Consider the following 121,896-nt stretch of genomic DNA (forward strand, 5'->3'; position numbering starts at 1 on the left):
GCCTTCAGAGGGAGCACAGCCCTGCCCACACCTTGATTTCAGGCTTCTGGCCTCCAGACTATGAGGATACATTACCGTTGTTTGAAGGCACTCCATTTGTGGCAGTTTGTTATGGCCACCCAGGAAACTGGTACAGTTCCTCTACCTTTGGAGCATCACTATAAGGGATACTCGGTTTTCCTTCTTCCTATGCAGGGAACAACCCTGTTCTCTACTGCATTTCTCCCCAGGACTTTCCTTTACTACTCGCGTAAAACCCTTGACTTCTGGTCACCAAAAGGGGCAGGGGCTGGGGGTTCTCTACAACAAGCAATTGTCTGCTACACCAGCTTGCTGTCCTACAGTTTAGTTTAATTCTGACACTATCTACCCAGACATAGTATCAGATCCCCCAGGTTAAGGGGTCAGTCCCACAAGACTGCCCCTCAACACACACACACACACACACACACACACTCTTCAGATGCCTGTGGAAAGGACAGATTATCACCTATACTTGTAACCAACCAACTATAGACTGCAAGTTCCAACAGCCCTGTTCTCAGGTTCAGTTGATTTGTAAGAGCAGCTCACAGAAACCAGGGAAACTCATTTACCAGTTTATTAAAGGCTATGATAATGAATACAGCAGAACATCCAGAGGGAAGAGATACATGGGACAAGGGCATCTGTGCCCTCTCTGAGGGCGCCACTTTCCCGGCACCTCCCTCCATGTGTTCGCCACCCTGGAAGCTCTCAGAACACTGTACTTGTGGGATTTTATGGAGGCTTCATCACGCAGGCACAATTGATCATTGACTCTACTTTCACCCCTTCTCCCTTCTCAAGGGAATGAGAGATGGGGCCAAAAATTCCAAGTTCCTAATTATGGTTTGGATTTTCCAGTGATCAGCCCTCATCCAGGAGCCATCCAGGAACCCACTCAGAGTCACCCTTTTAGAGTAAAAGATACTTCTTTCACTCCTATCGGAAGTTACAAAGGTTTCAGGAACTCTGTTTTAGGAGCTGGGGGCAGAGACCAATATGTATTTCTTATTATGAATTGCAGTATTACAATCACATAAAATTATACTTTTTTTTTTTAAAGATTTTATTTATTTATTTGACAAAGCACGGGAGAGAGCACAAGCAGGGGTAGTGGCAGGGAGAGGGAGAAGCAGGCTCTCTGCAGAGCAGGGGAAGCCCAACGTGGGACTCGATCCCAGGACCATGACCTGAACTGAAGGCAGACGCTTAGCCAACTGAGCCACTCGCACACCCTGTACCTCTGTTTCTTGTTCCATCCACTACATCTTGACTCCTTGCTTTGTATGATGAGGATAAGAACCAAAGTTTTAAACACAGCTGGAAGGACCCAGGATGTGAGAAGTCCAAGTGATGGAGGGCAGCGTTAGGCAGAGGGTGGATGCCTTCTGATCTCTGGGTGGCCACTGCTCCATCTTCTTGGTCTGCAGAGACACTGGCTGCCTGGACACTGTGTCCACAGCTCTGTGTCCCAGAGCCAGGAGCAGACGTGTGAGGGAGAGTCTTGCCCAGAGTCGAGGTTGTTTCATTCCTCTCCAGGGTCTGCCTGCTTCCCTCCCACGTCACACAGGCCTGTTTCTCTGGGAAGGTCCCAGACACTGGTCATAGACATGTGCCCCTCATGTGGTCTTGGCCAATTTGGTACCTTATCTTCCCTCTTTGCTTTGGCTGTGAGTAAATCCAGAGTTAAAGTTACAGCCATGTGCAGCCGATAGAGGAACTTATAATGTCATTTGTTTTGAAAATTATGAAATATTTTAGGCATACAAAAATTACAGAGAATATATAACCAATATCCTGTCACCCGGCTTCAGACATAAAACTTAGCAAAGACTGAAGTCCTCCGAGCCCTAGGTCCCGAACCCATTCTCCCACCTCCAACCCCCGTGGGACCTCTCTTCCTGGACTTGCTTTATCCCTTCCTATTTAAAAAATAATGAATTTCCCTAAACGTATGCCCCTGTAACAAACATATGGTATCATTTTGCATATTTTAAAACATTCTGTAAGTGGCTTTTTACTATATATATCACTCTGTACTTTTTTTGAGATTTTATTTATTTGACAGACAGAGATCACAAGTAGGCAGAGAGGCAGGCAGAGAGAGAGGAGGAAGCAGGCTCCCTGCCGAGCAGAGAGCCCGATTCGGGGCTCGATCCCAGGACTCTGGGATCATGACCCGAGCTGAAGGCAGAGACTTTAACCCACTGAGCCACCCAGGCGCCCCTGTAGTTTGTTCTTTTTACTCAAGGATTTTACTTTGAAACTTCCCTGTGTTGACGCATGAAGCTCTAGTTAATTCATTTTCACTGCTGTGTAGTATTCCACTAGAAGACTAGACAAATGATTATGCAGTGTTTCAAAGCATGGCCCTGTGGCCAGAACGCTGGGGTTCAAATCCCAGCTCTTCCACTTATTAGTTCTGCAAACTTGGGCAAGTCAACCTCTCTGTGCCTCAGTTTCCTCAGCCATAAGATGGGGCAAATGATAGCACCTACCTCAAATGATGTGAAAATGAAAGGACGTAACAGCTGTGAGGCATTGAAAATAAGCCTGGGGCACAATGCACCCTATTCAAGAGCTGGCTAGCACCGTTGCACGTTTATTTTCCAATTGGTGGACGTTTCCAGTTTTTCCCCATCTCCAGGATGTTGTAGGGAACATTATTTTATCTGTTTCTTTGTGCACATGTGCCAGAGAGTTCCTGCAGGCTAGGGCACACACGTGGGAGTGGATTGCTGGGCCATAGGGTGTGCCCTTCTGTCCTTTCTGGGCAATGGGAATGTGCTTTCCATCCCGAGGTGCTGATCCTCACTTTCGCCTAGGGGCGGGGCCTCATGTGTTGTGTTGGTGCACTGCTTTTGCTTAAACTTGGCTAAATCTTCCTTTCCCTTTACCCGAATGTCCCCATCTCCTTATCTTTATCCTAGTATGGACTTCCGTGAGCCTTCTCTTCTCCATGCTCCCTCCTTTTTCTTTGGAGTGACGCAGGATGTAGATACATAAAGATGACACAGGATCCCTCGGAATGAAAGACACAATCCTCAGGGGCTGCCTGCTACCCAGCCTGGACCTCCAGGCTTCCTGCTCTTGGGACTCATTAGGGTTGCTACCAGTTGTGCTCACATGGAGGGCTCACTGTGTCATAGGTGCTCTGTGTTCACCATCATGTTCCGTCACATAACAATGCCATGAATATGACCATTAGTCCCACAACCTTGACTCTGGTGAGGCAGTCTGATGCCAGAATCTGTGCTCCTATGTAGGGCCTCCTACGGGGTTGTGGTGTGAGGTGGCTCAGGCTGCACGTTGCACAACTCGCGGGGGCACCATTTGCCCAGATGGGGATGTGAATGGCGCCCCCTGGAGTTGTGCAGTGCAGTGGCCCCAGCCTTCTAAGTAAGAGCTTAAAGCAAATGCTTCCTACTTGCTTGACAGGCTTAGAAGGGCAGCCCCCACTCCCTACTGAGGGGCTGTGCTGCTCAGGATTTATAGGACTTTCTTAAGGTCATGGTTCTTCATGTTTTAGAAGCCTATTGGCATGAGAGCCCTCCCACCTATATACACATTGTTTAGGAAGGGGAAGCCCAGCATGGGCCCTGTGTGCTGACACCAACCGTGTAAGGGCACGCACTTGGCTGCTGTCTGTGGCTTTCCCCCTTGGCCACTGCAGACTTATTGAGCAATATATTATGAGTGTGGCTCACTCCGATGATGTGTTATGGATAAATCATTAAGGAGGCAGCTCACCGCGGTGATGTATTGGTGTAATAGATCATCAGAGTGAAGTCTTCTGCCGACATACGGGCTGGCTCAAAGGGTGGTGTCATTCAGGGAAGAATTAGCCCAGCAGCAGATCTGGCTTAATTACAGGATAAAAGGTTTGTGAATGATAGGCTGAAGTCTGTAGCACTAGCATTTTGATTCTTGATGTAAAAATATAATTGGGCTTCCTGAGAGAATTTTTGATGATTTCCAAACAGCCTTCCGCTCCATCACAACAGCACAACCGGCCATGTGGTGGCAGGGGTACCTGCCATCAGGGGGCTCTCCAGGCCCTTCCCACATTTGAATTACTGTCATCCTTTCCATTCGTAGGTCACGGAATGAGTTAAAGGAGATAAAATCCAGGAGGCCTGCCTTTAAGGCCTTCAGAATGATGTCCTTAGCAACCAGACCACTGGAATTGAGTGATTTATTCAAATCATCATTAACTAAGGCAGTGGTTCTTGACTAGACCTGTGTGCATGTGTGGGGAAGATGGTGGGGGTGGGGGTCTGCTGAGCATGTGTGTGTGTGTGTGTGTGTGTGTGTGTGTGTGTGTCTGAGGACATCAGCATCTTAGGGACAATAGTAATAATCATGTTTATCAGACATTTCACAATGTGCTACAGGCTTTGCATGTATTAGTTAATCTCATTAGGTTCATATGACAACATTGTCAGACAGGCATTCTTCTTCTTCTTCCTCCTCCACCTTCTCCTCCTCTTCCTCTTTCTCCTTCTCCTCTTCCTCCAGCTCGCCATGTACATTTTGTAATCATGGACGAATTGCTTAGCTTCTCAGAGCTCCAGTTTGCTTATCTGCAAAATGGGAATAATAATAGCATTGCACCTGATTCAAAGTGTTGAGGGAGCCAAGAAAGATCCTGGGTGGAAAGAGCTTTACGTTCTGCTGACACATGAAACGGGCCATTGTGACTTTAGCTTCTTGGAACAGCGTTTCCAGTGGCATTTGCATTTTGCTTGTGTTTAAATCCAGGAAGGATTTATGTAAGGAGATTGATTCCCTAAGTGTTATGAGTCAGAAAAACTCTTTTACCATGAAAAGGTGAGGAGATTTGGCTCCTGGGGGCCAGTTCAGGCTTGGCCATTTACAGTAAACCCTTTGATAAAGAAGCCACTTATTTCTGGCCTCTAAAATCAAGGGCATCTCCTTGTGAAGGTAGAAATCCAGGTAAGATAAGATTGATAATCCTGCATTACAGACTTTATTAAAGATGTCCAGATTAAAAATTGGGTTGTGTGTCAATCAGTCAGCCTGTTTTCTACATTTTTCTCTGTCATTTACTAAAAATATTCCTGTATAACACTGAACCCCCTGTGGACATCATAAATGCTAACCTCTCTTCCCTTCTTTTCAGAAGGACAAGCTTGGTTGTGCTCCCTAGCAGATGTCCCTGGGTTTGTCCTTGTCTTGCTAAAAGCTTTACTATTATATAAAGTTTTCTTGAGTCATGTGATTTGAAGTGAGGAAAAAGGGCACATGAATAGAATTCACCAATGAAATGTGGTTTAGGTTCAATTTCCTTGAACCCCAGTGAGAGGAGACAGGTTGGAAACAACCAACCTGAAGATTGAGCTAATGCTTAACTGTTGATCAGTAGGTCACTGTGTTGGGGTTCCTTGTGTCAAGGAACTAAGTCAGCATCATTGGAGTGTCCTAATATCTTGGCTTGAGTTCGCTGATGTCTTAAGTTGGGTTCCCTGGAAGCAGACTTTGAGATGGAGAGCTGCATGTAAAACCTTCGTTAGGGGCATTCTCTGGAGATACACCTGTAAGGGAGCAAGGCAGGCAGGACCCGGCAGAGGGGGAAGATGTCCCCTGTTGCAGTTGCCATGGAGACATCTGCTAATTGTAAAGGGACTCTGCAAGTAGGATGGCCCTTCAAAGTTGTCACCAGCTAATTGGGCTGGGCCTTTGCATCTCTTCCATCAGCTAGTGATCGCTAGGGCCATCCCTGGGAGAGGATGCACCTTGGGTAAAGCAATTTCCAGGGAGGGATGAAGCTCTGAGCCATCAGCAGCCCATATTCCAGCAGCTGGGTGATGGGTGAGTGGCCCCAAAGAAGAGGATCTCAACTGACAGAACCCCTAGCAGACTGTCCTTTGAGCTGCTCAGATTCACTTGCTTAGCACAGTAAGTTTGCTCCGTCTCTGTGGAGATGTCCAAAGTGTGGACCATCGTATGTCCAGAACTTGATGAGGCCTACCAGGCATTGTGCTTCTTGACTGGTTGTGGGAGCTGAGACTCTGGCACTCTGGAGCTGGGATGCCTCTTCAGAGCTCTTCCAAAGGAGAAAAGGAGGCCGAGCATTTGCATGTCCACCTTAGTCAGTCCTTGGCTATAGGCTGCCCCCTGGAAGCGGTGTAATTTTGGGCAAGGCCATTGCCTGGTGCTAGAGTGATCCCCAGTGAGGGATGTGGCCCCAAGTCATCATCAGCTAATAGTCTCAGCAGCTAGAATGGGTACAGAGGGGGTCTGGGCAGGAACCACAATATCCACTCATCCAAATTCCAGAGTTGGGGCCAGAGTAAGCCCCAAATTTAAGGAGTCACTCATCCTTAAGATTGTACAAATGCAGATTTGGCACTTGCCTCTCACTCTAGCCCTGACCCTGTCTGACATTCGTGGGAATCTAATATCAGAAATGGTAAACATTTTAGGTTGCCTGGGATAAACTTCCCAGTTACCATGAAGGCAGCCTCTTTCTGAAACTAGTAGATTCTTGGACAACATCGTCCTAGAATATTTCCTTTCCACTTCTCTTCAGGGAATGGAAAGGTGGACACTGGGGAAAGGTATTGCTTGTTACTACTGCCAAAAAAAATTCAAAATGCCTTTCCTAAACAGCCAGTTATTCTATAACTTTTTCTAAGCCCCTGGTCATTTCCCTATGATCTTTGTGTTATGGAAATTAAGTCAGAGGAGGGAGTTTGAACTAGAAGATTCTTAAGTTCCCTTTTGTTACCCATGGCATTGAGGATATTATCCAGTCCTGAACCTGCTGACCAGCTTCAGTGGGTGGGACCACTCCCCTGCATTGAGGGAGCATATTCCAGAATGGTCAAGAGAGAAGACCAGCCATGCTGTGTTAGAAGAATGGGAGGTGGTTGAAAGGCCAGAGAAACACATAACTCATAGGCAGGTAGGAATCAGAGTTGGAGCCCAAAAGGAAGAAAAAGCAGGAGTTGATTATAGAGCAGCCTGAGTAAAGGGTGACATGGTGTGTGGGGCAGCATCATTCCAGAATTGATCCTGACTGTGCTGGATCCCGGCTATGGCATCCTGGGTATGTGAGAAATCCATGCATAGTTTTTGTCTTGCCCTTTCACACAAAGAGCCTTGGACCATCCTTCCCAACTTAATATATATAGTCAAGGCAATTCTAATTAGATCCCATGGCAGTTTTTATTTTTAACTTCACAACATGATAATAAAGTTCATCTGGAGGGATGAATGCATGAGAATGGCTGATAAAATTTTGAAATATCAGAATGTAGTATTACCTACTCACTATCAGAGGTATTACAAAGCAACAGTAATTAAAGCAGCATGGTACAGGTATAGGATTAGGCAGTTGAACCAGGGGAGTACAACAGAGAGTCTAGAAAAAAATTGGTATATATATGGGCATTAAGTATATGACAAAGATAGCATTTGACATCAGTGAGAACAGGATAGATTATTAAATAGTATTGGGAATGGGTTGTGAATTTCAGGGGAATTTTAAATTTAATTCTCTATCTGACACCATGCCCCATATAAATCTCAAGTGAACTAAAGATCTAAAAATAAAAAGTAAAACTATGAAAGTACTAGAAGAAAATACAGGGACTTTTTGAGCATGACACAAAACCCAGAAGACAGCAGGGAAAGAATGATAGTTCTGACTACATGAAGAAACCAGCAACAACTTCTGTATGAGGAAAAATACCACAAACAAAAAATTACAGAATGGAAGAAAATGTTTTAAACATACATAATAGACAAAAGGTTAATATTGATAATATATAAAGAGCTGCTACAAACCAGTAAGAAAGAGAAATAAGATGGACAAACAAGGGCAATGAGTAGACAATGTGCTGAGGAAGAAATACGTGGCAGAGAAAGCGTGAACAGATGCGCAACCTCAGCAACAATCAGAACAACACATGTCAACAGAAAATGAGATATAGTCTCCCTTTTGAAATTGGCAAAGGTTAACCAGATTGCTAGAACTCAGTGTTTGGGAGGATGCAGATGAAAAGGGGTACATAGTTGGAGCTGAAACTTGCAATAACGTTTTTGAAGAATAATTTGACAATATCAGTTAAACTTGAAACATATTTGCCCTTTGACCCAGAAATTATACCTCTTGGAATTGATCATACGGAAAGCTGCCTTTGAGAGGGAAGAGACGTACGCCCAAATAGGTTTACTTGGCATTATTTGTTATGGCACAACAGCGAGAATAATCCATCAGAGGAAGAGAGGTTGGGTAAATGATGGGATAGCCATACAATAGAAAGACATTAGAAAGGACAGGGCTAATCTGTGTTATACACATTTGGAACAAGGTCCACAAGAAGCTGTTCAAGAAAACCAGCCAGGCACCCTGTTACTTGATTTTTTAAAAACCACTTCAAATCTTTTATGGAATGGCTTGGAATTAATGCATCAATAAAGATATTAAAACTTGAGGACATAATATTTATTATCATCAGAATATCCAGTTTGGGTCAAGTTTTTGATAGTTAAGTTATAGCCCTTTTTGTGTTGTTGCGTGTATAGTGTGTATATTATAATACAGAAAAGCTCTCTTTTTTTTTGAAGTAGGTTCAATGCAGGATTTGAACTCATGACCCTGAGATCAAGGCCTGAGCTGAGATCAAGAGTCCGTTGCTTAACTGACTGAGCCACTCAGGCACCCCCCAAGAGAAGCTCCTTTAAGATCAATGTTGTTATGGACTGAAAGTTTGTTCCCCCCCACCCCCCATTTGTCTATTGAAATCCTAATCCCCAATCCCCAGTGTGTTGGTATTTGGAAGTGGGGGCCTCTGGGAACTGATTAGATCATGAGAGTGGAGCCCTTGTGAATGGGATTAATGTCCTCTTTTATAAAAGAGACCCACAGTGAGAACACAACTGTCTATGAACAGGGAAGTGATTCTCGTCAGACACTGCATCTAGAGGCACCTTGATCTTGGACTTCCCAGACCTCAGATCTGTGAGAAGTAAATTTCTGTTGTTCAGAAAGGGCCCAGTCTATGGTGTTCTGTTATAGCAGCTCAAACAGACTGAGACAGATGAGTAAGTTTGTTACCATTTTATGGAACTGCAGTGGCTCAATTGCTAAGTTCCCAGAGGGAGACTGATTGGCCCTCATTGGGTCAGCTGCTCGCTCTGCTGGGAGTGGGGAGGGTGATGTATTTGGAGACAGGTGGTGAGACCTGGGCAAACATTTCATCTCCACTGGGCCTGCTTCTGTGCTTCTCTCTGCTGTTTCTTTCCCTCGTGTTTATTGACATAACTGCCCCATCTAGCCAGGAAGAACATCCTGGAAACAGGGAAAGTGGCTTTGAAGACAGAGGATCTGGGTTTGAATTTACGGTGACTTTGAGTAGGTCCCTCATCTCCAAGGCTGGTTCCTCACTTGAGTTAAGGGTTGTGAGGAGAAAGTGCCTTATGGATGAAGAATGCTGAAACCCGTCTGGCACAAAGTAGGCCTTCAGTGCACTTTTGTCATGAAGTGTGCACTGGGGCTTCTCATTCAAGGATGTGCCTGCTTCTGGAACATTCCAGTGTGGAGGCCTCGGAGCTGCCACAGCACAGGCGCTGTTACTGCAGAAGCTGTCAGCAAAGGCCTCCTCCTCTCCTTCCCCAGCTGGGCCGACAGGACCAGGCACATCACCTCCAGGGGCTCCTTGGCTCTTCCGCCTGACCTTGGAGTTCAGGCCCTGGGGGCATTTCCTTACAGACCTAGTCTTCTCACTCAGGCCCATCTCCCTCACCACAGGCCTCTCCACAAGCCCACTTGGATATGCACTAATGCCATTATCTTTCCGAAATTAAAATCAAGCCTCAACCTATAATGTTTCACGGAGAGGGAATTGGGGTTATATATTCCTGCGTCGAGCGGTATTCTATTTCAGTCATAGCATTTAATTATGATTGGTATGTTAGTGCCCACCGGAGCATAACAAATTGTCATTATGTTATTCTGCTGAGTCTAATTTAATTGGCAAGTTGTCACAAAAGCAATTATCCATCATTTATTTTGTTGCCATAACCACATCTAGAAGAGCACCTGCTGTCTGTGAAGAGAAATGCGCCCCAGTCTCTCAGCCCTGGATCCAGGCCACTTATCTGACACAAAGACATTGCTTCCCCTTCTGATTTAAAAATATGTTCCTCATTTCCTGCTGCGGTCTCATGAATCCTCCTGGGGGAGCCTCAAAGTGCCAAAGGAAATTCATGGGCTGGGAATTTGCCTGGGGCCCCACCACGAGGCTGGAGGTCAGCCCTGCTCTGTCAGGGGGCGGGTGGGAGGCGGCAGGAAGAAACAGGGCCCGTGGAGGTCCGGGACCTGACTGAGGTCGGGCTTTGCTCCGTCAGCTGTTTCAGCTGCCACCTCAGTGAGGGATTTATAAATATTTGTTGCTCTTCCCCCGACCCCAGGCACACCATGTGCTCGTTCCCTGGGAAGCAAGATTGTTTGGCCATTTCACAGAGAGGGAGCCTGAGGCCCTGGGGACCGGGGACTCAGTCATGAGGGAAGGTCTGAGGAGGAGCAGGACTACAGTGACGACCTCTGGCTTTTTCCATTCTCCAGATGAAGCCTCTGCAGGCAAAACCAAGGTACCTTGGGCCTGACTGATCCCCAGGATGAGCCTATGGGGCAGTCGGACCTTCTGCTGGCCTCCTAAAAGCTGGGCAGGGAGAAAGAACAGAGGCCAAAAAGAGGGACAAGCCACCAGACTGCCTGCGCACTCCGAGATCCTGAGACTGAGAACTGCCCGCTTTCCCAGGAGCCTCCAGTTCCCAGCGCTTCGGGAGGCCCTATTGAATCCATCCCTACTTGGTTGCTGCCCCATGCTTCAACACCGTCCTCCTCCCCCAAGTGCAGTAAGACTTCTGTGAGTGATAAAGGTGAGGCAAGCAAAGTTTTATTTGTGTGATTTTTCTCCTAAAGTGGAAAGACAGTCATTCCTTAAAGGAAGATGAAGGCTGCAGTTCTGTGTCCTGTGAGCTCAAAGCAGGTGCACAAATGCTTCCAGGATGCTCTTATTAGCATAGTAAACAAAAGAGTCATTGTGAACAAAAACACCCTACCCACTCTACTGCAAAGAGGAAAAAAGAATCAGACCTTTAAATCAACCAGCTTCTCCCTCTGGGGCCAGTCACTCCCCAGTTCCCAGGCTTCCTCTTTGGGGACACTGGAAAATTACCAGCTTCCTGAACATAGGCAGATCAGTTCTTGCAACTCTTAAAAAAAAAAAAAATTCTCTCATTGTAATTGCTGACTAAAAATAAACTAGGGATGTGTCAGGTTGTTCCCTCCTGGACCAGCATTATCCCTAAGGAATGTTCCTCATGGCTGTGGAGAAGTTGCTCCTGCCACCAGGAAGGCCGCCGTAGCAAAATGTCCAGGATCTCTGCTCAGTGTGAGAGGGCCCCAGTGAGGCTCAGGGGCCCAAACTTACACAGTTGATATGAGAGCAGGAAAAGCTTTAATGTGCAGTGGAGAGGCCATGCATGAGGGCCCTGCTGGGCCCAGTTGTGGTAGAGGATGGTGCTTGGTTACAAGTAAGGGTGTGTATTAGCTTGAACCCTCTGGAAAGTAGGTTGGCTAAATGGATCAAGAGCCATCAACACTGTCCATCATCTTCGACCCAGGAAATCTGCTTAGGATAAGCAAACCATTTCAAAAACAGAAGAAAGATGTTTGCTCTGGTGTTATCTTATAATAGTGAAAACAAAATCTGTGCTGAGAGCAAACTGACCTAGAGCACGTGGCTCTAAGCCCATGGATATTGATAGAGTTTGCTACATGTTTTCTGGGAGGGATGTTGAGTCAGGAATTCTTAATGCAACTGCATTAAGGGAGCATTTATTAAGCACCGAAACAGAGCTAGGTTACATGTGTATGCAAATTCAGCCTAGACATGGTCCCGCCTGTGTTAGTTTCTTCTTTTTTTTTTTTTTTAATATTTTATTTATTTGTGTATTTATTTGTCAGAGAGAGAGAGCACAAGCAGGCAGAGTGGCAGGCAGAGGCAGAGAGAGAAGCAGGCTCCCCACTGAGCAAGGAGCCTGATGCAGAACTCGATCCCAGGACCCCGGGATCATGACGTGAGCCAAAGGCAGTGGCTCAACTGACAGAACCACCCAGGCGCCCCTGTTAGTTTCCTCTTTCTGCTGTAACAAATCATGTCCAACTTCACGGCTTCAACAGTATGTGTTTATTACCTTACAGTCGTGTATGTTGGAAGGCTGAAACAGGTCTCCTTGGGCTAACATCAAGATGCCTGCATGGCTCTTTTCCTCTCTGGAGGCTCTAGGGAGAATCTACTTCCTTGCCTTTTCCAGCATTTGGAGCCTGCCTGAGCACCTTGGCTTGCTGGCTCGTTCCTCCACCTTGAAAGCCGAAGGTGAGCTGACTCCTCAGACTGCATCCCTCGGGCCCTCTCCAGGAGTCACAGCTCCCTCTGCCTCCCTTCTTCTGCCTCTCTGTGCCATTTTTAAGGACCCATGTGATTGTATTGGATCCACCCAGATAATCCAGATTAATCTGGTTTTAGGTCAGCTGACTAACAACCTTAATTCCCTTCTGCCACATAATGCCACATAAGGCAGAATATTCACAGGTTCTGGGGATCAGGATATGGGCATCTTTGTGTGTGTGTGTTGGGTGGGGGGGAGCATTATTTTGCAAACCCACTCCAGATCAGGAGCTTACAATTTAGTGATAGAGGCATGTGAACATATCTCTAGAGGATGTGGCAGAGTGCCATAATCAGCCAACAAGTTCTGGGGAGGCAACATGCCCATTCATAGTAATCCAGAAATTCCTTGCTGGAAGCCACACGCTATTCCAGGCAAGTTTCCTCCTCCTCCAGCACACTCTCTGCTCTGGTCACTTGAGCCTCCCTGCTGTCACATAGTCACCACGTGCTCTTTCCCAGTCCCAGTCTTTGTCCATTGCTGCCCCTGCCTGGCTGCCCTTGTTTCTTCTTACTCCTTATCCAAATCTCACCCACCCATCACAATCCAGAACAAGTCCCACGTCCTCCGTGACTCTTCCCCTGTGCCCCCTTATCCAGGGCTTCTATCCCATTTCTATTCTCAGTTATATACTCTTCTACTGAAGTATAATTGCTACTCTCCATTTTACTGAGTTACTGTGTCTCACCTAGATGTTAACTACTGTGATATCAGGGATCATGTGTTAGAATTCTTTCCTCACCCCTATAGCCCCTGGCATAGTGGTGCTGAAGAAAAAATTGCTAAATTTGTACAAGCTATTCTTTGAACAAACAAAGCACTCACAAAGGTGCTGGCCCCGGGAATGGACAGGTGATCCAAAGGGAGTCTTGCTCTAAAGGTGATCAGTCTAGAGTGGACAGGGAATGACAAGCCGACCAGGGGGTTATGAGATGATGTGACGAGAGCTAGAATACTAGAATACTATACATAGGAGGGGCATCTAGGTCAGCTAGTGGGTGGATCGAGGAAGGCTGACAGAGGAGGTGATATTTGAGCTGAGTTTTGAGAAATGAGTAAGAGTGAGCTAGATAAAGGGATATGGGAGAAGGATTCTATTCCAAGAGGAGGAGGAGGAGCATTTAAAACACAATAAAGAGGGGTGCCTGGCTGGCTCAGCTGGTAGAGCATGTGACTCTTGATCTCAGGGTTGTAAGTTCAAGTCCCATGTTGGGTGCAGAGATGACTTAAAAATAAAATCTTTAAAAAAAGCAGGGGCACCTGGTAGCTTAGTCGGTTAAGCGTCTGCCTTTAGCTCAGATCAGGATCCCACGGTCCTGGGATCGAGCACCATGCTGGGCTCCTCAGAGAAGAGCCTACTTCTCCCTTTCCCTCTGCTGCTCCCCCTGTTTGTGGTCTCTTTCTCTTAAATAAATAAAATAAAATCTTAAAAGAAAATAAAGCAGAAACAAAGAGATTGAATTCTGGAAAAGCTACTCATTTCTCTCCGCCAGATATAAGAGTATTATAGATGCTCAGTCCTCTTCAGCTTGGTTTTCCCCGCCTCTTAGCACAAACTCACTGCTCTGGTGACTTGAACCTTCTCTCTGTTCTTTTCCGTAGTCGGTGTGCTTTCTCCCAGCCCAGCTCCTTCGTCCATTGACTTGGAAAAAACAGAAAGAGCTGACATTAGCAAGTGAAACCGACAGGGAAGGGACAAAATTGATCAGGTTGTACTAAGCCCCCAAACCAACAATGATTATACCTGTGACAGACATAAATAATATTGTGAGTGTATAACCTTATAAGGAAAAGACAAAACTTAAAAAAAAAACACAACAGACAAAGGATCTGAATAAACATTTCACAGATGAAAGAATACAAATGCCCGACAAGCATATGAAAAGACACTCAACTCTATTTGTAGTCAGGGAAACGCAAAAGAAAACAATAATTAGTACCGGTTTCACTCATCAGATTGGTGAAAATTAAAGATTGATAACATCCAGTGTTGTCAAGTGCGTGGGTAAACAGAGACTATGTGAATTGCTAAGCCTTTTTGAAAAAGTAATCTCAAGGTGACTGTTAGAAGTAAAATGAACACATCATCTGATTCCAACTTTGGGAATGTATCTTATAGAAATAATAATATCAATATACATATGTATAAGCTATATACAATGTAGGTAATGAGACATACAATATCGTATGTATACAATAAGTTATGTCTATATATACACAAAAGATGGACCCTATTTATAGCAGCAAAAGCTGGATATAATCAGAATTGTCCATAAATAGGGGCCTGTTGAATAAATTATAGTATTTATAGAAGATTATGGAGGTATTAAAGAGTTCATTAGATCCATAGATGTTGATGTGGAGAAATCTGCATGATATAATGTTGAGAAGCAGGAACAGCTTTAAAGAAGGTGAGGCAGAGGGGTGAGGCCATGATGGGGAATGGTTAGATACGTTGAAACGGTCACAAAGGAAGTGAGCGAAGGCTGTATGCTCTAGGATGTTAACACTGATTCCCTCAACTGACTGGAATCAGAGGGGAGACAGTAACTTAAAATAAATTCTGTATTGTTTGCCTTGTGACAATGAGCACAGACTATTTTTATAATTGCAAATATTAATAATATTTAAAAACAAGTACTGAGGAAAGTGTTCAGCAGGGCTTCCCTGTCAAGGGGGAGGGGGGGCGATGAATGATTCCTGTGGGCAAGTTCCTGAGTTCAGGCCTTTTTTGTCCCTCCCTGGCCTCTCTTCTATTCAAATGAGCTAATTAAACAAATGTGAGATAGCTTTCATTTCCTTGGTTAAGTGGCTTTAGATCCTGGGATAAAAACAGCATCATTTACATTTGTAGTGACCCTCTCTTTGTATCAGTGAACTCCAATAATAAATTAATTAGAGCCATTCAGCCCCAACCCGCCTCCCGGAGGATGGCCTTTCTTTGCATGCTGGCATTGTCTGGATCGGGCTCAGGGTGAGGTGTATTGTTAAGGCTTCTTCTCTGCAGTAGCAGGGTGAGCCGTGTCAGCTCCCCGGCTTGTGAAGTTGTCTGGGTACTTTCCTCACATCTCGGAGGCTAAACTAGTTGAATATGTGCGTGGTTGACCAAGGGGAATGCCATTTGCAGCTCAGCTCCCCGCTTCTTAGCCACGCTGGCGGAAGGCCTTTCTTCAGAGCCCGAGCTACTCCAGAGGTCAAAGGCCCATGGTCACCATGGCAACTCCCTTCAGGGCCGGAAGGAGGGGGCTGAGGGAAGGAGTCAGAAACTTACCAGGGGGCCCCAGGAGAAAGCACTTTCACAGAGAGGGAGCTCAAAGTCTCCACTTTAGGGCTGCTTTACAGGGCACGGCTTTATATAGGATACATTATTTCTGGAAAAGTTGCTTTGGGTCAGTTTTGGGGGTAAGATTGTGTAATTTTATTGTGAGCACGCAAGTGGAGTTCCCTATATTTAGGACCCTGTTGTGAATTCTTTTGTAAGGTGGATAAAAACTCGTTATTTTTTTTAGTGCTGATGGGGTCCGTGATCAACGGAGCGAGACTGATACAAAGCAAAGGTCAAGCAAATCTTTATTTCGCTCCAGCATCAAGAATCAGACCGACCGGTCCGGGCGTCTCTTATGGAGAGAGCGACCCCTCCCAGCCTCACAGACTAACTTTTATAGAGCAAAGGCCATGTGGTTGAGCCTGGCCACACACAGGTGGCCAATGAGATTGTAACACACAGAGAAAGTTGCACAGTCATGCTAGGTCACACATGGGTGGCCAACTGAATTACAATTCTACCCTATAGTAGCTATTTGAACTAGCCTATCACCTTGGTCAGAACTGGCGCTCAAGTTTGGCACCCAAAAGGCGGGGCCCACATTCTTTGGTAGTTAGGGAGATAGTATGTGCGCTTTACTGATTGGATGTCTCCACCTCGCCTGACTGGTCTTTGTGTTCTGGGCTCTGTTACCTCCACCTGACCTGACCCGTCCTTGTATTTGGGCTCTGTATTTGGGCTCTGGTTGACCATATTTTACTGGTTTCCCAGACTTGCTTTTAAGCAAGTTCCTCTGGGGGGGTGCAGGGTCAGTTTAAGTTTTACTGCACAAACAACAAAATGGCTGTTTAACTGAGATGGAGTCACTCTGGCTAAGTAGGCCCCTACAGTGCAAGCATAGATGTTCAGATATCAAGTTGTTCTGAAGTTTGGCACACCAGTTTCTTTGGGTCTGGGGGGTGGGGGATGGTAGTGGGGGTGACGGTGGGAAGGAGCTTCCTCTGAGTGATGCCTACCGTGCTTTTTGGATGCTGTCTTAAGGCGAGGTTCTACCAAAAGAAGAGCCTGGGCCGAGGATTCGGGTGGCAAGGGTTTATAAAGGAATGGCTGTCAGAAGACAGCTACAGGGGAATGGCAGAAGCAGGATAGGGAAGGGAAGAAACCAAGCAAAGGTGAGATTTCAGGTCCCAGACTCAGCCTGATCCCATGGGGAACTCCGGGGTCCAAATTACACTTGAGAGCTACCCTGAATCAAAGCTACCAGGTATTTATGCCCTCAGATCACTTAGTCATTGGCATAGGCTGCCCAGGGGAAAGTGTTAAATTCCAAGTGAAGCAGCTTTGGTGCCCAAGGTCATCCTCTGTAAGTCATCAGTGCAAGCTATTAGTAGTGAAGTACACGCAGTGGGTGGGATCCCAAAGGATCCAGGAGGGGTTTTGAAGGAGTCCATTGAAGATGCCAAGTGTGGTATACAAACGGCTCTCTAAGGGCTCAACCTCAACATGAAATCAGTGAAAAGAATTAGCTTCCCACACGTATTTAGAACAGTGTTGGAGGATGGATGTACACTTAGTGGATGCAGAGTTGGTTGAACAAACATTTCAGAAGAACATGGAACGAATGACTGTTACTTGGAGGAACAGCTCCAGGAGCAGACCCCAGGATTCCCCCTGGGGCCTGTGTTGCGAAGCATTTATGTCTACATCTCAGAGGCCGATGGAGAGCTCATCCAAGTAAATCCGTGGATTACCCTAAACCGAGAGGAAATGTAATAGAACAAAGGGGCAAAAAGTTGAAAAGGGATTCCAATGAACGGATAGCTATGAGATTGAAATTAAAAAGATAAATGTAAATGTAATATGAAGTTAATTGTGGTTATTCATACAATGGAATATTACATGACCACTAAAAATAATGTCAGATAATAATAACATAAAAATGTTCATGATTATTTGGTTGTAAAAGGACATTACAGTGTTCATGGAAAACATTTTGAAAGATGTCCTAAAATGGCAATGCTGGGGCTCCTGGGGGGCTTTAGTCGGTTAAACATTTGCCTTCAGCTCAGGTCATGGTCCCAGGATCCTGGGATGGAGCCCTGCCTTGGGCTCCCTGCTCGGTGGGGAGTCTGCTTCTCCCTCACCCTCTGCCCTTCTCCTCTGCTCTTGCTCTCTTTCTCTCAAATAAATAAACAAAGTTTTTAAAAAATTTTAAAAAAGAATGAAACCTGCCTTGCCCGCACCTTGATCTTGGGCTTTCCAGGTTCCAGAGCTGTAAGAAAGAAATTTGTGTTGTTTAAACCACTCAGTCAATGGTATTTTGTTATGGCAGCCTGAGCAGACTAATACAATGTTCATGGATCAGAAGATTCAATAGTGTTAAAATGTCAGTTTGGTGCGCCTGGCTGGCTCAGTCACTGGAGCATGTGGCTCTTGATCTCAGGGTTGTGAGTTCAAGCCCCACACTGGGTGTGGGGCCTACTTTAAAAAAAAAAAAAAAAAAGATGTCAGTTCAAACCAGATTGACCTAGAGATTTAACACAATTCATATTAAAATATCAGTAGGCATTTTTGTAGAAATTGGCAAGCTGTTTCTAAAATTTATATGAAAATTCAAAGGACCTAGTGAGCCAAAACAGCATAGAAAAGAGCAAAGTTGGAAAACTTAAACTATGTGATTTCAAGACCTTATTATACAGCTACAGTAATCAAGACAGTGTGGTGCTGGTGTGAAGATAACTACATAGATCAATGGAACAAAATAGAAAGCCTGGAACTACACCAACGCATATGGAACCAACTGATTCTCAACAAAGCTGTCAAAGCATGTTAGGATTAAGAACTTTCATTCACCAAATGCCACTATCAAGAGAGTGTAAATCAGCATCCAGTCAGGAGACCAAACTGATACCAATTAACATGAGCAGAGATATTTAACATAAAGAAATAGAATACAAAGAAAAGGAAAAAGGTGATCACATGTTTAAAGAGGTAAAGGAGAGTGCTAAGATATAATAAAAGTTTTAAGTGCAGGAAGCAGCTATGACCTCAGGGTTGAGGGAAAAGTGAACAAGGGAGGAGTCTAAACAGTTTGGGGCACCTGGCTGGCTCAGTTGGTGGAGCATGTGACTCTTGATTTCAGGGTTGTGGGTTTGAGCCCTGTGTTGGGTGAAAAGATTACTTAAAAATAAAATCTTTTTTATTTTTAAAGATTTATTTATTTGAGAGAGAGAGAGAGAGTGAGAGAGAGTGGGAGCATGTGTTGGGTGTGAAGGGGCAGAGGGAGAGGGAGAGAGAGAGAAGCAGACTCCCTGCTGAGTGTAGAGCCCGACACATGGCTCGATCCCACGACCCTGAGATCATGACCTGAGCAGAAATCAAGAGTCAGATGCTTAATGGACTGAGCCACCCCGGTGCCCCAGTTTTCTTCTTTTTAAGATTTTATGTTTGGAGCACCTGGGTAGCTCAGTCCATTAAGCATCTGACTCTTGATCTCAGCTCAGGTCTTGAGATCCAAGTTGTGAATTCAAGCCCTGCATCAGGCTCCTTGCTCAGTGGGGTGCTGTCTTCTCTCCCTCTCCCTCTGCCCCCAATGCATGTGCTTTCTTCTCTCTCTCTCTCTCTCAAATAAATAAATAAATCTAAAAAAAAAAAAAAGCTTAGGGGCGTCTGGGTCGCTCAGTGGGTTAAAGCCTCTGCCTTCGGCTCAGGTCATGATCCCAGGGTCCTGGGATCAAGCCCCGCATCGGGCTCTCTGCTCAGCGGGGAGCCTGCTTCCCCCTGCCACTCTGCCTGCCTCTCTGCCTACTTGTGCTCTCTCTCTCTCTCTGTCAAATAAATAAATACAATCTTTGGGGGGGAAAAAAAAAAGCTTAGGAGGAGAGCGCCCCAACCCCCACCCATAAGGCTAAGATTCAGCTCTCTGAAGAGGGGCATGGCTGCTTCAAGAATACTCTGTCAGCTACTGCAGGAACAAAGGAAATGGCTGGAGAGTATTCACCACCGTGGTAAACAAGCCCGGACCTTTGTACACTGCTCCCTTTGGTGTTCCATGCAAAAATATAACAACAGAAGAAAATAAGTAACTCTTCCTCTTCCATCCTTGCAGTGAGCCTCCAGTATCTTCTGCTGACAAAACACATCATCAAGCCAGCTGGCACAGGAGAAATATCATCTTCAGAGTCCAGTTCCAGAATCACCAAGCAGAGCAAAGCAATCACGAAGGTAGTAAATTTACAACTGGAACGAAAGTGAACAGGTAAGCCACAGAGAGTGGAAGAACATATTTGTCATATGTAAGCTGTCAAAGGAGTCATATACAGAATACAGAAGGAACTCCTACAAATCAATACAGGAGAAAGACAGACAACCCAATAGAAAAATAGGTGAAAGAATTGTACATTACTAAAGAAAATTTCTCAGTAGTCAGTAAGTATATTAAAATGTCATTCTGCAGAGGTGCCTGGGTGGCTCAGTTGGTTAAGTGTCTGACTCTTGATCTTGGCTCAAGTCATGGTCTCAGGGTCATGGGGTTGAGCCTCGCGTTAGGCTTAGTGCTCAGCTTGTCTCCCTCTCTCTGCCCCTCCCCCCCTCAAATAAATACATAAATCTTTTTTAAAAATGTCATCCTAGAAAAATTAAAACCACAGTGTGATACTATTATATGCCCACCAGAATGGCTAAAATGGAAGAGATCAGATATTGACTGTGTATCCAGTGACTTTGGTAAATTACTTATTTGTACTAATAGTTCTTCTCTACATCTTTTTGGGGGTTCTATATACCCAATTATGTTGCCTGTGAATAATGGCAGTATGCTTTATGTACTTTGAAGCTCTGTTGTTAGCTGTACCAATACTGATGATTATGAATTTGCTCCTTTATTATTATGAAATGACCCTTACCCCTGGTAATATTCCTGCTCTAAAATTTGTCTGGTATTTTATAGCAACTCCTGCATTCTTTTGTTTAGTTTTAGTATATCTTTTTCTGTGCTTTTACTTTTAACCTAAATTGTTCTTTATATTTAAAGTGGATTCCCCGTGGAGAGCATATAGTTGTGCCTTGCTTTCTTATCCAATCTGACAATCTCTGCCTTTTAATTGGGGTGCCTATTGATGTGTTAGATTTAAAAATACCATTTTGTGACTGGTTTTCTATTCTTTGTTCCTCCCCCCTTTTGCTTTTGTATGAAATAAGTATTCATTTTACGATTTCATGTTATCACATTTATTTGCTTATTAGCTAAACCTTTTTGTTCTTTTAGCGGTTGCTTTAGGATTTAAAATGTAGACATTTAACTTATCACAGTTTACCTTCAAGAAATAATATACCACTTCACTTATGCTGAAAGAACCTTACACCACTAGCCTTCCATTTCTCTGCTCCTGGTCTTGGTACTTTTGCTGTCATACATTTTACTTCTGCATATACTAGGAACCACAGCGTGCATGTATCCGTTTTGCTTTAAATTATCAATTACCTTTTAAGGAGACTTAAATAATAATAAAACAAGACTTTTATATTTACTCACATATTTGCTATTTCTGGGGCTCTTCCTTTCTGTATATTAAAATTTTCTTTTGATATAATTTTCATGCTGCCTGAAACACCTACTTGAAGACTTCATTGTCCTGGTGGCTTGCTGGTGATGACTTCTTTTGGCTGTCATATGTCTTAAAAGGTCTTTATTTTGTTTTTTTCTTTGAAATATATTTTCTCTATGTATAGAAATCTAGGCTAGTAGTTTTTTTCCTAACAAAGATGTCACTCCACTATCTTCTCACTTGCATTGCTTATGATGAAAAGTCTGCTGTTATTCTTATTATCATTGTTCTGTATGGAATGTATCCCCCAACTGTCCCCTGCCCTGGCTGCTTTTAAGATTTTTTCTGTGTTGCTGGTTTTAAGTATTGTGATTATGATATGGCTGGATGTAGTTTTCTTCATGTTTCTTATTCTTGGGGTTCATTTTCATTTGTCTTCTTGTATTTGTGGGTTTATAATTGTCAGTAAATTTGAAAAAAATCTTTAAAATTTTTTTTAAAAGATTATTTATTTATTTATTTGACAGAGAGAGACACAGCGAGAGAGGGAACGCAAGTAGGGTGGGTGGGAGAGGGAGAAGCAGACTTCCCACCGAGCAGGGAACCTGATGCAAGGACCCTGGGATCATGACCTGAGCCGAAGGCAGACGCTTAACAACTGAGCCACCCAGGTGCTCCAAATTTGGAAAAATCTTAACCATTATTTCTTCAGACTCTTTTGTCCCTCTTTCTTCTCTTCTTGAATTTTAGTTACACGTATGTTTGATGTTATGTCACAGAGCACTAATACTGTTTTTACTGTTATATCTTCAAGTTCATTAATTTTTTCTTCTGTGTAAGCCCACTCAGATTTATTTTGCATCTCTAGAAGTTCAGTTTGGGTCTTATAAAATATTTTCCATGTCTATCCTTATCATGATCACACTTTCCTTTACTTTCTTGGACATATGCAGTGGTAGCTATTTTAACATCCTGTCTACTAACTTTATCACTTGTTTCATTTCTGAATCTGTTTCTGGTACTTGGTGTTTCTCTTGGTTATGGATCATATATTCCTGCTTCTTTTTATGCTTGGTTATTTTTTTAGTTTTTCCCTCTACTATGCCCACATTTGATTCCCCAACATTTCAACCTGTTGACCCTAATTTTGTTTTGCAGAATTATGTAAACTCCATGTTACTGAGGCCTGTAGCACCTTTCTTCATAGCACTTTTCAACCTTTTAAATGCCACATTCACTTGTGTGATCATTTGGCCAAAGTCTGCTATCTTCACCACACTCCCTCTATAATATAGGCTCTAATAATAATCACAGCCATCATTATACCCCAGTGTAGCACACAGGCCTGGTGCACAGGGGTTCTTGATAAATATCTGTTGAATGAATCAATGAATGAATGCTTGGGTTTAATGATTGGCACCAGTTAAGAATGCCGGATGCCACTCTGCTACCTGCCCTAAATTTGGATATCATAGTTTCATAGTTTAGTTCTTTGTCTTGAGACATGACAGTCAGTCAAAAGTATAAGAACTGTATTTGGATCCTGATTCAAGTACACAAAAAAATGTATGAGATAACCAGAAAAAGTTAAACATTAGCTTTTCCAGGTTGAGCATGGTATAGTGACAATGGTTTTAAAAAGACCTTATTTTTTGGGGCGCCTGGGTGGCTCAGTGGGTTAAGGCCTCTCCCTTTGGCTCGGGTCGTGATCCCAGGGTCCTGGGATCGAGCCTCACATCAGGCTCTCTGCTCAGCATGGAGCCTGTTTCCCCTCTCTCTGCCTGCCTCTCTGCCTACTTGTGATCTCTGTCAAATGAATAAATAAAATCTTAAAAAAAATTAAAAATTAAATAAAAATAAAAGACCTTATTTTTATATATGTATATATAAATTATAATTTTATATACATATATTATTATATATATGTATATGCTGAACTCTTTATGGGTGAAACTGAGTAATGTTTGGATTTGCTTCAAATTATTGGTGGGAAAGGAGGAAATGATGGGAGTGCAGGTGAAACAAGATTGACCATGGGTTAATAATTATTGAATCTGGGTAAAGGATAGGTAGGTCTTATCATACTCCAAAATATGTCCTTAAAAAAAGTTTCCTTTAAAAAAAAATCTAGCTGTTTGATTGGTTGAACCAAAGGTACATGGACAAAGGTGGGACGGGTGTTCTGGATGCGAGGGCTTCATGTTGGGAGGAAGTCAGAGGGTTCAGAGATCCAAGACCCTCCAAGCCACATAGAGGCTGCACAAGCAGGGCTGTCTCTGACAAAGTGGGTGGCTTCTGGAGGCAGCCTCCCTTTCTGTTACCTTGCTTCCTTATGTATTTGTTACCTAGTCCCTTCCCTTTCCCTACCCAGAGCAGCTGTAATTATGAGGCAAATCTCACAGGCCAACTCAAACTGGCTCCAAAAAAGTGACCTTTAGCAACAATCCTCGTTGCCTTGCAGCCTCGAGCTCACTCACCCAGGGCTCCCAGATGACTTGTGGATTCTTCCTTGACAGAGGGTGTCAGCGGTTTGGAACAGGAGCTCAGAGGAAGGACTCAGGCGGCACCACTAGGGCTTCTGGTCTCATACCTACTTAGATATTCCCCGATAGCAGCTCTGTGTCTTTAGGATTCAAGATGTGAACGCCAGTCCTTTCTGACTGGGGTGTGCCCTTTCTTGCGGCGGCGGGGGTGGGGGGGTGGCCTGCAGGGAGGGCACTTAGGAGCAGTGCGACTGAGGCCCAGCCCAGGCTCCTCCCGCTGTTCTCAGCTTATGGGTCCCAGATGCTTCCACAGGTCTGGAGGGAATGATTTCTCCTGCTCAGACCCTCCTCCTCCATGAACGTGGGCCAGCCCATACCACCTTTCTGCAGGCTGCTGGCCCAGAATACAGAAGGGCCGTACTTCTGTAAGATCTTCTGTAAGATCTGTAAGAAGGGCCCTACTTCTGTAAGGACTCCTGGGTGTTTTAGGCAAATGAGGTCATCCAGTGGAAAATTTTATCTTCACTTCCTCTGGGCCCTCCTGTGTAAGCAGCAGTCTATATTTAGGTCTGCAGATTATATTGTGGTTGCCTCTGCCTCCCCCCACCCCCCAATATCCTCCTTCTTTGGAAGTGAAAGCTAAGAGAATGTGAGCATTTTGAGGGAGCAAAGGCGTTAATATGCTTGGAGTGCCAGAATTTTCACATTACTAGACTGTACATTACAATAAAAATAACCCCAAAAACCTGAAGAAATGATTTCCATGTAAAACTTTTCATTGAGATGTTAAAGCAAAAACTCTTGGGGCATCTGGCTGGCTCAGTGGGTTGAAGTCTCTGCCTTCGGCTCAGATCATGATCCCAGGGTCCTGGGATCAAGCCCTGCATTGGGCTCTCTGCTCGGCAGGGAGCCTGCTTCCTCCTCTCTCTCTGCCTGCCTCTCTGTGTACTTGTAATCTCTCTTTCTCTGTGAAATAAATGAATAAAATCTTAAAAAAAAAAAAAAGCAAAAACTCTTGATGGGTTTTCTAATTTGAAGGCCAATAATCGTTTTTCATTTTGAAAGTGAAACACCCCACTTACAAACCCTTGGAAAATACAAAACAAGTAAAAGATCTAGCCATGGTCCCATCGCCCAAACACAGGCATAAATACATTTTTGTCTATTTTATTCCACTCATTTTTTTTTTAACCCGCAGTCCCAATCATCTTGTGCTGGTGGTTGCAAGTCTAGTGTATACAGGTTTCTATGTAACTGTCCTTTCCACCTTTGTTGTAAAATGCCTCCGTGCTATCATGTGCCCTTCTTAAAGAGGCACACTGCCAGATGGTTCCCTCGAAGATGCACCTGGGTGCTCACTCTCCTCCCCTATGAATGGGCAGCCGGGCTGTTTCCATTTCTACTGTTTTGTTTTTGCTATTGTAAATAACACCATAGCAAATATCTTTTTCTGTATTCGGAGCGATTTCCTCAGGATCCAACCCCAGAAATGAGATTCCTGAGTCAAAGATGTTGGTTTTAATTTAGTTCTGATTGAATCTTTAAATTTTGAGTGACATCGTCCCACGTACCATACTTTCCAGAGTAATGATTTTCTTGCCCAGATAGAAACTTTAAAGTTTCGAATACCTGTGACAATATCCCGTCCTCTTTCAAACCTTCTCGCTCTTTCTGAGAGACGTAAAGCAGTCTTGGGCACCACTATATGCTCACCATCCTCCCTGGTTCTTCTCCCAGTCTCAGCGAAGGTCATTGGTGGTCATTACTGTCTTTCCTCCCGGGGACCCGTCTGAAGGTCCTACAATAATTCAGAAACCAACTGCCCATGTGGGACTGTGCTTTGTCTCCTCTTAAGTCTGTGGCCACGTTCAGGTTCCTTCTGCTGCTTCTCAGAGTCTGGTGGACCTGGAGGGATGAACACTGAGTCAGGAGTTAAGGGCGTGCTCCAGTTACAGGTCAACTCATTCACTATCCCTTTCCCCCAGGATAGGAAATGAAGCTGGCTGGACGTTTTGCCAACTTCAACTCCTCCCCCTGCTTCTTTTGATACTAAGAGAGAAAGGAAAAAGTGAGATTAAAATATTTACAAGTATCTGATCTTCCCTCCATCTTCTAGAAGGCACATAATAGAGAAAAGCAGACAGACATCTGTGAGCATTTAGAGAACGGAAAAAGAAACAAGCAGGTTTCATCTGGAGCCCGTCAGGTGGTTGGCAGCAGCCGCTGGGGGGGGGGGGGCATGCAGTGGGGATGGAGTTTCTGTCCTGATTGTATCGTTCGTTCTGGCCACCAGGGAGGGACAGCAGCTGTGGATGCAGGTGGGGAATGCTGTGGGGCTGAGGGAGGGCTCCTGAACTGTAATTCCACTTTACTTTGAGAGTGAGTGAACGTCTCGTGGCAAAAAGTTCTTCCACAGCAGAAATGTGGGGGTCTTGAAGATGCCAGAAAAGCGAAGGTGGGAAAGAGGAGAGTGTGCACTCTCTACCAAGTGAGGTAGAGAAGAGCACAGTGGGTCAGGGTAGGAGGCTGGGAAGTAAATGATGCTGGATGGTGACGAAAATGACCACGGCATTGAATGCCATGATGACAATGACCATGGCCACCATTTCTCGAGGGCTTATGTCCCGGGCACTGTCAAAACCACTTTCTATGGGTTAACTGTGTATTCCTCACTACAAACTTATGTGGAAATGACTACTTTTGCCCTGATTTTAATGGATGAAGAAGCTGAGGAACAGCAAGAGGAGACCATGGGACTGATAGGTTGGGTCTGTGAATAAACGGGGGGCAACTAGATGAATCAGAGTCTGAAGGAATGGAAGAGAAAGGAGGAAGTGATGGTGAGGATCTTTCTGGGTGTCCAGTCATCCAGGCCCCAAATCTGTGAGTCTCCCTGGACCTTGCCTCTCTTCCCCTTCCCATTATTCCTCAAATCTCCCTGCTGTCCAGTCCATGGCTTGGCACCAGCCCCACTGCCCATCACTGCGCTCCCCGTGTCCTGCCTGGACTGTTGCGTTCACTTCCCCACTGATGAGCCCCCGTCAGATTACTTATACAGAGGGTGGTCAGGAAAGGCTCTGTCTAATATAGAGTGTTTGGGAAAGACCTCTCTGCTAAGATAAACAGAGAGGGAATGAAGTGAGGGTAGGAGCTCTGTGATGGCCTGGGGTCAGAGCATTTCAGGAAGAGAGAAAAGTAGGTGTAAAGGCCCTGAGGCAGAATCCTGTTCAGCACCCTGCAGCATTAGCAGGGAGGCCGGGGGCCTGAGTGAAGTGAATGTGGGTAAGATTGCACAAGGCCCTGTAGACCACTGAAATATCTTAGTAAGGAAGGAAACCTTTGGAGCATTTTCAGCAAAGGAATGACAAGACCTCACTATTTTTTTTTTAAATAAGAGACTCTCTCTGCTTCATTTTTTTTTAATTAAGATTTTTATTTATTTGTTTAAGAGAGAGAGAGTGAGAGAGCATGACAGGACAGAGGGAGAGGGAGAAACAGACTCCCCACTGAACTGGGAGCCTGATGTAGGGCTCGATTCCACGACCCTGAGATCATGACTGGAGCTGAAGGCAGATGCTTAACTGAGTGAGCCACCCAGGTGCCCCAACTCTCTCTGCTTTCATGTGGAAATTCCGGCAGGGGAACATGGGTAGAAACTGGGAGACCAGCCAGGAGATGGTCATGGCCTGGACTGGAGGTAGTAGTGGAGAATTCAAGAAGTGGTCAGATTCTGGGTACATCATGAAGGGAAGACTGACTGGATTTGCTGGTGGACCGATGTCAAGTACAAAAGAAAGAGAGGCAGTAGGATGCCCTGAGCAGCTAGAAGTCTGAAGTTGCCATTTATTTGATGAGAAAGAGGGAGGAGAGGGAGTCAAGAGCTCCTCTTGGGCTTGTCAGGTTACATGATGCTAGGATCTCCAAGTGGGGCTGGTGAAGAGGCTGCTGGATGTGTGCATCCAGACTTCAGGGACAGGGGGAGGCTGAGACGAGAACGTGCCTTGTCGGTGTACAGCAGTTAAAACACGGGGCTGGTGGGAGTCCTCTGGAGGGGAAGCAAAAAGAGGCCTGGACACAGAGCCTAGGAACGTGCCGACAAGCTGAGGCTGAGGTGATTGGCAAGGACGGGCCAGAAAGGAAGGAGGAGAACCAGGGGTGAGTGGAAGGAAGAAGGTGTTGCAAGGGGCAGGCAGTGCTCCATCAGTGTCCCTGCTGCTAACGAGTGGAGTGCTGAGGCCTGAGGACGAAGCACTGAGCAGAGGCCACAGGTGCCCAGGACAGGGGTGGGAGAGTGGCCTGAGTGGTGGGTGTGAACACCTGAACGAGTGGGTTCCAGAGCTCGTGGAAGCAGAGGAAGCAGAGTTGTTAAGCATACTTCCAGAGATTTGGGTGGGGAGGCCAGCAGGAGGATGCAGAATGAACTCAGCTTTTTAAAAATATATATGGGAGATGTTTCAGCACGTTTGTGGTTCACAGATATAACCCAGCAAAATGGTCAGAATCAATAATGTGGGTCAGCCTCTCCCCAAACAACTTTTCGCCCCCTTTCTTTATTGCACAGCTTGGAGCACTGATCAATGTATTTAGTAATTGTTTGTGGTTGATGCTTCTGTGAATGTCTCTGGCATTTATTTCCCCTTTAGGCAAAGTTGTTTCCCTCAAATATGCCCATGGAACTAGATCAGATCCATTTAATGATGAAAGGCTTTGAAAAAACAAATCCCTGACTCTGGTCCATGGGATCCTCTCCGGGATTGTCTCATCACTGACTTATGGCGGTGTCAGCAGAATCGGAAACAATAGTTACTATTATTGAAAGCTAACTGTGTGCTTTACATGAATTACCTCCTTCAAGCATCTCTGTGATATACAGAATATTGATGATCTCAGTTCAATGATGAAGGAACTAAAGCTTCAGAAGTTAAACCATCTGTATGCCCAGGGCGTTGTGGAGCCAGATTTTATTTTAAAGCAATCTTTACACCCAGCGTGGGCCTTGAACTTGCAGCCCTGAGTTCCAGACTCGCGGGTTCTACCCACAGAGCCAGCCGGGCACCCGCCAATCTCATACTAACCACAGTGCCCTAGAGAAAGGTCCGGCTAGAGGAGCTGGTGCAGGCCCGCAGCTGCAGGTAGGGGCGGTGTAGAGGGGTGGCAGCATCTTTCTGCCGGCCTGAGCTGCGAGTGCGTCCCGCCAGGCGGCGGCACCGCTTCCCACTATCCGCTCCCCGCAGACGCAGCCCTCCCCGGTCCTGCCGCGCTCCCAGCGGCGGGGCTGGGCTGGGCGACGCCGGCGGGGCTCGGGCAGCAGGGGGCGCTCTTCTGTCACGAGAGACGGCCAGGACCGGCCGCGCTCCAGTCTGCAGAGAAGCGGAGAGGGAAACAGCGGCCCTTTTGCCCAGCAGCCCTTCTGCCCCGCAGCCCTTCTGCCTAGCAGCCCTCCTGACCCCCCAGCAGGGCTTCCCGCCTCCTGGGCTCCTTCTCCAGCCGAACGTCTTGCTGTGCTGTTGGCCAAGCTATTTCACGGGGGCGGCAAGAACCTCTCCATGGAGATTTGTGAAAAATTTCTGCCCTGGTGACAGGTCTGGGATACAGATGGGAGGTACTGGCCCTTTGCTAGGGGGTGTTGATGTTAAACTAGTGGGCGCCGAGCAGGGTGTGTGTGTATGGGTGGGGGTGGGGGGGGACCGGCCAGCTGAAGCCCTTCCTAGGTCTGCTCCGGAGCCCAGTCATAGGTGTTTAGCCCAGCACCCAGAATGGTGAGCCTGTATGGGGTGCTAAGCTGGTACTCAGCAAACACTGGCTTTCCTCCCCTTTCTGAGCTCCCAACCATCCGAACTGCTGAAACCAAATTCCCAGTTGGGAAAACAGATTCCCTTTTCGGCAGGGATGCAGGAAAGATAAGAGGCACCATCCTGTGACTTTGAAGTGAATGTCACAGGAAGAAGGGCGCAAGAGGGAGCAGGTGCTGTTAACCCTTCCCCATCACTCTACAGCCCTTCTCTGAGGACCCCATGGCCATTTGCTGCTCTGGTGGTGGGGGAGGAGGGCCGGCCCCGGGGAGGGCCAGAATCCAACAAGAAGCCATGTGGCGGGCGCCTCAGTCCTGGCGCCCACCACAGCTGTCAGCTGCTCGTGACTGCTCCTGCCCTGCCCAGAGGCGCCCCAGCCATGGTGGGGGGCCCCGGGACGCAGCTGCTCCTGCCAACGCTGGGAGCATGCACTTCTTAGCCCTCTTGGCGACCCGCAGCCCCAGCCCAAGGAGCAAAGATGAGAGGGGGGCGGAAGAACTGGATGCTCGCCCTGTCGAAATGATTCCAGATTTGGCTTGACTCTGTGGCCTCTTTGCCCTTGGCTTACTGATTAAGTCCGGCTTCCCCAGGGCAGCTGCTCCCCGGGAGTCCCAGAAGCATCTGCAGGGGCGGGGGGGCAGGAAGTAACCAGTGTCCTGGCAGTGCCCCAGACGCAAATCTAGCCCTCGGTTTGGCACCATTGGCCTTACCTCCCCATCGCCCCAATCTGCTCAGAATCGCAGGAACCACACTTGGAGGGGGATGGAAAACCCCCTCCCTGCTTCAGATTCTTCCCATTTCTCCCTTTGGAAGTGCCCGTTCCAGGCTGTTCAGATGTGTTTAGAGTGACAAATAGTCTACCCCACATCAACCAAGCATAAATGTACTTTCTGTGGGCTGGAGCTAAAGAAACACAAAAATCCAGTGTGCGACAAGTAAGGATCAATCGCCTGCTGAAGAGAGAACTAGAACAAGACCTAGAGGAGGCAGCCTCGCCCTCCAGGGCCTTGTAGTGTAGTTGAAGAGATGAGCGACCATGTAAGTTACAGTTTCAAGCGCCACGGAAGGGATGTCACAGCTCCCTATGTGCCTAATTACCAAATGAATGGCTCCTACAGTAATTGCTCTCCTGGCCAGGGGAGAGAGGGGGTGCTCCAGGCCCACATGCTCAGGGTGGGCCGCACTGGGGCAAATTTGCGGGGGGGGGGAGTGGTGGGGTGGGGTGGGATGGGGTCGGGGGGTGAAGGAGAGGCCTGGATTTGAGTTGCTTCTGGAAGGCTGAGTACATCAGATATTATTAAAAGGATTCATGATGCTTTTTTGCTTTGGAAAAGGACTAGCTATCCTTTCTAGATTAGCGCCTGGTTCCAGGGCACTGCCCCTCACATCTTCAGGGTGCCCAGGAAATGTAATTTGATAAATTAGAATGACCTTTTATGAGCACCTGCTATATGCCAATCATTGCAGGGGTGGGGGACATATTAAAAAAATTATTTCTGGCATTTACAATTACTAGAAGATTATCCCCTACCCTAATCTATAGATGAAGCAAATGGGGGCTCAGAGAGTGTAGTTAGCTTGCCCAAGGTCAAGGAGCTAAGTCAGAACGCAGAGAGGGTTTGAGAGGCTGGGATGTGAAAGGGACCCATTCAGTAGCTGTTTGCTGAGGACTTCCCCATGAGTGTCTAATTGGCTGCCTTCAAGAAGACCTGGTCTCTTGGAGCCCCCCCCCAAAACACTGCATGGATTGAGGACCGAGCTTTGATATTTTTTCCTTGTCTTTTTTTTAGGATAAGGGAAGAGAAGCCCAAATAGATATCGTTACTGCTAAGAGAAACACAGCACTAGGGAGGAGAGTGCCTGGAGGTTTGGGAACTGGGCAAGGCTCAGTTCTGAACTTCAGAACTGGTCTGGCTCAGACCCACCGAGGGTGGGGATCTCTGTACTCAGGCCCTGCAGGAAAATGAATGGACTCATGCCTCCCCCACCCCAGGCTTCCTGTCCATCCTGACACTCTCTTCCTTCCTTCTCCGCTATGGAGGTGATGCTGATGAGCTTGACCTCAGCTGCTGGAGGAAATGGAAACCTCAGCCCTCCAAGCCCCCTCCCCCCTCCTGCCCATTGGGCTTGAGCAGCAGAGCGTGGGGCCGGGGAAGGTGGCACCTGGTCCAGGTGCATACACAGGGCGTGCTCTGACCTGCTGGTTTGGTGGAGTGGGGTGTCAATCTCTCCCTTCCCTCTGCCCTGCTCTCCTGACTCAATAGGAATGAAGTGATTAACTCTCATCTCCTACTCCCTTCAGCCATGGAATCTGATCCACTTGGCTCTCAATGAACCTTCTCAAAGCCCCTGTGGTCTAAGATGATATCCAGGTTCCCCATTATGAAAATAAAACCAACATGTTCCAGGAAAAAAAAAATACACACACACACACACACACACACACACACACACACACACACAGAAGAGAACCATGAATCATCCGCCCCTCCAAAGGTAACACTGTGATATTTGGGTATGCCCAGGTGGAAATGCTAAATTTTTTAAAAAACAGCTTTGATGAAACTTCCTCCAACTTTGTATCCTATTCATTCACTTAGATTTTCTTCAAATTATTTATAAAGTTTTTGTGAGCATCATTTTAATGACTGTGTAAGATTCTATCATATGGCTATGTCATAATTTATTTCACTCTGATATGACTAACTATCTGAGCAGCTCTAGCTTTTTGCTACTATAAGTCATATCACAGTGGACATATTTGTGCATAAATATTTTTGACATTTTAGTTTATAGCCTTAGGATGGGTTCCCAGAAGTGGAATTATGAGGCCAAGAGTACGAGCATGTTTAAGGCTCTTGATATATTTTCCAAATGCCTTTCCAAAAGGGTTATATTAATTTATACTTTATTAGGAGTCTATAAAATGTTCAACATGTCACACTTCCCAACAATCAATACACTGTGTTAAAAATTAGGTTTTAACTACCTAAGTTTACTCTCCCTTGTAAAACCAAATGGTACAGGTCAGGGTAACGCTGTCTTCGACCATGTCCTCACCTGCTCTCCTCCTCATTCCCATGTGGGTGCCCAGAGCTTCCTGGGGGCTGGAAATTCTCCCGGGTCCTCTCCTGTATCTTTACATACACCGACTCAGGGTCCTATTTGATTATGTATACCTGCTGGTGTCCTCAAAAATAGGTTCCTTTTCCTTTTCTCCACCTAGAGTAGAGGTTGGCATGCTTTTTCTGGAAAGGGCCACAGGGTCAGTATTTGGGGCCTATGGGCCACAGTCTGCTGTTTTCCTGCAAAAGCACCATCACCCCAGGTGACACGTGAGCGCATGAGAATGGCTCTGTTGACCTGGAGAGCCACTGGGCTGGATTTAGCTTGCAGGATGCAGTTTGCTGGTCCCTGTTCTAGACTATGAATTCCTTGGAGCAAGCGTCAAGTGGGTGCCCGGGCCCCTGGAACAGAGTTCTATGCAATTAGGGGTTTGAGGATGACGAGGTGGAGGCCTGACATTTTCAACACTGGACTTGGGGTTTGAGATGGTAGAAGGGATGGGGAGGCGTCGTTCCACATGAGCTCCTCTCTACTCCCTGCACCTTGGCCCTTCATGGGGGAAGAGAGGAGGAAAATGAAGGGACATTTGCAAGTGGCTTGAGTTCCGTGGGCCCTGAGAGTGGAACATGAGAGAGATGCGCCGTAAGCTTTCCCCACCCTTGTCTCCCTTAGCTGGCACCGAGCCCCGTTCTTGTGCTGTGGTCAGACAGGAAAGGTGCCTACCAGGCAGGGTAACAGTCCGGGCCTCAGTAATGTGACTACAGGCAGGAGAATAAAAAGAACCAGCATCCGACAAGCATTTACCACGCAGTGGAGCGCTGCAGATTCCCAGCAATCCAGCAATAATGGTATTGGCCGCTGAGGTCAGTGCTCTGGTTATTCCTGTCATGTAGATGTGGACCGAGAGAGGGGAGGTAATTTGCCAAGACTTTTACAGCTGTTCATGAGTAGAACAAAGGGCCTGAACCTATGCATCTGATGCCGGCGCCTCATCTTCTGACCGTGCTCTGAGCACCTGTGTGGCTGACCTTCCCATTGGCCTGCTCGATATCCATTCTACTCTTTTCTCCTTAGTGCCGGGACTGCGGCTAACACACCCAGCTGACAAACTAGTTTCCAGTCTCCTTTGCAGCTACAGATGGTCAATGAGATGAAAGTGGGAGCTCTTTGGTTCTCTTTCCTGCTGCTGGGAATGAAACATGGTGACCAAAGCCCCAGCAACCACGATGAGGCCACCCCAGGGGTGGAAGCCACATGCTGCCGCTGGTGGAATGGAAGCGTGGAAGGAGCCTTCTGCTGGCTGCTGCTTCTTCTTTTTTCTTGTAACATGAGAGATAAATCTCTATCTTGTTTAGGCCACATTGATCAGGGTCTCTCTTATAGGAAGATGAATGTAATTCCTAAGTGTTAAAGCCTCAGAGAAGGTCTGTAGCTTGCAGGTCTGATATCGCACACAAAATTTGCTAAGAGGAGTCCATCCAGCAGGCTCTGAACACGTGTCTCTTACCCTGTCCCCCCTGTTCCAGAGTCATCCCATGCACTAGAACAAAATGATAAAAATGTGGGCCAGGGATCCAAAAGTGATGCGACCCTGGGAGAGGGGAGGAAGTGGGTTAAAAGGAGAAGAAAGAGCCCCTAGGGGGAGGGAAGGGTTTTCCTTCCCAATTTTGAGAGGGGTGGCCGCTCAAGGCCAAGAGCAGGTTGAAGGCTTTGCTCTCTGAGGAGCAGGATCCCATATTATCCATGGGTCTCGAACAGATGGGATGGTCTACCATGGCCTGAGACAAAGAACCATGGCTCCTGTGTTCCTGGTTCTGGGTTCCCGTGGGTTGACCGCCCATCAGTAGAGTGCCTACCAATGATCTCCCTCCCTCCCTCCCCTCCACTGCCCAGCGCCCTAACCATGACGCTGCCGTCTGGTCCTCTGAAACCAAACCTGTGGGGGCTTAGGGTTATCCAGGGAGGCCAGCCAGCAGAGATTCCGAGTGGGATCTAGCTCTCATCTCTAAAAGCACAGTTTTGCATCCATTTTCATCTCCATGCTCTGGTCCCACACAGGGAAAGAACACAAAGTAGAGACCTCCAGTTCAAAATCGTCAGCGTTCCAGAGAGTAAAGATAGGACTTTTCTCTCAAATCGTGGTTTTAGGATTCCACTGACAGATAGCTACTCAGCTCCCAGTAACCTAGGAAGGGCATGTGGGAAACCTCAGTGGGAAGTCTGGGGCTCAGGTACTCGGTGGTCAAGGCCATCCGAGGCCTTGGTGAGCGGCGTGAGGTTCTTGGTAAACCCATCCCATGGGAGGATGAAGACGGTGGAAAGCAGGGTTCTCACCAGAAACAAAGAGGAGAATCCTGACAAACTTCTTTGGAGGTAGCCTGCACTGGGAGCTTCACCTTGAAAGAAAGTTGCTGCTGAGGTCACACACTTCACCTTGTCCTCTGCGGAGCGAAGCCACTTCCCAGTTTTTCCCTCAGACGTTTCCCTATCAAGACAATCTGTAGATCTCCCTCCAGTCGGCACATTGGCTGCAAAGATAATGTAGGTATTTTCAGTCAGCCCGGAGCAGGAAAGATAAGGCAGGGGAGAGTCGGGGAAAACTTGATTGAATGACCGCGATAAATGGACTGTACCACAGGAAATTGAAATGCAAAAATAAGAATTGGGAGCAACTGAAATATTTAAAAAGAGAAGAACGGGCGTGTGAACGGAGCAGCCTTACCCCTTCCTCGCCTGAGCTCCTAAATATTGCAAAAGAGAATAGAGCAGAGAGAATCTCAGAATAGAAACTAGCCATTAAGGGAGACAGAATGACAGGGTTTGGCTTACAAATGGGATGATAATTAAGAAAGGAGGAGAAATAAGAGGGGATTGCGGTTTGATTCTTTGCCTCTGGTCTCACTGAGGTTATGTGTCCGAGAGAACACGTCCCTGAGTTGTGGTTCTGCCTTCCAGAGGCCTTTCTCTGGCCCTCCCTCTGGAGGGGACGTGAGGGAGCTGAGCGCTGGGCCCTCTTGGCCGAGAGGCACGAGGGGTGTGTATCCGTTAAAAGCGAGGCTCTGGAGACAACAGGCCCCATGGCATTCGAGCAGCTTATGTAAAATAGGCATTTGCTTCTCCTACATCATGGTTCAGAGGTGAGCCTTCCACACAGTCAAACGGACCCGAGTTCCTGCCACCAGGTCTTGGTTTTGTCCACAGTGGTGAGGCTGGGCTGCCTGGTTCAGGCCACAGGCAAAGGGAAAGAGTACAGACAAGACACATTCTTGTATCCCAAGGCTCAGGCTTGGTGCCCCTTGAGAGCAGCTGAGTGCCTGTGGGCAGCTGTCCGGTGAGAGCTGCCCCATCAGTCTGGGGCCTGGACTTCTTCCATCAGACAGGCAGGCCCCCGGGGGCCGGCTGACTCGACTCATGGGTGCAAGCTGGGTCTGGAGGCAGAAGCACTTGTGAAGGGGCGAGGTCTCCTTCCCCGTCTCCTTGCAAATGATCAGCCCCTGCCCACCCCCTCCCACTCCTCTGTCCTGGGCTGCAGGAGGCCAGAATGCTCCTTCCCGCTCATTGTGGAGGGGAAGCATTTCTGCCCAGGGTCACCCTTTTTTTATCCTCCCAAACAGGGAGTGAAAGCTAGCGGGAAAGGATGCTAGAGCACCCGCATAGGACAGGGCTAGCTGGAGCTCCTGCCTGGGCCCCTCAGCTCAGCAGGAGAGGAAAGAGCGCAGAGCAGCCCGTTCTGTCTGCCCACCTGAGGGGGGTGTCTCTGGCACAGGCAGGACAGGGGCTGGGGGCTTGGTGCCCACCTGCTCTTCCTCAGGGCGCTCGCCATGGTTCACACGGGCGCTGACTGTCAAGCTAAGGCAGCGGCTCAGGAGCCAGGGGACTGGTCTTCCCAGCGTCTGTCCCCCGGCACGGCCACCTCCTCAATCAATAGGCGCACAGCGGGGCAAGCCAGATCTAATGACTTCAGCCCTCGCAAACAGAACCTAATTCCCCTCTCTGTTTTTAAGGATAAAAATCTATGCATAAAACGCCGAAATGATTCAGAGGGCACGGGAGAGCTTATCTGCTTATTCCTTCATATCATCAGCTTGGCATTTCTCGAAACAATGAAACTATTTTCTTTCTTTAGACATGAAACATGGCCTCAGAGACCTTGCCTTGCAATCAGAAGACCGGGGCTCCCTCGGGGGCTCCATGTAGAACTCATCCTGGCTGCAAAGGGTTCTCTCCTCAAGGCCTTTCTCCTGTGCAACCTGGGAGCAGGCCGAATGTGCGTGGCTCAGGAATTTGCAAGAAAGAATGTGTTTATGCTGGAAGAGTACTCTAATATTCTAAAGGTAGCAGCTGCTCCAACTCCCCACTTGGATCCCACGGTTCAGGAGGCTGATTGATGTAAACCCAGAGCTCGACACCCAACTCGCTCCTGCTGAAATCTGTAGTCTCACGTAGACACGAAGCCTATAAGAAACCTATGCCCAAGTTCCAAGAGTATACCTCGTCTCCTCCCTGTCCTGGTTAGTCCAGTCTCTTGTCAGGACACTTTCTTGTCAATCTGAACATTTTGCAATTCTTCTTTCTTTTTAAAAGATAGAGTTTAGGGGCGCCTGGGTGGCTCAGTCAGTTAAGCATCTGCCTTTGGCTCAGGTCATGATCCCAGGTCCTGGGATCGAGCCCCGCATGGAGCCCCACATTGGGCTCCTGATAGAGTTTGTTTTCCATTTTCTGTGTAAGTCATGTACTTCAGTATGAAAAAGAGACAATACAGAGTGACCAGGTGATTGAATGAACTGGGCTTGGTAGGGTGTGAGCAGGAAGCAAAGTTCTTCTTCCCCCACTGCCCCTGCACAGTGGCTCTGAGGATTCATTTCCCCTCACTCCTGCTTTTTGTATACTCCCAGGTACTAATGGAAAGTCTCATTTCTTCCAATAATAAACTGTCAATCAAGTCCAGTCTCCCACGAAACTCTTGTGCAACGTGTCACACCTCCTCTCTAGGTGGCCTGGGGGAGAAGGATGTGGTCAGCTCCTTCTCTGTTTTCTCCCTGCTCTTCCCTCTCTCCCGCCTTGGTGGGCTGTCTCTGCCTCGGCCAGCGTGGATGAAGAGTGGGGCAGGGATTTAAAGATCTGGCTAGGTCTTGGTTGACCAGAACAGTTGTCACATGGTGTCCTCTGGGTTGTGTTTCTCTTTCGGGTTCTTTGGAGACACCAGCTCCCCAGAGACCAGGGTCCCAGAGCAAATATCAGATGATGTCTAAGAAAGTACCCCAAGGGCCAAAGCTGGCAGCCCGTGGGCAGGAATGGTCATCCAAGAAGCCGGTCTTAGCTAGGGAGACAAGCTGATTGGCAAGCCACGAGAGGTGGGGACAGGCAAAGGAGAGGGGAGTCCAGTTCAATGTGGGGGATTGTGCCTGTCGAGCCTGGGCCAGAGGTGGATTATATAGGTCGCACAGCCTTTTTTTTAAAGGGGCCAGTCTGGAGAAACAGCACGTTGTCCATCTCATCAAGGTTGTTGCATTCATTGCTGCCAAGACTGTCATCATCAACAACAGCATCCTAAAAGGTGGGGAAGGATGAGATTCTTTGTGGAATCAGGCAACCCCTTGGGGGACCACCTGGATTAAATGTGGCTATTTCTTATCCTCTTCCTCTGCCTGCGAAGGAAAGGAAACTTTTGGGCCCCCACTCCTCTGCAACGTGTTCTCCTTAGAGGACAGTGCTGTAGGAGGCCTCTTTCTGTTAGTGCCCCAGGGTGGGACCTGTCTCATACCTCTTCTTCTCCACCCGCTTCTCCCTGTCAACAAGGGAGGAAATCAACACAGAAACTTGGCATCCATTTGTAAGCCTAACTCACATTTTACCTGTTGTTAAAAAGGCAAGAATGTGTCTCATCTTGCATTGTCTTCTCGAAACTTTCCACTCGGTCAAGTCTATTAGGGCTCTTCCCAAAGCTTTGAGTCTCAGATAGCAAGAAAACGCCAACTTTCCAGAGATATTTACTTCTCTATTCAGATTTTTTTTTCTTTCTCTTTCTCACCCAAATTGTCCAGGGGACAAGAGGAGGGGTGGATTAGGAAAGAGACAGATCAATCTAAAATGTTGAGGCTGACGGCTAATGGCCTTTAGATTGCCAAGATTGAGTAAACAGATTTAGCACACTGATTCAACATATTAATTGTTTGTTAACCTTTGCATAACCTTTAGGAAGCCTCTGAATGTGTGGATTTAAAACCCAGAGTACACCCGAGGTATTCCCATGGCACAGCCCACTTTTGCAAGGTGTTAAAACTCATTAATTTTCTGTTGAAGCTGGACAGGAAAGGGGAGTTTGGAGGAACAAAGCATACCAAATAGAGAACTAATCAAGCAAATTAATGTATGCAGAAAGCTCTCTCCTCGGCTTGCAGAAATATCCATTTGTTACCTATATAAGCTATAATTACATAAAATGCGAGCCATCGCGAGATGGAGTGTGATTTAAGGGTTGAGAGAGCAAACATAATAACAACAGCGTAATACTAATAGCCGTCATTTGCTCTAATGATGTCAGCCCTTGGCTAACGCCCCCGTTTTGGCTCTCTGAGCATGTTGGCCATAGTCATTAATATGTGAGGGTGTGAGGGTCACTCAGAACCATCCCCCTCTCCCCTCAGGTGGAGAGGAGACACTAGAGCTGGGAATTGGTGGAGGAATCCCACTGCCCACCTCATGCCCCTTGCCTCCTGTGTCCAGGCAAGCTCCGAGTTGGAGGGGACCTGCCCTCCCAAGGGCAGGCGGGCCGGGCCTGGTTCTGTGATGCTAACGAGAAGAGCGGACCACCAGCGATCTTCTAGTAAACACTCTTCAGGGTAGGAGACATCCTAGGAGGCCCTCAGATCCGTCTTCTGCTCTGTAGCTGCCAGACTTTCAATGAAGACCGTCACTTGCCCTGTCCTTTGAGTCCTGGGGAAACATTGATTTGTTGGGTCCCCTGGGTGCTTTGGGGTGACATCTGAGTGTCTGGGACCGTCTTTCTTCTCTTCCAATCTACGTCCCACCCCATGCAATCTTATTTGGCCTCGGTCCCTCCTCCCTAGCAGACCTGAGGCTGTAAGTCCTTCCCCAAGGACGGGTGTTAGTCCTTTATCCTGCATCTCACGGAAGTTAGGGTGTATAGTCAGCGATCGTGGGATTGCTTTTGTTGAGGATGGTCCTTTGGAGTCTCGCAGGGAGGCCGCCGCAGGTCAGATCAGCTCCAGATCCCTCTGGCTGTCCTTCATCCGGATGGCAATTCTGCTTTTCTGAGTGAGCCAGGCACGGACTCTGGCCACTTTCTCTGTGCTGACGGCATGAGCAGGACTGCAGCCCCTGCCTGTCCTCTGAAGACCCATTTTCTCCCCCGCCTTCCCCCACCCCTGCCCTGCACGCACACCCACTCCTGTAAGCAGTTGTGTAAAACCTGGCTCGGCCACTCTTGGAGCCCATTTCCTAGGGTGTTTTGTTTTGTTTTATTTTGTCTTCCCGGTATTTCGTCTGCTGCAAAACAGAGTGTTTGGACAAGATGACTCTAAGGTGGCTTCCAGGACACAGATGAAGAGGGAAGAGAACATGTGGGTCTGGGGCCTTACGAGGATCTACGGTGGCCTCCCTCCCTGTGGCCTGCCTGCTACCCGCCCCTGGAAGCAAGAAGCCTGCCCCCATCTGGACAGGATGCCATGAGGAAGTGGGGCTCCTGGACTCACCTCAGGTCCTCCATGCAAGCCTTCCAGACCTGGGGCCGTGAGCCCAGCCACGCCCAGCTAGCATCCCGCAGACGTCCCTGCTGCCGCCCGTCTCTCCCCGCACCCGCCACAAACCTGAGCCACGCCATCCTCTACTCTTTGTACAGTCCTGGCTTTTGAGCAGCTCGGGCAGCACTCGGGGTCCGCTCAGGCCTCCTGCAGCCTGAGTCCCTCTGAGGATGACCTCGGCCAGCAGAAGTGATGGAGAGCTACCCTCTTCTTAAAGCTCTGCCCTGCCTTTTGGTTAGAAGCAAAGCCAACAGCAACAACCAAGACTGAAAAACCAAAATCGTTTTATTAGAATTAACGTCATCTGTCTTGTTTTCCTTTTTAATATGACTCCTAAATGATCTTAAACTACATACTTGGTTATCACGTCTCTCGAACAGCCCGGGTCTCAGGACTCAGAATCATCTTCTGCCTGGGCCGCTTCCTTGCTGAGCATCTCTAGAAGAACTGTGGCCTTTTCTGGGGTTAGTGTCCTCTGAATAAAATAGAGACCCAATGAGCTGTCTTCATATCCCTCCCAGTCCACTCCTAAGGGCCTTGATCTGAAGAGAGCCACGGACACACCCTACTTTTGTAGGGGTGAATCTTAGCTTCCTCTTTCTCTTATTTTTCACTTCACCCTTCAATATAAAAATAAGAACAGACTATGAGAGTCAGTGCCTCTGTCTGTTCAGCTGGTAGCTCTGGTGGTGGTTTTTCCAATACCATATTCTTCAGGGACCGGAAGTCATGCCAAATGAGAGCGAAGTCCCATGATGGCCACCAACCTATGTTGCCCTAAAAGCCTTTGCCCGCTACCCCGGTTTATTCCTCTTTTCAAGGAATCGCCACCTGGAACCCTTAGCCCCTCCTTTTGCTCTTCTCCCTGCTTGTGCTCTCACTCTCTCAAATAAATAGACAAAATCTAAAAAAAAAAAAAAAGGATGTTCGTCAAATGCATATTTAAAAATTTTAATTGTGTAATGCACAGATATTTGCATTATCAAAATGAAACATAAAATGTGAAAGAGATCCTTCACAACCCTCCCCCCACCATTCTTTTTGCCCAAATCCTCTAAAGGTGACCACTCTGCATTTATGTACATATATTTACTCATGCACCCATATTTAGGTATTTCAGGTGGTGGTTTTTTTTTTTTTCAACATACATGCTATCATGCTGTATGTATTGTTTTTTGGCCATTTTTTTTAAAGATTTATTTATTTGACAGAGAGAGAGAGAGAAAGAGAACAAGTGGGGGGAAGGGCAGAGGGAGAGAATCTCAAGCAGATCCCCATTGAGCACAGAGCTAAAATGGGCCTTGATACCACAACCCTGAGATCAGGACCTGATCTGAAACCAAGAGTCAGACGCTTAACCAACTGAGCCACCCAGGCACCCCCTTCTATCCCCCCTGTTAATGATGTGTCTTTAAGGTCTCTCCACGACAATAGGTTTAGATTCCCTTCATTATTTTTTAACAACTCAGAGTATTTCATTGTATGGCTGTACCACCGATTTCCCTAATGGTGGGTATTTAAGATCATTTCTCCTTTTTTAAAAATCGTGAATGCGGTTGCCATGAACACCCAGTGCCTACGCCTGGCACACATCTGTCCTACAGCCATAGGGTGGGTTTGTGGGACCGTTGGCTTACAGGGTGTGGATGCTAACATTGCGATCAAGGTCGTCACGCTGTTTTTGAAAAAGCCTTACTCCCCTTCCCTCCACATGAGAGTGCCCATTTCCCCACATCTTCACCAGAACTGTGTACCTTCTAGCTTTATCATTTTCGTCTTGCTAACAGGCTCTTGTTAATACCCACCAAACCTCCTGCCTGAGGATCATTACAATGTCCCACCTTAAACTTCCTGTTCTCCAGCCACAGGGACCACTCCATGGTTCTACAGTGGGATCTGTCCCCTCGAGAACTGTCCCTTAACAGTGAAATCTGGAGCTGTCCCCTACATCCACTGTTTAATATTTATCAAGAGCCTGCTGAGTGCTGGGTCCATGCAGCGACCAAGACTTTTGGGAAGACAACACGCAGTGATTTGAAAGGCAGAGATTAGTTAATAAAAATCGACAGCCCCATTCGAGGCCACAGAGGCACCCCTGTTTCCCTGGGCGTCTGTATATTCCGGGTGAAGCAGGCGGGGGTGTGTCCCCCTCTGAGAAGCCGCATTAATATGGCATCTGGTCTCCTACAGGACGTCTGAAGAGTACGACGGAGCTCATCACTATCCCGTCTATGAGCAATTAAACTGCGCCAGGAAGCCTTGTATCTTTATATCATCCCCTAATGACGTGGGGGTGGGGGGAGGGTGGTGTGGACACAAAGAACCCACACCGTGGTTAATCGGCAAAGTTATCACCTTTCTTCAGGGGCCAAATGTCCAGTGCATTTCCCATACGTCTCCCCTTGCCAAGCCCGGCAAACACCTGGCTTTGGTCCCCCGTGTGCACCACCTCTGGAATTAAATGTCATTTGCAAAGCCTATAATTGCTTGAGGAGACAGTAGCTTCTTTTTGTCTTTCTCAGACTCGCTACCTTTAACCCTGCCCAATCCCACACCCTGCAACCCCCTCCCCCTGCCCCCAGACTTTTGTTTCCCCAGCCCCATCCCGGGGCCTGTCAGATCACATTTTTTATTGCATCGAGACAAAAAGCCATCTGGAGCTCCTGGTCTCCACTGTCAGTGGGCTGCCATTCTCAGGGTCTCCTGCCAGGCCCCCCGATTAAGAGGCACCCCCCACCGGCCCTCTCTCTTTATTTTTCACCGCCTGCCCTCGCCCCTCCTCAGCTCCTGTGCCTTTGTCCCTCTGCTCCCCTCACCCTATCACTGGGATATGGCTACCTTGTCTTTGGCAGAACAATGCGGGCTGTCAGCTTGTATTAAGCATTCGGGGAAAGCGCCGCAGTTTCAGGAGGCTGAACGCTCCCGGAGTCTTCATGTGTTTCTGGGAGCCCGGAGTGTCTCTCCTGGTCCCTTGTAGATTTATTTGAGGCCTCAGCTTTTCCTCTTTTCCTTTCTTCTTGGCCTCAAAACTAGGCAGCGCATTAGAGAAGAGCCTCTGTGAACATGGGGAAGGCAAGGACATAGCGCAGAAGCAAACGGGTGGGACTAGGCTCTCCTTGGCTCCAGCAGCCCAGCACGGGGGCAGATCTGTGCAGAGGTCGCCCTGGGCTCACCCTATGTCTGGAATGTCCTCGAAGGGCTAGACCCAACCCGTTTCAGGGTCCATATCAGCTCCAAGGAGGATGGAAACTCTTCTTTAAACAAGTCAGCAGTTGGCTTTCAGACCAGAAGCCTGAACAGAACCCTAAAAGCATGAATGTGTCCATTGTTCTCTCCTCTCCTTTGACATTAACCTGAATTTGGCCCCGAGAAGCCTCATCCCGGCACTTAACAAGGGTCTCTGTAGAGGTCCCTCAGCGAATGCCTGTCCATGGATGACACTGTCTTGTCTTTCTGTGAGCACAGGTTCTACTTCTCAAGGGAATGCCGTGAGACGGAAGGGAGCTCACAGCTCCCGAGTGCATTCGTTTTCTCTGGGATTCTCCCCAAGTCCTATGAAGTGGGTTTTATTTCCTTCATTTTACGCACAAAGGGACTGGAAACTCAGAGTTTAAGAAACGATCTCATGACCTAGGGACAAGCGAGGAGTCGAGATCTGTCCTCAGATCCATCCAGCACCAAATCTCGGCCTTCCACTCCATACCAGTCCACTCCCCCGCGACCGCCAGGAGTCTTTATTTAATCCCTAGTAAAGACAGACACCATACCTGTCAAGTTTGGCCAACAAGTGTTGATTTTCAGAAGTGTTCAATTTTCAGAAATGATCAGCTGGCTGGGCCATAAAGCCTGTGTCTTTCCCCAAACACAGAAATTACCCTGAGGCGCGTTTTCTCTCTAATGATCACAAACCGCCTGGTGATCACAAACTGCCTGGGAGAACAATCCTTTTTAAAAATGAAGCTGGTCACAACCTTGCAGTGGGCAAGTAGGGCCCCAAGTCATCTCACAAATCTTTCCGTAAGGAGCCCTGGAGTGGGGGCGGGATGCGGTGCTCACTGGGCCGTCGTGGTGGAATATCGTATGCTCTGCCTTAAACCCAGTTACAGCAGAAACTTTATTTCCAATGAGGTCACGGTAGGAAGACGAAATGGTTGGCACAGGCCTGCGGATGTGGTCAAAATGAACCGTGTCCGTAGGCATACATAGATTTTCGGACGTGCCCATTGCGAAGGATAAATCCGTTGGCCATCTGTGGGCCGCTGTTTTTTTCTAAGATGAGACGGTCTCAGTAGAACGGTTTCTAAGGTTCCATGGAGACTCAACATGCCGAGATGTGTTTCCACATCAGGGACCACTGAGGACACAGTAAATTATGATTACGTATTAAAACAGCAACAGCAATTTAGTGAGCCACTTGCCACGTGGCCGGCTCTGCTCTCTGCCACTTTTCTTCTTCACAATGATCTCCTGAGGTTGATGTTCTCATCATTCCCATTTTTGAAATGAGGAAATGGAGGGGCACCTGGCCGGCTCAGTCGGGGGAGCACGCGACTCTTGATCTTGGGGTTATAGTTTCGAGACCCACGTTGGTCGTAGCATTTACTTTTAAACAAAAAAAAAAGACTTTAAAAAATCAATAAATAAAATGAGGAAACTGGAGATCAGAGAAATTGAGTAGCTTGCTGGAGGTCACACAGCTAATAAGGAGCAGAACCAAGATTTGAACTGGGTGGCTTGACTCCTGAGCTCCAGCTTTGGGCTGTGGTCCAGGGGCTAATATCACTACACGGAGCTCACAGCCCTCCCTGGCCTCCTGCCCCAGACCTCTCTAGCGGCCACACAGAAAATCACTGAAAGCTAATTGGTCAGGTAGCAAATTAAAAGAAGACAGCATGAAAGGTACGACGGTCACTTGAGACTTGTCTCGGTCCCTTCTCTGATTTTAAGGTGAGGTCATAGGGTCTAGGCTCTCTTAATTCTAATCACTTTCATTGCACTTGGATGACTGTGCCTGCTAACTGGTCCTTTACAGGTTTACGGAATCGGGTCCAGAGCAGGGAGCACTGGTCTGGGAGTCTGAAGAACCAGGCTCTCCAACTGGCTCTGCTTCTAACCAGCTGAGTTAGCTCTGCAGTTTCCAGCCTCTCCACGCCCCATGGACCTTATTTGCACCCAGGCAGGTAGATTAGATCAGTGTCACAAATCCCAGGCGTGGGGGCCAAACTGGCCCCCCTGACAGGTTTTGCTTAGTATGCACGGTGATTTTCTTTTTTGTTTAACTCCCGACACTTAAAACAGGCAGTGTTCACATAAAAGCCCGGGTCTCCAGAATCTAGCGAAAACCAGGAAGATCTGAAGGATTTGAACTCCCCTTCCCACCCGGCGACAATGAGTAGAGGACGAGGCCTCATACCCTCTTGAGAGCTCTGTGGGCCCCACCCCACCCTGGCTTCTCTTTGCTTCTCTGCCCCCACCCCACCCCCACCCCTCAGCTGGTTTTGCAGCCCCTGGGTGCCATGTCACCAAGGTCTGTCCCATCTAACTGATTCAGGTGTCACAGGGGCTCCCCTGATCTCTGTACTTCGGAAGGGCAGGAAAACACCCCCTTCCAGGATGACCCCATACAGCGGCCACTAGGGTGGGCTCAGTCACTGCCCAGTACAGAGACAGTCACAGCCCCAGGAGAACCGGGGAGCTGTGCGCTTTGTGTCGCCGCCATGGTTGCTGGTAGGCAGAAAATCAGGAGAAAACACTCAGGACTTCTTTCTTGTTCTTTTTCAGCACCGCGTCTCGCCTTGACACCCTCCCCTCCGGAAGAGGGGTCATGCCCAGGCACTGGATAGACTCTGGTGTGGATTTCCAGAATCCCTTTTGGACACATGTCTGCCTGTTCCTTTTTGACAAAGCTCCGCTTTCCAGAGATTAATTGTTGTCAAACGCAACTTATTTTCTAATCCTTTCAGGCTCTGCTTAAAACCTTCTGCTTTATTTTACCTCTTTTGATAAAGTCGCTGAGATTTTTTTTTCTTTTTTTTTTTTTATGGATTTGCCAATGATTGTCCAGTTTGACAAATTGGATTCCTAAAGCTGATTCTTTGAAGAAAAGGATGCAGTGTGACAAGACAAGAAACAGCTCATCCTCAAATCGGGAGGATAAATAAAAAAATAGAAGCAACCCCATTCTCTGGCTTCCCTGTGACTCAAAGGGTGTCTCAGTTGTCACTGATAATCTAATCTTCCGATGATAGGTGAGAAACAGGACAATGGCGACCCAGCCAGGCTGCGGGTGTGATAGGCCTCTGATTAATAGGACTGTCCAAGAAGGCCCCAGCCCCCGGGAAGATGATTAATGACATTTGATGTGAACTCTGACCTCCCCCGGCAAACACAGAGGGAGAAAAGGCTGCTGCTCAGGCAGGATGTGCATCCTGCAGAAGGTGATTGATTCCTGAAGGCTTTGTGACTCTGAGGGTGCGTGGGGGGCCCCTCGTGGCCCCTTCCTGGGCTCTGACAAACACCCTACCCTGGCAGGGGTCTGCAGTGAGCACCTTTCCTGCGGAGCGGAAGTTTTTATTATGCCCAGAACACTGTGTCTCAGAAGCAGTTCCCTGGGAAGCCATGGCCAAGCTCTGCTGAGCTGTCTTCCCCAACCCGAGATCTTTCTGACCCCTCCCCAACCCGAGTGCCGTGAATCACACCAAAGGGCCTTTAAAAGCCAGGCTCGTCTTTAGACCTTCTTCGGGTTTTCTACTCTAGCCCCTGGATGGGCATTGGGTGGCTTGGAGCAACCCGGCTTGTGGCAAGAAAGTTTCTGTGGCTGGCGGGGAGGGGAGCAGCTGAGATGCCCCAGGCTAGCAAGCAGAAGGAAAGGGGGCGCTGTGGGAGGGGGGCAGCGGCTTGGTGTCTGTCAACACAGGGTGTGGGAGGAACCAGCTTGCTTGGCCCTGATGGCCTGGCTGCAGGAGCCACCTCAAATTTGGCAGCCGAGAGTCTTCTTTGCTTAGCTCGCAGGCTCATGTGCTATCCTGTCTCCCCTTAGTGGGAGGGCCCTGAGATAGTCTGGAATGTTTGCTTCCGATCATCAGCCTTTTCCGGCTTTACTGCCTATGCCAACCGTCATGTCCTTAGTAGCAACCCATGTCACTGGCTGTCCAGGTCTTGGTTGTAATAATGACCAAACAATTACAGCCAAGAGAAGTGTTCATCGTGAGATCAGCTGAGGACATGTCCGGCCAGTGATGATCGTGAGATAGACGTGTGTCTGCCCGTGGGTATGAGCGGGACCCGAATACTGGTGATCCCCGCTCTTCCTGGGAAGCGTGCCTGGTTATTGGTACCCTGGTTGTTGTTGGCTAGGGGTTGGGGAGCCCTCTGAGAGATGAGCGTGACACAAGACCAATGGGAGTGAGTGGGAGCCAGCGACATCAGGGACGCCTGACCAGAGATAGGCCAGGCAGGACTTGGCACAACCCTAACTCTCTGACAACACACTTCAGAACCACTGGGTGGGTACCTTCCACATGCTGGATTTGGGGTGTAGACTCTCAGCCGTGACCTGCCTTCTCAGCCATCCTGGGGGTGGGGGTGGGAGGCTGCTGGCCAGCATGTCCTTGTCGGCAGCGGGAGGGGTGCAGGCGCTTGAAGAGTTAATGGCCTGTCAGCCTTATCAGATACATACGAATGGAAGATGGACAAAGGAAGCTACCCCTTGTAGGACTTACACACCTAATTCCCCCGGGACCAAGGTATAGCCTCATGAGGCTGGTGGCTTTTCCGCCTCAAAGGGATAGTGCGTGCGAAGCCCCTGGGCCTGCTATGTGGACAGCACTAAATGAAGGGTAGGAGTTATTATCATTATTTTTATGTTTGGTAAATTATTATTATTATTAATGCAATACTTACAGGAGAATCACTCGACAGTGTACTCAGTCGTGAAGAACAACAAAATGCAGGACTGTGTGTGAAATGCTGAAAAAAGTATTATAATGAGGAAGTGTAATTAGGGACTTAATAATTTCTTTTTTAGCTAACTGAGAATGGATTTCCCGCACCACGTGAAGTCCATTGTTCGGTTTCTGCCTGTTGGACTCTCACTGGGGTTTCAGTAATTCATTATGTGGAGAAGTGGGGGACTCCCCGGAATATAAAAGGCCGGCTGGAGCACAGCCTCCCTGCAGAAGGAAGAGAAGGGAAGCTGCTTGGGCCGCCCCCTTCGCCTCCTCCTGGGCTTCTGCGGTGCCCCATGATGGCTGACGAGTGGGCATTCATGGTGGGTAGATACACTTAGCCAGGATTACTGGGTCAGGGACACGGACGTCCACACTCCCTCAGTAGGCTGGGCCTCCTGAGTTCACTCCTGCCCTGGCCAGCTCTGACCATGAAGACTTCCCTCCCTCCCCGATCACCGCATGCTGGGCAATCACACAGGCCAGGAAAAATCTGACCCACAGCATCTGACTAGTGCAAGATTCCCAAGAGAAGAGACTAGGGAGGGAGGAGAAAAAGCACAGAAGGCAAGAAGACCTTTCACATTTTCTAATCAAGGAAGCAGGTGTGACATGGGTTAAGTTTAAAATCCTCCTCCAGCAGTTTTTGGGGTCTAGTATTAGGGAGTCTCAGATATTGATTAGCTCAATGATTTATTATTATTATTATTATTATTATTTTAAGTAGGTTCCTCACCCAGCTTGGAGCCCACTGTGGGGCTTGAACTCATAATCCCGAGCTCGAGACCTGAGATCAAGACACTTAGCTAGACACTTAACCAACTGAGGCACCCAGGTGCCCCTTAGCTCGATGATTTTAAAACTGACAATCTTCAGAATCATCTGGGGGCCTAGTTAAAACACAGACTGCTGGGGGGCGCCTGGGTGGCTCAGTGGGTTAAAGCCTCTGCTTTCGGCTCAGGTCATGATCCCAGGGTCCTGGGATTGAGCCCCGCACCGGGCTCTCTGCTCCGCAGGGAGCCTGCTTCCTCCTCTCTCTGCCTGCCTCTCTGACTACTTGTGATCTTTGTCTGTCAAATAAATACATAAAATCTTTAAAAAAAAAAAAACAACACAACAGACTGCTGGGCCCCACCTCCCAGAGTGTCTGATTCAGAAGGTCTGGGTTGGGTCTGAGAATTTGCATTTCTAACAAGCTCCCAGGTATGCTGAACGTTGCTGATACAAAGACCACGCTTTGAGAAGTTTTGTTGTAGCACATCAGAATGATTTTGGGGATCTTGTTAAAAATATTAATTGCTAGGGGCGCCTGGGTGGCTCAGTGGGTTAGGCCTCTGCCTTCTGCTCAGGTCATGATCTAGGGGTCCTGGGATCGAGCCCCGCATCGGGCTCTCCGCTCAGTGGGGAGCCTGCTTCCTCCGCCCCCCCCCCCGCCTGCCTCTCTGCCTACTTGTGATGTCTCTCTCTCTGTCAAATAAATAAATAAAATCTTTAAAAAGAAAAAAAAATATTAATTTCTAGGTCCCCTGTAACAGTCATGATGTGCTTGGCTGCAATTAACACAATGCCAGACAACAGTTATCTGAACAAGAAAGATTTAGTCAATTATCAGCTAAACTGGAGGTAGATAATTTGAGGTTTGGTGTTTTATGTTGTAAAAAAATGGGGGGGAGGGTGTCTTTTTATTTAATTGCTTATCTTAGGTTTGTTGCCTCATGATTGCAGAATGGCTGCCACAGTTCCAACCATCATTTTCTTATACAACTATGTCCAAGGCAGGAAAAGAGGCAGGACCACCCCCAACTCCCTGAATCTCATTCTTTTACATCAGACGTAATACTTTTCCATATACCTTTTATTTACAACTCGTTGGTATGAAGTGCGTCAGAGGCAGCAGCAATAGGGAATGGCATTATTGAATGTATCGATGCATCAAGCCTCACTGCCTGGGGCTGGGTGATGGCTCACCTTACCCGAGCATGTTATTGCCTGATCAAAATAAAATTCTATGACCCAAGGGAGAAAGGAATGTTATTGGGCAGAGACTAATGTGTCTGCCCCAGCTAGGGTGACTTGTCCCAGATCTCTTGGGATAGGTCTGGTTTTAAAATGTAAAGTCTCACATCCTAGGAACCCCCTTAGTTTAGGGCAAATCAAGAGGATTGGTTGCCCTAACTCCAGTCTCCCAAGACCTGAATTAGCATCTCTAAAGGGAGAAATCCAGACCTTAAAAATGACTTTTAACACTTCCCCCCAAAGATTGTAATGTATATCAAAGTTTGAGAATCACTGGGCTTAAGTGTCTATGAAACCAAAACAGCCAGCCTCAGAGCGGGAGGATGTTCCAGACGGAGGGATGTGGGTAAGACGTAGGGCTGGGGGCTCTCACAGGATCAAACTGAATGTTAAGCCTAGGCAGGCCTGGGATCTTCAAACTCCATCCTCGGCCTGCTTCTTGTCCCTTCGAGAAGGGCCAGGCTAACCTGAAGCCCCCTGCTGTGGGTGGTCTGGAGTCCCGCAGCCACAGAGCGTGTGACACTGGACGTACTATAGGTCCCAAGTGCTCTCAGGACAGACAGCCCATCTTAGTCACCTGCTGGAGCAGCGAGCCCCATGCCTGGCTCATCGTAGTCATTTGGTAAATGTGTGTTGAATGAACGAATGCATAAATGAATGGGGAGGGCTGCACTCTCGAACAAATATAAACTCTAGCCCTTGAGCCCCTAACCATCCCTGTGACAGCCAAGTGCCCAGAGCCAGAAACTCCTCTGCCTCATCTGTGAGCGGGCAGGATCCTGTGACCTGGGGTGGGAGTGGGGTCCCATCCTGGGACCCCAGGTCACAGGATGCCGGCACCCTAGCTCCCCAGCCCAGGCTTCTGTGGGAAGCAGTGTGTGTCCCTGCCGCACAGCGCGCTGGGTAACTTTCCGATGGTTTGAGGTCATTACTCATCATTAGGAGTCCTGGTGTCTGGAGTTTTCCAGGTGATCAAAGCTCCTCTGTCTGGAGCAGCCAGGCAGGCCCTGGTGTCTGTCACCAGTAATCCCCCCGCCTCGCCAGGCAGACAGTTAAGTAACCCAGGAAGGAGGGGATTTGGTTTTTAAGCTCAGATAATTCAGCCTGACACCCCGACATGCAGACAGTGGCTCTAGCCTAGCCTGAAGAAGGCCCGGGCCAGAGGGGTGCAGGCCAGAGGGAGCCATGACGCCTCTCGGTGTTAGCTTATTGTAGAGCCCCTGGGCTCCCTCCTGCCCCTGCTCTCCTCCCAGCTCTCCTCAGGGGGCTGTGGGTGGGAAGGAGACTCCGCCACTCACACGACACTGGGCCCACGTCACCCCTCTTGCACACGCTCTGTTGCATCTCCCCAGAGACTCTTCTCCGAACCCAGGCCTGCCCCTTGCTTCCCCAGAACAGGAGCTCCCAGTGGGCCTCTTTGCTTCCTAGTCTCTGGCCGGGGTCAGGGTCCAGTTCGCCTCCCCAGGCCCCTCCCCACCTGGCACGACCTATGTCACTGCGGAGGAATTGCGCTGTAATTATTCGTGCAGGTCCTGACAGTTCAGTAAGACTCACCGATTCCTTCCGCGATGGGGAGGAAGGAAGGAGGTTTTAGCACAATGGTGTTTTCTGATTTTAAGGAAAGATGGGGATTAAAAGTTTGGGCCTCTATTTTTTTTCTGATTGGATCTTTGTGCACAAAAGCTTGCTCGTGCTGGTCCTAAATGGCACAGACCAAGGTTCCTGCCCATGTGGAAGGCCGTCAGAGCGAGCAGGAAACCAAGAGTTTATGTAAACGTCCAGGTAGCGACATCCCGAGGGGTCCTTTAAGAAAATTGGTGTTGAGGGTGAGGGTAGAAGATTCCAACTGGGGTGATGTCAGGCCCTTCCTGGCACACTCTCCGGGCCACCATGCGGGCCTGTGGGCTCGGGGGGGGCTCTCTTCTGTGAGGCTTCTTCTGCCCCAGCTGAGTTCTGCGCCCAGCCGAGCGGTGGATGGTGCAAGACAGACGTCAGCACGCCCCAGCACGCTTTGGAGGCCCTCCTGGCACAAGCCTTGGCCTCCAGGGCTGGAGAGGGGCCAGCTCCTCTGGGGGCAGGGGGGTGGGGCAGAGGAGGGGGGGCCCTGCATTTCTCCTGTCCAAGGACCACTCCTGTGTCTTCAGACCCACTCCCACCAAGATGTTTTACATATTTTAATTAAAGTGCCGCCCTGGGCTGGCAGAGCCCTGCTAGATGGCTCCAGTCCGAGCCGCAGGGCCGCAGCGGTGTGAAACACGCATCCGACCGTGGGCTCCTGCTCTGGAGAAGGCTTTGGCAAGCACCCCCGAGGCGGGGCCACTCAGCTTCCAGGAGGGGAAAGGAGCTAGGCGGGTGGCGGGCAGGTGGCGCGCGCATCCAGGGGTGGCCAAGGCGGGGGGCTCAGTGATGGGGGAAGGGCTCAGGTAGGAAATGGCACAGAGAGTTTCCAAGGACCAGCTGGCGGGTGGGCTGGGGATGATCAGACTCTTGCAGACACACGGCCCCGTGGACACTCCTTATCAGTGTCAAATTATGACAAATGGCGATGGGTAACAGTTGCTGGGTGACAGCTGCCACGTCTCAGAATGAAGCAGGTATTTTTAGCACTGCGCCTTGGGGCTCTGGCTCCAGGTTAATTAATCATGGGGAACAGCACTGAGTTTGGTGCTCGCTCCTAGGCCCCGCACCCACACCAGCCTTGTCCCCATTCCCCAGACTGGAATACCAGCCACAGGGGCCGGAAGGCAGGCATAGCTACGGTAGCCCTTGGTGGCCCTCACACCACATAGGGTAGACTGTGGGTACTATCGCATGCCTCTCCACGGCTGGGGCCCCGCACCCCTCCTTCCCTCCTTCTCCCCGGGGCCCCCACTCAGTGGGGCCTTTTAAGTTCCTCCAGCCCGTTCCTGCCTAAAGCCTTCCCACTTGAGCTTCCATTTTGAACATGACTCCCAGGCGTCCTCCCCAGGCTATGTCACCCCAAATGCCCTCCCTCCCACATGCCCTGCCTGAGCGCCCTGCCCCAGGCTCTCTGGCACGCTGCCCGGTTTACTTGATTCAGAGCACTTAGCACCAGCCCACCTTAATTGTTGATCGCTTCACTTTATTTTCTGTCTCCTTCTACTGAAGCGCCACTGGCTTGAGAACAGGGGTCTTCTCTATCTTGTTTCCTGACTTAGTGTCCACGGGGAAGGTACTCAGTGAATGTTACCGGATAGGCGCTTGGATGGATGGTTGGACGAAAGGCAGGATGAGTGGATGGACAGAGGGAAGACCCTTTATGGGATTTAAAATGCACTGTGTCAAGATTGTTGTCATTGATAGGGGTCCATCTGGGGAGACGCTGGCTGTGTCGCCGCATCCTCGCCCAGGCCAGCAGCTGCCAAGGGAGGCCCAGGGGATTCTGGGAAAAGAATATTCTGGCTAGGACCAACAGCTGTTCTGCTCTAGAAACATCCAACCACATGCTTTTCGGTGTTTGTGAGAGATTGCTCTAATTTTGTTTTCTTTCATAACTTTTTCTTCAGATGGGGAGAGATAGACCCATTTTCAGGATTTCCTAGAAGATTATTTCTCCACGCCACCTGAAGGCTGACATCAGTAATTCATTTGGGGGAATTACGCAGGGGCCTTTTGCCATTTCCTCTTCAAATAGAGCTATTCTTCGCAGAAGCCCCAGCTGGTTGCCTATCCTCCCCATCTCACTTGGGCACAGAACCCCAATATTATATTGGGAGGCCTGGGAGGCCAGGGTTCCAGGGAGGCCAGGCCCAGCCCCAGCCCAGAAGGGGACCCTGTAATGTGTGTGAGCTATCTTCAGGACCTCCGTCCCCTAGCCAGTGTGTTGGGTCAGGAATGGGGCTGTGAGCAGCTCTGGAGGGTTTCCCTCATCTTGAAAGATATACACAGGGGCATCTGGGTGGTAAAGTTGGTTAAGCATCCAACTCTTGGTTTTGGCTCAGGGTGTGATCTCAGGGTTATGAGATCACGGCTCCACGTTGGGCTCTGCGCTCAGTGCAGAGTCTACTTGAGACTCTTTCCTTCTCCCTCTGCGGCTTGTGCTTGTGTTTTCTCTAAGTAGATGTATCTTTTAAAAAAAAAAAAAAAAGGAAGAAAGAAAGGAAACATACGAAGGGGCACCTGGGTGTCTCAGTTGGTTAAGCATCTGCCTTTGGCTCATGTCATGATCCAGGGTCCTGGGATCGAGCACCGAGTCAGACTCCCTGCGCAGTGGGGAGCCTGCTTCTCCCTCTCCCTCTGCCCCCTGCTTGTGCTCTGTCTCTTGCTGAAAGAAAGAAAAAAAGGAAGAAAGAAAGAGACATACATGAAGGAATGCACCTGAGACATGTCCCATTTCCTGATCCTCAAAAGGATCAAGTTTATTTTGTACGTAGAGTCAGAGCATGGGGAGGGCACACATTACAGAGGCTGGGGGAGGCTGATGACCCAGGTGGCTTCCATTCTTGAAGGGTGGGCAGAGCCCAGCAGGAATGTGCTTCAGTCCAGTGGTGCCCACCCCTGCACCTCCTAAAACATGCCCACTCCTGAGCCCCTATCCATTCCAGTTGTCCGATTCTCAGGGGGTAGGGGTCTGGATCTCTGTGGAGTTGATACCCTCCTGCCCTGGCCCCCCATTTTTTTGAGACGCGGGGAGCCTGTGAACTGTGGAAACAGACCAGGGACAGGGAAACCCTCCTGACAGTGGCCCGGAAATGCCTTGCCAGAGATGCCCTTGCCATCCTGAAGGGCCCCAGTCGATCTGTTCCCTTCCTTTCCTAGGACTGGAAGGAAATTTGTGAGGAAAGCACAGCCCTGGATGGTAACTCTTCCGGGAGGAGCACATTCAGAGCACACGCACGTCGGGTTGTCCCAGCTGAGGACTCTCCGAAGGTTCCAGAGGTCTGGGGTCTTCTACGGACAGAGTGCTCGTTCTCCCTCAACCTTGCTGAGGCTCTTGTGGGAGCAGCCCTCCCTGGCCGGTTCCGGGGAGCAATGAACCGAAAGCTCCTTAAAAAGCACCAGAGAGATTGAGAGATTGCCATTCCTTCTTAACTGTTGCTGCTTTGCTTTCACAGTTCTGGTTATGACCTCCACCATTCCCTCTGGGGGACAGAGAGAAAGGGGCAGAGGTTCCAAATCAGAGAGAAAGAGGCACAAATAGAAAAAGACACTAAAAAAAATGACAGAAACCAGAAGACCCACGTTCTTTCTTTCAGTGACTAAAAAAAAAGTACTCATGGAGAACCTACTATGTGCGGGACTGCACACCCACCCTTAATGGGTACACCACGAGACGGAAGCCTGTCCACACCAGCTCCGCAGACCCTCCACGGGATTTTAGGCAGGAGAATAAAGAACATGCTGTTCCAGCTCAGGCCAGTAGGTGACGCCATATCAGAGGGAAAGCTAGGGGAGTCGCTGGATTTGATAGCCACCTATGGACATAAATTCAATTTCGTTTAGTTCTCTGAGTGCCATTATGTGCAGGGCAACAGGCAGGACACTCGAGGGTACATAGGATGAGAAATGCAGGGAGCCTGGTGGCTCAGTTAAGCGACTGCCTTCGGCTCATTTCGTGATCCTGGTGTTCTAGGATTGAGCCCCACATCTGGCTCCTTGCTCAGCGGGGAGTCTGCTTCTCCCTCTCTCTCTGCCTGCTCCTCCACCTGCTTGTGCTTCTCTCTCTCTGTCAAATAAATAAATAAAAATTCTTAAAAAAAAAAAAAAAGGATGAGAAATGTACGCTCGCTGTCCTCACGGAGTTTATTGTGCTCTTGGGGAATGGAAGGATAAGCTCCCAGGTCACAAAAAAGGTGAAAGGGGTAAGTGCCTCAGGAATGGTTCAAAGGAAGGCCTGCGTGGATCTTAGGACCAGAGACTGCAGAGAAGCCATCTCCCACCTGCTCACATTGTATCAGAGGGAACAGTGAAGGGAGGTAGGTGACTGACCCGTGGCCCCACAGCAATTTCAGACTCCCAATCTGCTGACTCCTACAACAGTGCTCTTTTCACCAAACATTCTGCCTCAATAACGGGCTGCTGCCCCATCTTGAGATTCAAAATACTTCCTTAGTTTTGCCATTACCTCTCAAAATGCCCCCTCTGATGCCTCCTGCAGGACACTCCAGCTAGGTCAGTCTCTCTCAGGCCCGGCAGCTCTCCTCATTAAACGTCCTGTGGTGCTGGGGTCTCCTTGCACCACTCACGAGAGCTGACTGTGTGCACCTCTACCTGGAGGTGCTCAAAAGCAGCCGTGGTGGGAGCATTCACACCATGGAAACTGGGAACAGCTATAAATCAGAAGCTTCCCCTTGCCCCCCCCCCCCACCTCTGCCCACCACCCAGGGAGCTGCACACCACTGAATTAGCATCCCTGCTTTATAGAGGAGGTGAGGTCGTCTGCTGAAGACACACAGCTTATAGGTGGTGGAGCTGAGACCCCTCCCTGGCAGTTTGTCCTCGGGTGCTTAGCTTAGGGCAAAGCCAAGAGAACCCAGAGCCCTTGGATGCTTGGATGCTTGGATGCAGAGGGGAGTAGGCTAATCCTTGGTTTCTTGTGTGGGTGCTACCCATGGTGGTGTCATTAGCGTGATGTTAATGTTGGAACAAGAAACAGTTTGGGCAAAATGGGAACTAGTCCAGCTTCGGATAGATTGGATTTGAGGCACGGTGTTGGAGAGATGCTCACACGTGGAGGCTAGGAGAGAAGTCGGCCCAGGACACTGAGGCAGGCAGGATAGAGGTCTGTTCTTGACTAAACTGACAAAAGCTAGCTAGAAACATTTTCCTTTCTTAGAGTATTCAGGTAAGAAGTGCGAGATTCACCCTTTGTATGCTTCTCATCTGTGTTGACAATGAGGCATGACCCAGCAGGGCAGGAGTGGGGCGCTGGGCACTTGCCCCACTTGCTCCCTGGTCAAGGTGCAGAGTGAGCACTCAGTACTTGCTGCATAAATGAGGGAGTGACCTGATTTCACCCCACACAAAGCTGACTCAGCACTGCCGTGGACCACACATTAAAACTTACGTATGTGCCTCGTAAGTGCCTCGTATGTGCTTCTAAGATGATCTAGAATGCTGGCATTGTTATAAGAGTATGGATGTGGGGGGCGCCTGGGTGGCTCAGTCGGTTAAGTGTCTGCCTTTGGCTCAGGTCATGATCCCAGGGTCCTGGGATCGAGTCCTGCGTCAGCCTCCTTGCTTGGCCGGGGGCGGGGGGCCTGCTTCTCTCTCTGCCTGCCGCTCCCCCTGCTTGTGCTCTCTCTCTCACAAATAAATAAATAAAATGTAAAAAAAAAAAAGAGTATGATTTGAAATAAAAAATTACTTTCCTTTCTTTTTCTCCTTTTCTTTCTTCGTCTTCTTCTTCGTCGTCATCATCTTCTTCTTTTTCAGCATTTTTAGAGCTAGAAGTGAGCTTAGGCATCATCTCTTACAATGACCCATGGGATTTCTTGTGCCAGGGGATCTGGAAGGACAAAATCCTAGGTCAAGAAAAGAGTGTGAAGATAGTAAGTGCTTCAGGAGGAAAGGCTGTGCAGACTTTAGAAGGTCTGAGATGGCCGAGAAGCCGATTTGCCTGGGAGGAGCAGAGGGCCAGAGACCGTGCGTGGGAGAGCACCCATGCCTGGCTCACTGGCCCGGCCTGCCTTGCGCTGTCCTGTTCGCTGCCTGGCTCTGGGCCTCGGTTTGTCCCTCCAGTAAAAGGAGAGACTGCGCTCTGGTTCTGGGAGGGGAAATGAGTCAATGAAAATCCACATAATAGGAAGACAGCTTGGGCAGATAAGCAGAAATAGCCCTGTATACCAACCAAGGAGGCTACAATATGCAAATGAGTCGACTGTGGCTTTCCTCCTGGTTGGCTGAAGGGGCCCCGACATCACAATGCGCGGGGTTTCTCCACTCCAAAGGATTGTCTCTAGCCAAAAAAAAAAAAAAAAAAAAAAAAAAAAAAAAGAAAGAAAGAAAGAAAGAAAAAGAAAAAAAAGAAAGAAAAATTCACGGACTAGACAGGTCTCTTCGCTTCCTCTCTTTGTCCAAACGGAAAGAGAAGCTATGGAACCCCTCTACCATGCTGGGTCCATCCTCATGCAGGTAAACACCTTACAAGGGAAGAAGATGGTGGAGAGCGGCCTCCAGTCTGGAGACTTCTCCCTCCCTCAGTCCTGGCCTTCCTGCCTCCTGCCACCGGCCGACCTGGAGCTCCTGCAGCAGAAGGTAGCCGGGGTGCAGCGGGAGCTGGAGGACTTTAAGAAGGAGGCGCTGAAGGCCATCCGTTACCTGGAGGACGCCTTCTGCGAGATGAACGGGGAGCTAGCACAGCAGGAGGAGCAGGCGGCCCGCGTGAAGCAGCGGCTGAGGGAGGAGGAGGACCGGGGCGTCGTGCGCAACAAGGTCCTCACCTTCCTGCTGCCCCGCGAGAAGCAGCTCCGGGAGCACTGCAAGCGGCTGGAGCGCATGCTGCTGGGCTCCGGCCGGGACGCGCCCAGCGCCCCCAGGAAGATCCAGACCGACTGATGCCTCCCCCAGCTGGAGCCCAGCTTCCGAGGAGCAGCCGAGCAGAAGATTTTGTTTTCAGTGGAAGGACCAACCCTAAGTCCCTGTCCATTCGCTTCCCCTCCCCATGTCCACTGCTTTCCTTCTACCTCAATAACACCTTGCTGAGAGGCGAACAGGCCCCAGTATGTTCTTTGGTGAAGCTCGTTTGCCCAGCATCATCACAGAAGGAGGCGCCCCACCCCTCCGGCTTTCAGACACCTGTAACTTTCACCGTTAACTGGTTTCCTGTTTGTAATGGTCATGTCGCTCAAATGTATAACATGGTTGTTTTTAATCTTCTTAAATTGATGTGTTGAACAGATTTACCTTTCTTTTCATGACTCAAGGCTCTCCTGGTCGTTACTCGATGCATGGTCCCCTGAGAGGTGCCGATCGTTCCCCGGAGCCCTGCCCGGCCTCCGAGTATTGTCCTTTTGTGGTTCACATCCCCGCCTAGTGGGCTTTTCTGCCTGCTTTCCCAGTTAGACCGCCCTGTCTCACCTGTGTTTGCTGATTTTGGCACAGCTGAACTTCCTTCGCATTTAGTCTGGCCGAAGAGATCAGACACAGCTCATTAGGGCTGGGGTGGGTGGGGTCCGGAGAGTTTCGTGCGCGGACGCACCGAGCCTCAGACCCCGTGAGTGGGTGGGTTCCAGAGAAGCGCCGCTGGCTTTCACGCCTGACCCATGGAGCAGAACCGGTTACGGTGTCCAGACTTTTCTCAGGCCGTGTCCACACACCATCCCCCCTACTTCTCAGGCTCCTTTGGGCACAAGTGCCGCTTCTCCATTGTGCCCAGGCGGAGGCCCCCGTTGTGCCCAGGGGGAGGCTGACTGTAGTTCAAGGCCGGTCCTCTGTGCTCATCACCCTGTTGCCCGTTTGGAACCACACCATGCTCTTCATGGACTTGCTCTTCTGGTGACTTGGGGCTTCCTTCACTGTCACTGTGTCTTTTAGTTCCAGTGAGACTCTGGTTCATCGAGCTGCATATCCTCTCTGTGGTCCCCCCACCAAATGCTGCCATGTAATGGGTTTCTCCCCCAAACCGCAGAAGTGAGAAGTGACTCTGGAGGCCAGAGTCCGCTCCGGAGCCCAGCCGGGCTAGGATGGGCCTCTGTCCTCCCAGTCGGGGTCTCATAGCCTTGCCAGACCCTCCAACATTCTTCTTCAGCCCCATCTGCACTCCTGTTTCAGAGAATCACTCCCAAGAAGATTCGAGCATCTGGAACCCCCACGCTGACCTTCACACAAGGACCGTGTGATCCCCTGCTGATGGCTCTATCCACCCGTCACCGTCCACCCTGAAGGCTGCATCCCTATTTTAACTCCAGACTGTTTCTGCCTTGGAAGGTACAGCTGAAGAAATAGTAATACGGACTCTAGCGACATTCCCATCACCGCTGGAGTTACGGTTGTCATGAATGAGCTGTGTTCCAGGCCCCAGGTTCGGCCCCTTGAAGGCAGGTACGGCTCTAACCTTCACTTGCAGACTCCGAGGAAGCCACAGCTCCGAGAAGCTAAGTTGCCCAAGGCCACATAGCTGATAAGTGGTAGGGCTGAGATTTGAGCCTAGGAATGTCTAAGTCTAGAGGCCTTGCTTGTTTTAACCACTGTGTAGTATTTGGGGAACTTTAGGAGTGTCTGCTGAGCTCTGCTTGAGTACACGAGGGGAGCTTCGTGATCTTGCTAAGGTGAGCTCTGCGAGAAAGGACCGTTTTTGGGGGGGCATTCCCGTACCTTTAGAACTTGTGTGGGACGCCTGTGTGAGTACAAATGTGTCTTAGAAAGAGAACTTGATCGGCTACCTAGAAGAAGGGCTTTAAAAGAATCAACTGCTGGGTCCCCTGGCTGGCTCAGTCAGTAGAGCAGGTGACTCTTGATCTCAGGGTCGTGAGTTCAAGCCCCACATTGGGCACTGCGCTCATTTAAAAAAAAAAATCAGCTGCTTTGTACAAGAAAACTGGCTCTAATGCGAATTCACGTGGAAAGGGCTTTGCGTCGACTGTAGGTTCAGCGGGTAAATATGGCTGCTCAGGATTGACGGTGTTTGTGGGAATTCTGGGAGGAGGGGTAAAGGAGCCCAGGCCAGAGATCAGGAGGGACCAGGTAGAAGCTTCCAGTTGTCCCCTCCCCTCCCAGCGGAGCTGTGGGGACAGTGCTTAATTCTCCCAGCAGCAAGGTGTGACAACACGTGTGAAGTATTGTCAGCCAGGGAGGCTTACCCAAGTCTCGGTGTTGAAGGTTTTGCTGGTGGGTAATTACCGGCCCGGAGCCCCTCCACGGCTGACCTTGCTCACTCAGCCTCTAGCCCCTCCCAAGGTCAAGCTGATACAGCTTGGCAGGGGCTCCGGCGTGAATCATGTGATTAGCATTAAGTATCTGGTGAGGCCCAAGGCCGGGGGTAAAACAGAGACAGTCTTATCAGAGAGCAGACCGCAAGGACTTGCTTGGAGGTTATCTCCCAGGGCCTGGGGGAGCCAGACCTTTCTTGGAACAGGCGGGTTTGGAGCATCTCACAGCTGCCGAGCTACCCTCTACCTCGGGGCCCACAAGCTGCCCCCACGGTATGTTTTGTTTCCTCCAAGGGACTGAAACCAGCTTTCCAAAAGCATCTGTCTTTCGTGGCTATTACCCGCCCAGAGGATGCGTTCATTCTAAGCCTTCTCCTAACTGTTGACGGGGACCCTGCATCCAGCAGTTGTAATAAACTGTATTCACGTGTGTAACAGCTTTTCTTACTCTGCAAAGAGTTCTAGTGAATCACTGAACTTGAGGGTGGTCTCGGGGACCCCTGACACCATGTCGGATGCACTTGATGTTTCATCCACAATCACCTCGTGAGCAAGGCACTGTTATCCCTGTGGCAGATGCAGAAACCGAGGCACAGAGGGTACGTACTGAGCCGAGGATGTACAGCAGGACTCTGGGGCGTCCTCTCTTGACTACCATCCCACACCAAAGCAAGGGACTTGCAGTGATGGGCTGGCCCCCTTTCCTGGGAGGTGCCATAGGGACGGCCCTGAGGCCCTCCCATGGCAAGGAGTCATCCTGGAGTGACGAGGAGGAGGAGGAAGAGGCAGGAGGCTTGGGAATTTCCTGGCTTGGAGAGCTCAGGTGCACCTGTGTCCAGGTTGGGTTAGACAGGCGTGCTACCTGGAGACTGGTCCTCGCCTGGTTTTCTCGGCGGCAGGATTTCAAGCTTGCTTCTCTGTCGGGAGCTGCAAGTCACCTGATGTCCATGATGCTGACTTCTTTGAGGAGACTTTTTTTTTTTCAAGTAACAAGACATCTGAAGTAGGTGATTGGTTCAGGAAGTCAGCAGTGACAGGTCTGAGTTGGTATCCCTGCCTCCTCTTTCCACCTTCCTCACCACCCCTCCCAGCCCATGGTCACGTGATTATGGTTGTGGGGGTGCCAGAATTGTGTCGTCGCTCAGCGACTTCCAACAGGGGAAGGAAGGGCAGGGCTTTTCTTGCAAGCCGCCCATTCATCAGAAAGGAAACCCTTTTGCAGGATCCCCCGGCAAGTTTTCTCTGACATCTCTTTGGCTAGACCTGAGGTATTCGCCTGTCCTAAACCAGTTGTGGACAAAGAGGACAGCAACGGCCACAACTCAGCCCCAGTGGGCACCTCAGTGACCCAAGATCTGAGCTTCCAGCTGTGAGTGTGTCTGTTGGGTGGTAATCAGCCCCACCTGCCACAACCTCAGCCTTACCTTTTCTGCTTAATAGATACCGAGGGTCGGGGTGCCTGGGGGCTCGGTCAGTTAAGTGTCTGCCTTTGGCTTGGGTCATGATCTCAGGGTCGTAAGATTGAGCCCCATGTCAGGCTCTGTGCTCAGTGGGGAGTCTGCTTGAGATTCTGTCTCTCCCTCTGCCTTTCCCCCCAGTTGTGTGGGTGCTCTTTCAAAGAAATAAATCAATAAAATCTAAAAAAAAAAAAAAAAGAAAAAGAAAAAAACTGGATGGTTTTCTCCCTGCCAATAGCCATAGTTCTCAAACACTTGTACAAGCTTGCTGCTCCTGGGCAACTCCCAGCCCATAGAGGGCTCCTGAGATCTTACTACACCTGGTCCCACCTGAGGGCGCCTGGCTGGCTCATTTGGCTCAGCAGCTGACTCTTGATTTCAGCTCAGGTCATGATCTCAAGGTCATGGGACTGAGTGCCGTGGTGGGCTCTGCGCTCAGCAGGGAGTCTGCTTGAGATTCTCTTTCTCCCTCTCAAACAAATAAATCTAAAAAAAAAAAAAAAAAAGACACATTGGCTCCATCTTAGGAAAACCCCTGGCAGCTAAGAGAGCACTCCCCGGGACCCCAAATCCTGTGTCTGCTGCAAGATAGGAGCTCAGGTGAGGGGCAAGATGGCTGAGTGCAGGAGAGCTGAACATGTAGGCTTTCCCACGGGAAGCGACAAAGTTTGGCTGCCACAACTGCAGTTTTCCTGACAGCAAGCACCAGGAAGGAGAAGGCTCTGAGGGACAGCAGGGCTGGGCAGAATTGGGTGGTGTGGGTGGGAAGCAAGGGTGTGGGTCTGGGCATCGGCTTCATTCCCCACGCAGAATGTGACCTCCTGTTCGGATCCGGTCCATTTAGTAATTCCTGAAGTGCTAAGAACATCAAGCATTGGCCATCATTCCTGCCCCTTTGACATTCATCAGGTGTAGATCTTTCCTTGTTTCTCCCTGGAAAAACAGTTGGGCAGCGTCTCAACATGTTGAGCGTAGAGTTATCACGTGACCAAGTAATTCCACTTGTAGGTACGTGCCCAATGAACATAGGTCCGCACAACACTTATACGTGAATGTTCATAGTATTAGTCGCAATAGCCCGAAAACGGAACCGCCCAAATGTCAGTAAATGGATAAATAGGGTGTGGTACATCCATACGCCAGAATATTATTTGGCCATAAAACAGGAAGGAACTACTAATCATATAATATTGTGCTAAGCAAAGAAACCAGTCGCAGAAGTCCGTGTGTTATAGGACACCATTTATGTGCAAGGTCTGCAACAGGCCAATCTGTAGAAAAAGAAGGCAAATTAGTGGGTGCCTGGGGCTATGGGGTTGGAGGTATAGGGACAGCGACTGCTAGTGGGTATGACAAACGGGCTCTAAGGTCTCTGTGCATTTTTTTTTAAAAGATTTTATTTATTTATATCACAGAGAGAGAGAACACAAGTAGGCAGAGAGAGGGGGAAGCAGACTCCCTGCGGAGCAGAGAGCCTGATGCGGGGCTCGATCCCAGGACCCTGAGATCATGACCTGAGCTGAAGACAGAGGCTTAACCCACTGAGCCACCCAGGTGCCCCCTCCGTGCACTTTAAATAGGTGAATTGTATGCCAAGAGAATTATATCTCAATAAAGTTGTTAAAAAAATAAAGTGGAAGTACAAATACACAGTGAAAAAACAGAAATGATGCTATGATTTACAATTCAAATCCCTTTTAATATTGAGAGACACAAATCAAGGCTAGGATTATTTTATTTTTTTTTAAGATTTTATTTATTTGTCAGAGAGAGCACAAGCAGCAGGAGCAGCCCGCAGAGGGAGAAGTGCCCTCCTCACTGAGCGGGGAGCCTGATGTGGGACACAACCCGGGGACCCTGAGATCAGGACCGGAGCCGAAGGCAGACGCTCAACCAACTGAGCCACCCGGGGGTCCCAATACTAGGATTATTTTAAATTGTTTTTATTTTATGGACATTCTAAAGCCTCCTGGGCTCCAAAATTTACTTGGATTGCATATGTAAAAAGTGCACATAACAGGTGCATCACAAATGATAATTGAATTCAAACTGCAAGTAAGGCATAAAATGTTGCGATCGATGACCTTGAGTGACCTCCACCATCTCCAAGAAGTCTCAGAAGCGTGGCAGTGTGTGTGGAAGACATTGTGCCCAACTGCGTGCTTGACTCCCTTCTCCAGGGTCATGGGAGATGGAAATGCTAGATGGAGATCAAGCCCCACCGCTCCGTTCCAGCCTGGAAGATACCTCCTATGGGGTAAAGACAGCATCAGGACCATGTCGCTCAAGATGCTGTCTGCAGCTGTCATGTGACCAGGAGCCAGTAAAGATGTCTTATTCAGAGGTCTTTTCTCTGGCATGTCTTGTTTCCAAAGGCTTTACTCTGGTGAGATCTCTTGGTTGACCTCCTGTTCATCTCACCTTCCTTTGGATTTCCTTTCAACAGCAGGAAGGGGTTCTGGATAGGCATTCCAGCTCTCAGACAGACCACCCTGGTTTGAGTTCCAACCCTGCCCTCAGCTTCTGTACAGCACAGGGATGTGACTTTACCCCTGCAGCGCCGTCCAATAGAACTTACTGTGATGACGGAAATATTCTATAATTCTGAGCTGTCAGATTGCCCTGGTACCCATGTCTGGTTGTTGAGCTCTTGAAACGTGGTGAGTGAGATTTAGGAACACTGAATTTTAAATTTTATGTAATTCTAATTAACCATATGTGGCTGGTGGCAAGCCTCAGTTTCCCCACATTCCCACGGCGATAACAGCTCTGCCTACCTGGTTGGGACTGTTGGGTGAATTAAGAGAGGAAATATATGTATGGCAGGATAATTGACTGAGATTTTAATTACAGTTTGGTTCCCTAACCCACAGATAGGCTGTGTTCCCTGCCGCAGGGACTCTTGTTTGTGGGGCCCCAAACAGATGTTTTGAGAAACCCAGAAGGGCATCTTGGCATTTGTGCTTGGAAGCGTAAGTTACGGAGAGAAATTATGCTGGATCAGCCCAGAGTGCAAGGTGTTGGGATTGTGGAAGGTGGAGGCCAGCTCCCAGGCAGAAGCCAGGTCAGGAGGCTGGATCTTTGCATTCAGCCTGGTCCACTGGGCTGGGTGCAAGCGAGCAAGGGGCTCCTGTCCTCAGGGTGGGGTAGGTTATGTCTCTCTCTCTCTTCATGGAAAGCACAAAGGGAGTTCCTTTGGGAGATAGCCGGCATGTTGTCGTTGGAAAGACAGTCAAGTCAAAGCTCACAGGGGCTGAAGTTTAAAACCAAGGTCTGGGGCACCTGGGTGGTTCAGTGGGTTAAGCCTCTGCCTTCGGCTCAGGTCACGATCCCAGGGTCCTGGGATCGAGCCCCGTATCGGGCTCTCTGCTCAGCGGGGAGCCTGCTTCCCCCTCTCTCTCTGTCTGCCTCTCTGCCTGCTTGTGATCTCTCTGTCTAAGTGAATGAATAAAAATCTTTAAAAAATAAATAAATAAAACCAAGGTCCAAGTGGAAATGTCACCTCCCCGGGCTGGAATCGGGACTTTGAGGTTGCGGAGTCCGAAGGTCAGAGCTGGGAGCCCTAGCCCCAGAAAAAGAGGAGGTTTCTGCCATGGGCCGGCAGGGCTTGAGACACAGGATGGGGAGCCCAGCTATAGCCCAGAGTGGACACTTGGACTTCCAGACATCCATCCTCATTGGAAAGGTTCTCAAAGATGCTCTGACAAGTGAGGGTGTGAGAGAGACGGGGAAGGCAGGCCCCGTCCCTGACACTCTGAGAGAGGACCCGAAGTGTGTTCGTAGTTCCAGTGTCCTTGGCTTGTCTGTCACCATCCTGCCGGGTTATTGCTTCAGGAGGGGGAGCATGGCCCCATTTCTGGGTTTGACAGTTCTGGTGGAGTCAAACTTGTCTCTACTAAATAAATTAGATCTCTCCAGGGCAGATCAATATTTAATGTGGGGTTTAAAAAGACCGACTCAGGAAATGAGTTTAAAAGTGGAAAATTTGCCTTAGGTAGCAATTTCTGAAATACAGCGGTATCAGGGGACAGATTATTCAAACCCAAGCCATGGATAATATAAAAACAGTTGAACAAACCAAGTTCTGCTTCCCGAGCATCGGTGACTCTGAATCCCCAGCTCTCTTACGTGCTCCTCACAGGGCGTTAGTGCCAGCTGGAAGAGGCCATCTATTGTGACAGAGTCTCTTCCAAAGATGGCCAACTCCTATACAGCAGCCCCCTCCCTCACCTGTGGCAGACATCACTAATCAATCCCAGGCTTCTCTCCTCTCCACTTGGAGGCAGACTCATTTTTTTCTCAAAACTGCGCTCCAGGCAGCCACCATCTATCAGCCAGCATGCATGTGATGTGAAATTTATTTCCCACCCTCCCCTAGTCCAAAATCCTCACTTAACAGAGGAGAAACTCAAGGTTACACAGTGAGTTAGGGGGCTGGTCTAGGACCGGAGTCTGCTTGAGTGGATTTCTCCTGCTGAGAACGCATGAGAGGTTAGGGTTCCATCAGTGATCCTTTTACTGATCCCTCTGTGAGCAGCACAGGGCTTTCCTAGAGTGGCACTGAATGCTTTGTTCTAGAGCTAAAACTGTAGAATTTCACAGCTAGAGAGTGGCTTAGTGGTCGTCTAGTTCTGCTTGTTCCATCATGGAAAAAATGAAAGCTCAGAGAGGTCAAGTCACTTGCCTAAAGACACACAGCTGGTTGCTCTCTTCTCTCCATCAGTAATATGCCTTCTGATTCTGGAGCTCTCATTTTGAGGCCTTGGACAAATCACTCCAATGTTTGGACTGCCAGCAGTTAGACCCTCAGTGCCTAAGACTTGCAAAAAGTGTGCATAGTAAGAAATGTACAGCATCTCTTTTGATATATATAATTTTTAAAGATTTAATTATCTATTTGACAGAGAGAGCGCAAGTCGGGTGAGTGGCAGGCAGAAGGCGAGGGAGAAGCAATCTGCCTGCAGAGCAGGAGGAGCCCCATGTGGGACCGGATCCCAGGACCCCAAGATTACAACCTGAGCCGAAGGCAGTCACTTAACCAACTGAGACATCCGGGCGCCGCTATTTTTGGTATATTTTGATGTTTACATGGATACGTTCAGATTTAGCTTTCTAATAATATTTTGTTTGGCTGATGCAAAAACTGGCTTGTATTCTCTAAACAAATAGTAACTGGGAAACTAGATATGTGCTGGTCCATGGAGAGGTGTCTGTTTCCCGTGAACATCTTTTCAAAGACTTTTTTTGGAAAAAAAAAAAAAAAAAGACTTTTTTTGGTATGCACATGTGAGCAGGAAAATGATGGTCCCTAGGAGAGAAAAGAAGCCTTCTCTCTCCAGAGTGGAGGGACAATGCCAGGTTTAACGTGACTGGTGTGGCCTCCATTTTCCCATCCATAAAATGGCAAGGGTGATATTTGTCCTCCCAAGTTCAGAGGCAGATCATAAAGGTCAAATGGAATAATGTCTGGGAAGGAGTTTTTGAAAAGTAAGGGATTATTGTGACAGGCAAAGGGGACGAAGCTGGCAGATGCAGGCGAGGTTCTCAGGAGTGAGAGGCTGGGGAGCGGGGAGGGCAGCGAAATAAGAGGCTGCCTTGGCATCAGAACACGGGCAAGAATTTCCATGCCCTCATTACCATGGCGCTCCTGTCAGATTGAAACCAACCTCTGCTTTACTGCTCGACTTGCTGTGATATTTTAGGAATGGCAGCCCAAAGGAACACCGCGTTTGAAAAAGGTCGCTTTCCTGAATTTGCCACTGGGCATTATTTTTATGCCACTGTGCTATTACCCAATTTCAAAATATACATCATATTTATATTGCCTCTGCTAAGCATATATTTTTATTTTATTGCTTACCATGTGGGTGACATTTGGTTATTGAATGTCTGGAGAATTGGACCCGGTTGTTGTTGTTGTTTTCATCCTTCCTTTCGTAAGTGCTTGCTCTGATGTATTAATCTTTACAAAAGGAATGAGACAGGGACACATAAGCATTCGCACTCACACACACACTAATCACATTGCCATTTTATCTCACTTTGCGGGTGTGTGGCTACATTTATAAGAGCCGACAGATCTGAAATAGGTGGTCTGAACTGATTCAGATGGGGAATGATGAAGCCCGCAGCCTCCTGGGGGATAGGCTGAGGGAGAGAGCGAGAGAGGGAGCGAGAGAGAGAGAGAGAGAGAGGGAACGAGAGAGCACCTTTTGTCTTGTTTGTGAAGGACACACCAGGCAAGAGGCAAGGATGGAGACACTGTGAGCCTGGGCTGGAGGGGACCCTGGGGATATATTTCTAGGTCTATAAAAATATAGACATGTGTTTTATAGATATTTTATATCTTAAATATTCATCTATCTATCCAGCACCGCCCATAATTCCTGGTCTGGGGCTCAGTAAATGGTTACTGCATTAAGGAACCAAAGAATGGCTCTATCAACCATTTGTTGTGGTTGTACCCTGTGCTACATGTTTTACGTGCCCTCTCTCTCAGTGCCCCTAGCATCCCCACCAAGCAAGGTCATGGTTTCGATTTTAAAAAGAAAGGAAACTGGGTTCCTCAAAGAGGGAGACATAGAACTGTCATATGACCCAGCAATTTCACTCCTTTTTTGGGTGTGTACGCAAAGGAACTGAACGCAGGGATGCAAATGCTCGTACCCAAGTGTGACAGCAGCTTTATTCACAATGACCGAAAGGTGGAAACCGCTCACATGTCCATCAGCAGACACGTGGATAAGCAAATCGTGGTCTACTCGTGCAACGGAATATCATTCAGTCGTAAAAAAAAAATGAATTGCCGATGATAACATGACAAATAGTCCATTTATAGGAAATGTCCAGAATAGGGAAAGCTACGGAGAGAAAGCAGATTCGGGCTTGCCAGGGACAGGCGTGGCATGGTGGATTCTGGGGACTCATTGTGGGGTAATTAAATGTCTGCAAGCACGTGGAGGTGGTGGGCGCAGTACACCGTGAACAGACTACGTGCCGCTGAATTGTTCACTTGCAGACGGGTTATTTGATGGTATGTGAATTTCACCTCCATTTTAAGAAGGGAAACTGAGTCTAGAGGGTGTGGCAGGTCGGTGACATCGGCAGCCCTAATTACCCTCCTTACTATGTCCTTGCCATTTGCACTGCGGCTTTATAGGCCTCTTCTGTTCTGACTCTGGACTTGGCCAAATAACCCTCTGATCAATGGGACGGCAGCGAACCTAATGGAGAGGCTTGGAAAAGCCCACATGTGTTTCCACTCACTGTCTTGGACTTAAACACCGCCAGGAGAACAAGCTCAGGCTAGCCTTCTGGAGGATGACACGGAGCGGAGCCCAGGCATCCTGGCCAAGGCCATCCTACACCAGCCAGCCCCAGCCAACCTGCCAGCTGCCTGCCGATGCACGAGTGACCTCGGCCAAGATCAGCCAAGCCTGGCTCCCATCAGCAGACCGCTCAGGCTACTGCTAGATTCGTGAGAAACAAGAATGGAGTGTTGTTTTAAGCCATTAAGTTTTGAAGTGGCGGTTTTACAGTAAGAGCTAACTGATAGAGGTTGCATAACTTGCCTGAGGTCTCACATCAAGTCAGAAAAAGCAGAACTCATTCCAGAGACGGGTTTGGAATGCGCTGTTTTATTCAATTGTCACCTTCATTTTACAAATGAAGAAAATGAGACTCAAAAATTGTGAGGGTGGGTGAAGAGAGCAGGGCAGGGGGTGGGTAGGGAGAGTCAGCCTTCCTGTCCTTGGTAAGGAAGGAATGTCACAAGCAAACCCTTCCAGCCTTCCCCCAAGCCCCAACCAATTGTCACGGGAAGGTACTGAAATGCTGGTGTTGGTTTCCAATGTGCGTTTCAAGAGGGATCTCTGTAGCTTTCCATCGGTTTTTGGCAAGGCTGCCCTCCTGTCCTGCCCTGCCATGGGCACTGGCTTGCTGGTGGAAAAGTAAGAAAGATAACCTGCCTACGTACTATTCTTCTCTCTTAAAACATTGCCTAGGTGTTATCCTGGATCTTTAGAAGATCTTAATTTTGTGAGGCAATGGGTTGCTAAGATGAGGTTTGCCCGATCAGTGCTGGAAACAGGTCCCAAGGAAGACATGCAACTCACACAGGCCACCTGGTTTAGTGTGCTTGGACCCAATTATTAAAACGGTGCTGTTTCTTGGCAGCCTTTCTAACAAAGAGATCACGGCAGTGAACAGCTTACCCTCACCACCCCCGGAGAAAAATGGTTCCCACTTGTGGGAAGAGCCACACGGATCTGTATAATCGAGAGCCAGGGTGGGGGGCGCAGGGAGAGGAGGGGAGGCTTTCGGGGACTAGGGGTGAAGGAAGAGCTTTTTCGGGGCATCGAGGAGAGGCACACCTGACTGGCAGGGTAAGAAGTAGGCAGGAGGACAAATGGGATTTTGATAAGTGCTCTTGGGGTCCATGGCTGTGGGCCTTGTTGACTGAGTCAGGAATGGCCTGAAGCTGTGCTCTTGGCCAGATGGTGCCCCGAGACTGAGCCATGTGAGCCCACACTTTAGAAGGGTTCCATCAGGCATGGGGCTGAGCCTGGTGTGAACTGGAGGTGACAAGTGGGAAGTCTATTTCCAGTTCCTATTCCAGCCATCACCCTGGCCACCTAGATTTGGAAAGAGACTGAAGAATATGGGGATTTTACCACTTACAGTCAGTGGAGCCCCGCCCACTCACAGGCGCTGTGGGGCCTCTCCTTGCTGGCATTCCTGAGCCGCAGGTCCCGGGTCCAAGCACTCTGAGCAGCTCAGAAACCTGGGGGTGTCTGGGAGGACCCTGATGGCTGCTGTAGCACTTGTAGGATGGGGCTCCTCTGGTCTGAGTAGTCTCTGCGCCTCGCTGGTGTGGGCGGAGACTCATGCAGAACCCAGACTAGGCAGACAAGCTGGGGGGTGGGATGATCCTGTCACATATGGCCCACCTGTACCCAGCAGCATACACACTTACTGCCAGATCACACGTATCACTCCACATACCCTATGACAGGCCACACACGTACCACAGGCCACAACGACATCACTGGTCATATGCACATCAAAGCACAAGCTATAGAAGCACACCATCTAACATGTCAACTATTCACCCCGTCCCTCGCAAATCACACGGCACACCCACACTTCCACACAGCGCACACAAATTACCCCCATACATATGGCACTATGAGACACACCCATCACCCCCCAACACACGTCCCAACCTACACACAGACTTTACTCGCTTCCCACCCTGTGCTGCACACGCACCCTCGCGTACCCCCCTCCATGCCCCGAGCCGCAAGCACCTGCCATATCCCCGTGCCACACCCCCTCACCCCACTTCCCTTCTCACTCTACCCCGGGAAGAAGCATAAAGGCATCTCCACACTCCTCTTCATGGCAGGAAGCCCAGCGGACACGGACGATGGGTGGGGGCGGAGTGAGCGCCTGGAAGCAGTCACATGCTTTTGGCATCAGCCAGGCACCTGGTACAATGGAATATTTTATGAGCTGCTGGATCTGGAGTTTTTGAAACTTCACTTAAATCAGATGATCCCTTTTTCCTCCCTGAAAAGTAAGGGCATGGGTGTTGTCTTGAAGGGGTCACTTTATTATGGTCAGGGTGACTGACAGATAAACAGGTTGTAACAAAGCCTTTCCAAAACTCCCAGGGCCCCACTGGGAAGATCTTGGGGAGACCCCAAGGACCTGCTCCTGTTGTGGGGCTTGCAGACTAGCTCAGTGGCCAGGCTGTAAAGACCGAGGGCACCGGCAGATCGGCCTGCGAGGGAAGTTTACATTCATGGCTGTTGAAGATGTGCAGGGTGTGAGGGGATGTGCCAGTGGTCGCCACAACGGCAAAGGGCTCGGCTTTGGGGGCAGAGGGGCCTGGGAATGGGTCCTGGTCCTGCCTCTCGGGAGCTCAGTTTTCTCATCTGAAAAGAGGGACAATAATAACAGGCCCTACCGAAGGGTGCTTCGGAGGGCCAAATCCAAATGAGGACTCCTATGGCTGGTACCCGTTAGGTGCTCCAGGAAATCGGCTGCTGTTATTATGATGACTATTATTATCATTTTCTTTGGCATCTGGTCCCCCAAGTGATGGGAGAAGATGAGATCCAGAGCTTAGCGGAGGGGTCAGCCTTGGAGAAGGAGGGGAGGAACAGGCAGGAGGAGGAGAGCTGGGTGAGGACAGACATTGCGAGCTAGAGGCCAGGGGGGAAGCAAGAGAAAAATGGAACCTGAGTCGCCTTGTAGGCTGGTGGTTCTCGGCCCTGGCTGCTGGTGGGCATCACTTGGGGGCTTTTTTAATACTCCCAGGCCCCACCCCGGGAACCTGTAACTGGTCCGGCAGGGCCCATGGCTCGGGATCTGGGAGAGCGACCTTGATTACTGCAATGTGCCCTCAGGGTCTAGAGCTCCTGGTGCAGACAAATGGCAGGAGGTCCACGCCGTCAAGCCCCAGGTGGGCATTCTCCTGGCTTTTTCAGGGTCTAACATTTGAGAGTGTCTTGCCTGTGGATCTCTCTACTGGATCTAATAGAACAGACGCAGCTGCGGACTCACCCCCTCCCTGGGACCCCCACGTCCTTAAGTGAGGGGGACCTGGCCACTGGCCTGGTTGAGGAGTGGCGGGGGTTGTGGGGGAGAGAAGCAGACGGCTCCATGGACACAGGCTCCTGGGCCTGAGGGGGACCCGGAGCAGGGCCTCTTGGCAGGCTCAAGCCCTGGGCCATCTCCAGCAGCACGTGGCTGGACCAGAGTGGGTGGGCCTTCCTCAGCACCCGTGTTGGCCTAAGCTCCTCAGCCCCAGCCAGCCCACCGCCCAGCCTCCCCTTCTAGGCTTACGGCCCCTAAACCCCTCAGTCCTCCGAGTGCACAGGGCTGCTTCCTGCCTCCCGGTCTCTGCCTTCCGCTTCCCGGCCCCACTTGGCTCCCAGCCCCTTCCTCCCGCAGGTCACAGCCCTCCACCCGCTTACTCTTCCCACCCTCTCAGACCACTCTTGCAGGAAGCCCTCCCAGACCACTTCTCTGCCTCGGCTCTGAGCCCTGGTGCTTCCCTAACACCTTTGCTCAGGCGCATCTCAGCCTTTTTTTTTTTTTTTTTTTTTTAAGCATTGTGTTGCAATCATCGACTATAACCCCTTCAGGAGTTTCTAGGTTATATTTACATCCTGGTATCCCTGGGCCAGCCACCTGCAGGTACTCAGTTAAATTTGTAAAGAGGCACACAAGCCACACACGTGGGAATGGAAGATGGGGTTCGTGGCTCTCTTCTCTCCACCTTGGGCTCGCACATGCTCCGTGAGTGAGAGAGGGGCTCAGCCCCAAGGCCGTCTCTGCGGGGCCTTGGGTGCCGCTGGGGAGATCGCACGCGTCTGGAGCTGCTGGGCACTGTGTGCCTCTTGCTTCCTGTCCTGCAAGGAGGAAGAGTTCCAGCTCTGCATGGGCCTTCCAGCTCTGGGCCCCTCGGGTCTCGCCCTGGAAAGCAACGTGGCATCTCAGTGAGTCTACTCTTCTGGCTCACGCTGAGTACAGAGATCTATCCTGGGTGCCCTCTGTGTGAACAAACCTGTCCCTCCATCCCAGCCATCCCGCTCCGGCCATCCCTTCCCCTTTCCTTCCCTGCAGGGCCCCACATCCCCAAGAGGCAGTGGCCAGGGTTTGGACACCTGAGAACCGCAAACCCAGGCGGGATGTGAGGTGCCTGAAAGGCCTCGGTCTCCCTGCTGAAAGCCAAGGTGGATCCAGCCGTCAGCCCTGGCCAGGGGATCACGTCCTCTCTCTCAAGGACAGTAGCTCATGCTTCTCACTCCCTCTTGCTACCTTTCTTGGTGGTCAAGAGGTGGGCTGGGTTCTGGCTCTGCTACTGTCCCACGTGCCCTTCGGCAAGTCCCTTCTCCTCTGTCAAATGAGGCGGTGGGCCTCAGTGGTCTTCAGCACCGTGATTCTCCAGAAACTGGGATAGGCCTGAGCCCTCTCTCTGCAGGGGGCATCGGGTAACCTTGCTCAGGGTCTGAGCTCTACCTCTGCTCGCAGTCACTTGGCAGAGGAACGGAGGGAGCAGGCTCCATTCCCTGATTGGGGCAATCTGGGTGGGGCAGATCGGTGAACCCCTAAGCTTACGCTGTCTCACAGCACCCTCTGGTTCCTAGAATTTGCTCCATTGTCTGTTGGGGTGGGAGGATTCTGCTCAGAGATGGGCAGAGCTGCCCCTTTTCTTTGCCCCTGGCTCTGAAGTTAGGGCAACCCTAACTTCAGGGTTTGCAGCCCCTGGGGAGAGGAATGGAGTAGAACGTTCCACTGGCTCTCCACCTCCTCCCTGAAGGCTGATGGTTGCACACAACAGGCCACCCGACTGCCCTCAGGCTGGGGAGACTCTGTTTTCCCATCATCTTGGCCCCCAGCCAGCTCCTCTCCACATCCCTTGGTGCTTCTCAGGGAGTCCCTGTTTTGGGGACAAAGAGCCAGCAGTCCTGCTGGCCCAGCCAAGCTCAGGATGGCCAGGACAGGTGGCAGCCCCCTTCTCGCCTCAAACAGATGCCATCAAGCCATCAGCCTGTCTCTTTTTCTTTCTCTCTCTCTTTCTTAATCAATTCCCGTGACAAATGGGTTTGTGAAGGAGGGCAGCCTGCCCCGGGCATTCTGCACTTTAGTCGGGAGGGCAGAAGGAGCCGCATTCATGAAATTATAATGCACTATCTGAGCGCATTTCCCAGTAACTGGACCCGGCAGAAAGGGAGCAGCCAGGGCCTTCCCTCCCATTAGGGAAGGCAGCCTCACCCTTCACCCCAAGTGCAGAAGGAGGTGTCACCTGGCCTCCTCATGGGGCCAGGAGCTTGGCTCCCTGGGGGGCCTTTGGGGGTGGCACGGTTAGAAGGACAGGTGGCAGCACATGATTGTTGTGGGAACACTGGGCTTCAGCCTAACAAAATGCTCAAAAAATGGAAAATCCACAATTCTTCTTCTTGGATGCATCATAGAACAGGGGTCACTGGGCAAACGGCCGCCCCCTAAGTTGGAAAGACGGAGGAGGGGATATAGACAACCGCAGCTCTCCTGAGCGGAAACCACTGCAGGAGCAGGAAAAGTCAGGCTCTAACCGATGGGCCGCCGGAGGCTCAGACAGACAAACACGCCAGAGGGACCCAGTCACAGGGAGCTCGTGTGTGTTTTACCAGGTTCTTACAGTAAAGACTGGAAAAAGATCCCATCTTGCTTCCTGCCTGGGGATGGGAAAAGGAGCCGTTTTGAAATACTTCAGAGCATTCTGTTCCTAATCAGCCCGGCCCTCTGGAGCAACTAGTTAACCAGAGCTTAACCTGCTGGGGTTTCTCTGGAGCCTAACTGACCTGGGGGCAGGGAAATGCCTGACTCCGGCCCCCTCTAGCCTCCCTGTCCCACCTAAGGGGAGCTGAAAAGCTGAGAAGCACTTGTGCACAGGCTCCCAGAAAGACAAAGGGCTAACCCCAGGGCTCTAGAACGTTCCCCTCCCCTACACCTCACCCTCAAACCACGGAGGGTGTAGATGCTCTATGGGCTCAGTCCTCATCACCGTCTTGAAGCAGGGGCAGTTATCTCTACATACAGAAGAGGAAGCTGAGGCTCCCAGGGTTTCGGGGACCTGCTAAGGACCCTATACATAGCCAAACAGGAAGCAGGAGTTGGATTAGGTCTTCTAGATCCTGGACCGTGGGACAGTACAACTGTCCTTCAGCCCCCTGAGTCGTTTTGCCCTGGAACATCTTAAGGCTGAAGCGCTGCTCTTTTCCCAGACCAGGCGGACACCATGGCCACACAGGTGATTGAAAGCCGCTCACCCTGATGCCACTCTGGGGAATCTAGGGGGTAAGCTGCTGAGGGAAAGAGGTTTGGGAGGCAGGGTGCACCCAACGTCCCTCTGGGTCTCTTCTGCCCTAGGGAGCTGTTCCAAGCCCCTCAAGGGCCTGTCTTCCCAGCCTGAGACCTGGTCTCGGAGGGGTGTGGTGATTGCCCAGGGAGGGCACCAGGTCTCATGGTGGAGCTGCCGGAACCGGCCTGAGTCCACAGCCCCCCTCTCTGCCTTTAGAACTTCACCCGGCCAACCTAGTGGGACAGATGCGAGGACACCCCTCTCCTCTCCCCAGACCCTCCTGCTTGCAGCAGCCTCTGTGAGGACTCAAGGACACCCTGTCTCCATGATGCAGGGCAATGCCCTTTGTTGGATGCTTCCAGAAGCAATTTGGGTTTCCTGGCAGAGGCAAAGGGACAGAACTCCAGGCCTTCCATCTATTACCAGGGACAAGTATAGGGAGTGAGTGTGGGGGTTACGAGGGTAGCTCTGCCCTGGGGAAGTGTGGCTTAAAGTCCTGATTCCAGCTGTGTGACCTTGAATGAGCTCTCTAGCCTTGGTTTTTCCTCCTGAGGAGTGAAGGTCATTACAGCCAATTTGCGGGGGTGCTGTGAGGACTGGGAAGCGGTTTATAGAGAGCTTTAGCTCCTGGTGCCAGGAGGTGACAAACTGTCGGTGCCATTATGGCTGGGGGGCCGGCCTTTCTGGGACAGCTTCAGAGAGACTATGAGTCTGCCGTAAGGCAATGCTCAAGGGTCTCCTTGGCCCCCAGCCCTCTGCTGGGTGACCTTGAGCCAGTCACTTTGCCTTACTGGGCTGAGTTTCTCCCTCTGTGAGCAGGAAGGGCCTCTTGGGATGGCTGGCCCCCCTTGCCACAGGCAGGAGCTGGGGGGTGGCCGCAGGGGGCAGGGGAGCCTATAGGGGACTGGGGAGGGGACGGGGGGCAGGGCTGTAGGGGGCAGGAGGGGCCTGCGGGGGCAGGGGAGCACACGGAGCCCTCCAGCCCTCCAGAGGCACCACTGCCACAGTTGCAGACTTTATTGTTAGTGAGTTTGAAATTTCCGGACAGACAGAATGAGCCATCTGAAGCGAGAGTTTCATTTCCGTGGCCGCCTGGTTGGGCCATCTCCTGGGGAAGGCACGAGAGTGACAAGCTATAATTAAAGCCTCAGCTTAAGTCCGAGTTGGAGAAGGACGGTCTCTTAGTCAAGCACTCTGGTGAGGACAGACCTTTCCGTCTGCGTGTCTCCCCAGATCCTGTCTGGCTGCTGGCGCAGGCTGTCCCTGTCCTCGTGACCTTTACTGACCTGACAGAAGCTCTCCCACATTCTCAGGCTTTAGCCCATCTGCCTGCTTCCCTGAGAAACCTGCAGAGCTGTAAGGCTGGGCTCTGGGGCCCAAGAGAGAGGCCTTTGTGCCAGGGCCCCAGGAGGCCACCTGCCTGGGAGAGGGGGAGGGGCAGACTGTGCCTGTTGGAGCTCCAGCAGTCTGTGGTGGGGACACTGAGGCCTGAGTCGGGTGACAGAGCTGCTCTCCAGTTCTACCCGCCTGCAGCCCTGAGGCCTGCCTGCGAGGGCAAGAGGTGCCCCTCGGGGCCACTGGTGTGACCAGGCTCTGTTCCCCTCCCAGCTGCATCTGGGCCGTGATTTCTCTTCCTCAACAACCCCCAGCCCCCAGCGGTGTTTCTCTCTCTCTCTCTCTCTCTCTCTCTCTCTCTCTCTTACTCTTCCATTTGTTCAACAACGATTCGTTAGGGACCTGCGCTCTGCCCCAGAACACAGTGTGAACAAGAGAGTTTCCCCCAGCTTCCAGAGTGGGAGGCAGCTGTTAGGGTAGAGCAGGGCGGCTTAAGGCCCATGCAAATGCCATCCTCCCAACCCCCAACAAGCCTAGGCCTCCCCAGAGCCTGCTGGTGAAGGGACCAGGGGGGCCACCTCCCCCACTCAGGGGTGCTGCTCTGTGGGTCCGTTCCTGCTCCAAGCCCTACCCCCACCCCAGTGAGCGAGTGTTCTCACTCCTCCAGCCTGGGCCGGACTGTCCAAAGCCAGTGGGTCACAGCCCCACCCACGTCCTCCTTCCCAGCCGCCTTGACCGCTGGCCTGCTTCTGCTAGTCGTGATCTCTCTAGCTCTTCCTTGGCAAGGAGGCAATGTTCCTACTTTACCCTGGGGACAGTGGGGTACCCATGGGGTCCCTGACTGCCCTGCGCTCAGCTAACTAGGACCATACTTTTTCCCTGGTCCCTTATTTATTTATTGTGTGTGTTACTACACTTGTCATTCCTCGTGCATCTGTGGTCACCAGAGGGTCCCCAGGGAACAGACGTGTTCCTTCCACTTCTTTAGGGCCCCTTCCCGTGTGAGCACGCGGGCCTGGAGACCTGCTCTTCCGGTGCTCACGGCACCTCCGCACCTTCCACCGCCTTCTGTCAGGGCCAGGGAGCTGACGGGGGCAAACCGTACCAGCCTCGCTTGCCTGTCTGTCGGCTCTTCCTCAGGTTTGACGGTTGGGAGACGTTGCGGGGAGCCTTGCAGGCAGGGAAAGAGAGAGAGGTCAGGACACTTGTCTGTCCAGCTCCTTTCTCCAGGGACCATGGGGGCAGTGGCTGGGTCCGCAGTCCTGTCAGGCAGCCCCTGGGCTGTGGATCCCGCTCTCCCAGGCTTCTGTGACGGAAACCCCTAGAGGCCTGGAGGGTGGGGGACAGTGGTGCCGACCTCAGTGAATTCCTTTCCCTAGCACTGCTGTAACCAGGTGGCGTCAACAACAGAAGTGTATTCTCTTCAGGTTCCAGGGGCTAGAAGTCCAAAGTCAAAGTGATGGCGAGGCCCTGCTCCCTCTGAGACCCGCAGAGGGGAATCCGTCCTCCCCTCTTCCCTCTGGCAGCATCCTTGGCTGACACCTCTTCTCTCCCTGACACTTCTGTCCCGTGTCACAGGCACTCTCCCCTCACGCCTCTCTCTGCTTCCTGTAAGGACCCCAGTCACATTGGAGTAAAGGCCCACCCCTCTCCAGTATGACGTCTCTTTTACGACTGGCATCTGCAGTGACTCTATTTCCAAATGAGGCCACATTCTGAGGTACGGAGGGTGGGGGTGGGGGATGAGGTTAGGGATTCAACATAGCATCTCTGGGGGACGCTCCTTATCACTCTGGGGGTTGCTTCCTGGTCGGCATTTCCTTACCCCTGCCTCTAGCTCGTTACAGAATCCTCTCCTTGAACCCTCTTCCATGAACTTTTTGAAGATGCTATTTGTTTCCAGCCCTGAGATGAATCCCTGCCCTGACCCTCCCTAATTGTGTGACCTCAGGCAGGACGCTTAACCTCTCAGGGCCCTGATTTCTTCACCTCTGAAGTGGAAATCTTTTCGTACCTGCTCTGCGTCCTTTGCTGTGGCCAAAAGCTCTTTGTAAAGCAAAAAGTCCCATAGTACTGACTGGGCTCATTAGCATCCTTGGTTTGTGCACAAGCGACGGTTGGGAAAGGTCCATGTCTACATTATTCTCTTTGATCCGAACTGAACCTAGCACCACAAGCCAGTGCCTGCTGATCAACGCTCCTGCTGTTGTTGATGGCGTCTCCTGTCCATCTTGGCCCAGCCCTGGGGAGGCTCCACTCCGAGCAGCTTCCCAGAATACCGTTCATCCAGGGCCAGTTTGAGGGTCCTTTTGATTTGGACTTCCACTGAACCCTGACATCACAGGCTGCCCCATCACCCATCCTGGGAGAAGCCGGCATCCCCCCGAGTGGAGCCCTTACTTTTAGTACGACAGCTATTTTATCTAGGCCGCAGGGAAACAGAGATATTTTAAGATGAGTGTGTCAGCTGGGGTCAGTTTCCGCTCGGCTATCACTTGCGCTGTCAGGAGGAGAGAGGCTTCAGCTGTCCGGCGGGAGCCCATCAGTCACTCCTGGCAGCCGTTAATCAGACAAAGGAGCCCTCACCGCGGTGTTTCAGAGAGGGAGACTGTATTATTGTTCATGCTCAACAAATAATTTTGGACAGGAGTTTTAGGCCCACAAGTAAGATCCCTTGTAGATTTCAAGTGCTTAGGTCCCGAAGATAGCCAACGGCCTTCCTCTTGGGTTCAAGTGCCTCCCATTTCACTCCGGGCACAACTCTCTTTCCCCAAGCTATTTTCTTCCAGTCATTCAGCCAACATCCTTGCTGAGCCCCTCTGTGGGCCAGGCCTCTGCCAGGTGCTAGGGACAGTTGTAGAGAGGGGAGAGGCTTATAAGCAAAGAGCTCGTGAGAAGCGCGTGAGCTAGGGCAGGTGTAAAGTGCTCGGGGACCCGAAGGAGTGAGCAGCTCTCCCCAGGTGGGAGGCGGAGGGCGAGGTTGCCCCGGAGGATGAGCCCAGCTGGGCTCCAAGGACTTCTGCAGGTGGATGGGGGACAGTAAGGACATTCCGGGAAGGGGTGAGAGCAAAGTTAGAGGCATGGAGAGGAACACTTGGGATTGTGAGTGGGTTAACAGGTGGGGAGTAGGAGGAGGTGAGGCTGGGAGGCAGGGCTATGGCTCCGTAATGAAGAGCCTCATCTACTTAGTGAGTAGAAGCTCCAGAAAGGGCAGGCACCTTGCCTGCCTGGTTCCCCACCGTTTCCCTGCTCCGGGAACAGTGCCTGGCCAGGGGAGACATTCAGGAACCATTCCCTGAATCCAGGAAGGAGTAGCGCGGACCGGGCTAGGAGCCTGCTGCTGAACCAGTTCCTCTGTCAGCCCACTGCCATCCCGCCATTCTCCGGCTAAACACCTTGCAAGATTCCCAGAAGCCACTGGGTAACATCGGTTTTTCTCTGGCGGGCGCTCAAGGCTTTACTCATCAGATCTCTCTTCCCCTTCTCCAACTGTATGTTCTAAGGCAGGAGTTGGCAGACCGCAGATAGCGGGCCAAATCTGGCTCACCACCTGCTTTTGTAAATCATTTTTATTGGACCCCAACCACACCACACCCACTGGTTTAGATGTTGTCTGTGTGGCTTTCTTTCTGCAACGCAGAGCTGAGGCTTTGCAACAGACCCCTTCTGGCCAGCAAAGCTCGAAATACTGTTTGGCCCATTTGGAGAAAAACTTTGCAGCCCTGTGCTAAGTCTTTGGACCTAGCACCTTGAACACAGCAGATGCTCTGTCCGTAGGTACTGCACAAACCAATGAGTGAACTTCATGAGTGCACTTACCCCTACCATGTTCCTCCTGTCTTTTGGTTCACACTCTGCCTTGTATGCTCTTGTCACCTCTCAGGCCTGAGCACTCCCTGATGACCTATCAGTAAGACAGAGCCATAGGACAGGGCTGGACACCCCCATACACAGGGCCAGGACAGACAGATCCTGGGCCGTCATTTGGATGTGGCTGCTGATGGAAGTTTCTGGCACCAGGGCAGCTGTGAACCCATGAGAAAGGCTGGGGTATCAGTCAGAGCTCTCTGACTTACAGAAACCCTATCAAAGGGCTGGACACCCCCATACACAGGGCCAGGACAGACAGATCCTGGGCCGTCATTTGGATGTGGCTGCTGATGGAAGTTTCTGGCACCAGGGCAGCTGTGAACCCATGAGAAAGGCTGGGGTATCAGTCAGAGCTCTCTGACTTACAGAAACCCTATCAAAGGGCTGGACACCCCCATACACAGGGCCAGGACAGACAGATCCTGGGCCGTCATTTGGATGTGGCTGCTGATGGAAGTTTCTGGCACCAGGGCAGCTGTGAACCCATGAGAAAGGCTGGGGTATCAGTCAGAGCTCTCTGACTTACAGAAACCCTATCAAACTGCAGAGGAAAACATGGGGCTTATTGGGTGGGAAGCAGAGGACAGTTTCCAGTTCTGAGAAAATTCAAGATTCCGGGCAAATCCAGGGACCAGAGTCGAGGAGACCATGACCCCCTTTCCATCTACCCGTCTTTCCCTTATCCCTGCTGTTGAGTCTACCCGCTTCCTTCTCCCCTTTGACAGACAAGTTTGCTCTCGCTGGCCTCAAGTATGGCCACCACCAGGCCTAGATGTCAGCCTTCCTTTGTTGTAATCTGCCGGGCCAGGGCCCCCCAGATCTCTAGTTAGAACGGTCTTTGGGAAGGACTCAGATTGGTCAGACGGGGTCTATGTAAGCAGTCTCTGAGCTAATCCCTATAGCAAGGGGCTTGAGTCCTCTGACTGGCCTGGCCTGGGACACATTGTGGGCGGGGTCTGTTACCAAAGGAGCGAGGACTGGCGCAAGCCTAGCTGGGGATCCGAACAGACATCCATCGGCGGGTAGCGGGGTCCCAGCAAATGGCACAGAGCCCCGCTTACGGAGCAGAGGCTCCACGGGAACAAGGAAGTGTCTTAGACACAACAGGAAGCTCTACTAGCAAACTGGGGCACAGAGTCAGCATCATACCAGCAGCACAGGGAACATTGCTGAGTCCCATAATCTAGAGTTGGGGTTTCCTCAAATTCTTCCGGTTAAGACTGGTTCTGGGAACAGATGTAGGTCTGGGCCTGCAGGGCTGAAGGACTCAGGGGGCCCAGTGGAAGGCACATGTGTGGGGGTGCTGCAGGGGCTGGGAACCGCCAGATCCTGCCCTTCCCTCCTGGAAGAGCTCTCTTCCACCTCTGACTTCTCACTGAACACGGGCTCTTTTCTCCCCCTGGGCACTTACCACATTCCCTGCCCAGCTGTCTCTTTGTGACAGACTCTCACTCTAGCGGGAGAGAGAAGAGGGCAGACACTAGGTCTTCTACTTGATGATTTCCCTGGAAGGCTCTAGCACTACCCCCTGTGCATCACACAGAGTCCCCAAAATTTGGATTTGAAAGCCACTTTCTGGTGGCTGCTTTCATGCTCTTGGGACACCTCCAGCGACCACAGACTCTCTTCTTTCCCAGATGTGTATCCCACGGAGGACAACTCTGATCCCACCAAAACACTGTCTGCCTCCTCGTAACCTCTTCTCAGTGGTTCCAGCTCATTCTGGAGGACCGCCAAAAAATTTGAGTTGCTCCTCTTAATTGCAGGCTTTTAAATATTTGAAGAATGTGATCATGGTACTTTCCTTCCATACCGTCTCTCCAGGCAGACTCCCCAGGTCACTATGACTTAGTGGTGGCCAGTGGGTAGCAGACTCAACATCCTGGGCTGGTCTGATTGGAGCAGAGCACTCCCAGTGTAATCTTACCAGGGCCATTAAAGGGGACTCACTTGGCTCTATGTGTTAGCATGCTTACAGATAGGACATAATAGAAAACCCAAGCGAAAGCAGCTCAAACATTAGAAAAATGGATTATCTCTCGAGGAGAAGTCCTAAAGTGGAGTGGTTTTGGTTAGTTCAATGCCGTAAGACAGCCATCAGTGACCTGGGGCATATCCGTTTTTCTATCCTATATGCTCATTTGGCTGGTCTTATCATTCCAGATTCCTCAAGGTACCCAGGGGGCTGCTGCAGTTCCAGACCTTACAGGCTAGCAAGGTTTAGAGGCAGAAGAGGGGCAGGGGCCAGTGTTTCTAGGGGCTCTTTTTAAGAAAGAGGAAAACTTTACCCAAAGCTCCCCAAATGTACTTGCCCCCATGTCTTCTTGGCCAGAGTCGGATTGACGGCCATTTTCAAAACTGTAAGTGGTGAGGAGAAAGGAATCACTTCGATGAGCTGAGGTTCATCAAGATTGACCTCCCGGGGGGAGGGGAAGGGTTAGCTCCAAGGACGGGAAGACCTGAATTCAAATACCAATTTTATCACTTTGTAGCTGAGCTCCAGTAGCTTCCTGTGAATCACCAATAGCTTGATGTGAATCATTTAATCACTGAATCATGGCACTGACCTGTTTTCTCCTCAGTGAAAGCGGCTCAGCGATAGGACCCGCCAGTAGGATCGGTGCGCCATCATTTAAAGCAACTGGGACAGGTGCAGGTACGTCTAACGAATGCTGTTTCCTGTGCTTTCTTTCCTCCCCGGGTCTCAGACCACGGACCATGCTACACCGGCTCCTACCGAGTTTCTTTGCTGCTTTTAAGCCCTGTTTCTCACATCTGGTGTTTATGAAACCTTTTTTTTTTTTTTTAAATAAAACCTAAACGCAGGAATTTACATTTATCCCTTTTACATGTTTTTTGGCCCGTTATTTCAACCTGTCAAGATAGTGTTGAGTCTCGATTCTGCCATCCTTTCTATTACCAATCCCTCCGGCTTTGTGTCATCTGCAAATTTGATAAGCACCTCTTCTGTTGTGGTTCATCCGTGTTGTCGAGAGAAGGGTGGAGGCAGACAAGGTCACGGGCTATGCTTCCCGGACTGTGGAAGCTGCCGGCCAGCCGACAGTGGGGGCCCATCACTGCCTCCCCGATGCCTGTGTCATCAGGCAGGCAACACTTGGCCTTCTTTTTTAGGGCGCAGAGGCTTTGTGGAAGGCATTTCTTGGGTTGCCACACCATGCCCTTGGTCGCAGGCACCCCCTTGTCCCTCCTCTTCCAGCTGTCCTTTCGGACCGGAAAGCAGGAGGGCACAGCTCATCCCGGGTGCTCCTGCTGGCTCCTAGGGATGCTTGCTTCCTGCTCTCTACAGCTTTATACTTAAGAATTTGCTGGAGATTGTTATCAAACTTGCCAGTCTGACCTTACTGGGATTTAATGTTTCGTTCTAAAAATCAGGATGTAGGCTGTTAATAGTTCACCATATCTGCACTCTCTGTCATCACTCAAGGATGCCTGCCAGGGCTTCTGTATGGCCTCTGAGGTCCTGCCATGAGCTCTCCAAGAGTCACTCTGGCTTTGTGTGTATGTGTGTATATATATATACATATATATATATGTATATACACACACACACACACATATATGTATACACACACACACACATATATATGTGTGTGTGTGTGTGTGTGTGTGTTTTAGGGAGAGCAAGTGCCTTGGGTGGGGTAGGAGGGGCTGAGAGAGAGAGAATCTTTTTTTTTTTTAATATTTTATTTATTTATTTGACAGACAGAGATCACAAGTAGGCAGAGAGGCAGGCAGAGAGGGAGGGGGAAGCAGGCTCCCCGCTGAGCAGAGAGCCCGATGCGGGGCCTGATCCCAGGACTCTGGGATCATGCCCTGAGCCGAAGGCAGAGGCTTAACCCACTGAGCCACCCAGGCGCCCTGAGAGAGAGAATCTTAAGCAGATTCCATGCCTAGCACAGAGCCCAATTCAGGGCTCGATCCCATGACTCCAAGATCATGGCCTGAGCTGAAATTAAGAGTCAGATGCTTAACTGACTGAGCCACCCAGGTGCCCTATGGCTTTATGTATGTTGAGTCCAATTTTCTTTCTTTTTCTTCTCTTCCTTTCCCTTCCCCTCTTCCTCCCTCCCTCTCTCTTGATTTCTTGAAATAAACATTTTTAGATATTTTCCAATATAATAAGTACATATTCTCTGTCACGTATTTGGAAAGTACCCTCTTGAGACATGACCCGATTCACAGTTTGGTGCGCTCTCTTCCCATAAGCATCATCTGTTTGTGTTAGATCATCATAAACAGGTGATAAGAGAGTTAAAATACATCTTATAAATATTTTGAAATGCTGTGGACCACCGTTTTTCTACTCTATAGGTCATACAGGGGACAGGAGTGCGTGCCTGCCCAACACATGTGACCATGTAAGCAAGTTTGGGTCCCGTTACCTTGTTTCTACTTAACCTGTCAGTAGACTTTTCCCAGGTTCTTACGAACCCTAGAAGGGTTTTGATGACTTTGGAAGAGTCCATGGGCTGGATGCTCCCGAGTTGCGCCCAGAGGCAGGCCCAGACACCTAGGTTGTAGTGTTGGCCCTGAACCCAGTACCTATGTGACCTGGGGCAAGTCACTTATTCTGCCTGGCTTTCAAAAAAAGGACTTGGCCTAGACATGTGGCTCTTGACCTTTTAGGGTTTCAAGACTCCCAGTGATGACTAATTGTATTTTTATTATCTATTGCTTGGGAAAAAATGACTGTGACTTTGGAAAGGTTGTGAGTGTGAGCTTTACTGGAAGGGTGACACTCATGTCCTTGTTCTGTAAGTATCTGAAGGAAAAATTCAAGGTCCTCGGTCTGAGGAAACTCCAGGAAGCCTCCCTTCTCCTGCTTCTTTTCCCACATCCCCCAAAGACTATAAGAAAAAGGGATCAGAGGATGGGGGGATGAATAGGCAAGGAGAGGGTTGGGGGGATGAGAGGATGGGGGATAGGGAATGAAGATGAGGGGACGGGGACATGAGGATAGGGGCTGGGGGTGAGGGGACGGGGATGAGGACGAAGGGATGAGGCGGGGGTGAGGATGGGTATTAAGAGATGGAGGATGGGGACGAAGAAATGGGAAGATGGAAGATGGGGGAGGAGGAGCTTCACTATGTATGTGGTAGAAGAGGGTTGCCTGTCCTCTTTATCCTCCTTTTCTCCCACCTCATGCAAGGGGTAGGCTATTTTTGGTACAATCCATCAAAGGAATGCTATGCGAGGCGGTTAGTGTAGCACCAGAAGAGTGGGCTGTCTTGTAGCTGCTCTTCTCAAGGACGAGATGGTCCCTGGGAGCTGGGAGAATATGTCCCCAGCTTCAACCTCAAGGAGCAAAATCAGTGGAACTGTTTCCCCTGAGGAAGGCAGAGAAAGAGAGGAAAGAGGGCAGGGGAATATGGAACAGACTCTCAGGCTCCCATTGTGATTGCCCACCCCCTGCCCCCAGCCCCAGGGCTCAAGAAGGAGACACTCTGTAGAGGCTTCTAGGCACCGCAGAAGGTGGCATGACCTTGGAAAATGGAGAAGGAAGGAAGGAAGGCAAGTGTCGGTGGGGATGTGGTGTAGGGAAGAGGCGGGGAGAAGGGGCAGATAGCTGGGAGGTTGGGGACACAGATAGAGGTCTGGCGTGGAAGGGTGGCCCCTGCCCGTGAGGACCACCAGCAATGAGGTGGTGGGGGCGGGGAAGCCACAGCTCCCACCTCAGTCCTCACCTGCCTCCGCCTGTACCCTCCGTGTGGCTACAGGTGCACCCTTCCTTCCTCGGCGCGGCGGCTGGGTGATGAGGAGGGTGGAGCGGTCTGCAAAGCTTCCTTCAGCCTCATCTTGGGGTCCTCTCTTCACATGGTCTCTGGGGACAGCTCCCCAGGCCCACGGTGGTGGCCTTGGGACCCGCACCTCATTCCCTCGATGTAACTACCCATTACACGGAGCCGCTCTCTACCAAGCTGGGGCTCTGGCAGCTTTATTATAAGTTTATTACATGCTAATTCAAGCAAATAAATTTGCCCCAGCTGTGAAGCAGAGGAGATTAATAACCTCAAAGATGACTTTGCTGCTTTGATGAGTTTCTTGAGCAGAGTATATTTAGGAAGAGCAACTAGATTAGTCAAAACCCCCTTTAATTATTAGTGACACTGTGCAAACGGCTCTATACGACAGGAATACCAACTACTTAACTCCCTGACCTTCTTATTCAAATAAACACATCTTATTACAGCAATGTGCCTTCCTCGTCCGCACACCATGGCAGACAGCTGGCCTAAGACCTGGCCGTGGGACAGCAGGCATGCGCACTCCATCCACGAAGGGTGGGATGACAGCCTTAAAGGTGTACATCCCCATTTCCCTGTCGTCACCCTTGGATTGGATCGGGGCCACGGAGAGTGTGGTGGATGTCCTAGAGTTAGAAGAAACAGTTATCAAATGAGGGAAAAGACTTGCCCAAAGTCATGCAGTGAATTAGCCATCTGGTTGCTAGGGCTCTGCCCCCTAAATCTTCCACTTCAGAATCAATTTTGCAGCAAGAGACTGGCTGTCCCCAGTGGAAACTGTCTAGGTGACCGAATCCAGTTTGAGGGACGCTTTTATCCCTCGCCCCTACTCAGGTATATTGGGCATTTGCTTCCTTCCATCTTAGAGCTTTTCCTCCAGGAAGCCTTATGCTGCTTGGAAATGCTGCCTCCCCACATTCAGAGAAGGATGGATAGAGGAGTCACATATCAGGGGGATGCTGTCACCTCCTGCCAGGGAAGGGAAAGCGAACCCCTTGCAAGGATCCTTTACTGTATGACAAAGCCAGCACGGGTCCCATCCCTGAATCCCAGTGATATGTGCATGAAGGAGGCTCTACCCATTTGTTTTGTAGATGAAGAAACCAAGGCTCAGGGAGTTTAAGCAACTTGCCCTGCAATGCCCTGCCCCCAGGACCGTGACCTGAGCCAAAGACAGACGCTCTACCTGCGCCCTGGGGATGCACAGTTTTTGAAGAAATGGTGGGTTCTAGTTCTGGGGCACAAAATGTATAAGACGACCCTGGAAATTTTGTTCTGTTGAAGATTACTAGTTAATGGCAACTTGAAAAGGCCCCAACTGGCCAAAGACGGGTCAGTTTGATCATTAATAAAATAGTAAGTGCAAGGGACTGAAACATTGAAACATACCACTCGGTGATGTGGGTGCTCTATGCAGTGCCGTCTGTCCCATGCTGACCTTACTCATTGACAATTTGGAAAGAATTTAAGATACTTCTCAATCCATGAGTTCATAATAAATTTTAAAAAGAAAAGAAAAAAGCCACCCAGCGATCACTTTTTAAGGAAGTCATGGGTATATTTTGAAAACTGGTGAATGAATAGAAAGAGTCTAGCATTTACCTACTTTTCCTATGTGAACCACATGGTAAAGCCATGGTTGAGAGGCAGCTCTTCATATCAAGAGGGAGCTACAGAATTAGGATAACATCATTTTGCAACCCTTAATGAAATTGTGGACGACTCGATATCACGTGCTAGGTGAGGGAAAAACACAGCACTATCTATGAACTGTGGCTGCCCAAAAAACTGGACCTGAATTTTATCAAACCCCTATACCTAACTATCAATATCTTTTGAAAGAGAAGGAAAAACATTGAAGGACACGGTGGGGAGGCAATCAGCAAAATCCCAGGTGTGCAAAGCCTACAGAACCGTGATTCCAGGTTTTTCAATAAGCCAGGTAGGTGTCTGTGTGGACGTAGGGTCAGTGTGTCGGTGACATCAGTCCAGCCCAGGATATCAGAGTTAGAGCGGGTAAGGATGGTGTGCCTGGAACAGGGGGCCAGGTGGCTGCAGCCTGGTGTGGGGTGTGGAAGCCCAAGTAGGGTAAGGAGAGTCTCTGTGGCATGGCACGGGGGGTGAGAGTCCGCGTCAGGAGTCTGCATTAGCGAGTGGTGGGTTTTCAGAGGCTGGGGTGGGGTGGGAGTGGCCACGATGGCCCAGCATGGGGACTAGAGCCTAATCAGGGTGAGCAAGAGTGTCCCTGCAGAAGGGGCATCCTGGTGGGGGAGGTAGGGTATGGTATAGTGGAGCCTGACGGGGCCAAAGAGGGCATCTACAGGCGTGGACAGAGGACAGCAGTGGCCTTGTGAGGGGTTAAAAAGCCAAAGCAGGGTAAGGAGGGGACCCATGCAGGTGTCCACAGAGGTGCCCCTTATACACAGGGCCGCATTCAGTAAGAAGATAGGCCAAGGGTGATGGTGGGAGCCAGGCATCCCGTCAGAAGGGGGTCACAGATATGGAACAGGGGAAAATGGGAACTAACTGTGGTATTAGACTGGAATTAAGGATGTTCGTGTGAATTCATGGTTTTCAATACCTAGATAGATATGGATATAAATATAGATATAAATGTGAGTGTGAATGGATATTAATACAGGTACAAGTTGGTGTGGTGTGTGTGTGTGTGTGTGTGTGTGTGTGTGTGTGTGTGTGTGTGGTTTTTAGCACTGTGTGTTGAGAGGGCCTAAGTTAGAAGCGATATCTTGATACTAATGAGCAGACCTGGTGCCCATTTCTTGATTCCTCAGTACCCTTCTCCAGACAGAGGAGCCAGAACTCCCTGGAGAAATGGGTGATTCTGGGGCTGGGGCCGAGACAGTGGAACATGAGCTGAGAATATCTTGTGCCAGAAAATAAGAAAGTGCTCTAAACTGGCGAGGTGCACCCGAGAGACACAAGTGGGCCAACTTGAGGGGCTACCATTGGAACTCAAATCAGGGAAATTTTGAGTATAAAAATAAGTAATGGTGGGGAGCCTGGGTGGCTCAGTCAGTTAAGCATCTGCCTTCGGCTCAGGTCATGAACCCAGGGTCCTGGGACCGAGCCCCACATCGGGCTCTCTGCTCACCAGGGAATCTGCTTCTCTCCCTGTCTGCCTCTCCCCCTGCTTGTGTGCTCTCTCTCTCTTTCTGACAAATAATTATATAAAATCTTAAATAAAAAAAAAGAGGGGCGCCTGGGTGGCTCAGTTGTTAAGCATCTGCCTTCAGCTCAGGTCATGATCCCAGGGATTTGTTTGGGGGGGGGGGGAATGAATCTTCTTCCAAATTCAGTTAAATTCAACATGAATTTGTGGAGCACCTAGTAAAAGTAGAGTTTAAAAGGAAGCAAAAAGTGCCCAGGTTCTGTGCTAGGAGCTTGAGATTAAGGAATAGGAGACAAGAGGGGCCCCAGGAGCTCAGGTGAGCAGGACCACTACTGCGGAGTGACTGTTGTTGCGGAAGAGGGCCCCAGGGGCTGTGGGAGCCCAGGAGAGGGGCACGTCATCCGTTCTTCATGGGAGGCCTGCCTGGGGGCCGTCACCCAGACCTGAGCGGGGCAAGCTGAAGAAGTCGGGTGGAAGAGGCTAGTGCAGGGATGGATCCCGCAGGCGGAGGAGCCACATGAGCCACAGGACAGAGACCAGGCACCGCATGGCATGTTTTGGGAGACTTCAAGGGGTTCAGTGGGAGGCATGGGCAGGTGGGCAGGTGCCTAGAATAGAGCCCATGGGGCGGCGGGGTCAAGGCCAGCCCTGAGAGGGCAGAAGCCACTTCGTGTCCAGAAAGACAACAACAGAAGGTCATTTGCAGCTTCCAGAAGGTTAATAGGAGCAGGGAATCAGGTGACAATTGACAGTGCCCACTGGAGCAGAGGAGCAGAACACTGTCCCCAAGACTGTCTGTCCCTTTATGGGTTAACTGGTCCCCCGCTGGACTCCCAAGCCCGAAGGCTTCTCTGTCACTATGGATCACTCCACAGAATTGGTCTCGCCAGCTCGGTTCCCTGGAGTCTGGCTGTCATTTGATTCCCCTGGAAGCCAGCTGCTGTGCGGGTGGGAGGGAGGGAGAGGACAGGGTTGCAGGGACAGATCTTCTTTGTGCGGAGCTCACGTCTGCTTCATGCTCCAGATGGAGGTGCCAGTTCCCTCCCTGAACAGAAGACAAACTCCAAAGCTGTCGGGCCAAGTTGGCTCACCTTGGAGACTCCTGGGAGGCAGGAGGGGGAGAAGGGAAGCAAATAAAGGGCCCTTTTGATTTCTCTGCAAGAGCACAGCTCAAAGCATCCTGCATTGGGAGCAGGGGTCAGAGGGAGGGTGCAGGGGGCAGGAGGAAACTATCTCAGGACCATTCAGTAGAAGATGTGCAAAATGTTTCCCTCCCCCTGCCCCTTCTGCCTCAGCCCAAAACCTGTGGGGCTGTAGAAAAGCCCACCCTATCTCCAGTATCGTTGGCAGCACGATTCCCATTTCATAGAAGGAGAAACTGAGGTGGTGCAGAGAGGCTGTTAAATAACTTGCCCAAGGTCACAAAGCTGGCTTTCCCCCGAGGCGTGGCTGGTCCTGACGCCCGCGTGGTGCAGGATATAGAACAGAGGAGACTGGAATATTCCCCCCAACCCTGCAGAATCAAGGACAAGGGCACAGGAATTCTGAAAGCCATCCGCAGACCTTGAAGGCCTCCCAAGATGCTCCAGAGGGGGCGGGCCTGAGCTAAGGCCAAATGGTCCCTCTGTCCGGTCACTGCATACCCTTTTATTTAGTGCCTCTCATGAACCACAGGCTTGCGGGGCTCCAGGTGCTGGGGACACAAACACGACTTGCCTCGAGGCTGGGTGGGAAAGGGATGTGTAAGCCCCAAGTGCAGGGGTAGAAGGGAGCACTCCCCTCTGCAAGAGGGGACGTGAGCGGGGGGCTTCCCTGAGCGGAGGCATTGCCTTGTGGATCACCTCTGGAATTTCCTCTCATCCCTCAAGCACACTCTGCCTTGTGGAATTTCCTCCCATGCACTCACAGGGACCCACACTTGGCTCCATCAGCACCAAGAATGCAGCTGTCTCTCTGCTTACACTGAGCCCACAAATGGAGGGACAGTTCTGGACAGCCAGCTCATTGACATCATCTAGGACTACCTGGGAGGCCAGAGTATGATGACAAGGTTGCTCGGCACATTTTCAGTCAGAACAAGGGGAGCTGGATGGAGCACACGTTGAATTGCATTAATAAGAAAGGTTGGTGCACCTGCCTCCCAGTAAGGAAGATGTGAACGTGGGACGAGAATCCTAGACGTGCATGAGCTCAGAGCCCTGCCTCCTCTGCTACCTCGCAGTGCCCTGCCCATGGCTGCGACACTTCAAGTTTATCAAGACTTCCTCTTCCCAGGAGACGAACTGTGGCCCCGAGACTCTCTTTGTTCTGTGCTCTCGCAGCTAACTGATGTGTTTCTCTGCCCATTCAGCATTTTGAGTCCTTAAGAGAGATCTTGAGGGGCGCCTGGGTAGCTCAGTGGGTTAAAGCCTCTGCCTTCCGCTCAGGTCATGATCCCAGCATCCTGGGATCGAGCCCCGCATCGGGCTCCCTGCTCAGTGGGGAGCCTGCTTCCTCCCCTCTCTCTCTGCCTGCCTCTCTGCCTACTTGCAATCTCTGTCTGTCAAATAAATAAATAAAATTTTAAAAAAAAGTGCTATTTAAAAAAAAAAGAGATCTTGACCCCCCACGTTGGCGGCCCTTCAGCAAAGCCCTACATTAACTCATCCTCACATCATCACCCCCCAGAACCAAGTCATCAAAGGACTAACTTTGGGAAATTCACTGAATTTACCCATTCAACACACACCCCTTGTTTCTTTTAGATGTGGTCTATCCTGCAGTTCTTGGTGACAGGAGACTCTTTCGCGCCTAGTCTTTGACAGAACTGAGGGCAGTTCCGCATGATGTGATCTAAAGCCCCTTGGAGAAGGGGCACCTGGGTGGCTCAGTTGGCTAAGCATCTGCCTTTGGCTCAGGTCATATCAGGCTCCCTCTCCCACTCCCCTGCTTATGTTTCCTCTCTTGCTGTCTCTCTCTCTGTCAGATAAATAAATAAAATCTTAGAAAAAATATATAAAGCCCCTTGGAGAAGCTAGACTTATCTGTCCAGCTTTCCCTGAGTCCGTCTTTTTCATGCAGCTCCTCTAACAGTGCTGCTCAGATGTCCCTCTGTCCCCACCACAGAATAAACCTCCAACTGACTTTCAGGCAAGTGGCTCCTTTGTTGCAAGTTTGAAATGAAACTGACAAGTGGTTGCAGCCGACTGGTTGGTTCTCAAGAAATTGCTTTCTCATCCTACTTGGTGGATTAGCAGGCTCAGCAGTGCTGCCAGGAGCTGGGCTCCAGGGTCCTGGGGACTTTGGACTCCTCTCCGACCATCTTTTCCCCGCTCTCCCTGCCTCCCTGCCGGACCCCCTGCCCCTGAGTCTCACTGGGTTTGCCAGTCATTGCCAGGCTGGACCACCAGGCTGAGTTGAGCTGTCTTTCCCCAGTCGAGCCCCCACGGTCTGCCCAACAACCTTATCTATTGTGGCAACACAGTGGTTGACCACCTCACTGACGTCTTCAGTGCTAATGAATTGGTTTACTTTGGAGGCAGATTTTTAGTAAACGTGTTAAACGTGGCAGATTGGACCCTTGGACAGGGTGGCCTGCTTCCACACCAAGTTGACAAGCCTGGATGGCCAATGGGAGTGGATGTAGGCAGGTGGGGAAGGCAGCCTGGGGCCAAAGGATGAGGGGACTCCTCTGTCCGAGCCCCCTGGGACTGACTCAGCCTGAGGGTGTCCTTCTGGTATGACCTCCGTCATAAGGCAATTTGTTATCAAGGAGAGTTTGGGTACCAAACTGTCTCCTATATGTGATACATACCACACATTCAGGACCTTCCTGGGGTACCACCATCATTCACTTGTTCCCCTGTCTGCTTTCCCCAGAGCCCCAGCAGTGGAGTTACAGCTCCCAAGGAGGAGACAGTCAGGTGGGTGGGTGCCAGTCCCCCTTCTGTAGTGGCTGTTACGTGCGAAGGATAGAAGAGCTGAGCAGGGTGGCCTTGGGCAGTGTGGGGGTGGGGTTTTCGATCAGTTGCAAGGATAGCAAGCTGGACCTGCGCTGTGTTTCCGTGGCCCTGTTTAGGTTATAGGAACTGGAGTCCAGGGTCCCATGCTGGAGGGATGGCGGGTATGAGGCTGGAGCTTCAGGAAGTGCTTGTATCAGAAAGGTCTAGAAGCCTTCCTAGGAGGTTTAAGTGGCAGCCTGTTTCTCAACTCTATCGGACCCAATCCTCCTTTATATAAAAACATGTTGTAATGTCCCCTTTTACTGGCCCAAAAGAGAATCTACAAATAATAGGACTTAAGTACTTGCAAAAAACTTCAGTAAAATGCTCAGTCTCTAATATAAGGCCGTAATGAAGTGTGAGGGATTTAGAATAAAGTACGATGTATTTATTTGAGTATGTAATAAACATTTGGGAATAGCTGTGTAAGAGGGCATGATGAAGTAGTCACGTGCTTCCCCGTGTGCGGTCACCATGAGCCTGACATGTAGATGCAGACCGACTGAGGGCCATTGCCATCGATGACTCGATTTTCCGAACTGGTGAACAACTCGGTCATCTGCAGCCCAGTCTGGTACACACCGTGGGTGGCCTCAACTCCTCAGACACACCGGCCGATGACAGGTATTGGGGTCAGGCCGGGTGGATAGCAGGGGTAGGATTTGGGCTCTGGCAAAAATACGACAGACTGGTTTTGCTGCCGTTCCGCAGAGCTGGGTCCTTTGGTAAGAGAGCCTTTGGTCTTCTCCTGACCCCAGATCGCCACACTGGCTGAGTGTGTTATACCTCTAAGCTCGGCTTGCCATCCCCAGTTTGGATGCCCAGCTTCCCCCCATCGTTCTGTTCCTGCCCCAACCACTGAGCACCTCGTTTTCCTCTAGTGCCAGGGTTAGTGAAGGGTAAGGGCAGAAGTGATGGCCTCAGCGGTTCTTGAGCTGACTTTCCAGGCTGGCCCAGCACTCTCTGCTTGACCCTGCTTCTGGGTATGGCTTCTGCCGGGATGGGGAGGAGAGTCTCAGTGGCCCTGTTATAAAACCTTATAAAGCCAGGCCTTCTTGCCCCTGATTTTTTGCCACGTGGGAGTATATTCAAGGAAACATCTGTAGCTGGAAGTTATTGAAAAGCAATTTAAATCTTTCCTAAAGTATTCCAAAAAATTCCAGATGGCGATTCTTCTTCTTCTCCTCCTCCTCCTCCCCCTGCCCTTCCCCCCCCCTTCTCCTTCTTCTGATTGGATTTATTTGTTTTAGGGAGAAAAAGAGCATGAGGAGGAGGGGCAGAGGGAGAGGGAGAGAGAATTGCAAACAGACTCTGTGCTGATCGTGGAACCCCATGCAGGGCCCGAGAGCACCACCTAAGCCAAACCAAGAGTTGGGATACCCAACCAACGGTGCGCCCAGGCGCCCCTCCAAATGGTGATTCTATTTAAATTTTCTTCTGCTAGAAAGAGCACAGTGGGCTCCGCCATCTTTTAACAACCTAATGAGGGAGCTGTTAATCCGCACTTCACATACATACATGTGTGCACAGACACTTGCACACATGTACAGTTGTACCCCCATGCACATGCTTCATGATCATGGTGGCTGCCTGTGAACATTCTCTACTTTCTCCTTCTCAACCCAGCTCCTGTGAGATCCTGCCCGTCTCCTGCCTTGCTTACCCTATGTATGTGTTCATTTCTCTTCTACCTATTAAAGGGGATCCTGTCTTTGGCTCTTGGGCCTTTCCTGGGCAGGACAATTCTCCCCAATGCCGCAAATTTGCACCACTGAGTCCCAAACTGGCAGAGACCAAATTCTCCTTGGAAGGTGTGGGAACAGAGGGGCCAGGAAGAAAGGCTGACTTCTTCACTGAATGTGGAGCATTAGCCCATGTTAGACTTCTTATCACATACATGCCCCCCACCCCAGAGGCACACAGCTCTCACAGAAACGCCCACATGCACTCTTTTCCATAATCCCCTCACCTAATTCTTCTATGGGTACTTTTACACTCCTCCAATATCAAGTTCTGATATTCATAACCATGACTCTGATTAGTGCAAGACTTCAAAGCGCCTTCTGAATCATTAAAGAAAGATTAAATTACATTCAGGATAGTTTCAGCATTAAGTGTAGCTGAGCTAATTTAGATCCTCTGAAAATTGGCAATATGATAAATTGCAACTTTACACGAGTCAGATTATTCAGCTTAGACCCTTCTAGAAGCTCAGTAGAGTTCGACGACTCTGACGAGGCCATGAGTCCACAGGAACACATAAATACACAGCCACATCTGGGCAGGAAGCAGAGCCTGAGTCCCATCCAGCCAAACGCTGTCACTACCCTGTAAATCTTCCGGAAATTCAAACAGCCGTTAACGTTTGCCGACGTTGTAAGTGATGCTCTCATAATCACTGCCATCTATCTGGGCTTGGCCATGGACAGGGTCATTTGGTTAATGCAGGATTCCATCTTCATTGCTTTGTAACTAGTTTTTAATCAGCAATGATTGCCGAGCTGGGATGCTGTGGGCCAGCTCGCCTGCAATTTCCTCAGAGAGTGCCCATAAATATGTCACAGCAATTAACCAGAGACCCGCGGGAGGGTGGCGAGGGCGGCGGGAGAGCCAGGCAGTGGGGCGCAGCCACCAACCGCTTCCCCTACCCAAGGGGGGCTCTCTGGCCCCCATCCACCTTTGGAGGGTTGGTGAAGGGCATCGGCAGACAAGGGGTGCCCTCGAAGAAGCATCTATTCCAGTGATTGCTTTTGACTTGCCCAACAATTTAATCTCCCAGGGGGTGGAGGAAATGACCAGTCATCTGGCTACTCTGAAATCAATTATGACCATCAAAGAAAAATTGACTGGCAAACTGGAAATGATAAGAATCTTGGGGGAGGGGAGGGTCATTGTAATATTGTAGGCTGTGGATACAATGAGGCAGAGAAGGCTTAGCATGGGGAAGTACCCTTTAGTCTCGAGGGAGGCAGAGCACAAAACATTCAGAAAACAGTACACGGTCATTTCTTTCGATGACAAGACTCCGAAGGAGAGGATGATGTGAAAAGCTGGGAAAATGATTACAAATGCACTTCTGAGTAGGGAATCTCAAATGATCCCGATGAGGGAGAGATGGGGACAATGGCCCTCAAGATCCAGCAGTGGCCAAACAAGCTTTCCAAAGGGAACCAAACACCACATTTTTTTTTTTTAATTTTTTTATTTTAATAAACATATAATGTATTTTTATCCCCAGGGGTACAGGTCTGTGAATCGTCTGGTTTACACATTTCACAGCACTCATCATAGCACATACCCTCCCCAATGTCCATTTCCCCACCACCCTCTCCCATCCCCCTTCCCCCCCGCAACCCTCAGTCTGTTTCTTGAGATTGAGTCTTTTATGGTTTGTCTCCCTCCCAATCCCATCTTTTCATTTTTTCTTTTCCTACCCCTCCCCAACCCCCCCCCACCTTGCATCTCCACTTCCTCATATCAAAGAGATCATATGATAGTTATATTTCTCCGATTGACTTATTTCGCTAAGCATGATACCCTCTAGTTCCATCCACGTCGTCGCAAATGGCAAGATTTCATGTCTTTTGATGGCTGCATAGTATTCCATTGTGTATATATACCACATCTTCTTTATCCATTCATCTGTTGATGGACATCTAGGCGCTTTCCACAGTTTGGCTATTGTGGACATTGCTGCTATAAACATTCGGGTGCACGTGCCCCTTCGGAGCACCACGTTTGTATCTTTAGGATATATACCCAGGAGTGCAATTGCTGGGTCGTAGGGTAGCTCTATTTTCAGTTTTTTGAGGAACCTCCACACTGTTTTCCAGAGTGGTTGCACCAGCTTGCATTCCCACCAACAGTGTAGGAGGGTTCCCCTCTCTCCGCATCCTCGCCAGCATCTGTCATTTCTTGACTTGTTAATTTTAGCCATTCTGACTGGTGTGAGGTGGTATCTCATTGTGGTTTTGATTTGTATTTCCCTGATGCCGAGTGATGTGGAGCATTTTTTCATGTGTCTGTTGGCCATCTGGATGTCTTCCTTGCAGAAATGTCTGTTCATGTCCTCTGCCCATTTCTTGACTGGATTATTTGTTCTTTGGGTATTGAGTTTGATAAGCTCTTTATAGATTTTGGATACGAGCCCTTTATCTGATATGTCGTTTGCAAATATCTTCTCCCATTCTGTCAGTTGTCTTTTGGTTTTGTTAACTGTTTCCTTTGCTGTGCAAAAGCTTTTGATCTTGATGAAATCCCAATAGTTCATTTTTGCCCTTGCTTCTGTTGCCTTTGACGATGTTCCTAGGAAGAAGTTGCTGCGGTGGAGGTCAAAGAGGTTGCTGCCTGCATTCTCCTCAAGGATTTTGATAGATTCCTTTCGCACATTGAGGTCCTTCATCCACTTTGAGTCTATTTTCGTGTGTGGTGTAAGGAAATAGTCCAATTTCATTTTTCTGCATGTGGCTGTCCAATTTTCCCAGCACCATTTGTTGAAGAGGCTGTCTTTTTTCCATTGGATATTCTTTCCTGCTTTGTCGAAGATTAGTTGACCATAGAGTTGAGGGTCTATTTCTGGGCTCTCTATTCTGTTCCATTGGTCTATATGTCTGTTTTTGTGCCAGTACCATACTGTCTTGATGATGACAGCTTTGTAATAGAGCTTGAAGTCTGGAATTGTGATACCACCGACTTTGGCTTTCTTTTTCAATATTCCTTTGGCTATTCGAGGTCTTTTCTGGTTCCATATAAATTTTAGGATTATTTGTTCTATTTCTTTAAAAAAAATGGATGGGATTTTGATAGGGATTGCATTAAATGTGTAGATTGCTTTAGGTAAAATAGACATTTTCACAATATTTGTTCTTCCAATCCATGAGCATGGAATATTTTTCCATTTCTTTGTGTCTTCCTCAATTTCTTTCATGAGTACTTTATAGTTTTCTGAGTATAGATTCTTTGCCTCTTTGGTTAGATTTATTCCTAGGTATCTTATGGTTTTGGGTACGATTGTAAATGGGACTGACTCCTCAATTTCTCTTTCTTCTGTCTTGTTGTTAGTGTAAAGAAATGCGACTGATTTCTGTGCATTGACTTTATATCCTGACACTTTACTGAATTCCTGTATAAGTTCTAGCAGTTTTGGAGTGGAGCCTTTTGGGTTTTCCACATATAGTATCATATCATCTGCAAAGAGTGATAGTTTGACTTCTTCTTTGCCGATTTGGATGCCTTTAATTTCTTTTTGTTGTCTGATTGCTGAGGCTAGGACTTCTAGTACTATGTTGAACAGCAGTGGTGATAACGGACATCCCTGCCGTGTTCCTGACCTTAGCGGAAAAGCTTTCAGTTTTTCTCCATTGAGAATGATATTTGCGGTGGGTTTTTCATAGATGGCTTTGATAATATTGAGGTATGTGCCTTCTATCCCTACACTTTGAAGAGTTTTAATCAGGAAGGGATGCTGCACTTTGTCAAACGCTTTTTCAGCATCTATTGAGAGTATCATATGGTTCTTACTCTTTCTTTTATTAATGTATTGTATCACATTGATGGATTTGCGGATGTTGAACCAACCTTGCAGCCCTGGAATAAATCCCACTTGGTCGTGGTGAATAATCCTTTTAATGTACTGTTGGATCCTATTGGCCAGTATTTTGGTGAGAATTTTCGCATCTGTGTTCATCAAGGATATTGGTCTGTAATTCTCTTTTTTGGTGGGATCCTTGTCTGGTTTTGGGATCAAGGTGATGCTGGCCTCATAGAATGAGTTTGGAAGTTTTCCTTCCATTTCTATTTTTTGGAACAGTTTCAGGAGAATAGGAATTAATTCTTCTTTAAATGTTTGGTAGAATTCCCCTGGGAAGCCGTCTGGTCCTGGACTTTTGTTTGTTTGGAGATTTTTGATGACTGTTTCAATCTCCTTACTGGTTATGGGTCTGTTCAGGTTATCTATTTCTTCCTGGTTCAGTTGTGGTAGTTTATACATCTCTAGAAATGTATCCATTTCTTCCAGGTTGTCAAATTTGTTGCCATAGAGTTGCTCGTAGTATGTTCTTATAATTGTTTGTATTTCTTTGGTGTTGGTTGTGATCTCTCCTCTTTCATTCATGATTTTATTTATTTGCGTCCTTTCTCTTTTCTTTTTGATAAGTCTGGCCAGGGGCTTATCAATCTTATTAATTCTTTCAAAGAACCAGCTCCTAGTTTTGTTGATTTGTTCTATTGTTTTTTTAGTTTCTATTTCATTGATTTCTGCTCTGATCTTTATGATTTCTCTTCTCCTGCTGGGTTTAGGCTTTCTTTGTTGTTCTCTCTCCAGCTCCTTTAGGTGTAGGGTTAGGTTGTGTATTTGAGACCTTTCTTGTTTCTTGAGAAAGGCTTGCACTGCTATATATTTTCCTCTCAGGACTGCCTTTGTTGTGTCCCACAGATTTTGAACTGTTGTGTTTTCATTATCATTTGTTTCCATGAATTTTTTCAATTCTTCTTTAATTTCCTGGTTGACCCATTCATTTTTTAGAAGGATGCTGTTTAGTCTCCATGTATTTGCGTTCTTTCCAAATTTCCTCTTGTGATTGAGTTCGAGCTTCAGAGCATTGTGGTCTGAAAATATGCAGGGAATGATCTCGATCTTTTGGTACCGATTGAGACCTGATTTATGACCCAGGATGTGGTCTATTCTGGAGAATGTTCCATGTGCACTAGAGAAGAATGTATATTCTGTTGCTTTGGGATGGAATGTTCTGAATATATCTGTGATGTCCATCTGGTCCAGTGTGTCATTTAAGGCCTTTATTTCCTTGTTGATCTTTTGCTTAGATGATCTGTCCATTTCAGTGAGGGGAGTGTTAAAGTCCCCTGCTATTATTGTATTACTGTTGATGTATTTCTTTGATTTTGTTATTAATTGGTTTATATAGTTGGCTGCTCCCATGTTAGGGGCATAGATATTTAAGATTGTTAGATCTTCTTGTTGGACAGACCCTTTGAGTATGATATAGTGTCCTTCCTCATCTCTTATTATAGTCTTTGGCTTAAAATCTAATTGATCTGATATAAGGATTGCCACCCCAGCTTTCTTCTGATGTCCATTAGCATGGTACATTGTTTTCCACCCCCTCACTTTAAATCTGGAGGTGTCTTCGGGTCTAAAATGAGTTTCTTGTAGGCAGCATATGGATGGGTTTTGTTTTTTTATCCATTCTGATACCCTGTGTCTTTTGATTGGGGCATTGAGCCCATTAACATTCAGGGTAACTATTGAGAGATATGAATTTAGTGCCATTGTATTGCCTGTAAGATGATTGTTACTGTATATTGTTTCTGTTTCTTTCTGATCTACTACTTTTAGGGTCTCTCTTTGCTTAGAGGACCCCTTTCAATATTTCCTGTAGAGCTGGTTTGGTGTTTGCAAATTCTTTCAGCTTTTGTTTGTCCTGGAAGCTCTTTATCTCTCCTTCTATTTTCAATGATAGCCTAGCCGGATATAGTATTCTTGGCTGCATGTTTTTCTCGTTTAGTGCTCTGAATATATCATGCCAGTTCTTTCTGGCCTGCCAGGTCTCTGTGGATAGGTCCGCTGCCAATCTAATGTTTTTACCCTTGTATGTTACAGACTTCTTTTCCCGGGCTGCTTTCAGGATTTTCTCTTTGTCGCTAAGACTTGTAAATTTTACTATCAGGTGACGAGGTGTGGACCTATTTTTATTGATTTTGAGGGGCGTTCTTAGCATCTCCTGGATTTTGATGTTTGTTCCCTTTGCCATATTAGGGAAATTCTCTCCAATAATTGTCTCCAATATACCTTCTGCTCCCCTCTCTCTTTCTTCTTCTTCTGGAATCCCAATTATTCTAATGTTGTGTCGTCTTATGGTGTCACTTATCTCTCGAATCCTCTCCTCATGTTCCAGTAGTTGTTTGTCTCTCTTTTGCTCAGCTTCTTTATTCTCTGTCATTTGGTCTTCTATGTCACTAATTCTTTCTTCTGCCTCATTTATCCTGGCAGTGAGAGCTTCCATTTTTGATTGCACCTCATGAATAGCTTTTTTGATTTCAACTTGGTTAGATTTTAGTTCTTTTATTTCTCCAGAAAGGGCTTTTATCTCTCCGGAGAGGGTTTCTCTAATATCTTCTATGCCTTTTTCGAGCCCGGCTAGAACCTTGAGAATTGTCATTCTGAACTCTAGATCTGTCATGCTACCTATGTCTGTATTGATTAGGTCTCCAGCCTTCGGTACGGCCTCTTGTTCTTTTTTTTGAGGTGAGTTTTTCCGCCTTGTCATTTTGTCCAGGTAGGATTTGCTTTCTCCTGCTGTGGAATTCCGCTGTTCTTGGTGACTGAAGTTGGTTTTGGATGGTTTCTTGTTGATCTTCTTGGGGGAGGGGCCTGTTGTAGTGATTTTCAAGTGTCCTTGCCGCAGGCGGAATTGCACCGCCCTTGCCAGGGGCCGGGCTAAGTAATCCGCTCGGGTTCGCTTTCGGGAGCTTTTGTTCCCTGAGCGCTTTCCGTAGAGTTCCGGAGGACGGGAATGAAGATGGCGGCCTCCCAATCTCTCGGCCCGGAGGAGCCGAGAGTTTGGGGTTCCGCTCCTCAGTGCACTCTCAGAGCAAAGCGCCCAATAGCCCCGCCTCCCTGGCTTGCGGTCGCGACTCGAGGAAAGCAGTCAATTGTTGGAGCTGGAGAAAAGCGCCGGGTCGCTTTTGTCTCCGTGGCCTCCGGCCGCGCTCCGAGCCCACCCAGCCTGCGACCGGCACAAGGTAACCCCGGGCTTAGAGCTCACTCCTCGGCTTTGTCGCTATAGCCGGCTTCCCCGCTCTAATACCTGCGAGCTCTGCGGCACTCAGACATCCCCAGTCCTTCTGTGACCCTGCGGGTCCTGGGATTATGCTGACCCCGCCTGGGTTTCCCCCCAGTTTAGCCTCTGGAGCGATGTCTCCCAGTGGAGCCGACTTTTAAAAGTCCCGATTTTGTGCTCCGTCGCTCCGCCGCTTGCCGGGTGCCGGCCCCTCCCCCCGGGGTCTATCTTCCCGTCGCTTTGGATTCACTTCTCCGCAGGTCCTACCTTTCAGAAAGTGATCGATTTTCTGTTTCTGGGATTGTTGCTCTTCTTCTCTTCGATTTCCCGTTGGATTTATAGGTGTTCACAATGGTTAGATAAGCTATCTAGCTGATCTCCTGCTACCCGATGTCGTCTCAGCCTGCTACTTCTCCGCCATCTTCCAAACACCACATTTTAAGCAGAAATATATGAGCACCCTTTCCTCAGAGCAACAGATAGTACAACTCTTTTCGTTTTCTGCTGGGCTGATGAGCGTAGCTTTAATTTTCATTTCCTATGTTGTGATTTTGAGTATATTTTCATGTTTCATATGTTGAGCCATTTGGATCAGCTCATCCGTAAGTCACCTATTCCTGTCTGCCCCCCTTTATCTGTTGAGTTGCCTTTGTTTTGTTAATTCATAAGAGCTCTGCCTATCTCATGACCTTCGTCCTCTGCATTACAAATATTTTTTCCACTAAATCTGTCTATCTTAAGCTTCAATTTCTTTGTCATGTGAAAAGTTTCAGTATTTTTTGTGTTTGAATCTTTTTATAATGTTAGTTTTTTTCTAATGGCTTTTGGGTTTCTAGTTTTAGCTTAAAAACTTCTAGATTGTACATGAGCGGCATAGATTTTCTTGCAAGAATTTTATTGTTTTACATTTAAATCCTTAATCCATGTGGGATTTATTTTTATGAAGAACACAGGTTGGAAGTCAACTTTTATTTTAATAAAGCCAGCTGTGCTTGTACCGTATATTAAGTAATCCGTCCTTTAACAACAGAATTAAACTATTCAGAACATTTATTATGCAGTATTAATTCTTATATGTACCAAGTTTTATTTCAAATCATTTATTCCATTGATTTACTTAACTCTTTTTTTGAAGTTTATTTATTTACTTTTTAAAAAAGATTTATTTATATATTTATTTTTTTATTAACATATAATGTATTATTTGCTTCAGGGGTACAGGTCTGTGAATCATCAGTCTTATACAATTCATAGCACTCACCATAGCACACGCCCTCCCCAATGTTCATCACCCAGCTACCCCACGCCTCCCACCCCTCTTTCCTCCAGCAACCCTCAGTTTGTTTCCTGAGATTAAGAGTCTCTTATGGTTTGTCTCCCTCCCCAGTCCCATCTTGTTTCATTTTTTCCTTCCCTACCCCCCATGACCTCCTGCCCTGCCTTTCAAATTCCTCATATGAGGGAGAGCATATGATAATTGTCTTTCTCTGATTGACATTTCACTTAGCATCCTCTAGTTCCATCCATGTTCTTGCAAATGGCAAGATTTCATTTCTTTTGATGGCTGCATAGTAAGTATTCCATTGTGTATATAAACCACATCTTCTTTATCCATTCATCTGTTGATGGACATCTAGGTTCTTTCCATAGTTTGGCTATTGTGGACATTGCTGCTATAAACATACCGGTGCATGTGCCCCTTTGGATCAGTACATTTGTATCTTTAGGGTAAATACCCAGTAGTACAATTGCTGGGTCATAGCGTAGCTCTATTTTCAACTCTTTGAGGAAACTCCATGCTGTTTTCCAGAGTGGCTGCACCAGCTTGCATTCCCACCAACAGTGTAGGAGGGTTCCCCTTTCTCCTCATTCTCGCCAACATATACATATACATATTTATTAGACTGGTGACTAGAATAGAGCCACACTCTTGATTTTGGGTGTATTTTGGTCTGTTAGAAGACACTGGCTCCCAAAACTTTAAAGAAAAACATATATATACAAAAATATGGGTAAACACAATGAAGGGATAAAATATGACTGTAAAGATGAAAATTTAAAAAGATTCTAAAAAATGAATTGATTAGATAAGTTGGTTGAAAAAAGAAAAAAGAAAAAAAAAGGGAAAGAATCTGATCAGGCTGGAGACTAGAACAAAGCCATGTGCTAGATTTAGGGAGGGTATATTTTGATCTGTTAGAAGAAATTGTATCCCAGAATTTTAAAGAAAGAAAAACCTATGTGTATATAAAAAATAAGGTTAAATACAGTGAAGAGATAGAATATGAAACAATGAAAATTTTAAAATTATTAAATTTAATTTTAATTAACTTTTAATTAAAAATTTAAAGATTTTTTAAAAGGTAAAATAGTTAAAAAGGTTAAAATAGGAAAGAGGAAAAATTAAAAAATAGAATAAGAAAAAAAATTTAAAATACTTAACTTTGAAAGACTAAAGAATCATGGGAAAAGAGCCATGAATTCTATGTGTTGCTTTCCCCTAGCTCTGGAGTTTTGCAGTTGTCACTGATTGGTGAACTTGGTCTTGGCTGGATGTTCTTGCTGATCTTTTGGGGGAGGTGCCTGTTGTAGTGATTCTCAGATGTCTTTGCCTGAGGCGGAATTGCATCGTCCTTGCCAGGGGCTGGGCTGAGTAATCTGCGCGACTTTGCTCTCCGGAGCTTTTGTTCTCTGAACACTTTCTGTAGAGCTTTGGAGGAGGAGAATAAAGATGGTGGCCTCTCAATATCCGGTCAGGAGGAGCTGAGAGCTCGGGGGCCCCCTTGCTCAGTGTGCCATCAGAGAAAAGCAGTCAATCCCTCCTGATACCCTGGTCTCCGGCCTGTGACCAAGTGTTTCTGTCTCTGGCTCACGGCCCCATTTGGAGTCTCCAAACCCATCAGTTCCTGCAGCATGCTCCCGCACAACTCCTCCCCAGGGAGGAAGGTGAGTCTCCCTGGATCTGCCACTTGTGGGGTCCCTGCACGAAGGGCAGTGGCCTACCTGTGCCTTGGATCATGATTTAAGGTAGCCCTGAGCTGATAGCCCACTCCTTGGCCCTTTCTCTGTAGCTGGCTCCCCACTCCAATAAGTGGGAGCTCTGCCACACTCAGACACCCCCAGTCTTTCTGTGACCCCACGCGTCCTGACACCATACTGTCTCTGTGAGGGCTCTACCCCCCATTTAGCCTCTGAAGCGAGGTCCCTCAGTGGAGCAGACTTCTAGAAGTTCTGATTTCGTGCTCTGCTTCTCCACCGCTTGCAGGGAGCTAGCCCCTCCCCTCCCAGTCTATCTTCCCGTCACTTAGGATTCACTTCTCCGCATATCCTGCCTTCCAGAAAGTGGTTGATTTTCTGTTCCTAGAACTGCCGCTCTTCTTCTCTTCTATCTCCTGTTGAGTTTGTAGGTGTTCTGAATGGTTTGATAACTATCTAGCTGAACATCTGGAACCTGACTATATTTAGGTCCCCTACACCTCCGCCATCTTGCCTAAAGATTTATTTATATTGAGAGAGAGAGAGAGCACAAGCGTAAGGGGCAGAGGGAGAAGGAGAGAATCTCAAGCAGACTCCATGCTAAGTGTGGAATCTGATGCAGGACTCCATCTCACAAGCTGAAACCAAGAGCTGGACGCTTAACCGCTGCACCGCTTAGGCACTCCAGTTGATTAATTTTTAAATTTAAATTTTTTTTTATTTTTAAAGGTTTTATTTATTTATTGTAGAGAGAGAGAGAGCATGTCTGTGCAATTGGAGGGAGGGGCAGAGGGAGAGAGAGAATCCTAAGCAGACTCCCCACGGAGAGCAGAGCTTGACATGGGGCTGGATCCCACCACCTGTGAGATCCTAACCTCAGCTGAAATTACCAGTCGGATGGCCAACCAAATGAGCCACCCAGGTGCCCCTTATTTACTTATTTTTTTAAAAGTAATCTCTATACCCGATGTAGAGCTCAAACTCATGACTCCAGGATTGAGTTGCATGCTTCTCTGACTGAGCCAGCCAGGGGCCCCCTATTTAACTCTTTCTATATTTCTGCTATACTGATGAAAACAAAGTGACTTAGGGCAAATCTTGAGATTTGGTAATACAGATAAGCTTTATGATCCTTTTTAACACTTCTCTTGCTATTTTGGCAGCATTTATTCTTTTTATATAACTTAAGATTTACATAAACAATTAAAATCCATGAGGATTTTTATTGGAATTGTGTTCCAATGTTCTATATATTTAGCATTACATATAAAATTTGGGAGCACTGGGGCACCTGGGTGGCCCAGTCCATTAGACTTCTGACTCTTGATCTCAGCTCAGGTCTTGTTCTCAGGGTTGTGAGTTTGAACCCTGCACTGGGGCTCCATGCCCGGCGTGGAGCCTACTTAAAGAAATTTTGAGGGGGAGCACTGAAATTTTATGCTTAGATCTTTCTATTCAGGAATGTGATCTTTCCATTTTTTCAGGTCTTATTTTATGGCTTTTTAATAATATTCTATGATTGGATTATTATAGGTCATAAACCTTTCTCATAATGTTTATCTCTAAATATTTCCCCCCTAATATCACTACTAGGTATTTTTCACTAAGTAGGAGAAGGGCTACTGATTTGGGTATATCTATCTTGCATCTAGCCACCTTATCAAAGTTTTACATCAATTCCAGTAACAATTTTATATATTGGGGGTTTTTTGAAGATTGTTTATTTTAGGGGCACCTGGGTGGCTCAGGGGTTAAAGCCTCTGCCTTCGGCTCAGGTCATGATCCCAGGGTCCTGGGATCAAGCCCCACATTGGGCTCACTGCTCAGCAGGGAACCTGCTTCCTCCTCTCTCTCTCTCTGCCTGCCTTTCTGCCGACTTGTGATCTCTCTCTGTCAAATAAATAGATTATTTGTTTATTTTAGAGAGAGAACAGGGGAAGGGGCAGAGGAAGAGGGAGAAAGAGAATCTCAAGCAGACTCCATGCTGAGCACAGAGCCCAACTTGGGTCTTGATCTCATTACCCTGAGATCACGACCTGAGCTGAAACCAAGAGTCAGATGCTTATCCAACTGCACTACCCAGGCACCCATATGTATTTGTTTTATGTTTTGTTTTGTTTTACTGGAATCTCTTGAAATTTCTAGGACTGCCATCCTATCTTTGTCTTTTCCTTTCAATGTTTGTATTATTTCATTATGCTTATTGCTTATCTGACACAATATTAAATATTAAGTGATAGCAGAACCCATCACCATCTCTAATTTTAATTGAAATAGGTTTTGTGTTTTGCTGTTTAGGATAATTGCCATTGGGTTTGGCAGATAGTCTTTATTATATTGTATGTAACTGCTTTCTGTTTCAACTTTCTGTGTTTTATTAGGAATAGCTGCTGTATTTTCAAATACATTGTAAGCACCTACTGTAATGATCACATGGCCTTTTTTCTCCTTTAGGTTGCTAATTTTAACAGATTACACTGATAGACTTTGTGATATTGAAATATTTTACATTTCTGGAATAAATCCTGCTTGGTCATATTATGTTATACTCTTGAGATATAAATGGATCTCTTTGCTACAGTTGTAGAATTGTAGAATTTTTGCATCTGAGCGAAGTCTGTAGATGTAGTTTTGTCTCATTTCTGTATTGGGTTTTATTTATTTATTTATTTATTTAACATATTGTGTGTTATTTGCTTTAGGGGTACAGGTCTGTGAATCATCAGTCTTTTACAATTCACAGCACTCACCATAGAACATACACTTCCCAATGTCCATCACCGAGCCACCCTATCCCTCCCTCCACCATCCCCCAAGGAACCCTCAGTTTTTTCCTGAGATTAAGAGTCTCTTATGGTTTGTCTCCCTCCCCAGTCCATCTTGTTTCATTTTTTCCCTCCGTACCTCCCACGACCCCCTGCCCTGCCTCTCAAACTCCTCATATCAGAGAAATCATATGATAATTGTCTTTCTCTGACTGACTTATTTTACTTAGCATGATACTCTCTAGTTCCATCCATGTTGTTGCAAATGGCAAGATTTCAGTTTTTTTTATGGCTATGTAGTATTCCATTGTGTGTATTTACATCTTCTTTATCCATTCATCTGTTGATGGACATCTAGGCTTTTTCTGTAGTTTGGCTATTGTGGACATCGCTGCTATAAACATTTGGGTGCATGTGCCTCTTTGGATCAGTACATTTGTATCTTTAGGAAAAATACCCACCAGTGTGATTGGTGGGTTGTAGGGTAGCTCTGTTTTCAACTTTTTGAGGAACCTCCATGCTGTTTTCCAGAGTGGCTGCACCAGCTTGCATTCCCACCAACAGTGTAGGAGGGTTCCACTTTTTCTGCATCCTCACCAACATGTTTCCTGACTTGTTCATTTTAGCCATTCTGACTGGTGTGAAGTGGTATCTCACTGTGGTTTTGATTTGTATTTCCCTGATGCTGAGTGATGTTGAGCGCTTTTTCATGTGTCTGTTGGTCATTTGAATGTCTTCTTTGCAGAAATGTCTGTTCATGTCCTCTGCCCATTTCTTGATTGGATTATTTGTTCTTTGGGTGTTGAGTTTGATAAGTTCTTTATAGATTTTGGATACTAGCCCTTTATCTGATATGTCATTTGCAAATATCTTCTCCCATTCTGCTGGTTGTCATTAGTTTTGTTGACTGTTTCCTTTGCTGTGCAAAAGGTTTTAATCTTGATGAAGTCCCAATAGTTCATTTTTGCCCTAGCTTCCCTTTGCCTATGGCAATGTTTCTAGGAGGAAGTTGCTGTGGCTGAGGTCGAAGAGGTTGCTGACTGTGTTCTCCTCAAGTATTTTGATGGATTCCCTTTTGAGTCTATTTTTGTGTGTGGTGTAAGGAAGTGGTCCAGTTTCATTCTTCTGTGTGTTCCTGTCCAGTTTTCCCAACACCCTTTGTTGAAGGGACTGTTCCCCCCCACCGCCATTGGACATTCTTTCCTGCTTTGTTGAAGATTTATTGACCATAGAGTTGAGGGTCCATTTCTGGGATCTCTATTCTGTTCCATTGATCTATGGGTCTGTTTTTGTGCTAGTACCATACTGTCTTGATGATAACAGCTTTGTAATAGAGCTTGAAGTCTGGAATTGGGATGCTGCCAACTTTGGTTTTCTTTTTCAACATTCCTCTGGCTATTCAGGGTCTTTTCTGGTTCCATATAACTTTTAGAATTATTTGTTCCATTTCTTTAAAAAAATTGATGGTATTTTGATAGGGATTGCATTAAATGTGTAGATTGCTTTAGGTAGCATAGACATTTTCACAATATTTGTTCTTCCAGTCCATGAGTATGGAATGTTTTTCCATTTCTTTGTGTATTGCTCAATTTCTTTCATGAGTACTCTATAATTTTCTGAGTACAAATTCTTTCCATCTTTGGTTAGGTTTATTCCTAGGTATCTTATGGTTTTAGGTGCAATTGTAAATGGGATTGGGTCCTTAATTTCTCTTTCTTCTGTCTTGCTGTTGGTGAATAGAAATGCAACTGATTTCTGTGCATTGATTTTATATCCTGACACTTTACTGAATTCCTGTATGAGTTCTAGCAGTTTTGGGGTGGAGTATTTTGGGTTTCCCACATAAAGTATCATATCATCTGCAAAGAGCGAGGGTTTGACTTCTTCTTTGCCTATTTGGATGCCTTTTATTTCTTTTTGTTGTCTGATTGCTGAGGCTAGGACTTCTAGTTCTATGTTGAGTAGCAGTGGTGATAGTGGAGAGCCTTGCCATGTTCCTGACCTTAGGGGAAAAGCTCTCAGTTTTTCCTCATTGAGAATGATATTTGCTGTGGGTTTTCCATGGATGGCTTTTATGATATTGAGGTATGTACTCTCTATCCCTACACTGTGAAGAGTTTTGATCAAGAAAGGATGCTGTATTTTGTCAAATGCTTTTTCAGAATCTATTGAGAGTATCATATGGTTCTTGTTCTTTTTTTTTTTTTTTTAAGATTTTATTTATTTATTGGACAGACAGAGATCACAAGTAGGCAGAGAGAGAGGAGGAAGCAGGCTCCCCGCAGAACAGAGAGCCAGATGTGGGGCTCGATCCCGGGGCCCTGGGATCATGACCTGAGCTGAAGGCAGAGGCTTTAACCCACTGAGCCACCCAGGCGCCCCTCTTTTTTTTTTTTTTTTTAAATTAATGTATCACAGTGATTGATTTGCAGATGTTGAACCAAACTTGCAGCCCAGGAATAAATCCCAGTTGGTCGTGGTGAATAATCCTTTCAATGTACTGTTGGATCCTATTGGCTAGTATTTTGGTGAGAATTTTTGCATCTGTGTTCATCAAGGATATTGGTCTGTAATTCTTTTTGATGGGGTCTTTGTCTGGTTTTGGGATCAAGCTAATGCTGGCCTCATAAAATGAGTTTGGAAGTCTTCCTTCCATTTCAGTTTTTTGGAACAGTTTCAGGAGAATAGGTATTAATTCTTCTTTAAATGTTTGGTAGAATTCTCCTGGGAAGCCGTCTTCCCTGGGCTCTTGTTTGTTGGGAGATTTTTGATTACCACTTCGATCTTCATACTGGTTATGGGTCTGTTCAGGTTTTCTATTTCTTCCTGGTTCAGTTTTGGTGGTTTATACATCCCTAGGAGTGCATCTATTTCTTCCAGATTATCAAATTTGCTGCATATAGTTGTTCATAATAAGTTCTTATAATTGTATTTCTTTGGTGTTGGTTGTGATCTCTCCTCTTTCATTCATGATTTTATTAATTTGGGTCCTTTTTCTTTTCTTTTGGATAAGTCTGGCCAGGGGTTTATCAATCTTATTAATTCTTTCAAAGAACCAGCTCCTAGTTTCATTTTTTTGTTCTACTCTTCTTTTCATTTCTATTTCATTGATTTCTGCTTTGATCTTTATTATTTCTCTTCTCCTGCTGGGTTTAGGCTTTCTTTGATGTTCTTTCTGCAGCTCCTTTGGGCGTAGCATTAAGTTATGTACTTGAGACCTTTCTTGTCTCTTGAGAGAGGCTTCTATTGCTATATGCTTTGCTCTCAGGACCACCTTTTCTGTGTCCCAAAGATTTTGAACAGTTGTGTTTACATTTTCACTTGTTTTCATGATTTTTAAAAATTCTTCTTTAATTTCCTGGTTGACCCATTCATTCTTTAGTAGAAATCTTCATGTATGTGAGTTCTTTCCAACTTTCCTCTTGTGGTTGAGTTCTAGTTTCAAAGCATTGTAGTCTGAAGATATGCAGGGAATGATCCCAATCTTTTGTTACTGGTTGAGACCTGATTAGTGACCCAGGATGGTGATCTATTCTGGAGAATGTTCCATGTGTACTAGAGAAGGATGTGTATTCTGTTGCTTTGGGATGGAATGTTCTGAATGTATCTGTGATGTCCATCTGGTCCACTGTGTCATTTAAAGCCTTTATTTCCTTGTTGATCTTTTCCTTAGATGATCTGTCCATTTCAGTGAGGGGAATGTTAAAGTCCCCTACTATTATTGTATTATTGTCAAAGTGTTTCTTTGATTTTGTCACTAATTGGTTTATATAATTGGCCGCTCCCATGTTAGGGGCATAGATATTTAAAATTGTTAGATCTTCTTGTTGGACAGACCCTTTAAGTATGATATAGTGTCCTTCCTTATCTCTTATTGTATAGTCTTTGGCTTAAAATCTAATTTATCTGATATAAGGAATGCCACTCAGCTTTCTTTTGATGTCCATTAGCATGGTAAATTGTTTTCCACCCCCTCACTTTAAATCTGGAGGTGTCTTTGGGTCTAAAATGAGTTTCTTATAGACAGCATATTGATGGGTCTTGTTTTTTTTATCCATTCTGATACCCTGTGTCTTTTTTTTTTTTTTAAAGATTTTATTTATTTATTTGACAGAGATCACAAGCAGGCAGAGAGGCAGGTAGAGAGGAAGGAAAGCAGGCTGCCTGCCGAGCAGAGGCTTAACCCATTGAGCCACCTAGGCGCCCCACCCTGCGTCTTTTGATTGGGGCATTTAGCCCATTTACATTCAGGGTAACTATGAAAGATATGAATTTAGTGCCACTGTATTGCATGTAAGATGACTGTTAATTATCTCTGTTCCTTTCTGGTCTGTTACTTTTAGGGTCTGTCTGCTTAGAGGACCCCTTTCAATATTTCCTGTAAGGCTGGTTTGGTGTTTGCAAATTCTTTTAGTTTTTGTTTGTCCTGGAAGGTTTTTATCTCTCCTTCTATTTTCAATGACAGCCTAGCTGGATATAGTATTCTTGGCTGCATATTTTTCTTGTGTAGTGCTCTGAAGATATCCTGCCAGTCTTTTCTGGCTTGCCAGGTCTCTGTGGATAGATGGGTCTGCTGCCGATCTAATATTTCTACCATTGTATGTTACAGACCTCTTGTCCCAAGTTGCTTTCAGCATTTTCTCTTTGTCTCTGAGACTTGTAAGTTTTACTATTAGCTAATGGGGTGCTGACCTATTTTTATTGATTTTGAGGGGGATTCTCTTTGCCTCCTGGATTTTGATGCTTGTTTCCTTTGCCAAATTGGGGCAATTCTCTGCTATATTGCTCCAATATACCTTCTGACCCTCTCTCTCTTCTTCTATGATCCCAATTATTCTAATATTGTTTCATCTTAATGGTATCACTTATCTCCTGAATTCTCCCCTCGTCGTCCAATAGTTGTTTATCTTTTTCTCAGCTTCTTTATTCTCCATCATTTGGTCTTCTGTATCACTAATTCTCTCTTCTGCCTCATTTATCCTAGCAGTAAGAGCCTCCACTTTTGATTGCACCTCATTAAAAGCTTTTTTAATTTCAACTTGGTTAGATTTTAATTCTTTTATTTCTTCAGAATGGGATTTTCTAGTATCTTCCATGCTTTTTCGAGCCTAGCTAGCACTTTGATAGTCACCATTCTGAACTCTCATTCTGACATCTTACTAATGTCCATATTGATTAGGTCCCTAGCCTTCAGTACTGCCTTTTGTTCTTTTTCTTGAGGTGCATTTTTCTGCCTTGTCATTTTATCCAGATAAGAATAGATGAATGAGAGAACAAAATACTAAAATGATAGCAATGACCCCAGAAAAATATAAACTAACCAAAATCAGAAGAGACCGGATACCAGGGGGAGAAGAAAGGAGGGGAAAAATATATATGTATATCTATATGTACACACATATATGTATATATATACATATATACATATACATATATACATATATATGTGTACACACACACACACACACATGCATATTAGACTGATGAATAGAACAGAGCCACACACTTGATTTTGGGTGTATTTTGGTATCTTAGAAGAAATTACCTCCCAAAATTTTAAAGAAAGAAAAACAATATATACAAAAATAAGGGTAAACACAACGAAGGGATGGAATATGAATGTAAAGATGAAAATTTAAAAAGATTCTAAAAGAGGACTTGATCAGATAAGAAGTTGGTTGAAAAAAGAAAATAAAGGAAAGGATCTGATCAGGCTGGAGACTAGAACAAAGCCATGTGCTAGATTTAGGGTATATTTTGATCTGTTAGAAGACACTGTATCCCAGAATTTTAAAGAAAGAAAAACCTATATGTATACAAAAAATAAGGTTAAATACAATAAAGGGATAGAATATAACAATGAAAATTGAAAAAGATTTTTTAAAAAGGTATTGATAAGATAAAATAATTTAAAAGGTTTAAATAGGAAAGAAGAAAAATAAAAAAAAATAAGAAAACAATAAAATTTAAAAAAAATTTAACTTTGAAAGACTAAAGAATCATGGGAAAAGAGCCATGAATTCTACGTGTTGCATTCCCCTAGCTCTGGAGTTCTGCAATTCTCATTGGTCCGTGAACTTGGTCTTGGCTGGATGTTCTTGCTGCTCTTCTGGGGGAGGGGCCTGTTGCAGTGATTCTCAAATGTCTTTGCCTGACTTGGAATTGTACTACCCTCGCCAGGGGCCAGGCTGAGTAATCTGCTTGGTTTTGCTCTCGGGAGTTTTTGTTCCCTGAACAGTTTCTGTGGAGTTTGGAGGCAGAGAATAAAGATGGTGGCCTCCCAATATCTGGTCAGGAGGAGCCCCAAGTCCTCAGTGTGCCCTCAGAGGAAAGCAGTCAATCCCTCCCATCTCCCTGGTCTCTGGCCGTACTCCGTGCTCACCTAGCCTGTGACTGAGCATTTCTGTCTCTGGTGCATGGCCCCGTTTAGAGTCTCTAAAACCAGCAGATTCCTGCTGCGAGCTCCCATGCTGCTCCTCCCAGGGGAGGGAGGTAGGGGTCTCCCTGAACCTGCCACTTTTGGGGTCCCTGCTTGAAGAACAGTGGCCCGAGTGTGGCTCAGATCACAGTTTAAGGAAACCCCAAGCTGAGAGCTCACTCCTTGGCTCTGTCTCTGTAGTCAGCTTCCTGCTCCAATACCTGGGAGCTCTGCCACACTTAGGCATCCCTGGTGTTTCTATGACCCCACGGGTCCTGAGACCACACTGTCCATGCGAGGGCTCCATCTCCCGTGTAGTCACTGGAGCGATGTCCCTCAGTGGAGGAGGTTTCTAAAAGTTCTAGATTTTGTGCTCCGCTGTTCTACCACTTGCCGGGTGCCGCCCCTCCCCCCACAGTCTCTCTTCCCCTATATCGCCTCGGATTCACTTCTCTGCACGTCCTACCTTCCAGAAAGTGGTTGGTTTTCTGTTCCTAGAATTGCTGCTCTTCTTCTCTTCGATCTCCTGTTTGAATTTTTAGGTGTTCAGAATAGTTTGATAACTATCTAGCTGAACTCCTGGGACCCCATGGTATTTAGATCTCCTACTCCTCTGCCATCTTGCTCCTTCCCTCTATATTGGGTTTTGACGTCAAGGCTATGCTAGCATTATAAAACAGGAGAGCTTTCCATATTTTTTTCTCATCTGGAATGGTTTAAATAGCAGTGGAATTATGAGTTACATAAAACTCATTTGTAAACCCATTTGAACCCAGCCCTTTTTTCAATATTAGATCTTTAATTACCCTTTCAGTATCTTTTGTGGTAACAAATTTATTCTGGTTTTCTACTTCTGACCAATTTGGTATTTGCTAGAAAACTTTCTGCTTTTTAAAAATTTTTAGATTTGTTGCTCTGGCTCTTCTTTTCTCATTCTTATCTCTTATTCCTCAGATTGCATATTTTTGCTCTTTTTTCTTTATTCAGGGTGTCTTATTAGTCTTTGTAAAAATCCAGCTTTTGGGGACACCTGGGTGGCTTAGTCAGTTAAGCCACTTTCTTCTGCTCGGGTATTGATTCCAGGGTCCTGGGATTGAGTCCTGCATCTGGCTCCTTGCTCGGCAGGGAGCCTGCTTCTCTCTCCACCTCTGCCTGCTTGTGTGCTCGCTCTCTCTCTCTCTCTCTGATAAATAAATGAAATCTTTTAAAAAATCCAGCTTTTGGTTTCATTCATCCCATCAATGATTGATTTTATTGTTTTCTATTTTTTAAAAGTATTTTATTTATTTGAGAGAGAGAGCAAGAGGGCACAGGCTGTGTATGTGTGTGGGGGTGATGTAGAGGTAGAGGGAGAAGCAGGCTCCCAACTGTGCCTAATGACGGGGTATTCCATCCCAGGACCCTGAGATCATGACCCTAATCAAAGGCAGATGCTTAACCCACTGAGCCACCCAGGCGCCCCTTACATCCAATTTTTTTAAGATTTTATGTATTTGACAGAGAGACAGCGAGAGAGGGAACAGAAGCAGAGGCAGTGGGAGAGGGAGAAGCAGGCTTCCTAGTGAGTAGGGAGCCCAATGTGGGGCTCGATCCCAGGACCCTTGGATCATGACCCAAGCTGAAGGCAGAAGTTTAACCAACTGAGCCACCCAGACGCCCCTACTGTTTTCTATTTTATAGTTTTTAGCTTCTACCAATTTCTCCTTTCTAGTTTTTTTGGTGCTGTTTACTACCTTAAGATGAATAATAAATTTCTTCAATGAGAAATAATAAATTTCTTCAATGAAAAATAATAAATGAAGACATTTTAAACTATAAGTTTTTCTCTGAGTACAGCTTTTGCTCTGTTACATGTTCAGATAGAATGTGTGCTCTTTGTTGCTTTCTAGACCATTTGTATTTTAACTTTCTTCTTTGATCCAAGAATGTACAGAATTGGGTCTCTCAATTTTTGTGCAGTTATAATGGTAATAACCACATTTTAATCATCTCTAATTATATAGGATTGTGATCATAGGATGTGGACCACAAAGTTGCTATTCGTTTAAACTAATAATTTCAGCTAATATTTAAGCATTAATAATTACATGATTAATATTTATCAGTTAATACATAATTAATATTTTGCCACACAATGTGTTTTTGCATATATTCCATGGATAAATGGCCAAAAAATGTACATTCTCTATTTAAAGATTCTATAGTCTGGTGATCATTTACTAATTGCATTATACAATTTCTCTATGTCTTTATTTTTGTCTATTATACATGTCTAGTTCCAAGAGAGGTGCATTAAAGTCTCTATAATTGTATTTTAATTTTTATCAAGTTCTCTTTGCAATTCTAATAGTTTCTGATTTAAGTGTTCAGTTTTCCTGGTAATTGAGGCACAGGGTTTATCACCTCTAGATCTTCCTGTGTTTTTTGTCATTACAGAATATTCGTTGAGTGCTTTAATCTTAAGGTCTGCCCTGTTTGACCAATTGACATTTCAAGTCCTGCCCTTTTCTGTTTGTGTTTGCTTATTTTCTCTTTGCCACCCCTTTATTTTCAGCCATCTTTATCATTTAACAATTTCTATAATAGCAGATAATTGTTTTTTTTCCCTAAACACACCTGTTCTACAATGGTAGAAAATGCAATCCGTTTGTATTTAGATAATGACGGATTACCTCGCTAGCATTCCTTCCGTCCTGCTTCAGTTATCATGCTTATGATTAACCCTGATGTTCTTTCCCTTTTCCTAGTTTTTGCTGATTTGTTTTCTACTTAATTTTTTCTACTTAATTTTTAGTGTTTTTCCCTAAAGGTTTGGTTTTCTCCAGATTGCAAATTTCCTATCCTCCATGAACATGTAGCCAGTCACACCACACACACAGGGCTAACCAAATCATGTGTGTGCCTCACCTGGCTGATGCCCCCATTCCCAGCTCTCTCCTTGGGCTTCTGGGATGGAGCTGAGCAGTCAGGATGAGGATGAAGAACTTTTTCATGTCTCTGGCCCGCTCCTCTCAGAATTCCTGAAAGGGTTTCTCAACTGAGCTCTCATTGGTCTTTCATTTCTAGGGGGCTGCAGAGGTTATGCTCTTTGATCCTCAAACAAGATTAACGAGATGTTGGAGTGCTGATGCTTCGCCTGTGGACTTAGGATATGGGCCTAGAACCAAATTCTCCTGTCTCCAGCCTTGCATCGAAAGGGACACCTTCTCATCTTCTCTTCTTGGACCTTTGTGTAGCAGAAACCTCCCTAAGGTAAAGCTGAAATAAGTGGGAGACAGGACATTGGAGGAGGAGCCCAAGGTGGCCATGTCTTGAGGGCTCCACCTAACGCTCTGAGGAAGCAGTTACAGGAAGCTTCATCCCTAACTCCAGAGCTTAAAACCCGTGGAACCCTGTGGTTCAGACCATGTCTTGACTGCTACCACCAAGCCTTGGCGCTTGCCCCCAATGAACTGTGTCTCAGTTCTTTTTTTTTTTTCTCAGTGATTTGATAGAAGGCAGAAGTGTCATAGATGGTCTGTTTCTTTCTACACCTTTCATTTTGTGATCCTACAAAATTCTCTTCATTAAGCGAGACTTTGAACTTGAGGATCAAGGCTGGGCTTCCTCATACCCTTTCAGACTCCTACTCAAGGATCATGGAATTGGTTCTGTGCTTTCTCCTGCAGGCTGTTGATAGCCGAGGCCAGCAACCTGGAGAGCCACTTAGCTCCTTTGACGCTCTCTTGTCTCTTCATGTTCCACAGCGGAAGGGCTTCTTCTCCACTGGAGGTGCTGCGGCCAGCACCGGCACTAAGAGGTAAGGGGACGCAGGTATGACTGGGGACACTCGCCCCCCCAACAAACCAAGCAACAGGGACCCCCCCCAGCCCTCCCCTGCAGGTGAAAGAACACCAGACAACTCTGTTCAAAACAGTTTATTGTATTTTATTTTTTTTTTTTTGTCAGACAAACACATTGATTTCTGGACCACAGTAGAGGATGGAAACCTTTCACAAACTTATTTATTTGAAAATACAAATATAAAATTATACTTTCCACATCTGTGATGTGAGAGACTGCCATCCACATAGTAATTTTTTACAACAGGGCTTTAAGAAAGCCACACACAAAGACCTGAAAGATGCTTGCGATATATAGATAGATAGATACATATATATGTATATATATAAAAAAAATACTCACTACCAAAGTTGTCATCAGTTTCATACTAAAGTATAAAAGTAAGGGTGAGGTCAGCCACAGTGCTAGGGAAAGTTTTATTTAGATACATTTATGTCCACATGAAACGCTTAGACTTGCATCCTATTACATATGGAATTCCGCGTTTACAATACACCATGAACGGCAGATTGGCTAGCCCACGCCACTCGAGAGGACACTCACAGATTCCACACAGGATGGTGCAGTATGTACAGAATACAGTAGCTGAGAGCCTTCTAGGGAGGCTCTGGAACTTTTGGCTCTCAGACTCCCTCCCCCTCCCCCCTCGCGCGCGCCTGCCTCCCGGAAATGAAGACCTGTCTGAGACAATACATTCTGATTATTTGATAGCCAAGTGTTTGAGTTAAGGTTGCTTCCCCAGAGGGGTGGGTTTTATTTATATATATATTTTTTGTTTGAGTTTACTTACTTTTTGGTTAAAAGAAAGAAAGAAAGAAAACAAACATATTACAGTATTAAAGTATTGCTTAACGTACAGCGTCTCCTTGTGTAGTGTCTGTGCCCAGGACCGGGCTGAGCTGATTCTGCTGCTTTTCTGCTTAGGGGAGGGCAGAGGAGCCCACCAGTGTCTCTCTTCAATGTGCTTGCCAGCCTCCGTCCCTCTGCCTCCCCCTGCCCCCCACTTTTATCTTCCTTGGAAGGTAGCCCGGCTTGGTGAAGCACACTGAAGAAAGAAAATTCTGCCCCGCACCCCTACCCCCCTGGCACAGTCTCCCTCTGTCTCTGCGTGCCACTCCCAACCGATAAAGAGAAGTATGAGTTAGTGTTTCTTTTGTAAACAATTTCATATGCAATATAATACAGAAAGCATGGCTGACCTTCAATAAAAAATGTAGTAAACTATATTGCTTTATTCTTGATTATGCTGCAGTGAGCGAACGGCAGGATGAAGCAGTGTGGTGTGGTGGTGGCTAAGTCCCTAGCCCTCGTTTGCACTAAAGATCAAAATAGGTTTTGTTTTTCTATTTGGAACGAAAAAACTTTTTTTTTTTTTTTTCAAAATCCCCCAAATGAAAAAGAACCCCCCCTTGTCAAAAAAAAAAAACAAAAACCCTAAAACAAAAACAAAACAAAACAAAAGAAACACCTGAAAACAAAAACTGAACACCTTTCAGGTCATTAGAACCAACAATTACCCAATGATTTTTAGACTAGTCTAGCAAGATGTGTGTAACATTCACTGGCTGTGAATTGCTGTGCAGTGAAACAGGAAATGGACAGCAAAGAGCCATGCTACCTTAAAGTCCAAGCTACAGATTCAAATTAGGATGACGGTTATGAAGGAGAGAAACGTAAAAAGGCCTGTCGGGACTTCGTTTGAATTAAGCCAGTGAGCGACTGGGATAGAACACGAGGCTGTTTGGTTTTCCCAATGGGTGTGAGGAAGGCCACAAACCAGGGCTGAGAAAGCTCCTGGGGAGGGGACCAAAGGCTCGGCCGTCCCCATCAGCTCCATGTCCAGGTAGAACCAGGAATGGGTCCGGGAGCTAATGCCACTCACTCCCCTCTGCTTGGGAGGAGAGGAGTTCGGGGGTCCCAGGCAGATAGATCTGGAAGCCAGAAAGTCACCCGGTGGCTATTTTGTGATTCCGGGGGGGAAAGCCATCAGCCAAGAGGGTTTCTCCCCCGGGGAAGGCGAAAGGTGGTTCCCATGGTCGCCATTGAGCTTAACTGAAACAAAGACAAGGCTGAACATCAGTGCTAAAATAATTTACAAAAATCTTTCAAAATGGACTTCTAGATGAGTGGGGGGACTAACGTGAACCTTAACCTAGGTAGCCACATTAAAACATATTAGATTTCCACGAGATTTGTGCTATGGGCTACTGGGTCTCTTCAAAAGGTATTATAAACATCTAAAACATATTCACACAGATTATCAATTTCTTCTGAGCATTCTTAAAAAAATATTTTTTCTCTTAGTAAAATCATTTTAATATACCATGCCTCCCTCTTTTAAAAAATAAATTAAAAAAATCCAGTTTTGCATATCTAGCATTAGCATTTAAGGTAGTATGGCACACCCCTTCACAGTTGGGGGGGGGGGTGGGAATCTACAAAACGCCGCGGAGTCTGCCGGCATTTGAACATCATGAGACCTTGGGTT

At 48.0% G+C, this 121,896-nt stretch overlaps 1 protein-coding gene and 2 long non-coding RNA genes across 3 annotated transcripts; 2 read left to right on the plus strand and 1 right to left on the minus strand.

Annotated features, from left to right (window-relative positions):
- Window positions 1–58,442: 58,442 nt before the first annotated feature.
- CCDC182 (coiled-coil domain containing 182) lies at window positions 58,443–58,904 on the plus strand (the record flags this gene model as incomplete). Its single annotated transcript, XM_080826638.1, has 1 exon — window positions 58,443–58,904. One exon carries the CDS (start codon window positions 58,443–58,445, stop codon window positions 58,902–58,904), a length of 462 nt encoding a protein of 153 aa, XP_080682764.1.
- An 11,386-nt stretch (window positions 58,905–70,290) lies between these two features.
- LOC308356892 lies at window positions 70,291–84,439 on the minus strand. The gene is made up of 3 exons (XR_013968147.1): window positions 84,301–84,439; window positions 73,920–74,157; window positions 70,291–72,161 (listed from the first exon to the last, which is right to left on the minus strand). It is a non-coding gene; the product is annotated as an uncharacterized lncRNA (long non-coding RNA).
- LOC308356891 lies at window positions 76,187–120,633 on the plus strand. Its single transcript, XR_013968146.1, has 5 exons — window positions 76,187–76,477; window positions 84,316–84,389; window positions 118,632–118,817; window positions 119,234–119,364; window positions 120,333–120,633. It is a non-coding gene; the product is annotated as an uncharacterized lncRNA (long non-coding RNA).
- Window positions 120,634–121,896: the final 1,263 nt, after the last annotated feature.

The sequence above is a fragment of the Martes martes genome (assembly GCF_963455335.1).
Source record: "Martes martes genome assembly, chromosome: 16".
Taxonomy (NCBI): Eukaryota; Metazoa; Chordata; class Mammalia; order Carnivora; family Mustelidae; genus Martes; species Martes martes.